The 104,402-nt window shown below is 38.6% G+C and overlaps 3 protein-coding genes across 7 annotated transcripts; 2 read left to right on the top strand and 1 right to left on the bottom strand.

Moving 5' to 3' along the window:
* Window positions 1-12,081: 12,081 nt before the first annotated feature.
* Window positions 12,082-16,569, top strand: avpr1aa (arginine vasopressin receptor 1Aa). Its single transcript, XM_036576370.1, has 2 exons — window positions 12,082-13,830; window positions 14,968-16,569. Exons 1-2 carry the CDS (start codon window positions 12,960-12,962, stop codon window positions 15,258-15,260), a joined length of 1,164 nt encoding a protein of 387 aa, XP_036432263.1. The 5' UTR covers window positions 12,082-12,959; the 3' UTR covers window positions 15,261-16,569.
* A 16,683-nt stretch (window positions 16,570-33,252) lies between these two features.
* ppm1h (protein phosphatase, Mg2+/Mn2+ dependent, 1H) lies at window positions 33,253-53,607 on the top strand. 2 transcript variants are annotated; one of them, XM_036576372.1, is made up of 10 exons: window positions 33,253-33,622; window positions 37,802-37,988; window positions 39,036-39,395; window positions 40,410-40,522; window positions 40,817-40,901; window positions 42,172-42,290; window positions 44,560-44,623; window positions 48,011-48,118; window positions 51,510-51,661; window positions 52,724-53,607. In XM_036576372.1, the coding sequence occupies exons 1-10, from the start codon at window positions 33,393-33,395 to the stop codon at window positions 52,878-52,880; spliced, it is 1,575 nt and encodes a 524-aa protein (XP_036432265.1). In that variant the 5' UTR covers window positions 33,253-33,392; the 3' UTR covers window positions 52,881-53,607. The 2 variants fall into 2 exon arrangements, with proteins under 2 accessions (XP_036432265.1, XP_036432264.1); XM_036576371.1 differs by having other exon boundaries at window positions 33,393-33,622; window positions 39,033-39,395.
* A 2,914-nt stretch (window positions 53,608-56,521) lies between these two features.
* mon2 (MON2 homolog, regulator of endosome-to-Golgi trafficking) lies at window positions 56,522-92,506 on the bottom strand. 4 transcript variants are annotated; one of them, XM_036576374.1, is made up of 36 exons: window positions 92,359-92,506; window positions 92,044-92,236; window positions 85,702-85,765; window positions 85,384-85,511; window positions 82,057-82,188; window positions 80,905-81,034; window positions 79,864-79,961; window positions 79,435-79,560; window positions 79,075-79,272; window positions 77,661-77,785; window positions 77,417-77,556; window positions 77,161-77,314; window positions 76,732-76,937; window positions 75,971-76,052; window positions 75,649-75,830; window positions 74,812-74,924; window positions 74,483-74,587; window positions 73,441-73,521; window positions 73,287-73,360; window positions 73,105-73,195; window positions 71,622-71,723; window positions 71,279-71,281; window positions 68,777-68,887; window positions 68,407-68,582; window positions 68,047-68,209; window positions 67,186-67,479; window positions 65,702-65,900; window positions 64,581-65,215; window positions 63,071-63,214; window positions 61,795-61,923; window positions 61,161-61,351; window positions 60,904-60,964; window positions 60,060-60,183; window positions 58,558-58,765; window positions 57,460-57,542; window positions 56,522-57,211 (listed from the first exon to the last, which is right to left on the bottom strand). In XM_036576374.1, exons 2-36 carry the CDS (start codon window positions 92,149-92,151, stop codon window positions 57,048-57,050), a joined length of 5,124 nt encoding a protein of 1,707 aa, XP_036432267.1. In that variant the 5' UTR covers window positions 92,152-92,236; window positions 92,359-92,506; the 3' UTR covers window positions 56,522-57,047. The 4 variants fall into 4 exon arrangements, with proteins under 4 accessions (XP_036432267.1, XP_036432266.1, XP_036432268.1 ...); XM_036576373.1 differs by having other exon boundaries at window positions 92,331-92,506; XM_036576375.1 differs by lacking the exon at window positions 71,279-71,281 and having other exon boundaries at window positions 92,331-92,506.
* Between the last annotated feature and the right edge of the window lie 11,896 nt (window positions 92,507-104,402).

Raw genomic sequence — 104,402 nt, forward strand, 5'->3', positions numbered from 1 at the left:
TGAGCCTCAGCAGAAATCTAGATTCATCATACCAGGCTACATTTTTTACCTGTCCAGTTTTGGTGAGCCTCAGCTTTCTGTTCTTGACTGACAAAAGAAGAACCTGACATGGGCTTCTACTGTTGTAGCCCATCCACTTCAAAGTTCAGAAAACCACAGGAGATGAGCAGTTATAGAAATACTTAAACCAACAATCGTACCATGGTCAAAATCACAGAGATCACTTTTTCCCCCATTCTGATGGTCGATGTGAACATTAACTGTAGCTACTGGCTCATTTGTGAAAGAGTTTATGTACTGCACTGCTTGGCTGATTAGAGAGCTGCATGAATGAGTAGGTGTACAAGTGTTCCTATTAAAGTGCTTTAATATTATAATAGTATTTTCCTGCAGGGCATCACAGTTCTTGTTTTCCTAGTTTTATATTGATTTTATCATTTCTATCAAAGTGTAGGCCTACTACAACCTTCAGGTCTATCAACCCAGTTCTACCAAGTGAAGAGTAACCAAATAATTGAAGGTAGTGGTAGGCCTAAATGTTGAAAAAAAAAAAAGATAACATTGATTTAAAAACTAGTTTGTGTGATGTAAATGGCCTGGACAAAAAAATGTATCACTTTTCCTTATCAAATAAAGCATAAAAATGTTTGCCATTTTAACTCTTTCTGCACCTTAATAGGGCTGCATGTACTGGGAGGTACGACTCATAAAATCCAAAATACACAATATATTAAAAAAAAAATAAACATGGAAATGTTTTACTTACATGCATATGAGATAAGTAGTAACATTACATTATTTTTTAACTGACTCCTGCCTGTTTAAGGGTTAAGAGTACTGCCCGCTGGATTTTTGTTTTCTTTTTGTTCATCTAAAGCAACATTTTGCTTTGTTTCAATCAAATAATGTGTTTGAGTTGAATGAAACCGGTTAAACATGTAGTCTTTTTTTCTAGGGCTGAACTGACAAACCACTTTTTTTTTACAGTGTATTTAACCAGTTTTTTAATTTTGGCATTCTAGTGCAGAAATAAATATGAGAAATTATTCATTTTGTCAGTTTCAAGTAATCCAAATGAATGAGGCTGGCAGGTGTAGACAGAACAGTGTGTTCTGTTACTGACACAAGTTTGAAAATGATGTCAAACTAGAATTATAGTAAATCAGCACTTCATCTCAGAAATGGTCAGTCACACATTACGTAACTTCCAACTATGCCAAAGAAAAAGCTCCTGCAATGACACTCCATATTTCCCATCATGCACAGCAGGGAGCATGTCACTGCTATAATAAGGAGTTGAATGTAAACAGAAGAGCTGAATGTAAACAGAAGTAGTTTCACAACCATATTGCATTATATATACTAAGCTAGTCTTTATGCCTTTTAAACAATCTAAACATGCAAAGACCTCACATTCAATTCAACATTTTCTTTCAACCCCTTAAAATCCCAGCTTATTACATCCTCAGGCTTATTATTCAGTAATTATGTTGACTACAATTCAAACTGGCTGGGCTTTTCTTAGGTTATAGAAGTGTGCAATAAAACCTTTGGCCTGCCTTGGAGCCCTGGCCATTGAAGGGGTTAATAAAGTGCTACCGGACCACACAAGATGCGACGTACAAAAAAGACCACATGCTCAAATGAATATTTCTTTTCAGTGTCATAAAAGTAAATGCCACATGAGGTGTAACACAGTGTATCTTTGGGCTGCTGTGAAACCTGCTTCTGTTTGCTAAACCTCGATGACACTGGCATTTAATTTAAAGCAAAGGTACTGTACATGCAGATATAAATCTTGCATAACTAAATACTTTATGATTAGAGTTTTATGGACTGAACGTTGGTTTATAGGGTATCTGTTTGTGTTCTGTCTGGTCATGATGAGAATTTCTCATTAAAGCTGAAATTAAATTTCCCAGTTTAACAGGGTGCGTAAGACAAGATATGTTAACAGAGTTCATGATGTTCAATCCAGATTTTGATTGCATTTTAACTTCATCAACCTATTTGAAGTGAGACTTTTTGAAGAGTTTTATGACAGAAGCAATTTGATTGCAATTTTTTACAGGTTTACATGCAATATAGTGATCCTGTTATAAACTAGGCAAACGTAGGCAGCTGTCTAGGCCCCAATGAGCCAAGGACTCCATTAAAATACAAATTAGATAACTGTATGTGTTGACATTAAATAACCTGTTCTGATTGTTACGTGATGACATAAGTGTGTGAGGACTAACTGGTATGAAAAAAGCAATTAACCAATAATCTGAATTATGCAGAGGAATTCTTTTTGAGTGTTGAGAGTGAAAATCAAGTCCTCCAAGCGCAGCAGAAAAATGCAAAAGGAAAGAGGAAAAAGCAAAAGGTTTGCTTACTTGAGTGCTCTGTAGTTTAGCAGACTGTGCATAATGCTAATGTTATTGTTAGTACAGGTATCTCCAGTGTTGTGGTAGTTACTCTAAAAAGTAAGTCATTCAAGTTACTAATTACTTCTTTTAAAATGTTTACATTCCCTTAAACATTACTTGCTGCTCTACTCATTGATTTACCTCTACATCTCTCTGTACTGAGTTATTTCGCTGTATTGGCAGATGATTTTGCTTGTTTCAAGTGTATTTCTTAAAATATGCCAAATTATCTGTCAGCATAGCAAGATCATTTCATTTTTTAAAATTTCACCATCCAGAAACAAGTTTTAATATATTCTCAGCAATCTCAAAAGGAGAAAAAATAATATTATTTCACTTGCCAATGTATCGTTTTTGCAGTGTAGAAGGTTGCACCACTCTGAAACCCAGAGCCTCAACTAACTAAAAATTTGCATCCATATTGATTTTGCTTAGAACCTCCCAGTCACTAAATCCAACTAAGTAGCATAAGAAAGTTAAATAGTATTTTTGGGACATTTTTGGCCTAAAGCATACTATTCATAATACTACAGAAGCAATTTATAGCAGCAGACATGAAGCTGTCATAAAGGCTGCTTCTGTCAGTTTTGATGCCAAGTTGACATATAATTTATGTTAAATGCCTTAGATTTGGTTGACATATGGCTGATATTTAAAATAATTTGGTTAGAATTTAACAGAATGGTGACCTATAACTGTGCTATGACACTTTAATAAGTAACCATGCCCTAAAGATCAATAAAAAAGCTATAATAATGTCTTTTTTCAGTTTAATCTGACACTGACAATATCAGAAAAAATCAACCCCAAGTGGGTTCCACTGAAATTCTTGTGATCAACAGCTAATAGAGATACAATGACTCTTAAGTGGTCATCTATGATTTACTGCAGTCTTAAAAGAAAAGATGCCAAAAGGGTTCTTTGGAGTGATGCCTTAGAAGTTCAACAACAATTAAAGGCTTGGAAATAAGAAATAGCACCTACATTAAACCTTTATTCACCAACATGAGGAATTTATAGATGAATTATGACAAAAGGTTGTTAACTGTCAAAAACTGGCCCTTATTAAAATCACAGCAGCCTTTACGAACAGTAGACACCAACTGAAATCTGTCTATATGAATGCTTATGTAGATTTCTGTCTATTATCATGAAAGGCTGAAGGGTGATTCTGCAACTACAGGCGCTTTTAGGTCCTGGCTGTGAATTTTTGTATAAATGTTAACATTTTTTAGCATAATGCACAGAGATTAGTTTATTAGTGCCATAACACTTAATGAACTGGTGGCTAGATGCACTGAGCTTATGAAAGTTATGAAGCCTGTTTTGTGTCAAAACAGCAGTTTTATTCATGTCCAACACCTGAGATTTCAGTCAATGCATTAAACAAAGGTACTAAATTACACAATCACATATTCTTTCATTGTAACTGCACTGTTTAAAAGTTAAATCAAAATATTATTAAATGAATACTGTTGTTGATGAGGCATCAATGACATTATTTTCTCTAAAAATGTTTGTATCACATTTCTGCATGTATTTACAGCAACAATGATCATATGACCTACATTAAAAAAAAACTAAAAAAATAGTTTTCAAAGTCAAACAAACCTACTTTCAATTGAAAAAAAAAACAGAAAAGCAAAATTTGAAAACAAAATAATATCATCTTCAACATATGTCCTTGCAGTCACATTTATAACTACTGTGTTTCAAATTAGGCTTTAAAATCATATCCATGTTAAATTCAAATATATTTTAATTTGTCTGCCAAAGTTAAGTCTTTCCACAACACTCTGTTGGAATGAGGACTTGTCACAGTGAAGATATTTCACTTTCCACAAAAATTTGGACTGCCCATGGTTGCAGAAACATTCATAACGTTATGAACACTCTAAAGTAACACTATTTTTATAAATTTAGTTCCAATCAAAAATGAAAGACACATTAACATAACTACAGACTTCTGAATGTGTAGAAGGTTTATTTACAGTGTTTAATCTGTTCCTATGTGTATTTTTCTCTGGTCTTAAGCCCACTTTAAAACCCAACAGTAGGTCTATTCAATATAAGTATTGTAAAATGATATTACCTTGTAATGCAAATGCCTATAAAGCTCCAATACACATCTGAGAATATTCCAATGTCATACCACACATGCTCCTCTACTGAATCCATACTCCATATTTCACCGTCCTCAAGCTTTAACTGCATGGCCAGAACTGCAAATCCTTCATCACTGAGTGAAAAACCTAAAAGATGAGGCAGCAGAGGAGCTGAGCTAATAGTGATGAGATTTTTAAAAAGGCTAATGGTAATACCAGGGAGAGTGTGATGAAGCTTCGTTTTTCTTGTTGCTTTTTTGTTTGCCGCTCCAAAAACTTTGTCCATCAGTTTTCACCATGACAAGCTTATACGGTCCGATTTCTCTCATGAACACCGTCTGAGAGGGAAGAGTGAGACTGTCTGGGTCTTGACAGTAGAAAAACACATTCTTCATCGTCTATTCCCGCTTTCCAGAAGTCTCGACATTTAAATGATGAAATAAAACAGATCAGACTGGACGTAGTACTTGCCTAAAACTCATCTCACACTTTCAGATTGGATTGTAGAGGGTCAGATAACATGGTCTGGGCTAAGAACTTCTGTTCTGATTTGTGGAGCTTGGTTTCAAGGACATTTTATTTTTTAGATGTGGTCGAGCTAGACAAACAAAGCCTATCTACCACAGTATTGTCCATTGTCATATGTTTACACAAAAATACACAAAAACAACTCCAAAAAAGTGAAGCTTATGCTCTTCCCTTTGAGAAAGTGTTGCAAAAATGAGAATGCGTGTACCTAACTTTAAATAACCCTTTTCTGAACAGAAGGTTCATTTGAAAATAGAATTATGTCACCGTTTTAACAAACCTGTGCTGTTTTTACAGGAGATGGAAAAGATTTTCTTAAAGGTGGTTGGTATGGGGTAGTGGGTAACTCCTCTGCCTTCTACGCTGTAGACTGGGATTCAGTCCCCTGCCTGGGCAAGCACCCCACACTATATCAATAAGAGTCCTTGGGCAAGACTCCTAACACATTTTCTGCTACCTGTGTAAAATGATCAAATGCCAAATGCCATAAATGTAAAGGCATAGAGTTCATTTCAATTCATTGTTTCTGTGGTGTCACAAAAAGCAACACATTTAAATTTATCTGTGCATTCAGCCAGACTGCTTTGTGAATGAGGCATAATACCGAGCAGTCAATCAGAACAGAGCTCATTTACTTAAATCAGTCTTAAAGGCAGAATAAAAACAACAGCCTGTTTAATTCTAAGGGATGAAGAGAGGCTGGAAATGGTCATGTAAAATGAATTATGACTGTTTTTGGTACACAAAACCACACAAACATTTTTCATTATACCACAGCAAGAAAAATGAAATATAAAGAAAATGCAAGATATGATCCCTTTAACTTCAAAATACATTAATATAATGAAATTTTATTAAAGTAATTTTATTTCTCTGTGTTCTTTTATCTTACCAATGTAAAAGGTAGGACAGTGATATGTGCAGACCTAAATGAAGATAAACTGTAAACTACATCTTTTTAAAATGCTATATAGAATGAACCCTAACATAAGGATCTGGTCACTGGCGGTGAACCCAGAGAGCATTCATCCTGTTCCACCACAAACCAGACAGACAAAGCTTAACAAAAGCTTTTCCTTCTGGGAACCTGTGGTTTGTCATTCAGAAACAGTCGTTAAGCTTTGTGCTGCAGTTCTTATGGGAAGATTCAGTCCCTCTTAATATGACCAGGGATAATTCATGACCTCAGTCTCATAGTTCAGCTACCGTTCTCAGCATCATTGTTCCAGTGCGAAATCAGAGACCTTTCATTTCCAACTTATTACTAACAATATGATGGCTCATAAAGATTAACGCAAGACCAAACTAGGCTAGAAGAGCACTGTGGCACACATGGCTAAAAAAGGTCACAGAGCCAGCCTAGAGTATGTGTGTCTGTGTGTGTATGTGTGCATGTCTGGACTGCATACGTGTAGAGAGAGAGAGAGGGAAATGGAAGCACTTAAAGAACAGGAAGGGAGATAATGCACTCAGTGGAAAAAGGAAGAGTACGCAAAGCGGTGGCACTCGCTAAAAAGACAATTAATAGATTTTTTGTTGACATTCTCCTCAACCTCCTCCCCTCCTGCCATCTACTGATTGAGCAGAAATAAATGAGACCATGTGAGAGAGGTGAGCAGGTAACCGGTTACCTTTGTTCTTAGAGGAAAAACACAAGAAATAAACAACTGTATAAACTTAATGTAATTATGCCACATATTTCCATTCAGTCAAATGGAGTTTTAGCATATTATAAAAAATGTATCCCAAAAATAGTAACCTTATGGGAGGGAGCAAAAACTTTATTTACTTTTAATATAAAGAAATTTCATGGAAAGGAAGTTCATTCCTAGCAGTTTCTGAGCACTTCTCTTGGTCCTTTCATCATGAAATGTGCACACAGTGTAAAGACCAGCTGCTCTGTTCAAATGGTGTAGAACTATGCAACACACTCAAAAAAGTTTGTTTATTTATTAATTTATTCATTTATTTATTTTGGTCAGTGACAATATATAAACTTCGTTACCTCTATAGCTTAAATAGTATATGGACATTATAACCATTGGTAAACTTTTTTTCTTTTTGGACAGCGACAACGCAAATTTTGCTGCTTCCAAGTAGGAAAATAATAAAATACAGTGACCTCCAAATGTTTTTGAACACTTTCACTATTGCTGAAGTTTTTTTTTTTCCCCTAGGTTTCTCCCCACTTTAGTCATTGCCAATTCCACCTGCTAGCTGGGTCTCTCCTACCACACAATGCTACCAGCTCTAGGATGGAGAAGGCTAGCATGTGTCTCCTCTGAGTCACGTGAAGCCAGCCAATGCATGTTTTCAAACTGCCACTAACGTAACATCATTGGACAGCTGAACATTTGGAGGAGGAGAACACTAACAGCCAATTAAGTCAGCTAACAGACACCCACATTGGCTAGCAATGTGCTGAGTGATGGAGGAGAGGGAAGGCCATCCAACCCACCCAAAGAGAGTGAGGCCAATTACGCTGTCCTGGGCTCCCAGTCATGGATAGCTGTGGCATCACCAGGGATCAAACCCACAACCTCCCAATAGTAGTATCAATGCTCAGACACTTGCACCACTCAGGTGCCTTACTATTGGAAAGTTTTAATGAAGTTCTTTAGGCTATTTCATAAAATGTTTAATAAAATGGGAGAAAAACAGAGAAAACACTTTTAGCACAACATCAAATTGATAGTAGACTCTTTGTGTGGAGAAAGCCTGGAAAAGGCTGCACTAAGAGTACTGTTTAGCAGAAAGGTGGAAATGTCAGTCTGGGGCTGTTTTTTTTACAATGCTGTCAGTGAGCTTGTGTTCATTGATGGGATCATGAACTCCGAGTGAAGACATTCTAGATGCAAACCTGCAGAAGTCAGCAAAGAAACTGCCAAAATAATAATGACTTTAAACATCATGGTATGCTAAAATAAATGGCATGTGGTTTGACATTTTGCTTCCTAACACAATGAATTTTATATCTTTTTAACTATGGCACAAACGTCCAAGTACTTTTTGGGGCCACTTTTTTCAGTACTTTCTGTACTTCTGCATTCACTCACATATTTTATGGCATTTTATGGTCAATAACACTGCAGTCAATTAATTCATTAGTAGCTATCCAGAGTATTTGGTGCTGTAATAACATGCCATAGGTCTCATCCATGAAAATACAACCAAATACCGCATACCCTCATGATGCTGTCTGTTAATGAAATCAGATTTCTCCTGGGGTGGTCAGGGAATTATTTTGAAAATGCCTGCTTTTAGTATGGTTATTAATGAAGTGGCAGATGCTGCTCGGTAACAGCTGGAAGCATTCAGACGTCTCCAAATTTCTGTCATATCTCTCTGCATGCTGTCTGCATGTAGTCTGTGTCAGAATACTTGCAAGACCATTTAACAGCACAGTTACTAAACACCACAAAAGTACAGCCTCGCAGCCTCACCACAGAACTGAATCATCACCTCTGTGACCCAATTTCAACCAAAATTTTATGGCATGAAGCTGGAATTCATGGCAGTGCTGCTGTTTGGAAACTGCTTGTATCCAAGGCCAACACACAAGACACATAGCTTAGTGTAAGGAGCATAAAATCAGAACAATGGAAAGACTAATGTGGTGTGATGAGTCTTCTTTGATACTTTTTCCTACAACACATTTTTATCCAGAAGATGACTTTAATGCCTATGGTCAGCTGGTATAGGTAGAAATCTTAATGGGAAGTTCAGGACCACAGAGTACAAAGTAGACTTCCACCTGTGTTCCTTAAATAACTGGAAGCTGTTCATCTTGAAGAATGGTTCAGTATCCCACTACATATTTCAAGCATTCTGAAGGCAAGTGTTGCCCTAATCCTTATAAGGTACTTGATTTTACAGGGCCTACATCACAGAAAAAAAAAAATTGTAGTTTTTTTTAAATAAAAGAGTATGTAAACACTGTCAAAGTTTCAAAATGTACTATTCACTGCCAAGTCCATTCAATCTACAAAGCTGCAAAACCAGTGTGTTTTGAAGTCATTGTTTTTGTGATGCCACAAAAAACAACACATACCCAACCTTTCAGTCTATACCTGTTTAGCTCTGCCCATTCATATTCAAGTTATGAGGAGCGTTCCAGCCCGGACCGCTTTTTGAATGAAGTGCAATACAGGACAGCCAATCAGAACAGAGGTCATTTACGTTTATTAGTCTTAAAGTTAGTAACACAGTAACATAAACGAAACAGGGATCAAGAGAGGCTGGAAATGTTCAGGTAAAAATAAATTATGACTTCAAACAAGACAAACAATCTCAGGGAAAAGATAAAATACAGGAAAATGTAGGATATGGGCTCTTTAATGTATCATTAGGTGTTTCTGAGGTTTATTTCTTTTCACTGCATCATGATCACTGAATCATATTTTGACCCCTTAACAAGCCGTGGGATCACTGGCAGGCCCAAAGATTTATGACACACTTCTATAACCTGAGAATAGCTCCATTAGTTTGCACTGAAGTCCCTTTAGTTACTGAATAATAAGCTTTTGTGTGAAATAAACCTGACATGTTAAGGGGTTAAAGTAATTAAATTTTCTGCAAATGCTGAAGTGCGTTTGTGTTTAGTTTAAGTGAAATGGCACACTTGTTACCTCTGGATTAAAATTATTAGATTACTAATATCAAAGTGGACACATTCACATCCCTGATTGAACCATATAGAATATCTATTAGAAGAAGATACTGTCATTATCACTGAGCTGAATATTTTTCAGTGTATGAAGTTTCCTGTGAAGTGACCTCAGCAGTCACTTAGCTACATTTGTTGTTTTATCCGTGCATTCCACATCACATCTCGGTTCATACAGATATTTATGTGTAGGATTTCTGAAGCACGCTGTGGTAATTATAACCATTTTTAAATTCTGGTTCACACTTTTTAACATTTTAATTTTGCTGTATAAGAGTTTCCCTTCTCTGAGTGTGTGGACCATCTTTGTTTTCAGGGCCATATGTAGGCTAGCGCTCTTTTGCAGTACAGAACGTCCGACATATATTTCCCAGTGTTGTCTAACTTCCTTATATTGTTCTTTATGTCTGACAAAATCTAAACAAAATTAATCACTCTCTCTCTCTCTCTCTCTCTCTCTCTCTCTCCCCCTCCCTCCCTCTCTCGTATGTCATCAACCTCATGATTCCACTGAACTAAGCACTAAACAGTACACATAAAAAAGGAAATGCAACATTTGGTTAAAATCCAAATATTTTTTGTACGTTGTTTGGGCCATGAATTTGGACCGCTGGGCATCCTCCCCTCTTCCATAACAAACCAAAAAGGCAGCAGGCACAACAGAAGGTCACCTTAACCTAAACTGGGGTAGCTATGGGCTTCCAGTCTGACAATTAACTAAGCCAATGTGTTATATATAAGCATCATACAGTGAATGAACAAGGAAATAAATTCCACAATGAGTTCAATCAGACACCAAAGACTGCTAATTTACTAAACTGGAGAAAGAGTGCTTTGAATGTAATGAAAGTCATTTAAATGTGCCAGGTCCACATGAATAAAGTGATATGGTACCACTTTATTTGAAGGCTGAATAGAGGTTTCAAAACTTAAATAACATGTAACTGAGTAATATATTCAATTAAAAAGCCACCTGAAATATTTATGAACACAACCAATTTACAAATTGCACTTGTCAATACTATGAATTATACCCTTGAACTAAAGTGGTAATGCATTTGTAGTTTATAACACTTTCATATTTATGAACTGTGTGCATTAGCCACTGTGGATAGAGATTAGATGAAGCTGAAGTTAGCTTCTTATTCTCATTTCCCGTTCCACCTGCAATGATGTAGCAGTTATGTTCCGATACATGTACAGGCACATGTAACTGCTGAACTATTTAAGGTGGAACAGAAATTCAAATAAGAAGCCAATTTCAGCCTTGAGAGATTAGCGTATCAAATTCAGCATGACTGTGTGAATCTGGCCACAGTATTATTCAGTCTAATTGAGTGAGCCAAATTTTTAATGATAATGAAATTTGATTCATTTTCTGTGCATGCTGTCATTGTATATGATCAATAAAATCATTACGCTTTCCGCCAAGCTCTTCCTTATTTTTCTCAGCCCTCAGCCCTGCTTAGCAGCATTAAGTCATCACAGGTAAGACATGAATGGACCATAAACATGTTTAATGCCCGCTGTGGCAGTATGCTTTTGCCTATGATGATCAAGTTTTTCCTCGTCTTTGCACATCTCACTTGTCTAATTTTAATTGTCATGATCCCATTCTTTGGGTCCACCAACAGTATCCATCTGCAGAGCCACAGTACCGCAAATTTATCTCCCACACTCAGACCTGCTCCCTGCGCTTCTGTTTTGGAACTGCAGCTGCACTTTCAGCTCTCATGAATGTGGGAGTAAATGGTGGACTGAACCTCAACTGCATACTCCTATTGATACAACTATTTTAACTAAGAAACAATTTGTGTTTATGGTAACATTTTGCTTATTTCAGTACTGAAGTATATTTTGGTGCTGCAAGCTGTTGCTAAGCATGCACAGGTGTAAATAATTTCTGATTATCGTTCACACAGCCAATCTCTCTGGCTCAACTGCACCACAAATGTCCTTTTTGTTTTATTACTTAGGCTGAGTCGCAAACGACTCCCTACACCCTATGTAGTGCACTACGTAGGTCTTAGAATAAAGACTCCGGCACTCAAACAAAAAAAAAAGAGTTGTGAATTTTAGCCACATCTGCACAATTCCCTACTGCGGCACTGTGGTTACATCCTTCTCACCATGGCAACAACCTCTTCTTTTGGCCTCAATGATTTCTATTAGGTTTTTTGGTTTGTTGTGTTTTTCCTCATCTTTGTAATCTCAGCTGTCTGATTTTAACTGTTGACATCTTCTCTGGGCAGAAGTGCCTCTGCTGAGCAGATACATGCCTTATAGTGAAGGGTGCTGCAATGTTTATGTTTATGTGAATCCAGCTTTCTGATTGATTGCTATTGTTTTGCATCAGGGTGGATGTGTTGGGCTATATAGCGGGTGATGTCTCCACTTCTGTCAGGAATTGGCCATAGCCAGCCTTATGTGATGACACTGAAGGACATTAGAGCATTTTAAAATTCTATCTATGAAATTGGCCTTCCCACCTTGTGTGTACGGGTGTGGGTGTGTGTGTGTGTGTGTGTGGACCAGGTTTTTGCCACATTGTGGGCACCAAAACATGTTCATGCACTTACATTGTGGGGACCTTTCAAACTGGTCCCCACTATGTAAATCATAAAATTTTAAGGCTGGAGTAAGGTTAAGCTTAGTATTAAGATTAGGCTAGTCTTAGTTCTGGTTAAGTCTCCAGGAAATGAATGGAAGTCCATGTAATGGCCCCACAATTCACAGAAAGAAGACTGTGTGTGTATGTGCTGATCCCACTCCTGCCCTGGCCACAGTTATAATCTTTCAGTTCACTCACGTTCGCCAGTCATTGCGTTGATATACATTTTATTCGTGGAACGGAACTGAATCAAATAAGTACAGACCACTATTTCTCCAGTGACGAGTAAACTGAAACCTGAAATCTAAACTTGATTGTAAACTTATGCACTGACCCACCCTGCTGGGTCTAAAGGCGGGTGCGGACACTCCCCCGTCCCCTGTGCTGGGTGCAGTTTCGCCCCTGCGCTCTGACTGGCTGCCCGCTGGTGGGTAGGAGCTCCGCTGCTCCAGCGCGTTTATAGCACTCAGGAGCGCGCGCCACAGAGAAGGAGAGGAGCGCGCGCAAAACATCTGGAAGCAAAGAGCGCGCAGCAGCAGCAGCAGCCCGAGAATGCCCTGAAGGTCCACGCCAGGAATGAGCTCATACTCACTAACCCATCACCGCGTTCACCTCGGAGCCCCGCTTTCTTCTCCTCCATGATCCACTCCTCGAACTCCACGATGGGGCGCGCGGACAACGCCTCCGCGCCCACCAACGCGAGCGACCCGTTCGGCCGTAACGAGGAGGTGGCCAAGCTGGAGATCACCGTGCTGAGCTTGACGTTCGTGGTGGCCGTGATCGGCAACGTGAGCGTGCTGGCCGCCGTGTACAACACGAAGAAGAAGACGTCGCGCATGCACCTGTTCATCAAGCACCTGAGCCTGGCCGACCTGGTGGTCGCCTTCTTCCAGGTGCTGCCGCAGCTCTGCTGGGAGGTCACGTTCCGCTTCACCGGACCCGACCTGCTGTGCCGGCTCGTCAAGCACCTGCAGGTGCTCGGCATGTTCGCCTCCACCTACATGATGGTCATGATGACGGTGGACCGCTACATCGCCATCTGCCACCCGCTGAAGACCCTGCAGCAGCCCACGCGGCGCGCCTACGCCATGATCGGCGCCACGTGGGCCAGCAGCCTGGTGCTGAGCGCGCCGCAGGCCTTCATCTTCTCCCTGAGCGAGATCCACAACGGCTCGGGCGTCTACGACTGCTGGGGCCACTTCATCGAGCCGTGGGGCATCCGCGCATACGTCACCTGGATCACCGTGGGCATCTTCCTCGTGCCCGTGCTCGTGCTCATGCTCTGCTACGGCTTCATCTGCCACAGCATCTGGAGGAACATCAAGTGCAAGACCAGGAGGAACGGGCTGGTGGGCAAGAGCTCGGTGAGCGGCGTCAGCACCATCAGCAGAGCTAAGCTGAGGACCGTGAAGATGACGCTGGTGATCGTGCTGGCGTACATCGTGTGCTGGGCGCCTTTCTTCATCGTGCAGATGTGGTCGGTGTGGGACGTGAACTTTAGCTGGCATGGTACGTGAACTATATATATATATATATATATAGAGAGAGAGAGAGAGAGAGAGAGAAAGAGAGAAAGAGAGAAAGTGCTACTGGTAGGAAAATAAGCAAAATAAGCATTTATATTTTAAGGTGCTCTGTGAAACAGGATAGGCACTCTTCTTAAATAAAAAAGCCTTTATTTTAACATTAATGCAAAGATTAAACGTCTCTCAATGCGTTATGTTTTTGGCCATAAATTAACTTAGTCACTGAATTCAACATTGGAGATTCTACAGTGTATAAAATAACTGGTTCTTCTAATTGAAGGGCTTCATTCCAAAATGCATTATAGACCCCTTTCAGTGATTTTCCTTCTTGTTTTCATGACATGTTGTTGGGAGTGAGCTTTACATATATAAGAAATATCAATGCCATGTTATGATTAATATCAGCTTTATTAGAGGAATAATAATGTGTTTTCATTATACATCAGCCCTTATTCTTTTCAAAACTCTTATAAAACTTATATCCAAAACTGTTACAAATGAATACACAGCGCACCAAAAATATTGTCTGGAAAGTATAAAAGCCTAATGTATGTATCCTCTCTGTCCCTGTCTGATTAGTCAGTGAATAATAAGGTCAATTAGGTAAATAAAGCCTGTTTGTGTAGATACGGAGGTCACTGTGATGTGATAGTTGTGTATGATGCATAGGCTGTCAGTGGAGGACAGCTGGTGAGCATAAAATGCTCCTTAAAATTCCCCACAGGCTTAGACGGAATTTGGACGCTCCTTCTCTCCTTCTTTCATGTCATTAGCTGCAAGCGAAATTAAACAAAACAAATGGCCACAGTCAGGGAAGTATTTCTATCCCATACATAACGGTTCCACCCTGCTGTAGTTGTGATCAACTGTGACTGCAAACCAGATTCTAATGATGTTATTTGCTCTCTATAAACAAACAAACAAACAAACAAATGAATGAATGAATGAATGAATGAATGAATAAATAAATAAATAAATAAATAGTTGTTGGTGTTGTTATCTCAGTAATAATAATAATAATAATAATAATAATAATAATAATAACAATAATTTTGAATTGCTCTTCATATAAGTAGTTCACCTCATCTCCTTTTATGTCTCCTCTTCACTGCACACCCAGATTCAGAGAACACCGCAGTGACTCTGTCGGCGCTGCTTGCGAGTCTGAACAGCTGTTGTAACCCCTGGATCTACATGATATTCAGCGGGCACCTCCTCCACGACTTCGCACACTGCTTTCCCTGCTACCCCAAAATACAGCACAAGTTCAAGAAAGAAGACTCAGACAGCAGCTTACGCAGAACCACAATACTGACTAAACTCCCTAACCGGAGCCCCACCTGTAGTCTGGGCAACTGGAGAGACCTTGATCAAGCCCCTAAAGCTGACCAGTCCACTCCGCTGGAAACATGACATTGTTCGTTGCCTCTGGGACTGAGAATATTGTCGTGTTGTCACAGCAGGGGCACATTTAAGGTGGTGTTGTTTTTTAAAGTCTAGTGGAGACTAAACTGAGAAGGCTGTGCAGTAAATCTCGAGTGTGGCAAAAAGCACAATAGTCATGATCACCAAACACAAGGTTTTTCCGCTGATAAGTGCCCATTTATGGGCAGGCATGGGATTTATCTGGGCTCCAGTAAGCCTGCAGGACCCTTTCAATGCCAGTAAAAATCCTGGAGCCAAGGACCAAGTCAGCTCTGCTATTCTGAGAATGGGAGTGAGTCTAAGTCAATAGATGACACTTTAGAAAAATTTGAATTCATGTTGCACAAAACTGAAAAAGTAAAAGAATGTATAGCAGGACAGATGATCAAATATGCATTGTCTTGTTTTTAAATCACTGCAGAGGGGATAAGAAGATGAAAGGATGAGCCCATGAGAAAACTGTCAGCTGTGAGCTGGAACTCAATGTTCATGTTGCTCTGAGAATTGCTGGTTGTTTACAAGGTTAGACGTGGTCACCTGGGTCAATAACCAAGTTTGAGGTGTTAGCAGATCTCTCTCTCTCTCCCTCTCTCTCTCTCTGCCCCTCTCTGTCTTTCTCTCCCCCTCTTTCTCTCTCTCTCACAGAACTTCTATACAAATTAAAGGAAACTTTTCCTTTTCCACCACATCTGTCTCTGCCCTGGCTAAGTTGACTCAGGCCTTTATTGGTTTTTAAATCATTCGTTTTTTACTATCTCCCATTCCAGCATCATCTATGCATTACTTCTGGTTACAAAACTAACTGACGTAATGTGAACACAGATGAGTCAAGGCATCTTTATTTGAGTAAACTCAAATAAAATGATTATCTTACTTTAAGACACTGTTTACAGTTAAGCTGATGTTTTCACTATGTTTTCCAGGGAGAATGTCCTGGGGATTATGATTGTAAAATCATCAAATATACATTAGCCCTGGATATGGACTTTTATTAGGAGATTTGACAGTTGTATCAGTTATAACACGATTTAAAAGCTGTTGTTGATGTACATATTGGATCTGTAAATAAATAGCCTACACAATTGCGACAAATGGAATGTTGTTTTTCTGTATATCAGATGTTGTGTTTGTATGAAATTATGTTGTCAGAAGTGTCCCATTTTTCGATGTTATCTGGATGATATAGTACAGCTCAAAGTGTTATTGATGCAGTGTCTGTTGCCTGTAATCGATTATTGCACCACTTCCCATGCATATTGATGTATCCATGTGCAAAAATCCAATAAACCACTCCGTGAAACGTCCTTTTGGATGTGCTTTTCTCAGCGTTGTGAAACAGAGTTAGCCATTGCCAGAGTTGTCCTCATTCTGGAAAGAAGAGTTAAATGTTATGGTCGCTTTTTTGATTGCTTTAAGCACTCTTTAACACTCACAATCTGGGACTGTCAAACTCCATTTCATTACTGTTCCCAGTGGAGGAAACATGTGGTACTGTAGAGTGGATGCAGCAGCACTCGGAATACTTTGACAGCAGTCAGTGTTTTTCTCAGATCTCACAATGGCTGATCAACATTTGATGCAGAATATTCAGAAAACACTGGCCTGAATAAATACAGACCTTTGTCTACAACTACCACCACCTTCCAGTATCCCACATTTCCAAGAATAGCCTGACAGTCTTCCTGTTTCTCTCACAAATTTCCTTTTTCCCAAATTAACCATGAGCTTATTCTCAACTTGCTATGATTGCACTGCCATGAGTCCAGGGAGCTGGGAAGAGCAGAGGCAGCTGTGCACGTCTGGACTTTGTGAATGTGTGCGCATACATGCAGGCGAATGGGAACGTGCGCACGAGAGAGAAAGAAAGAGGAGAAGTACAGTGGTGTAGTCTTGTCTGAAGAATTCGATATATATAATGACTATAGCTGCCTATACTCATGCACTTTTTATATACATAAACACCATTATGGGTATATAGTAACAATAATGACTGTTCTAAAAAGAAAGGTTCACCACTTTTAACATAGAACAGCAGCAAACACAATTGCAGACAGACAATAAATGCAATGAAAACAATATTATACAATACACTCTCCTGTACAATATACAATAACTACATACATACAACTATACAACCATTAAGCAAAGGTCAATAGAGAGTTGCCATTGAACAAATGGGTGGGGAAAATAGACCAACTGTTGGTGCCCAGCAGCAATAATCATTGTGCATGTATTATTATCAGTGCACTGATAATTAATAATAGTCTTAATAGTCTTAGCTCTAATGAAGAGCTAAAGAAACAAACTTTGAACACCAAGCACGTCTTGACCAATCAGCTATCCTTTTTTTCCAACCTGTTAAAGAAGATTTTCTCTTGTGCAGATATTTAATAAAGTGGTGAATTTAAGAAAAAGAACAATGTTTTAATGATAGACAGAAAAACATTTCAGAACTTTTGTTCTTCTTCTCAGAAGTCTTAAATGTGAACATTGATATGACATTACAATAAATACAGTAAAAGGTAATAAGAATTCTTTTTTAATATTCATTTTTATTAAAATCTTGCCATGGAGAATACAGTTAGAAGAACACAGGTCTGGTTAATGACTTCTCTCTCTTCACTGCAGCTATTAGACAGATTTTATTAAATTCCATCAGCAGCACCTGATTTCATTTCATGAAGAGGATTGATTAGCTGAAGCAGTATTGTATAACTGTAAATGCTGAACTTCCTCGAAAAAAGGTCTGGAGATGATTGAACAAACACCCTAACGCACATCAAATCACAATGTATTGTGTATTTGTTTATTTATAAATACTTCCTAAATGCTCAGATAAACAGCTTTACATATCATTTTGTGAGATGATTAAAACTTTTGCACAGTACTGGGTACCTAGGACTCTTCAGTACTGTGATGTTGATGCAGTGTCTGTATAGCGGGCACTGACCAGAATTAATATCAGCCAAATAAAACCCAGTGTCTACTGATAAAATCGTAGAGAAAATGTCAATACACAGCTGTAGAGAATTCTCATATTGTGGACAGTTCTCATATCAATAGGTGGAGTATGATTGTTATAGATGGAGCTACATGAATGATTGGATGATCCCCAAAGGTCAGCAGCACTGTCTGCCAGACTCAATATATGACATGGCTAACAAATTTTGATCCAGTGTTCATGAAACTTTTTTTTTGTCTTTTCCAAAACGTTTACAAATAACTGGCAGCACATTTACATTCAGGCAGGTTAATACCTCCACTAAGTGTTTTCTAATTAACTTAGAAAGAGGTTAGTGACCTCCAGTCTCTAGCACTCTATAAGTGGCAGTACATTTCATTTCAGTTCACACATTGCTCGATGCCTTGCTGTTAGAAGAAATACATTCTCTTATCAGATTTTGGCTCATTCTCTATCACTGATGAAAACATCACTGTTAGCTTCAGTAGCTTGCAGTAGAGGTGGGCGATATGGAGAAAACATAATATCACAATTCTTTATAAAATTATCTTCATACATGATATGTAATGATATTCACTGAGCTGCACTAAATCTGAAATAAAAACAGGACTAAATATTCTCTCTTTTCAATTAAACATGCATATAGAAGTACTGACAATGCCCATAATATGCTGTGAAAAGCATATTGTGGTGTAATTCATTGCAATAGCGATAAGTGTTGTCATATTACCCACCCCTAACCTACTGATGATAGTCCCTGTGGTGTCTTCCAATAAGTAGAGCACTCGGCTCAGGGGTTCCCATAGTCTGTCATGGAAATCTAACACTTGAAGGGTTTGTAAATTAATGAGTTAAATCAAGTGTGCTAGAAGTTATGCACATTTTTGTTTCAGTTAATTCATCATATTTCTTTCATGTTGTCGCTGTCCAAAGAAAACCATGTATCTCCATTTTCGTCATTTTTTATTTTTCTACACCATGTTAACACGCCAGCTGTCCTTTACGCTGTGTGTTAACCTACATTGAAAGGTAAGAGTGTCTTTGCCTGCTCCTGTAAAGTTACTATTTTAGAGATACTTGTTTTTCTTTGGCCAGTGATGATATATAAGATCTCACATACAGTACAGTCTGGCCATGACTGTCTAATCATTGGTAATTTTTTAGTTCCTAAAAGCAAATTTTAGAGGTTTTCTAGAGGGAATTAGAGCATCACAGGGCCTGCACCATTGCTCAGGTGTGTGTGCGGGGGTGGGGGGCAGGTTGGGGGAGGTGGTCTATGTAAGTCTTTTTGAGAAATGGTTCATTAGGCTAGTCTGTTATCAGCATTTCCCTCCTCCATTACTGACCCTAATAAAATCCAGGCATCAAACCCCACAGTCAGTCAGTTTCAGCAACAAACAAAGTAAAGCTAATGAGATTTAGGCTATGCTATTCGCCAAGTACTCAATTCCAAGTATTCTGAAGTCACAGTCTCTGATTTCAGAATAATCTGTGGAAGTTATTGTTTGTTAAAAAAATGATTGAATTGATTGCAGTGGTCTTCTCTTTTAGACCCCTGTAATCAAGCATGCGCTTGTGAAGTCAGGGCTTGATTATATTCCATTAAACAAATTTTATAAATCACTGATTCTCTCTATTGAATGAAAGTTCTTATTGTGTGCGCTATTTTATTGACTGTTCTCTGGGCCCGAGGCTGGACAAAACCTATACGCTATTCACATTTCACTGCTCAGCCTATTGTTCAAGAACAAAGGCTACAGCACGTCTCAGTTTTCAAGCCTTTGTTCCTAGAACTCAGCACATAGAACAGGAAAATTGCTGTCAGATCACTTTGGCTCTTGGTCTTGTAAGGTAAAGTTGAAACAGAGAGCAAAATGTAAGTCAGAAAGATCGCAGACTACTTTAATCCCAGGGAAAGATGAGATGGAAGGTAAGGCAGAAAAATGCAGAGGGATTGCAGAGGAATCCTTTATCTGAAACGGGGAAAAGATTTCAAAAACAGGCTTCACTCTCAAGTGTTTGACTTACAACTCATCATTTGCACAGTTTGTACAAGTTATGAAGTCAGACATGGATTAGGCTAAGTTCTTTATTGTCAGTGCACAAACAGAGCCATGCATTTCCAAAACAAACACTTTTTCATATAAAATGTTGACTTCAGTTAGTGCTTTTATGACAATCATTGTTTTTATTTCTATCCAGTATTAAAGTTTCTTATTAAAATTGTTCAATGATGTAATTCAGCAGTGTCGATCATTATTTTCCCTTAAAGACCCTGGAGAACCTATATGAATGTTTTCTTTCTAAATAGATTAATTGTCCCTTACAAAAAGAAGTTTATTCAAGTGTGCTATTAGTGTACTTCTTTTGAACTAAATACAAGTGAGTGTGGCTCTCAGGTTACTTTTTAATGTACTTATCAAAGATATATTAGACAAAATTATGCTAATGTATACTTGGCTTATACCGACAAGTATGCAGAAAGGTTTAAGTATACTTAGCCTATACTTGTACTTATACATATACTTGTACATACACATAGTGGTATATACTAACATTTTTCAGTTTTTGACATAATTTGAAAATGCATGTTGCCCTTTTTATTGTGTGTAAATTTCATGATATATGGACTAAAAGAAACGGCCCAAAATGACTTGGAAAAAAGTCTAGTTCTATTGATTTATATTAAAAGTACAGTAGGTTTGTGGCCTGTACCTGTAATTATTTTAGAATATAAAATATATAATATGAAATATGCTTTCATAAACTAAAAAGTGGGCTAGAATATATATAACCAGTACATATAAGTTCACTTATAGTGTATTTCAAGGTGTAGTTAAAGTACAAAATAAAACTTAGATGTAAACTAGCTGTGCACTCACTTTTTTCAGTCCCAAAAAGTACGGAAACAGTACACTAATAAGTATACTACTAGAACATTGATATAAGTATGCGTACTACATAAAGTATACCTGGGAAATATATTGGAATTTTACTTAAGTTTACTTAAGTTAAATTAACTTTAAGTATGCTTTTTTTGTCAGGTTTGCTATCTTGGCCACACAACATATATGTGCAAAGTATGAACTATTCATCATTTTTCAGCATCCACTAAAGAGCCAGTATATTTTTGCAAAATTCTTCCTTTTTGGTGTAAACTGGGTGGTCCTAATCTTGGGTAAAGCTTGTGTAAGCATTACCTCACCAGTTACAAGCTGCGTTGTCCCATCCATACAGCTTTAACACAACTGTATTCCCCCTGTTCTCACACTCTCCTAGTCTGAACAACTCAGCTCACGAAAGCTAATGGTAGTGCAAAAGCTAACCTAGCATATGTAACTGCGCTATCATATTAGTTTGTCTATCTACACATTCATTCATTCGTTTGTCCAGTCGGCCATGTCATCATTCCTTACGGATACATCCAGCTGTAAAGTGAAAAACAACCTAACCCTCTTGAAGACATCACCTTATAAAAGCTGAATAATGTCTTTAGTGAGCCATAGAGACAGCAGGGTTAGTTTACAACACCACCTGCATATGTTGGAACAAAACGTGTATCTCTGTTTTTGTCTTTTTCCCTTTTCTGATAGAACTTGAAAACACCAGCTGCCCTTTACATTGTGTGAAAGTTTAATGATGAATGGACCAATAGAAAAGGTCCAAAATGTGTTTTTTCTTTTTTTACTCAAATTTTGCTGTTTGCTGGACGGTTCATATAACACCCGACTTTAGCATCATACAATCATACAGACAAAGAAAAACAGTACATTAACAGTAGCTTCTTAGAAACAACTTTTTGTTCCTGATATGAACTCCCTTGCCTTGAATATAAAAATCAGATTTTACGGTGATTTGTGGCTACATGGAAATAGTGCCTGACAGATTCTCTTCTGCTCATCTCATCTGCAGTCCGACTCGGTGAGGGAAACATGTCGGAAACTCAGTGTAAAATTTCAGGCTGTTCTCCATTTTGTTTTTCATGAAAGATATATTCATAAAGTGGAGATGTTGAGACAGATGGATATGTCACACCTTCAGGATTTCATAGCAGGAACTGTTCAAAGATCTGAAGTGACAGACTAATGCTCTTCAAAGCAGAAGATCAATCTCATCGGATAATTGCATTTGGAACTACCTGTGGAATTTCAATGTAATAAATGGTTTTTAAAAGATAATGTCCAAAGTTCATTTCAGTTTCAGAGCGTTCCTGCACATTTAAGAATGTGTGCCAAGGTAGAGATAAATACTAACTCAGACACAGAGTAATCAGTCTGTTAAAATGCCACTCATCCAAGCAGATTTACTGTGTAATAAAGGATTCTTATGTGCTGCTAGGAGTGTTTAATTAAATCCATAAACAGACTGCGCATATTTGTATGATGAACTCATCAGTTTCTGACGTTCTCAACACCGAGTGCCAACGTGTTCATTGTCATGTCATCAGTCTTCCTCGGGAACATCTCAGACTGTCAGATACCACACTGCAATTTCATGACAGCCATGAAATTATTCATTTCCTGAGCGCAAACAGTGAACACCCACTTTGAGTGAGAGCACATAGAGTCAAACCTATCTCATTTAGAGAGAAGGCTCCCGAAACATAACAATTGCACAGCACATGGACTTCATGTCCCTAGCTGGAAGAGGCAGCATGGGAAAAAAAATTGAGTACACAAGCTTTCCACAAACACTCTGCATGTTTGCATTCTCTAGCGCAGCATCAGGCATTATGCAAGAGATGCCTTTTACCAATAAAAGCGCAGTATGGTCATACTTAGTGTTGGTTATCTTTCATGCCTGAACCCAGTAACAAACCGTGACTAAGTACTGGACCTTCTGTTTCGGCCAAAACAGAAATGTCAAAAACAAAAAGGCCTCTATGATAATGTTAATTTTTCTAGTGCCCCTGTGGGGTTTAAGTAGCATGTTAGAACTAAATTTACAGCAGTTCACATCAACAGTTGTAGCTATTCTGGGTTTAAGATAAATACTTGAAGCTTGTAAAGACATTCCATGTTTTATGTGAATCTTACAACGGACATAATATCTCATATTTTACCTTAACAGTTCAGAGCTCTGGCACAGAGCTGCCACTGTTTTCCGTTTCTAACATCTGACTGAAACGTTTTGGTCAGGCAACCACCTGTACTCACAGTCAGTATCTAAGACTTCCAGAATGCTTAGAATGAGTGATAGGTGATTGATTCCATTGTCAGTTCCTAATTATATCAGTGGTTAATCTGACATGTGCAGTTCAGATAGCGCAGAAAAAAAAATAATTTTCTGTTGGCCATTTAACACTTTGGTTTCCAAATAGAACTTAACAATGAAATGAGACAATTACTGAATTACTACAGTACTTGCAGAGTTTATATACAACAAGCATGATGGACTACAAATAAAAATCAACAAAAAATTACAGACGTGTATTTTTTTTATTTCACAGAAATCACTAGGCTTTCTCTGAAGGCCTACAGCGTTCCTAACTGGTATGACCATTACATGAGAAACGTATATCAGATCATTACTTTGATGCAAATTAACAACACTGTAATGTGAGGCCAGTCATTATTAAACAGCTATGAGTCAATTTCTCAGCTGTGATGAAAGAATTCCTAGAGAACCCTGATCTAATCCATATGTACTCCCACTCATCACTGAAACACATCCCCTTTCTCTTTAACATGATCAGCACCATGTGAAATTTCTCACCAGCAAAAGGTTGAGGACCGAGTGTGATTGTGAAAGTCATAAGAGAAATGAAGAAATTTTCAAGCACACCAATAGGATGCTTTGCATTCCAAACCTCCAGAGAACCCAGAGATCCTGATGTTCTGCAGGACTCACGGTCATTTCGTCACAGTTCATAAATAACACTTGCCTTGATTCATGTGTGGAACGCTGTTCTTGGAACAGTGTCTCACGCTATAGCGACACTACCAAGTTAAGACGCTTTGTTTAAAAAACATCAACAAACAAAATTCATGACACATGGTGTTTCTCAGACTGCAGTGACTGCCATAAGGAGACACATGCTATTATATCATCTACTGCTACCATCTAAAGAAAAAGAAAGGACTATGCAGATAGAGATATTTTGTCTATAAATAGTACATTTTGTGCCAGCTTTTGCAGCCTAATAGTAACATATCAAAGCTAGATGTGCCAATACAAAATACCATCACACTTCATTATTCATGCCTCAAGTCACATCAGACTGACTCAGACTGTTTTGTCTGTGGTTGATTGCAGTAGAGTAGAGCCAGACTAAAGGTAATGTACTGTGAATTAGTCCCTGTAAACCACAGTAATGAATTTAGATAGCAGACCACAGTTCAGAGCTGGTAATTGAATGAGTCAGTTAGATAATTTATTTTCTTTTCAACATTCAAATAAAATATTAAGAAAGTAATACGTGGTTCTTGTTAGGAAGTTTTCTTTCATACAGTATAACAGATGCAGTGAGGGGAAACAAGTATTCAAACACTTTTTATTTAAGGTACTTCTGGTGCATACATCCACTTCATATTTACAGATATAATGTCTTCTATTTTTATGAATATGAACAAAAATATGTATTTGTAAGCATAAACAAAGATAGGTTTTCATAAAATTTAATTGATGGGGAAATAAAGTATCCAGACAGCATAAGCACTAGTACTCTTTTGCAAAGCTATTGTTGGCAGTTTGCTTCAACTTTAGCCCATTCCTCAGCAAACCGTCTTCACTTTCCTGGAAAGACCTGCAAAAATTTTCAGTTGAAGTCAGGAAGCATCTTCAATGGCCATCTTCTTCCCTTTCTTAACTGATGAGATTAAATTCTCATCTAAAATGTTTTTTAATTTACATCACTCTGTTTATATTTCCTTCAGTGATGTTTAATGCCCCAATGACGTTTGCATAGAAATGGTCCCATTTCATGATGCTCCCATCTCCATACTTCACTGGGAGTCTGGTGAATTATTGCGGAAACTGTTGCTAAATTATTGCCAAAATAGTTCTACTTTTGTTTTATCTGTACCGAGTACATTATTTCTTTTTAGCAGAGGATTTTTGAATGGGTGATTATGGTGCAGTACATTGCTAATTGTTCTCTGTGTAACTGTTCTTGCTGCTTTCAGGTTCTCCAGTAACTCTTTTCGAGTGACATCTACATTGTTATTTTTCTTACTTATCCTTTTAAAGTTTGGATACCCTTACATAAAATTCCCACAAAAAAAGACCAAAATCTAAACATATTCTTGCTTCAATGTAGTATGTAAACACTGATGAGGTAAAGATTGAGCTTCAGAATGTACCATTCATCTCCCAGTCCATGAGGTCCTTATATAGAAGCTGCAAAACTAACCTCTTTGGACTTCATTGTTTCTGAGACAGCGCAAAAAAACAATGTATTTACACATATCCACATATTTATCCTACAGCAGTTTAGTTCCTTCCTTCCATACTGAAGTTGTAAGGAGTGTCTCTGCTCGGACCGCTTTTTGAATGAGATGCAATACTAGGCAGCCAATCAGAACAGAGATAATTTTCATATATCAGTGTTAAAGGCATAGCAAAAAAAATGTATCTGTTAGTTGCCAGGTTTAGTAGGTGAGAAAGATCAGCGAAATCATTTAACTATGCTGGACTTCCAGGGCCACAGTTTGAAACCACTGTTCAGTGGATTAAAGAGAAGTTGGAAAATGGTCATGTAAAAATATATTTTTAATAAAACCACACATACATCAAAGGTGGACTCAGGGGAAAAAATAATATACAAGAAAAGTGTGGGATATGGGTCCTTTTCAGGATTGCTGCTTTCACACAACAATAGACAATTGTTTCAAACACAGATTTACATCCTTTAGGTGACCACTGCAATCAGCATCAAAAGCTTTTGTGGTTTGTTATCTGAAAAGTCGACCCCTTTCTAGTGTTAAAGCCATAACAGGATGCAAAGAACATGGAACGGAACAGGAGACTTTTGTGTGTTCTCTGCAATCTCACACTCAGAGGAACGTGCGGTTCTGTTCTGGTCTTGAAAAGTTATGGTCAAATTTGTGGTCAGGGAAGAATTCACAGGAAATGCATCAGATACTAGAAGAGGCCTGCTTCATAAGTTGTGCTCATGCTTGATCAAAGCAGAAGTATACTTTGTGTGGGTGTGGTGGCTGTCAGCTCTACGTAGGGTGATGTTATATAACACATCAAAGCTAGTTACATCTGACAGAAAGTTTGCACTAGTGCGTATTCATATTTCCATATGTGTGTGTGCGTGTCATCCTGTGTCAAACTCAGTCTCTACATCAAACCCTAAACTCTGCATCTTAATAACTAAAGCTAACCCACAGCACCGCTTCAAACCCACGTAATGCTAGAACGTTTCATGGTGAGCTCATGTAGCCTGATCCTCTGGTCTTGGCCTTGCTAAAATTCTAAAATGCCATCTATGGAATAAGACACTTCAAATGATGTCAGTCACCTCACAGACTTTCAACCAAATGGTAAACATGTACTTTCAGACCTCAGAACAATACACAGAAGTAAATGTAACAGTATATCCTACCTGCCCAGAGACTACAGACACACTGCTAAGTCTGGCAGATCTTTGTTTTACAGAAACTGTTAAAATAAATACACAAATAGTCATGTGCTGTTTTGAACAAAATGTTTACGTAAATAAATAAATCAGTATGTGGTGTAAAAGAAGGGCAGCTATCACTTCATATTATTGCTGTCATACTCAAGTCCAGTCTTGCACTCAAGCTCAGACTCAACGTTTTTTCTTTTGTCTCAAACTTATCTTTGACTTGATAGTATTTTAAAAATATATATTAATTTGTATTTTGCATTTTGTGTTTTGTACTTGTCACCAATCGTCATCAGTGACCAGGAAGGGAACATGATCCCAGGAGGACCCGGGGCACAACTGCCTTTGGAGCCATAGGCAAAGCTCACTTTTAAATGACCCAAATGACTGAATAGATAAATTTTGACCACAAGCAGCTAAAGACTAGTTAAGGCTTGATCTCGATGCTGACTCAGTCTTTTCCCCATTTAGACTCAGTTTTGATTCAATCTTAACTGGTTATAGACTAGTAATAGACTCTGAAGTTGTGCGTCATTCTGTAATTGACGTCACACCCATAGGAACTCCAAGGCGAGGCTGGTTTCGTCTGTGACAGAAATTAATAATATTTTTGAATCTCACCCCATGTTAAACAAAAATGCTCCAAATGCATGCACATTTTTCATTTTTTGGCATAATTTGAGAATGCCCTTTACATGCAGTTTCATGACGAATGAACCAATATAAATGTTTCAAAATTGCTTGAAATAAAATCTATTTACATTAACTTACATTCAAAGTAAATAACTTTTTTTGTCTTCTCCTGGAAAGTTTCCATTTTGGAGATACTTGTTTTTCTTTGGACAGCAGTCATTTTTCCCCAAGTGTCGTCCTCTGAATTATGAGATTGCTTAGAGTCAAAATATGAATAATGCTACACACATGCTACAAGAAGGCTAACGTTCCAGCGCACTGAAATGACATTGCATGAAAGTCCATTACTCAATTTCAACACTGTTAAGTACCAGCTACTCAAACTGGAACATAACTGTGAAAGCTCTGAACTGCCAACATTTGTCAAAGCTTGTGTGGGGTAATTTGGTGAGATTGCCAGTCTTATGATGTCAATTCAGTGCACAGCAGTGTTAGCTTGCATGTTGCAATGGTCATATTTCGTCTCCTTCATGACCTCATTATTCAGAGGATCTGGCAACTCTTGGAGAAAAAATATAAATCACAACAGCTACAACTTTTGAAAATGTCAGTCATTTTTACCATAGAGAAAACCAGCTTAGACCCAGAGCTCCAATTATGGGCATGATGGCAACTACAGACTGGGGCATGATGCATGATCTTTAGACGTCTGTTGTCTGTTGCGTTGACTCAACACAGATGGTCTTGACTACAGCCTTACTTCACGCTATTTATTTTTGAGACATTTTGAGCATTTTATTCTTTAATGAAGAATGTTTGCAACTTCTGAGTTTGATCTCACACACAGTTCCTACAGAACATGCATGCATTCTGCTCATGAGTTAAACACCACAGAGAACTGATCCCAAGCTCAAGCACAAAACAAGACACAATATGACATTTCCAATTTTATGTTTTAATACCAGTCTTTGAGAGCCCCTTGACGCTCTGCTCCTTCACTAAGGGTCACTTGCTGGTAACTGATGACTGAGGTATGGAGGGAAAAAAGCCCATTTCCTGTGGTTTGTGGTTTCTGAGATAAAGGCATGAATTAGGATGCAAATTGAAATGGTTGGATCTGGAATACTGTAAAAGGGCATCTTTCACGCAGTTTGATGATTGTCTGTATTCTGTATAAACAGGGGTGAATCAAGGTCTTTCTCTCTAAATCTGAGATGAATTAAACTTTACTTTGTGACCCCCAACAGGCCAATGCCCCTGGCAATGACGTCACCCAAAACATGGGGACATGCCGTGATAATAAGAGGGGTTATTTTTAATATTTCCTGTCTGTGGCATGTGAAGAGTGACTACAGGGCATGATGCGTCAAAGTCTTCTCGTATGCAGTGTGACTTTCCATGGACAACAAATGATATATACTTTTTTTTTTCTAGGCAAACAGCCCCTGTGCCCATTTGAGTTTCCACTGTGTACTTTGGAGAAGAATACACACTCTAAATTGTGCAGTCATGGGCATAAATTTGTTTGGTAGGTGTGGGGGATGTGCACAAACGCTGTCTTTGCTCACTTCTTTTCATGGAGTTCAGGACACACACTGCCCCCTTTTGGATGTAGAATGAAGTGTCTACTGTGGTGGAGAGGAACCGGACAGACAAGAGAGGCCTCACAGTTACCTAGACAATGTAAATAAAGTACAAACATGGATCTAAGCAGAGGTGAGTAGAGCAGCCTAAACCCAAACCCATACATGAAAGGAGTGTCATTTGAGTCCACAACATTCAAAGCCGTGTATAAGCATAAATATCGTCACTGTCCAAAGAAAAACATTTTTGTCAATTTTTATTTTTCTACATCATTTGAATAAGGCATCTGTGTTTTACATTGTGTGAAAATTTCATGATGAATGGACCAATAGAAATGCTAGAAAATCACTTGGAATAATCTCTTTACATTAACGTACATTAACCCTCGTGTGATGTTGGGGTCTGTGGGACACATTTTCAATGTTTACCAAAAGAAAAATATTATTTCAACCCCAGATTCCTTGGCCTTTGCTCATTTTCTGTGAGGAAAATGTGTTGTTATAAAATAACACATTTTCAGCGCCTTCACACTGTTCACCTGCTACACATTTATATTACACGTGTGGTGTTGGGGTGAACCTGTGGGGAATAAAAGCGTGGAGGTGCTGTGTCCCTTCACTCTGTTCTCCTCCTACATGGCTTGTGTGTGTGTCTGTGTGTGTATGTGTTTGTATATGTGTGCATGTCTGTGAGGATGGACAACATGGACAAGCTGCTGACTGGCTACATCTGCTAAAGGAGAACCCTACACTAACCACTTGTGATATTTTAAACATCTGGTATTTTTACATAAATTCTTAAGGTTATGATTTAAAAAAAACAGTAATGCAGTGTGTCCACCAGACCACTGAGTAACAAAAGCATCAACACCACACAAGGGTTAAACTAAACATGACTCTGAACTAGTCACTAGTTCAGAGTCATGAGGTTCTACTTCAGTGTTGTAAAAAAATAAATATGGTTACTGAGGCGGGAAAACTGGAGCAATATGGAATTTCAGGACAAAATCAGTGGTTTCCTGACATGAAAATACTTTCAAAATAGCATCAAAATAGCTCTCAAAAGAAAATTATTAACTAATTATTAATGATTGAAATGCAAACAGAATTAACGGTGAGTAGAATTAAAAATAGTATCATTTGAAAATAAAGTTAAAATCTAGCAAATGTAAATAGTTAATGCCCATCTCAGGACCTAAAACTGTAATAGAAACAGTTAGCACACACATCCTCGTAACACACTTATTTTATTTTGTTTGTTTGTTTGTTTGTTTTACACCAATGAAGTCCTATGTGTCCTACACAATTTCATCAGATCTGTTCTTCCAAATAGCTATAAATCAGTAAAGGAGATATTATAGTGCCCACATTTACCTACAATCATCAGATCCATCCAACAAGCATGCTGACCATAATCAATTACTATTAAGATAAAGTGCAGACTGTAGAATTTACTATCAAAGTGCTGTAAATTCTACAAATTCTACAACAGCCGATGGGAAAGCAAAGGTACGTTGTAGACCAGTAACGATGTAAAAAAAATGGCATGGTATGTTATTTAACAGTAATATTTCAAAGATATTTTAATAAATATTTCTTACATATGACAGTTTCATAAATATGTCTTTTAATGGAAATTGTCAGTGAAGGTGTTTAAGAGACACTCTATGCCCTCCCAACATCAACAGCAATCCAACAGTAAGTACAAGCTGTCTCAAAGTCTCTGAATTTATTACAGTAAAAACACAGACCTTTCCACACTGGACAGCACGACTGTGGCAAACAGCAATAAAAATAACAAACCGCCAGTGGTAAATCCAAAGCACTGCTTGTAGAACATCCTCAAGCTTAGCAGTGAGAGGCAGCAGATGCATGTGGAGTCTGCGCATTGTTAAGCCCATAAATTTACCCATCAGCACTACGGAGTTTGTTTTCCAAAGCATTCCCTGCTATAACCTCAGCTGGACTGCTGATGACTGAAACACAGGAGAGGAATGTGCACGAACCTCTTGGGGGGGGTAGAGCTATAGGCTGACGTGAGAAGTGTGTTATTAAGTTACATGAGTGCTATTAAACATATTTACTCCTGTCAGCGCATTTGGATCCCACCACCTCAAAGGTCTTCCTGTGGATATAAAGTGTAGGTCGAAACAGATAGATGACAGTTGTGCCAACTGGGCATAGACCACTTTACAAAAGTGGTGAACCTTCATTACGGTTTATGTTTATGTGAATAAGTTTCATTCCCAAACATCTTCTGACCTAAAAAAAAACAACCTAAATTTATTTTTATGAACAAACAGTCCTTTAATCTGTTTTCTCCTTTCTAGCAGTGCAGTGCTATGGAACATTTCTGCCTAAATCTATATTTTACGCCTACTTCTCAACAAGATTACTCTGTCATAAAACAGATTTATGAACAAAAATATTTATACAGTTCTGCACTTTTATCTCTGCATGTTTAGTTCCAGACGCAGCTGGATCAAATTGGCAAAATGGTATATCATTTGGCCAAAGATTGACATTCTAAGTGTCGTCTAGTGGCAAAGTACTCTCCTTAAAACATATTTTACTTCATGACAAATGAACCTCCTATACTGCGGAGCCAGCAGAGTGCTTGTGTATCTGTCTGTCTATTTTAGATACAGTTAACCTGCTCTTTTGACTAAATCCAAATACATTTACAGTTTACTCAAATAGCATTAATTACTCACTCACTACAACTTAAAACTATATCCTCACATTTCAAGTCAATGCCAAAGCACACAGTACCACATCTTGAGGATTAGTCACAAGAGGTCATGACAGATCTGCTGCTCTTGGTTCTCTGGCAAATTCACTCACAGTTTCCACTTCAGCTAGACCCTTAAGAAACAGGTTGAGAACCAGGACTCTGCCAATAAAAGCTAATAAAGTCCAACATACTAAATAATTTCCTCTTTTATGTTTATATATGTAGATTACAACCCCAAAACACTAAGACTAATTATTCTGGACAGCGTTTAAGCAGAGTTCTGGGCTACACAGCCTTCCAAATAGAGATTCTCTGTTGAAAGAAAAATAAAGTGCAGGAATTGGTTTAATCCCTGTCCAAGAAAACAACACTTAATGTACATTAAAGTCAAAGGATTACCATTATTACCTATTAAAACACTGCCAAATTTGTCTAGATCGAAGGGGGAGCAAATTAGCAGCAACCATGTTTCATGTCAGTCTGCCCCTACAGCTGTTACAAATCACAACCAGGCCGGGATCATTGACTTGCAGGCCCCTGGGCACCAATGACTGAAGGGCCCCTACCTGACTACCTTTGTTGGTGGTAAACAGTATGAGTATCACTGAGTATACCTTTAAGCAGAACTCAAAAGTGCTAACACAGCTTTGAATAATAAATATTATTAATTTCATCAAAACACAAAAGAGTCTATGGACTAAAACTCGGCAGTGTCTTGAAAAAGAGGAACAGCACTTTTAAAATAATGTTTTAATTTAAAATTTAAACTCAGGATAAGTCTAAATCTTTTAACTTCACTATAAAATAAATCAAAAAGAAGTTGACATTTAGGGGTTAGAGTTTGGAACAGCCTCCTCCCAATAGAAAATTATGATTTTTGTATATATTTAGCTTATTACTATCTCAGTTAATGCATTGGGTTTGAATACATCATAACCTAATACTGTAAATAACCAAGATCTGGATGCTTAACCATTTGAACTAATTAGGTAAAATAGTCCATATGATGTTTTCACTGACACTTGCTGCAGAAACAAATGGTTTAAAACAGTATCAAGACTTTTGCACAGTGCTGTATAGGTTTATACATTCATTTATAAACAAATATGGCAAAGCAAAGGTAAATTGCAGGCTATTTATTTTGTGCAATAACAGGTAAATGTGCATGATAATAATAATAATAATAATAATAATAATAATAATGTTATATAACCTATTACAGGCATGAGTTTTCATTTGTTTTGTAGTTATGAAGCTCATAAATGATGCTTGTACAGAGTTCAGTGTGATAGTTTTCTGCTGATGGTCTGTTTAACAGGGCTGTTTTATTTTCTCTCTGTGTGACTAACAGCCTCTGTACTGACCTACTGCTATCAGCTCACACACACACACACGCACACACACACATACACACACACACACACGCATACACACACACCCTCTACAGCAGGTCTGTCACATGACGGCCAGTGGGAGTCCAGTTCCGCCTTCTCTCCTTAACTGAAGTGAATGAGGTGCTCAGGCGGCGTCTGGCTGTTAGCGGTGTGTAAACCGGTGTGTGTGTGTGTGTGTGTGTGAGTGTGTGTGTGTGAGTCCCTGCACTGCGGCTCTCTCTCCGCTCCTCTTCCTCGTCATGCTCACGCGGGTGCGCTCCGCTGTCTCCACCATCATCGGCGGTATGATGGCCTCTGGCGCGAGCGCCGCTGAGCCCCGCGCGGACCTGCCGCTGCGCTTCTCTTACTGCAGGCCGGACTTCCTCGGCCTCAGTCCAGACGAGGTGGAGTGTTCAGCTGACCACATCGCGCGACCCATCCTCATCGTGAAGGAGACCAGCCGCCTGCCCTGGTCCACCGGATACGCCGAGTGAGTAGCTACACACCGACTGTGTGACGGCGTGACTGTGTGTCTGCTGCTGCACGCGCTGATTAGCCCACCGGCAATAACCCACACAGCTCGGAGGATCATTCACTCAACACGCTCGTTCATAGAGGCCGATCTGCCGGCTTCACAAAACGACCCATCAGATGAAGCACTGCGAAACGCCGTCTAGCTGATCCACCTTTCCTGCCTCCATACTGCATCTCTGCTCTTCCATACCGGCTTCATCACAGCCGCAAACACAGTCACACCTTACGGGCAGGTTTGCACATACATGAAATAGTCTGTTTGTAGCTCAGAGTAGACATTTTCATTTGTGTGCGGTACATGTACATGTCTTACACCTTCATGATTCATTATTAATCACAGCTCTGATTTGCTTAAAGACACTGGAATTATCATTATTATTGTAATAGAGCGTCACAGCTGTGTACACATGTAAACCCTTATTTAGTGATGCATGATGATATCAGAATCACAGTGATACTGTTTTCTTAAGTAGCCCCCAGGTATTACCAGTGTTTCAGTGTAGGGCTGGGCAATATGATGATATTTTATTGTTGTCATGACAAATTATGTCTCAATGTGCTTTTCTGAGTCTATCATGGAGATCATCAGTACTTAAAGAACACTGACTAACTACGTTTCATTGCAAAGTGAGTATAACTAGACCTGTTTAAATGGATTTAGTGCAGTTTAGATAGTAAAACATAAATAAAAATCATGGTAGTTGTAGGATTATTATTATTATTATTATTATTATTATTATTATTATAGGCACTACAGGTTCTATTTTGTCTATTTCATCTTATTAATTGTCAGAAAAGTGAAATTTTGTAATGCATGCTGTGTATCGTGATATAATATTTTTTCCACATCTCCCACCCCTATTTCAAACTGATTTTTGATGACGTATTTATTGTTGTCCAGAAGAGCGGAACATTTAAGTGAAGCTGGTCTAGTGTGCCAAAATATCCACATTTGATTCATTTTGCTGCATTTGTAACCCTACGGGAATAAATGTTATATTTCTCTGTAATGCTAATCCAGGTGGATCTAGTCCTGATTTCTACACTGTATTGATATTTTTATCAGCGTCGGCAGATATGGACATGAAAAATATTGGATATCAGCGGTTCCTATGTTGTTACATCCCTGTTCTAATTGATAATGTTGCCAGGTGTTCACTGCTAGTCTGTACTTTACTATCAACCAATCAGCTAACTCTTTATACTCTTCTACTCCTCACTCATAAAAACAACAGCTAAACTTTATAACCTTGTCAACATGCAGCAAGGCTGTGTCAGCGAGCCCAAGTTTGAACTGTGACCTCGTCATTCAATTTCATTGATAGTCCAGTAACTTGGTCAGGAAGTTGACTGGATCGAGCTGAAAATCACTTTTAGACTTTGGAGACTGCATCAATATTGGAGTCAATTAAAAAGCTTGCCAGGGTGTGTCGGGGTGCCTCATTCTTGACTACTCTAAAAGCAATGTTCTGTGCCAACAAACCACTCACAGGCAGCGAGTAGGCTGTACAGTATAAAAGCCAGTTTCAGACAGTGTTGGGTTGATGTTGCTGTAATAGAGCTATTAGTGGATGATCAATACATTGATTGACCTGACGTGAGAGTATGAGTGTACACATAAAATCGAAGGCTTACAGTTATGTACAAAAGTTTGAACACATATAGTCCAATTACATGTTTTTGTTGATTTTGCAAGTGAAAATAAGTTAATACATCCTCTTCAGGGAACAAATCTAAATTTTCTCAAATCTTTTCTGAACTTCTGTTTATGTGCTGAATTTAACATATTGAAAAAACAAAGCATCAAAATACTAAATTGTATCAAACTTTTTGCCCAGGCCACATTTTATGCTTAATTTTTTCCTGATACGTTAAATTCAGCAAATAAACAGTAATTGTGCATTAAAATATGCAGGAATTGGTTACTTTCACTTAGAAAATCAATCAAACATGTAAATTGACTTAACTTTTGCATACGACTGTGTATCCGATATGTCCTTTGCACCTGCGGTGGTGTTCATTTAAAAAAAAAGAAAATAATAACATTGCTTTATTAACTAATCTGGGCCTAGTTTCTTAACCTGTAGAGGGAGTGTTCAGTGTGATGTGCACTCTACCATTTAAGACTCATCTGCTTTTGAGACTCCCAGCCCTGAAGAGTAGAATTTCAGACAGAGCGTGCAGTTCAGACACAGTGTGCTTACTGCCGCCGGCTACTCGATACAGGCTTGCAAAAAAATTGATGGATAATTTGTACAAAGTCATGCACACAGAGGAAGAGGCCTCACTGCTTCTCCATCCACATCATTAAACTGTGTCTTCCCTGCCAAAGACCACTGATTATCTATATCAGCAGCTTCCTCAGTCATGCAGCTGAGTCAGTCCATTACAGTGACGTAATGTGTGGCATAGCTTCTGCAATTTCATAGTAGGAAGCTTGCAGTGTTTGCCTTAACAGAAATACTTGTTTGGTCTAGAAATGTGTAACGCATTGCAGTGTATAGTAATTATAATGTCTTAACTAGGAAGGCCAGGGAAGGTTTGGACGCTGCCATCCATGTAATCTGGCCTGCCTTGTCAGTAATAATTGTATCAAGCTGAGATGGAACATTGAAGACTGAAGTCAGCATTTGTGCCACTCTCTGTCCTTGAGGGCTTTATCTCCTGACTGAACGTTAGAGATTGGGATTGACAAATCACTCAGAAGCAACTGGGTCACTGTGGGATGTGCAGTAAAATGCTGTGGGTCATAAGCAGAAATGGTCCTATTTTCACTTCCCCTATAACTACGATGCAGTAGAGTAGAAGTCATTTTCAGAATGTTTTCATTCGCAAACAAGTGTAACATCAAAAGGCCAGACTTCTCTTTTTTCTATTGAAATAAACAAGATTCCACAATGTTTATCTTTCACATGTGCTTTAAGGTAGCATGTCCGCTGATCACAAAAAAGTTAGGTGGTTTTCTTTGTGCGTACTATAACAAAAAATTCAAATTTCCTAATTAAACATCTTTAATCATTCTCTTTGACCAATGAGGATGTAGTTGGGACACCACCTAAAAGTACTACAAACTGTGACTTTGCTTCCCATGGACAGATATTAACAGGTATTACAAAGTACACATAGATTAAGTGTAGTTGAAATACCTGATTAAGGAAAAAGTTAAGGAAAATGTTACAGATGTTTTTGGTGTGCTGAACCCGTTAATCAGTGTACAGACAAAGGCCCATATCTATTAAACATCATAGTAACTGACATCAGTTTATGCCTTTTAAAAATGGATAGGGCTACATGGACCAGTGAAGTCTGATCTTAGATAAGTGTTTTACTCTGGGCTCATTGATGTAGTGCCAGAGAAAAACAGCTCCTTATGAATTAATTGTGTTTTTGATGTCACAAAAACCTACGCATTTTCATAGATCTGCTTTTTCAATGTACAGCACTTTCCTCCCCTACTTATAAGGAGTGTTTCAGCCTGGACTGCTTTTTGAATGAAACGCAAAACAGGAAAGCCAATCAGAACAGAAATCATTTACATATATCGGTCTTAGTAGGACAGTAACAAAAACATCCTGTTTATTTTCTGATAAAGAGAGGTTATAAAGTGATCGTGTAAAAATGAATTGTGAACGTTTTTGGTACATAAAGCCACACAAACGCATAAGTAGACTTGTAAAATACAAGGAAAATGTAGGATATGGACCCTTTAAAATGAATCAATTTAAAAATGTAATAAATCAGTGTGAATAAATGTCACTATGGCACAAACAAAGCATAGCTGACACTTCGGTTTCATCTACAATGTTACGCATTGTTTCACCCTCTGGTCCTAAACTGACAGCATGAAAGCACTCAACTGTAGATAAATGTTCTTATGTTTACATTACATTTGTACTTTTTAAAATTCTATAGCTGATATCATTTAACTAGTGCATTCTTATTAAATTATGTTATTTTGTGCATTTTGCAAAGTGTCCACATGCTTCTAAATTTTAGGCCACGAGGGCAAAAACTGCCCCTTAAAAAGTATTTCCTACCTGCTTTGACCATATTGTTTCCTTTTTCAAATCCTTCCTTTTCAAATGAGAACGCCATCCTGCTAAGTGTTAATACTTTCTCCTGCTCTGTTCTTCAGGGTGATTAATGCTGGTAAGAGTGCTCTGAATGAAGATCAGGCCTGTTGTGAGGTGGTGGAGCTGAGAAGACGACCTGCAGACCCGTCCAGCCCAAACTACACTCCAACCCCCAGGAGGCGCTCTTCACTGCCCAGCAGAGAAGCTCTGGAAGTCAGGGAGAACTCGCTCACAAGTCTGGAAAACACTGTGAGAGCATTACCAGCTCATCTCCACCACTGTCACACCTGTTTTATCCATTACACAACGTTATGCATCAAGTAAAACACTAAAAAGATGCTTAGATTTGATGTTTCTTTTTTAATAAACTCATAAGTGAAAATATTTTTGAAAGGGTAGAATAATGCTGTGGATGGAAGTGGGCAGTGTTGTCTCCTCACAGCAAGAAGGGCCTGGGTTCGATTCCCCAGCTGGCCATCCACACTCCTTTCTATGTGGAGTTTGTGGAGTTCTCCCTGTGTCTGCGTGGGTTTCCTCTGTTGGCTCCGATTTCCTCCCACAGTCCAAAGAAATGCAGTCAGGCCAATTGGAAATGTTAAAGTGTATGTCTGTGTTTCTGCTGTGATGGACTGGCGACCTGTCCAGGGTGTTTCCTGTCTTTCACCCAGTGACCACTGGGATAGACTCCAGTGGCCCAGGAGAAAAAAGGCTTAGATGATGATAATAATGCTTCACTTCATATATTTGTCGATAATGGTTTGAGGCGAAGTAGCACTTTGGAAACCCTATGAAACATTTTGTTTGTAGCTATGACATAAAATTATCCCATTATCTCAGTCATGGGCTGGAGGTTAGGGAACCAGGGTTGTGACTGGAAAGTCCCCAATTTGACCCCCTGAGCCCACGGTACATGACTGAGGTGCCCTTGATCAAGGCACCTAACCCCCAACTGCTCCCCAGGCACCGTGGAAAGGGCTGCCCACCACTCCGGGCAAGTGTGCTCACTGCCCCCTAGTGTGTGTGTTCACTAGTGTGTATGTGGTGTTTCACTGCACGGATAGGTTAGATTGCAGAGGTGAAATTTCCCTGTTGTGGGACTAATAAAGGTCACTTAATAATAATAATAATAATGAATAATTAAAAATAGCAGAGAAAGTCATACACACATATGCACTTTAATAGCTCTGTTTTTTGTGTGATAATGAACAGAAAGTGTAGAATAATCTGTCGGCTGACTGTATCTAACATGTTCAGTGTATGTGTGCTAACTTATTTATTACTGTGTGTGTAAAGCAGGAAGAGGAGGTCATGTACTTCCACTACTGGGCTCTGTTTGATGGACATGCAGGTTCGGGTGCTGCAGTCTTTGCCTCTAAGTTTCTACACCTGCACATTGAGGAGCAGCTTCAGAGTGTGCTGGAGATCCTGCAGAAGCCTTCCCTCCAGCCCCCCACCTGCCTGGGTGAGGAGAACAGCCTCCATCTGCACCCCTCTGGAGGGTCGTCTCAGCGAGCTCTGTCCAGGGCGGCCTCGTTGCGGGGGGCCGCGGGGGCTCCAGGCTCTCCAAACACCGTGGCTCCACGCTTCTTCATGGAGAAGAAGGTGAAGCAGGAGAGCCTTGTGATCGGAGCAATCGAGAATGCATTCAAAGAGATGGTGAGTTTTAATAATGAAGATAACAGTGTGCAGACCTGACATGGCTACTCAATTGAACTTGATCACTTGATTTCAATCTAAAATCTCTTACATTTACCTTCTTGATAAATCGGCAATGACTAGTTGTCAGTTTGCATGATTACAGTGCATGTTTTAGGTTCCCCTACTGGGCTGTTTTACAGTAAGAAAACTTTAAAAGGCTAGAGGTAGACTTGGGCCTTTTAGAAATCTGATTACTTAAGTAATCATTAAAATAACCAGTAGAATACCTAATTACCAATACAATTGATAGTGACAGCTCTGGTGATGTATAAAACCAGACCACAAGATAATGTTCATAAACTGTAATGTATTATAAATCATAATAAGTATAGATCTATGGATATGGGTTCAATATGCTGATTTATCTCATCATTGTTTACTAATAACAATTTTACAAATTTTATAGTCTTTGGACAATTAAACTGGTGTACATACAGTCGTGTGCAAAAGTTTGAGCGCCCCTGGTCAAATAATGTTTTGTTGATTTTCTAAGTGAAAATAAGTAACACATCCTCTATAAAGATCAAACTGCTGCACTTTGTAATACACAATACGTTTTTATTTACTGAACTTTACAAATTGAGAAAATAAAACATAAAAAGATGACCTGTGCAACAATTATGGCACATTTTATGTTATGTTTTATGTTTTTCCAATAAGTCAGACTCAGTAAATAGATTTTAGAAATTGTGCATTAAAATGTACAGAACAGTACTGTTTATATAATGTTAGTGAATGATGAGATGAATTAGAAAAATCCAATTTTTCCTCAATCAATGAAAGTGGTAGTTGCTCATTTACAGCCACTAGATGGCAGGAAAAGTTAGAATTGTATGCAGCAATGTAGACTCTAATTTTCAACATACTGTACATTGAACAGTTAATGGCAGATCTGTTGTGAAGTGTTTAGTTTTCTAATGATTCTTTGCTAATATTGTTTTATATTTCTTTTGGGAACACGGGTACCTGCAGGACAAACACATCGGCAGAGAGAAGAATGTGTATGATATCTCCGGAGGCTGTACAGCTTTGGCAGCTGTTTGTTTGTTGGGAAAGCTTTTTGTGGCCAATGCAGGGGACAGCAGGTAAGACCCCTTCTGTTTGATATTATGTACACTCATTGTTGCTGATATGGAATCACAAGTTGTCACAGCATGTTTCATGTCTGGTTCATGTGCTGACAATGACTTGATGCGTGTCGTACACCACAGTTCAAAGGCGACTCATATTCAGTGTATGAAGGGCATATCCAGAATATAAACATTCTCTTTAGCTAGTGCAGTGAACACCTTATTTTATGCATGTAACAGCCACTTACACCAAGCCAAGAAAGAGTGTAGTGATCTCTTCCTACTCAGTGTACTCTGTTTCTTTGCCAGGGCCATTATTCTGCGCGGAGGAGAGATCATTCCCATGTCAAGTGCCTTCACTCCAGAGTCAGAGAGACAGAGACTTCAGTGTTTGGTGAGACCATAAGCTTACAGTCAGCTCAGAATTCCTTGCCAAATCCTTCTTTATTTAAGTGGTTCCTTAAGGTCAGTTTGTAGGAGTTTAACTAATGTTATCCAGACATTTTGTAGCTAGACAGGACTATCAGACAGCTGATTTGGTGTGTACGTCCAAAAGTGGAGACGAAAAATCAAGGCTTAAAATTAGAGAACGCACTGTTACAATAACTGCAAGGATTTTTATCGATTCGCTGATTTAAAAGTCAGTTTTAACAAAGTAAATCATCGCTTTGTTTTGACACTTTTTAGAAGTAAAGTGAGTTGTTGCTGTGTACAGTGACATCATGTGAACAGAATTTATCATGAGAGGGGTGAAAAGATATGGCTATATGAATGAAAATAGCTTGTTGTTCTCCATAGGTGAAAGCCTGTATTCATGATTATAAAGAATGTTATAAAATTTCTAATGATTTTCCACTGGGCTGTAAGTAAGCTTTCATTTTACTGTAATCACAGATGAACAGCAGGTAAGCCTTCATTTCTTTTGGTTTTGTGAATAGTCAGGCTGGCTAGAATATTCAGATGCTGTAAGTGGGTCGTGGGTTGAATTGATTGAGTACCCAAACAAGAGAATATCTCCAGGCCTACGTGACTGGAAAGTCCAGCAGTACTAGTTAGCCGTAGCTTACTCTCAGTACAGGCAAAATCAGCCAGATGCAGCTCAAGTGGAACTGCTGAAAGCCAGAAAATCACATCAGTGGTACTGAAGAGAACACCTGATCTCTGTTATTGTTGTTCAGACTGCTTGGCTCATAGTTTTCTGTTGATTATTGTTTTCTGTTTCTACAATATCTCCACGCTAGATTAACTTTGCATTTTCCATGGAATGCACTCCATCGTCTAGCAGTAAAAAGATCCACCTTTCAGTTTTAAATCTGTCAGTTTTGAACAGAATGTTTCCAGTACTTGCTGTCCAAAACACGTAAAACCCCTGAAGACTCAAAACAGTGAAACCCTGAAATTACTGCAAGACCCACAGACAGTAGGCCTGGCTCCTGCAGCAATGTCCTGCAGTACCTTACTGTTAACTTTCTTGACAATTAGGAAGAATGTTTACAATTATATCAACCCTACAAACTTATTTAATTATTGAGTTATTATTCTGCTATTATTAGCACTTTTTTCTACCCAATATCATTCAGTCTGGCTCTCAAGTAAAAATCTGTTGTCTGTGAAGCAGATGAGAAGACTTCCTTTGTCCTTATCCCATCCTCTTTTTCTCCAAGGCTTACATGCAGCCCCACTTGTTAGGGAATGAGTTCACCCACTTGGAGTTCCCTAGAACAGTTTGCAAGAAGGAGGTGGGGAAGAGAATCTTATACAGAGACTACAGCATGAAGGGCTGGTAAGTGAACATCAGCTGTAGTGTTCACTCTGTCTGATGGTTCAGAATAATGAGTATTTTACACCTACATATTATTATATTAATCAGGGTCTGTTACGTCTATTTGTCAATTTCAGATTCACATTTATTTTTAGCTTATAATTGATGTTTCCCCCAAAGGTCAGCAAATCACTATACAATATTCAGAAACACCCAGAAAGTCAATAACATAAACTACAAAAGGTTTTTATTAGGTTAAAAATAATTGCCGTAACATTTAGAATTGCACGCCTATGTTCGCTTTGTGGGACAGAATATTACTTTAGCAAGTCACAAAGTTTAATCTTAGAACACTCAAAGAATAAATTAGTATAGAGTTCTGAGTCATTAGCATCCTTTAGGGTGCCGTGTATTTATTTGTAATTAAAGAAACCAAAAGCTGCACAGAACAGACCTTTCTGCTAAACTGCTCAGTTATATAACAAATGCATGAATTCTGAATGAGTTTTGTAAGCCTGAATACTTTGAAGATCTACTTGTTTTGCTTGAACTGTCATTTGTTAGTAATTTTAACATATTTATAATAGATCATAATAAGGAGAGCTGCTGAGCTCATGAGGCATCTGATAGAAATCATCTTCAAGAATAAATGATCTGATATGTCTGACTTGAATTTTCAATATAAGACAAATGAATAGAGACAGTAATCATTCCTGTATTGTAGTAGGTTCTGTAGCTTATTTTGTGTGTGTGCTCCATGCGTATGTATAATGTATGTGGAATGTAACTGAACTCTCTGAGGACTCCTGGAGAATGCCATGTGTTGACTGCAGTGATTCTGCCCTCTTTCATTTTTCATTCCGTCTTTCTCTCGACAGGAAGGTGAGATAGTGAGAGTAACTGTACAGACGAGGGGCTGCTGTGAGTGATGTGTGGAACTGTGTTAAAGTGTTGGATGCACTTTGTGTGTGTGTGAGAGAGAGAGTGAGAGCGAGAGAGAGAGGTGAGCATCCCAGAGTGTATCTAGATCCCAGTAGGCTGTATCAGGTGAAGATACACACTACCATTCAAGAGTTTGGAATTGCTTGTTACATTAATTGTGTTAGTTTATACACAATAATAACTTATGCAGATGTAAATTTTATAAACTAGACAACAGAAATGGTACTTTTAGATATTTTCCTTAATATTTCAAGGATTATGAGTTATTATACAATAAATTATGCACTGTACTTATCTAGTTACAGTATCACCTCATATAATCAACAGAAAGTAATGATCATCACTTTTCATAAATGAGACATTCTGAATGTTACATTTACTATAACTTCATTCTCAGTGTCTTCCAGCTTACTCTGTGATTTTGGAATAATCTACGTATAATAATAACTCAAATCTAAATGAATTTTTTTTATTACTTTTCCCCCACAGCTTTCTCTTCACTCTGGTGTATTTGGCTCATCGGTTCCTTTTCTGAACTTTCAAATATTTTGACATTAGAATGTTTGTGTTACTCAGGTTGATGTACTCTGGCCGATTCAGTGGGGGGAAACCAGTGTTCAGACACTTTTCTTTTTGTTATTTAATATACATTCATTGCATATTTCCCCTTCAGATTTACATATGTAATGTATTTTGACTTTGTACTTATAATTATGAACAAAACTGTATGTATTCATGAGCATAAACAAAGATTAAAGAACAAAACTGATATTGTACTGATATCTGGTATTCATAGACTAAACCAAACTGGTTTTCTATTGTTGAAAACATTTCATTTAAATTTTGGAACAGTAGTGTGTATATAGACAGATGTCCTGTGCACTACAGACAGATGCCCTGCTGCCCTGCTGGCATGAAACACTGTGTTCTTCAAGTGGCCAGAGGAGCAGCCAGATTTCAGCTGTGATCTCCAAATTTGCATTTATTTCTCAGCAACTCCCTTAACTTAAAAATGATATTTGTACATTCATGTAGCTTTTTGGCATACTAGATCAGATGCTCTGGTGAAGAGTAACTGCTTCCAGAGGACAATCTGAGAAATGACCTTCTGTTTACACTTCTGTCTTCTTTCACACCGCTGTAAAACCAGCTTCAGCACCAAGCCAAGTGTTACCCTCTGACAGGCTAAACGAGTCCAAGATCAGTGCAAAAGGATATGTTCCTCTCATTCATGCATACAGAAATATGTTTGGTGGGTCCATATGTGTGTGTGGTTGTTGTGCAGGGGGAGTTTTCAGCACTGTATTTTGTAAAATAAACTCTTTCATGTTCTCTGTTTTGTGTGCAGGGCATATAAAACTGTTCAGGAGGATGACATGAAGTTTCCTCTGGTGTTTGGAGAGGGGAAGAAGGTGAGTGTGAGAACACTGTAGACTGAGTGCTGTAACCAAATCCAAGTGTCCAGACTGAAAGGATGTAGAATTATGGTTTCATGTGACAGTTTCTAAATCTTCAAACTAAGCCAGTCAGTGATTTACGTTTTTCAGATATTTTAGTTTGGTTTGTGTCCTAATCAGCATGTAATACTTTTGTTTAGGGATTTGGTTTCTTCTTTGGAGTGCCATCCCTTTTGTGAGTTTATTACTGTAACTTCAAGCGCTACAGTTATACAACAACAAATGCATTTACATGCACTCAGATAATGAGGAAGCTCCGGGTCTACATGAGTCAGACAATAATCTGATTTTAGCTTTTGCAACCGGCCAGTAAACTCACAGAATAAGACATGAGGTAAACATACATCTCGTTATTCTGCTTTTTTTTAAACACTGGGTCACTTTACCATAAAGTGTGAGTTATATTGTGAGAATAAGTGTGAGAATATTCAAACTCTTCATTTTGCTTGACATGTATTTGGTGTCAGCGTCACTCCAAATATGTTTTGTTGCCATCTTGTGGGTGCTGTGCTAAATGCTGCTTGCTACTTCTGGGGCAGTGGTCTGCTTTCGTGCATGTGCAGACTGAGAAAAACGAAAGAAATCAGAGTAAGATACATGCGCTTAGAAATCCGATTACTGAGCTAAAATGCAGCTCTCTTTATCAGATGTCTATAAATCTGATAACAGCCTTAATCTGATCTAAGAATATGCAGATTATGCTGTTTACATGACCCCTTAAATAATCAGATAACGTCCAAAATCCGATTATGATTGGATTATTAAGTGCATGTAAACATGCTTACTGGATCAGATAACTGGAGAAGTTATTCTTCTCTTTATCTGTTACTCCATTTCTTTCACTTGTTAGTTCTTGTTGGCTGGTCATAAAAATAAATGATGTTACATTTTAAATGATGTAGTTTTCTAAAACTGTGCTTTCAAAGTGAACTGTTGACATTTTTAAAACTGCCAGCATCCAAAACTATAGAGTTTACACTGACAAACCTGTCTTTAAATTAATGCTACAACTGTCTCGTCCTGTTGGATGTGTGTGTCCTGGCTGTTTACCCAACTGTAATTTCTGTAGTGAAGCAGAGAAGACAGACAATAAAACCGAATATGATATAAGAAAGAATGATAAGGAAGGAGAGCATCAGGTTTGAAAAGGGTTGAGTCTGATGGCTCATGACGCTAACAGAAAAACATGTAAAGGGCAAAGAATATTAGGGCTATTCCATAGAATTTTTTTTTCAGTTTTTTTTTTAAATAAAATAATGTAGTATGAGCTGATGTTTCAAAACATACTGCTTGATCCTTAGTCCATACAGTCCATCAGAAACTCTTGCAGAAAACGTGCAAAATTTTGTTTTGAATTCATTGTTTTTGTAATGTAAAAAAACACAACAACCCATTTACGCCTATTCTGCCTACAGCAGGTTAGCTCTGCCCACTCACACTGAATTTACTAGAAGTGTTTCAGCCTAAACTGCTTTTTGAATGAGACACAATACAGGACAGCCAGTCAGAACAGAGCTCATTTGCATATATCAGTTTTAAAAGCACAGTAACAAAACCATCCTGTTTAAATGTAAGGGATAAAGAGAGGTTGGATATCATGTGAAAATGCTAGAACAATGTGGAACATTAGCCTTTTAAGAGTAGAGATGGTGCAACACCACTTTTTCTTTTCCATTACAGATATCTTGTATATCTATTTTTAAAGACAATATCTTGTTTTTAAAAACCACTAAGGTTTAAAGGTATTTTTAATTAAAGCACTTTACTTAAGAAGATGATCTAAAAAGTAGACTATCATACTCAAACTACTCAAATACTCCACTACCCCTCAGGAAGAAATACACGGCCAACAGCATCACACAATATTAATGTAGGTGCTTTTTCAGGATGGATTTGTTACAAGATAAAATCACATTCATTCTTTTTTCCTCTGATATTCAATCCAGCATTTGCTGATATTGGCCTGATATTAATAGTTGGGCAAATTTAATGCAAAAATCTACATTTCCTGGTGTTAACAGAGCCTGTTCTCTCGACTACAAAAACACTTATATATAACAGTATAGCCACTGATTCAGCCTTACCTTTCAAGGTAAGAGGGAGTTATCTCCTGGTTTCATGAAGTTACATCATATGTCAAGTGCATGTCCAAAAAACATCATCTGGCAGGTGAGTTTTGAGTTTATAAGACCAAACTCATACTACACTCTTAAAACAGATGGTTCTTAAAGGGTTCATTCGGAAAGACACTCAAGCTTGACATTGTAACAATAGAATAACCCGTTTTGGGTGCTATATAGAACCCGTTTCAAAAAGGTTCTATATAGAACTATAAACAAAGCATTCTCCATCAGTCTGAAGAACACTTCACCATGCAAAGAACCATTTAAGCATGCAAACGGTTCTTTGAGGGGTCATAGTTCTATATTGAACCATTGTTTTTATTAAAGAACCCTTGAAGAACCATCCTTTTTTTAAGAGTGTAGTGTGAACTTAAGAATTATATTGTTGTACTGTTGTTTACACATTGAGACAGTATATTTGTGAAACTCTCCTTTAAACAAGAAAAAAAACAGTATAGTGGGTCCCAGCAGAGGAATTATACATCACTTTCTTTGAAGTGCGAGAGAGGTGGTGCAGATATCGCAACTTGGCTTTGCCCTAGTGGAACGTCAAAGCACTTCAAAGCCCACCGGGGAACCTGCCAGGCCCAATAATGAGCCAAACATCTCAGGATACTTTTCTTTTGCGCCTGAGGACCTTTAGCAGCTCTTCATAGATTTGGATTCTTTTCTCTGATCTCAGACCAGTTTTGCAGCAGCTGTTTCAATGCATAAATAAAGAATTAGAGTGGAGGAAGCTGGTTGTAGATCAGTGTAAATGCACGCCTCCTACCATGCATATTATACATATTAAGCATTTGCTGTGCATACAGAAGCTGGGCTCTCTCTTTGGTGCCTGCATAGTCCTCCTCCTCCTTCTCTCATGCTGCGTTTGATAATGTTTCCGTGAACTCTTTACCCTCCTTCGCTATGAGCAAGCGGAGGTATACGAGGAGCAGCGAGCACACTGATAAGAATAAAGTCGAGAGTGCTCTGAGGGGAGGAACAAAAGAAAAGGCGGATAAGAAGGAGATGGCTGAAAACACAGCGAAAGAGCAAGAAAGCCATGTCAGGGTTATTAAATCAAGTCTGTTAGACTCTGGTTCAGTGTAAGGACATCAGGCAAAGTAGCTTCTGTTAGAGCTTATTATGTACTTTCAATTAAATTAGGCAATAAATGATCAGATTATAACTGGTGAAGTAACAAGTTTGGAATTTTAAGTGTTTTCTTTGGTTGCAGGCACGAGTGATGGCCACCATTGGTGTTACAAGGGGGTTTGGTGACCACGATCTAAAGGTTCATGGCACGGACATCTCCATCAAACCTTTTCTCTCCAGCTGCCCAGAGGTAGGATAACTCTGCCCTTTTAGATAAGATAATCCTTTATTAGTCCCACCACAGGGGAAATTTACAGTACAGCTATAGCAGCAAAGGGATAGCAAGGCATTCAAGAAATGAGTAACAAGAACAGAATTAACAAAGTAATTAACCATGTTAATTTCTTAACAAGGTTACAGTTTGTTACTTATTACCATATATACTAAATATATAAAAATAAAAAATAAACTCAGGATAAAAATATAAACTCTATCCTTCACAAAAATTAACAATATAAACATTATAAATAAAAAAGCAAAAGAATCTTTACACTGTAAGGATTTTTACAGTGTAAATATTATAGGATTATTATATTAGTATTGCACATGGAATATTGCACAAGAAGTATTGCACATGTATTGCACATTATTATATTTTATATATCATATCAAAACCTTATTACTAATGTTTTTTCTGTTTTTATTCATTTTTTAAACACGTTTAAAGGTGCCAACAGCCTTACATTGTGCAAAGACTCTGTGATAAATGGACCAATGAAAATAGCTCAAAATTACTTGGAATAAAGTTTTGTTCTATCAGAGCTAATACAGATTTCCTTCTCCTCTAACGTTAACATATTCATATATATTAGGTTTTGTTAAAACAGTAATGATAAGCTAACAATCGGTTTCCCTAAAGAGTATGACTATGGATAAAGTCTGCATAAGTTATAATTAGGGATGCACCAATCTGGGAATTGAGGGGTGATGCCGATGTCCATTGCATAAACATTTATAAAAATGGGACCAAATCCAATTAGCATTATGGAGAAATATAACACTTATTGCTATAGGGTTACAAATGCAGTGAAAAATAAATTATAGACATTTTAGCTTAAACGTTCTGCTCTTCAAGAGTACAATACGCATGTCATTGAACATGGGTTCGAAATATTAGCCAAATCGAAAAATCTGTCCAGTGCTGATCATTTTTTTAAGCAAAATACTGATATGATTCTGATATCATTGTGCATCCCAAGTTAAAATGTAACTGTAATCTAAATTTAAGATGTGTTTTTTTGCCCTGGTACAACTATACGAAAGCATGACATGCTCACACTCTATTTGGTTGTTGGTTGTCAGGATGTTGGCATTATGTTCTTGTTAGCAGTCCCGTCATTTTGAGTGGAAAGAACTTGGCGGCCTCTTTCAACATGTTCACTTTTAAACAGCTGAACTCTACTTGCCTTCTCTTCAGGCACTGCAGCCCCTGACGGCATGGCAGTCTCTCTGTGCTCTCCCTGCACTGCCTGTAAAATCTTCTGAAGCTCTCTTGATCTTTAATTCACAGTTGTGCAGAGTTCAGCCACAGTTCAACCATACAAAGATAAGGAAAGCTTAGCTTCTCTAAGTTTTTAATCTTAAGAATCCCCTCCTCTTTATGCCAGAGCTTTTTTGGGCAGGTTCTTGTCATAGTCTCTAAGTACAGTCATACCGTTTTTGTTGTTTTGGCTGTGTACTCCAGCACAGGATTTTACATAAAGCAACAGAACTCCTTAGCTATTGTTTTATTTAAACAATATATACTACTTCATATACTACTTCATACTACTTCAACTACTACACATATTTTGTAGAAAGAAATTTTTTGTAGAAGAAATTTCAGATAACCAACAAAAAAAAAAAATGATAAGTTACGATGGGAACACATTTGCCAAATAAATAATGTTAGTTATTTCCATTTTTGCCCAGCAGTAGCTACAAAACATGGGAGTAAGTGGCAGGTACCAGTGGACGGAAATAGAAAATAAAATGTCCCTTTATCTTTTCAAAGAAAAAACATAACTCTGATATTAGATGGTAAACAGCAGCGTAATGCATGACTGCATGAACTGCATTAGCAGAAATAGTGTGTTGAATCTACAGAAAGGAGCAGTTACTGCACACGTAAGAGCGATATGAAAACAGTGTATTGAAGACACTATAAATGGTTGTATCACATAATTTATCACATGCATCACATAAACATAAACAAAAACAAAAATATCAGTTCAGAGTGTACAGCATTATGCACATATGAAAAGGTAGTTTTACTGCAGAATACTAAGGCAGACTGAAGCCAAATCATCAGGTCAGTCATTCAAATTTGATCATAAGCCAGTATTAAACATACTACAAAATGGCCATTTTAAAAAAGTAGGACAAAAAACAAAACATAGCAGTCCAGAATATCACATTTAAATGTAGTAATATTAATATAAGTTCAACTGGCAGTCTAGCACATTTGACCTAAATTATGTAACTGTATTTTCTTTGAACACAAAAAAACAAACTGCTATCGGCTGATCAGATTGTGGAGCAAGAAGCTGGATCAGAACATCTTATTTTGTTTTCATGTTTCTTATTTTTATAGAATTTTACCATATTCTTGCTGTGTTTAGGTGATTTTATTTATATTTTGGATTTTCTTTTTATCTTTTAACCCTCTGTGAAACCCACTTTAGGCTACATTATATGTATTAAATGTGCTACACAATTAAAGCATTATTATTATTATTAATATTATTATTATTACTACTGATACTGAAAATTATTACTGTGAACCATTTGTAAATCAATGTGAAAGTGTTTTTCATTACAGTTTAGCTTTATACCAGTTTTAACACTACCTTTATACTCCCATGTGTTGATGTTTTAAGTTTTCTCCTAGCCTTCTTTTTCATCACCATCTACTTTACTGGCATTGGCACCTCTTTGTCTTCAGGTTGAGTAATACAACCTGAAAAAAGTCCGGATACAAATCCCACATCTAGAATCAAATCTTTTTTAGCCCTTATGTGCATGAAGTAAACAAGTGCTGTGAAAGCAAGGTTAATTCAGTGTAGACACAATACAGTTACAATAAAGATTAGATTCTGCACATTAACCTCACTCATTGTTTCATTTTGAAATCCACTGTGCTGGAGTATTGAGCCAAAACAACGTCTTTTTAAACCCTTAACTGTGCATGCTGAGATGGCACTGAACGTGGATACATTCCAAAAAAACACAATCCTTGGGTGAATTATGTTGCACTGAGGTTGTAGTATATGGTGGTATGATTTGCCTAAATGAAGCCAAGATAAGCCTTTGAAGATGCTAATGAAGAAACTTGATCCTGGAAAATGTATTTGTTTTGACTCTGACAAACAGTAAGGAACTGAAATGTGTGCATGAAGGTGGAAACAATGTGAAATTTTAAGCAAAAGTATACTTAAAGCACTTGGATTAAAGGGTGATCTTTACAAAACTTAGTGACGCACAGAGCCTCAGTTCTTGTTCGTAACCAGCATTATCTCCAAATCAAACTCCAGCACAACATTTGCATTTATTTGAAAAGAAAACTGATGAACATAAAGGACTTGGTTTGTTTTGGTGTCTAGGTGAAAGTGTACAACTTGGAGCAGTTTGAGCATGGAGCTGATGATGTCATGGTTATGGCAACAGATGGATTATGGGATGTTCTCTCCAACCAGGAAGTAGCTGAGGCAGTCACTAGTTTCCTTGGAAACTGTGACCCTGACGACCATCACAGGCAAGTTCTTGAGGGTGGGAAACAGTGCTAAAGCAGATCACAAGAGTAAATATCCAGCCTGCCCTGAAAGGCTGCCCCAAGCTAAATTAAGGCATGAATAGTCTCTTAGAGCATGGTTGTGCACTTGTCAACAAATAAATGCATCAGTTATTACACCTTTACAGCAAATGTATAGACACTTGAAGAACCACCTTACTAAATAACCTGGGAATCTAATCAGATGCAGCCTGAATGTACAACAGACAGTAGTTTGGCAAAAAAACCACTGACTGATGTTAGCCAAGTACAGTAGTTTGGCCACTGATTGATGTTAGTTAACCTTGGTGGAAAAAACAGCTTAGACAGCATAAATCCCATGCCTGTTTCCACACTTTCACTTTAGGCGTTTGGTAGACGCTCTTATCCAGAGTGACTTACAATTTGATCATTTTATGCAGGTAGGCGAAGGTAGTGTTAGGAGTCTTGCCCAAGGACTCTTACTGGTATAACGCAGGATGCTTACGCAGGCAGGATTTGAACCCCAGTCTACAGCACAGAGGGCAGAGGTTTTACCCACTACACTATACTGGTTTTCGCTGGTCTGGTGCTGGTGGTTGACCAGCATACCAGCATCCAAAACACAAAATATGCTGGTTTTGGTGGTGATCAGCATAACAGCTTCCATCGCTGCTGACCAGCATCCAAAACACAGCATATGCTGGTTTTGCTGGTGACCAGCTATGCTCGTTTTTCAAGCAGCAAAGTACAGTAGTTTGGCAAGAAGACCATTGACCATGTTAGCCAAGTATTAACCAAAACTGGCCTTTTTTCAAGGTCATGAAAGGTTGGACAATTAAAGTTTTTTTAAGCATGCTGAGAAAATGTCATTGCTCTGTTTCTGGTTGTTTGGAAAGATGGCACCTTTCGTGGATGGCACGTAGCTTTACCCTGCCAGAGTGGTAAAAACGAATGACCATAGTTTATATAAGCAATGCTACAATACTGCCTAGGCACTTTATGTGCCCTAAATAGTGCATGACAGTCTCTTTAGCAGCTACTCTCTATCTCTCCTTGGTTATTCAGGTATACTATGGCAGCCCAAGACTTGGTGATGAAAGCCAGAGGGGTGCTGAGTGACCGAGGCTGGAGGATAGCCAATGATGGACTGGGCTCTGGTGATGACATATCTGTTTACATCATTCCTCTAATGTTTGGAAACAGACCACCACAGCCAAGGTGACCAATGGAGAGCCAAGGAACAGTGATGGAGGAGGCAAAGAGCTCCCCTGACTCATCATCATAGAGCCGTTCAGAATGGCCTTCGCTGGCCCTAAGGCTTTGAAGATATAGAACAATCACAAGAGCTGTCTTAAGACTTCTGACTCCTCACTGGAGGTCACAGTAGATTAAACATAAATTTAAAGTTTGACAAACTGTAGGACTTCATATGTCAGTGTTCTACAATTGCTACTCAACAACCAGTTCCTAATATATAGTTCAAAAGCTACTGCTCACAGCCTGGCTGTGCTGAAGTCTTCCTATTGCCTTCTGTTTATTTATTCTCTTAACATATGATTTTGTCTCTTTCCTCTTGTCCATTCTGTGAATGGAACACAAAGGGAAACTACTGGGTTTTGGATAACTAGGTTTACAGAGAATACAGAGAGGTGTAAATACATTTAGAGATCTATCTGGGGGAAAAAAAAATCAACTTCCAGTCCATGGCGTGTGCTCTCTCACATGCTCTGAGGGTCCATATTTCAGTGTGGGTGTTTTCCAACAGCACAAAGCTGAAGAGCCTTTTTATACACATGGTGTAGGAATTGTGGCTGAGGATGCGAGACTAAAACACTTTTCTTTTTTGGTCACTTATTGATGTAAATGTCCCATGCAAGATGTGAAAAACAGTGCAGCTTTAATTTGATTTATTGAAATTATTTATTTAATTTTTTTTTTTTTTACATCTTCTTTCTATTATGCCTGGGGTACTGTAAATACTGAAGAAGCACATAAGATTCGATCATGCGTTTCTAATAATGCTACAGTCCAATAAACTCAAAAAAAACAGAACAGACATTTCCAACTGTGCTTGCACTACTGGGAAACCTGTGAATTACAGAGTCATTATTACTGCGCTGTCCAGCTTTGAGGAGTTTCACTGTACGTTGGGCTCCACAATATGCTATTTGTTAGTTTTTATCACAACAGCAGCCTTAATATTACTGATATCACAGAAGTCTGCAATATTCAAATGAGCCTCTAACCAATCACATTTTTTTATATTATGAAAATCCTGATGAATCACAGACAGAATTATTTTGGTGTTTGGATGAACCACAGCATTCACAAGAATAATAACAATAGTGTAATTATTGATCCAACAATAATACAGGGCAGTCATTAACCTGTACTACAGATAACCAATGTATTTTAGTCAGCTCTATTGCAAAATATAATGTAATTTTGTATTTATCCATATCCTGTAACCCTAACTTTAGAGTCTTAAAAAAGAAAACAGAGGCAGAGTCACCCAGCGTGCTGCTACAGTTACCTTCCCTGGCTAATGGACCCTTTAGAGGTCATACCAAATTAGTTAGTAACATTCAGATGAGAATCAGTGACCTTAAAAGTAGCTTTTCCTAAAGTTGTTTTCCCAAAGTTGCATAATAGAACTAGACTGATTGCACTGACTTCAATCTCAGGAGAACAGCATAGAAATGATAAGTGAAGTGAAAAATGAAGGCCCATCCTGCTCTAAAGGTGTGGTCACATTAGTATTTTAACAATAAAAAACAGTCTGAATAGCCCAGTCTACACTGCACTGTTTTCACTTCATCACTGCATTGCCTGAAGAGAGGTATGAGTGGGAGATCTCAGAGCAGAGCTGTGTGATCTGCTGGGCACCACCAACACACTCCCAAGAGAGAGGCCATCTGGTCAGCACAGCCCGAGTGTGACTACAACAAGACTCATTTGGCATGAGAAGACAGAGTGTGTGCCATCGGCACTGGCTTTATCATCACTCTCTCACACGCACAGTCCCTGAGCACAGTGAGCACCAAGTGTGGGAGGATGGGAGGATGGGCCCTCAAGGTCACCCACATGCTCACTGGAGGAGAGGCCCAAAGGAGGGGCTGTGAGGAATTCTCCCATGGAAGACTGTCACTTAGGCTGTGTGGCCTCTTTAAAGGGATGGTTCACCAAAAAAAAACAAATGTAGTTTTCCACTCGTTTTACCCGAAACGTAGTCAAGCTATCAACACACATTTAGTTTTGCACTGGAGCTACGAGGCAGATGGAGCTAACAAGTCATTTAAGTGTCACTCAAAACAGACCTCTATTATAGCAGTAGCTCCAGAGAAAAATGAAAGAAGCAAATTATAGACATGTTTCAAGCAATGACAAACTACACCTAAGGCATGGGGTGAAATGTTTACATAATATTTAATATTTACATAATATTTTTTATTTAAAACTATTTCTTTAACCAATTTGTGAATGCATCAGTAAATCATATTTATCTACTCCTAATCCACATAACTTTCAACGACTTGTCCTTGACTACTCTAAAGTTGCTCTGTTTCTATCTATGCATAGAAGGGAGAGAGAGAGAGAGAGAGAGAGAGAGAGAGAGAGAGAGAGAGAGAGAGAGAGAGAGAGAGAGAGAGAAAGACAGAACATGAAAGAGGATTTCTTTTTTGTTTTATAGATCAGCAGATTTAGCCCTTTATTACAGTTCTATTACGACTGAGCCCCTCAAACCTGAGTCTGTAGTTTAGTAATGAACATGTGCAGTCCTCTCGATTCTAAATGACCCTTTACACAGTTTTAAGCTTGTATTCTATGGCAAAACACCACAGATCTGAGATTAAGGTCGCTCTTCATTCATTTCCGAGAGAGCTAATAAACACCTCTTCAGAAATGAGTCACCTGCTAACGGCACTGCCCACAGATACGCCCCGATAACGGGTACAAAAGGGCGCGTTTCTTTCCTCATAGCAACACCACATCGACCAGACAGTGGAGAAAACGCTCCTTGCAGTCTGTACAGATGACCATAACATTAGAAAGATGAAAAACTACCGCTCTGCCGACTGAACACCAGGACACACAGGCGGCTCCTGCAGACTCACTTCTGAAGGCGTCAGCTGATCCTCGTGGCTCGTTGAGGAGCCGAATAGCAGCACAGGAGAAAATTACAACACATACATCACCTTCACGCTAATGCTGCACTAGTAAGGTCTGTTATAATTCAGCAGAAAGTGGAAACACGCTGTTCACCGCTACAGCTCCGGCCGAAGTTCATCACCAGCACTAGCAAGGCAGTAGCTTGCGCAGTCACCTCCATAGCGGGCAATCTCACATCCCAACCAACAGCACAAACTACTACCTCAGCCAGGACATGGCTGCGCTGAGAGCCGCTTCACCAGAGAGTCTCGGAGGAGTCACATCAGGGCCACTTCGCGGCGGCTTTAAAGGAGATACTACCCCTCCGCGGATCGCCCACCTCGCTGAATGGCAGACTGGCGCTCTCAGCTGTACAGCGGGTTCCTCTCTATTCTCACGCGCGATTGGCTGAACGGGCAGCCAATGAAATGAAAGAGAACCCCGCCCATCCCTCTTCCGGTCAATATCTCGTACCCTCCTGGAGCAGATCATCCTCTCAACGTAGAAGAGATATATTACCTCACATGCATGACCTTTATTTGATACAAAGTGCTGGATAAATAATAATAATAATAATAATAATAATGATAATTTCCTTCAACTGGTATAATTATGAAAAGTGGCTTATTTGCCGTACATATGACACACAGGCGATGATGGTGATCCAGATAAAACCAGACACATCTCATTAGATCCAGATATACATAAAAAGGATTAGGTGTTCATAGAACTGTACCATTTATTTTACACACACAGGGTACATCCCTTCTCCAGCTGACTAAAGATGGCATGGAATGTTACAGTAAGATCTTGCATAAAATCTTTTGCTGTTGAGAAAATGTCACAAAAAGACAAATCTTTTTTATTAATTGATGTATTTTTAAATCATTCTCGATTTGAGATTAATGCTGAATTTTTTTTTTGTTTTGTTACATCATTAACACTATCACCACACACTGTACATTAACTCCTGTCGTGGTAAAGAAAAAAAAGGTTTGGGGGGCAATAAAAACAATGAACACTGCAAATTTTATGGAGCAGTTAATACATTGTTACTGTCCAGGCAGCCAATCATAATCTAATAAACATGTGTTAGAAGAAGCTCAGAATGATGGAGCTTGGTTTCCATGACGACAGCAATAAGATGCGCTGGGGTGAGAAACAGTCCATGTGTGTGTGTGCATGTGATAGAGTCACATTCATGGTTCCGGCTGGATAAAAAGCTTGCGGGGGGATCAGATCACGACTCCCCGTTCTGAACTTTGGACACTGGCGGCTGCATTAAGTCTTTGAAAGGCCCCAGAGCCTCCTTCAGAGCAGAGCTGACCTCGGGAGAGGAGCAGGTGATACACTCCACCAGCGTGGGGTACAGAGCAATCACCTGAGCCCAGGTATTCCCATCCACTGCAGAGACCACCCAGATAGCAGGGCGAGGAGGAGGAGTGAAAGACAAGAGAGACAGACAGAACACCAGAGTACACAAAACGGACAGGGTGAGAAAACAAGGATAAGAACTGATGATTAAAAGATTTTTACCTTAAAAGTAAAGAGGACAAAGATTCTGCTTCATGCTTGACATAAAAACTAACAATTCAAAAACAAGACAAGCAGAACCGAAATGTTCACTATGCTGCTCTAATAAATACACTCACCATTCTCTGGTTGTGTCTTTTTGAGGGAATCCATGAGCGTGCTAACAGCTTTTAAGACAAAAATGATTTCTGTCACTTGTTGCCTAGAAGAAAAAAAACACCAAAAAATAAAACAAAAGATCAAAATCACTGGTCAGAGTCTGACATAAGAAGTCTTATTCAAGACAGATTAGTTTCACCAGGGGAGATACTGTAACTTAAGTAAGGAAGAATGAGGTCTGTGATTTTAAGGTGGTATAAATCTGCAGCGTGAATGACCATCTGTAACTGGCGCTCCCTGAATTTATGGTCATTAGTCATTAGTTATAGTCATTCTGTTCTAATTGACTTCACAGTAAAACAAGAACAAAAACTAGTAATAGACATGGCTGTGTTGTTGTTGCTATTGAGTGTGGTGCTGTTGTAACGCTGGCATGAACACCTGGGCTTATGATGTTTACATTTGGGGAAACCCGCACAGATTCTGTATGGTATATAAATCAGCCAGTCAAGTCCTATAAAACTGCATTCCAAAACATCCCCTTGCAAAACTAATCCAGCAAGAATAGCATTACAGTCCTATGCAATGACATATCCATTAAAAACTGTACATCGATCAATGGGTGTCATCATGCAACCAACACTGTGCATTACTGATCACTCCAGTCCAATAATCCAGATATGTAATCACACTAAAATTACAAAGGGCAGCAGTTGGTCACCCACAGGTAGAGAGCCATCACACTGTGTCACATTCGTGCCAACAAATGGTGGGGGAGAAGCAAAGAGGACTGAGAACAAAATGGAAGAACACTGTTCAACGGATGAATGAAGGACCAATGAAAGATGCAAATGGGCTTAACCTGTACGGATGGCATTCTAGCTCCATCCTGTGTGCACTGAGGGAGACACAGTGAGAAGACTGTTATGGTTCTGAGTGTGTGGCAGATTCACACACTGTAAGAGCACATTTAGATGAGTAGTTCATGCCAGTCATATGGCCAAAAGAGAAATGGATTTGTAAGAGGGGACTCTGCCGTTTAAGGTTAAACCGAGGTAACTTACCTGCTCACCTTAGAATTATGTGCGTATACCATATGTATGTGTGTGTATAATTACCTGGGCAGTGGGCAGCGGCCGCTGAGTCTCTCGTCCTCGACGTATCTGCGGAGCACGTCCTGCGCTCTCTGCAGCAACACTGAGAGAGCCATGCGCGAGATATAGCCCTCCTGTGGTGTGCTCGCTTTATTACTGAAGGAAAACTGCAGGAGGGTCTCAAAGCACACTTTAGAGAACTCCTCCCGCATCCGGATATCAATCTCTGCCTCTGAAAACAAAACAGCATGACAGGACTAAACACATTTTCAATAGTGATGTGTAGGGCTGTCAAAAGACGACAGTAATGATTAGAGTTAATTGTGATTTCTCATATTATTTAATGTAGTTTATCATGGTTAACCACATGATTTTGAGTAGGTAATTGCAATTAATTGCATTTGTCTTGCTCAAAATACAAACCTGAAGAATATGTTCATTTTCAAAAAAGCGCTTTTCACATGTTTCAAGAGCTATAAGCGTGGACAAAAATACAGATCCAACACTTTTTACTAGAAAGATTTTACTGAATCCCCACAAAAATCAGGTGGGTAATGAAACAGAATTCTTATATATTATAATCTGGTGTGACCACCATTCGCCTGTGTAAGCGTGGCTTATTCTAGGAAAAAATCCTGGATTTTTATTCAAACTGCTGTAAACTGGGAACAAAACCCAAACTCTTGAATTTATATTGATGTTCAGTATATGTATTACTTTCAATAATTTAATTAGGCTATTGAGAGCAACTCTAGGTTTCCACGTCTGCTGTTGCTTTTTTTAGTTTGCTGCTTGCTGATTTATCCATAGGTCTCCTACAAGCACTCTTCAGAGAAGTATACGAAAGGCTTTCCTTAGAAATCCATTTAAAAGCTGAATTTGAACAGGAGGGCCACAATTGTGGATTCTAGCACAGCAACACTTAATGCTCTATAGCTGTGCTGTGCTATGGATAGTTCAAAGGAGCAAAGGAAAATGTGTTAACAGTATTTAAAAATTAGTGGCGTTAACAATGTATCGCATTAACATGTTATTAGTATGTTAATTTTGACAGCCCTAGCTAATTAACAACACATTTTCTGCATAAGCACTGTTGAAACACATTTCATGTCAAGCCACAAGAAAGCAGCACAACTGGAATCAGCACTTATGTCTGTGTTAAAAATCTGCACACGCTTTTGTGTTAAACAAGGAAACACAATGGTCATGTTCAAAGTAATGTGCAATCTCTAACTGAATACAGACAAAATAAGTAACATTAAGCAATGCTCAGAAATCAGACAGTAACAGATATTCCAATATAGATCCTTTTTGGAGATGGTCTGATACGTGAATAGGTTCAATCCTTTCAAATCTTAAAAACATTATCCATGCCATTTTTACTAATATGTTAAAAAAATGCTACTATTTATATGAGCAATTAATGACAGCAATTATTTATGTCATTAAAACTCAAAGTACAGCACATCTGCTCAATGTAATAACGTGTTTTAAAATGTTGGATGCAACAACTGCTTATTTCTCACCTGTAAAGGAAGAGGACTGGGAGTGGATGGATCCTTTGTTGAGCATGGCCATGATCTGACCTACAAACTCTTTGGGGATGAAATTGGCATAGGGCAAAATCTCTGTGCTGATCAACTGCACCACCTAGAGGACAAAATAGATAATGTCACTGAAAGAAGTGCTGTCAAAAACGTCTGATACAGAAATGCTGTGCGTTTGCTTTTTCAAAAATGTGAACTACACTGTTCAGCAGCACTGCTTTTTGTTATAGCTATACAAGTGGACAAGAATGTACACTAAACAAAAATATAAACGCAAGACTTTTTACTGAAAAGATTTTATAAAACCTAACAAAAAATTAGGGTGGGTCATAAAACAAAATTCCCAAATATTATAATCTGTCAACATATATCTGTATCTACATTTGCCTGTAGCAGTGTGACATGTCCTGGATTTCTTTCAATCAAACTACTGTAAGAACAAAACCAGAAGTGCTGCATTCATATTTTTCTTCACTATATGTGTGACTTTCAATGATTCAACAACGTTAATTTAATTGAGTAAATGCTGGGTTAAATGGTTCCATTTCCTTCACAACTGTAGCCCTCTCACTCTCATTTGTTACAGTGGAGGCTCTTGAAAACAACACTCAAGTTCATCACTGATGAACTACAGAGCATGATGATCACCGCAATAACTTATGCAAATCAACCAGTAATGCAGTCGTGATCTCAGCATCACTACTGGTATCATCATTAAGTGTACGGAGCATATCATTTCATTTTTATACACAATTGTGTAAACATTATGAAAAACATCTATCAGTACTTTCCCCAATTATGAATTTGAAAGGATATAGCCTACCTCGACATCAACGGCCTCATTCTTCTGGAACTCTTGAATGGACAGGTTATCAGGAGGTGTGCTGGAGACAGAAAGTTGAGTACATTGGTTGTGTTCGTCTCTAAGGTAAACGCAATTAGAAACATGTTTTCCCTGAAAAGAGTCTTAAAAACACCAGAGGCAATGCTGTATCATAAGGTATGTGAACAAAGAAGTATTAAAAAACAAACTTTAAAAATGGCTTCTGTGTACAGGCTACACATAGTTGTGCTAGAAACCTTTTGGTGAAGAGGAAGTCCTCGAAGGCGTTGGCTAGCTCGGGCCACATGGTGTCAAACTTGCCCGAGGAGGCCTGTTGCCGGGCGACAGGGAGGCCAATGGAGAGAACTTTGAGCAGAGAGGAAACTGCCAGCTTCCAGGTGCTCTCTGCAGGACATGCATACTTCAGCCCCAAGGGCATTCTCAGAGTCTAGAGCAGTCACAAGGGGGAGGAAGCCAGGTAAATCACATGAAATATTAAGCTAAATGTAAGCAATAAAGGACCTGAAAATAAACTTTAACTCCAACTTACAGTACTGTACAAATACCAGAGACTGCCCTTCATTTATTTAATCGCCTCAGAAATGTCTCCTGAAAAATAAATAACTTACTGGCCATTTTGACATGAAATTAATTGAGGGTGGTCTCTGATTGTGCACAGTACTGTATGTGCAATCGGTGAAGACTTTTCTTGCCATATATTAAGTATTTAGAATTTTCCCTAATTTTTAATTCATCAAGTACTTTACACACCACTGATACATTGATATAGCAGCACCAACACAGCAGACAAGCACATTTAAAATCTGTGTGCCAAGAGACTACCCTGTGCTTTGATGCATATTTGATGAACTGCTTAAAATTGAACATTACCTTAATGATGCTCTGTAACACTTTCTCATTGATGACAGCTTTGTGGCAGGCAGTTTTGTGATACAGGTCTACCACCACCTCAAGAGACCTCTCAGCAAACGGTACATAGTTTAAGGCCACCCATTCTGCCTATAGGTAGACAGACAGAAAGAGAGAGGAAAAAAAAGGGATGAATTAACACAGATAAATAATTCCATGTGCGCATATGATCATCGCCACAGAAGCAAAATTATTATTATTATAAGGCTGACACTGATTAAAGCAAAGCGTGCACACACAGACACACACAGTCAACATCAAAACCCTACTGTAGACTGCCCTGCAAACTCCAACAACTACTGAAAATCTGTTCACTGTTTATTTCACAAAGTCTGGAAAAGAGCTGACCAGCAGCCCATTTGAAAACATCCATAATTAGAGCCTTGTTGGAGCTTGTTAAGACAGCATATGGAAGTCAGGTAGGCAGGGCTGGTGAAGAAAGGAGGACAGGTGAAAGAATGAGTATAAGTGATGATAATCGAGATAGCAGAAAGTCGTCCCGCGTCACAAGTGTTACCACCGAGCCGCATTATGCTGAAAGAGGGGCAGAGAGGGGTGGGAAAAACTCACCGGTGCAAACAGTTGGATCTAAAGTGGATCCATATGATAAGTACAAAAAAACAGAACGAGAGAAAAGTGGACAAGCGTTAACCGTTTCACATGACAGCACAGAGTAATGACAGAAAACTTCAGAATGAACAGATAAAGGATTGAGAAAGACTGGTTCTTGAAGATGATAAGTTGCTCTATAACTGTAGCATTTGAAAGAGAAGTGATGAAGGCCAAGAAAAGAGTGAATGAATATGGTTTTAAGGTTTTAAAAATGATGCTGAATGAAAGGAAGAAAAAAACAAAAAACAAAGATGGAATCGGACAGGGAAACTCGATGCCTTTGTAGTGCCCTCAGAAGAGATTTTATAGCACAAACAATACTCTCCTCCCCACTCCCCAAATCCCACAACAATCCCCTCTCCGAAGCATCCCAAGCACTACACTGTCCACCTTAAGAATGTTAACCACATCCAAAAGCAATCAAAAATGACAAAAAGACGATAAAGCAATGTCCCAGATAACATGGAGAAAAAAAAGCTACATTAGTCACTTTGTGCATTTGCAAAACATTAAAAAAGGCTATATATTTCACGTCCATGCAATGAATGCACATGAATTCCATGATTTTAAACTACACAAGGACTTTCTAAATGTAAGTTACAACATGTGTAGACTGAAGACTTACCTGATTATATTTTGCATTAGCCACATGCTTGGTTTCCATTTTGCCGTACTGTGGCGGCTTGCAAGAGAACTCGACAAACTGTAGGAGCTGCTCAAAGATGGCAGGGTACATCACCTGCAGGGTCTCAGGACCAACACAGATTGCCTGAATTAAACACACACATACAAAAACACACATAAACAAACACAAAATTCTCAGAATTTGTGGTTGTTTTACAGTTAAAGTAAGCAAAAGACATTTATTGTGTTTTCATTTTCATCTTAACATCTGAAACTCACACTTGGGGGATATAAGAAAAAATACTCCCTGCACAGACTTCAGGAAATTAATCCTTACTGCAAAAACACCCATCAAACCACAAACTTGAGGCTACTATTACTAATACAGGTAATCTGTTACAGGAGAACTCCACTCCTCTATGAGTTGTGACTGAGGCTGTCATAGAAATATATATGTTGGATTAAAAAAAGTTCACGGCACCCATCTGTTGCTGGTTATTTCTCGTGTCAGTCAAATGTCCCTTTCCTATCAAACTAGCTTAAGACAGTCTTGGATAACCTTGGATAACAGATCACATTTACCAATAAACATACCAGCTAAAGAAGCTACAAGGCACACTTCATTTGCTATTTGTTTTGACAGAAACTAACTAGGCTACATTTAAAACAAGTTAAATAAATATCAGACTCAATCTTCACAATTTTATATATTGCAATCCGCCACCCCCACCATACCCAAAAAAAAAGCCTGCTGAAAAATACTGCCGCAAATTTTGAGAAAGGCCACTACAAAATCAAGCACTTAGTCTGCTACAATCACAAAAAATGGCTGCAAAATCCTTGTGGGTGTGAGATGAAAGCAAAGTCAGTTAGAGTGGTTTGGTTCATTCTAGAGAAACTTAGAGTCAGAATAGTTCACAGTGGTTGTGATAGGAACCAGACATCTGAAGCACCGATGCCTCTAAAAGCTCCCTCACAGAAAGTTACTATATTGTTAATAATTTAATTTTAATTTAAAATAATTTTGACTTAACAAAAAAAAAAGCCTTCATGGCAGAGAAGTAAACAGGGGTCGCTGTAGAGCAAAATAGTACTCGAGAAAAATTTTTTTGGGACTGTTATTAACATATAAAACCTACGGAAACAAGTAGGTTCACTGGTTGTTTCTGAAAGAAAGTAAACCTCTATATTTACATATATTTATGTCGTGACCACCGAATTATCAACATAACTGTAAATCTGAGAAAGTTTCTCTACACTGCACCATTTCACATTAAAACACTCTGAATGTCTGTATTTACATCTTAATGACTAAATTATGCTGATAGTTTGGAAAAATGGTGAAATCAATTTGAATTAAACAACATTTGTCTGTAGAGGTCATTCTGAACAAAGCAGCCATTTAGTGATTTTTGCACACATCTGGCTTTTGTGGAACCTTTTCCCTCTAATCTTTATGTTATGTGTTACAGCATCTGGATCAATAAAAAATTCCTCGTCCTCATCCTTACCTTCTGCAGCACATCCAGTGCTGTGAGTACAGCCTCCTGCAGACTAGTGAGCACTGCCTCTGTGTAGGAGGGCAGAATAAAGGGGGAAGCGTCTGAGCTGATGGGTACAGACACTGCTCCATGCAGTATGACCCCCAACTTGCGCAAGTCCTCCATGCTAAATCCTCCCGCTATGTGCTGGTAGAGGGCAGGAAAAATCTGGATCAGCGCTGTTAGAAAAGGCTGACTGGGCACAAAGGCTAGTTTATCTGTGCCACCACTCGGAGGCCTTGTGCATTCAATCCCCGTTCGGTACCAAGTGCTCCACGCTGACCACCAGAGGGCAGAGTCGTCCTGCTCTTCTCCAGGTGGTGGCGGCGGAGGCTGGGCACCGTAGCGCTGAGCCAGTCGCTCAGCGAGAGAGTCTGAGCGAGGCAGGGGTCTGCCAGGGCCTGAAGCCGTGAGTGGGTCCATGAGCACAGGAGGAATGTCCATAGCACCCAGAGCATCTGGCTTGTCCGTGTCCTTAACAGGCGTGACCAGCTGGAGGATCTCCTGGAAACTCTTAAGGGCAGCGAGGGACACTTCATTGTTTTTGCTAAGTGCTGCTGACTGAATGTGGTCCAGTAAGACCTCCCAGGCTTTGAAGAAATCACCTAGCGGTTTAGCAGAGAAGGGATTTGTTAATTGCAACAAAAGAATAAAATCAACAAGGTTAACATGAATTATATGTGGACAGAAAAACAAATTCTGCATTGCCCATTGTGCTGTATGTAAAATTTGTACGTGAGGAAAGCTACTGATACCAGTCATGTCAAAAATAGAATAATGCTAGAAGAATTACTTATAATGCAGTGGGAAGTCTTCAGTTTTGGTACAGTTTCAATAGGGAACCAGTTGTAATTCTTTGGCTACGTCCACCACATACGAAAGAAGAAGTCAGTGCCTCTGCAGTGTTTCACTGCATCTTAGCAATTAAGCAATTATTTGATTACTGTTGTATTTGATACACACTCCAGTTCCCGCAAATTCAACTACAATACTGCCAACCACCACAACAATAGTGGAAGCTGGACATCAAGGATCACATATACATTATTTTTTCAGAATCAGCGCTGTAAAGCTGTTCTGTCATTTCTTACCCAGTTGCTGCAGCAGGTATCTCCTGGTGTTGAAGATGCGAGCAACGCCAGCTAGGGTCAGTACCCAAGTCTCTGCCCATTGTTTCTCTGCAGTGTCCCGTGAGTGGTGGATGAGGATGTTTCCGCCACCTGATTCAATCTTCTCCTTATCTGCAGTGGTGGAAGACTTCCTCACGCAGTCCAGTAAGTGAAAAAGCACCTGCAGGTTACAGCACAAAACAGATTCCCTGCATTGTTCTGAAGGTGTATACACTTTTTTACTGGCAAAAACTGGCTAAAATGTTAACTGTCCAGCCTGTTTTGTTTTTACCCTCATCTAACCAAGTCCCAAACCCAAACTCAAACTGACGCAGAAAAAAAATAACATCTTTGTAGTAGTGGGCAGTATACAGGATCATGCAGTATAACACTTGCAACTCTTCCTCAGGTATGAGTCTTGTCATGACCCTTACACTGGTATGCCACAAATAAGCACAGATAATGCGACATACCATGCTAGCATTCGCCATTTAGCTGAGTGGCTGAGTCATGGGTGTTTCAGTCGCATTTCAAATGAAAATGAAAATTGAGCAGCCCCTCAATTACCTCCTGCTGTCTAGTACACTGTATCTGAAGTAGTCCACTTTGTTTTCATAGCAGTGGACATGGCCAGTCTTTTGCAGTCAGCCTTAGCATAAACAAGGACACCAAACCGATTGCTAGGCCTCTCATACTGCCTGAGAAGCCACCTAAATCTGTCAGCTGCAAGTCTTCGGGCCTTGTTCGTGCAACAAGCCGTGGACCAGCTGGTAGTGAAGCATGAATGTAATATTTTGCAAATTCCTGCAGTGTTTGACGGTCATTAACACAAATGTACAGGACGCATATATGAGAAAAATGAATTTCAGTGGAACTGCAACTGGCTGTTTATTCGAATTTCTCGCTCAACCTTAAATAATGCAGCAAATGATATAACTGCTGCTCCATTTAACATAGAAATTCGAACAAAAAGCTGCTGAATAAGTAACCAACTTATGAAACAACATTTAGCACTGTTTTTGCCAGGCCCACTAGGTTAGCGTTAAAAGGCAATACTGACATAGGCTTATTTACATATTGTTCAGTTTTATTTTTACTGTTGTGTACAATAAAAACATTTAGATCAGATTTACTTTTGTTGTTAAAAATACCTCTTATTAAATTTGATGGTACATCCCAGAATAATAATCCACTGTTAACCTACAAAAAAAACTAAAGCATCTTGAATGGTCTTATTTAAAAAAAAACAAAAAAACTGTTATATATCCCGAAACAATCAGAAATTTTAATTATACCATGACATAAAATACCAGCCGTACCGCACACTACTACATCTTTGCACTTACTTGACCGAATGACTTGGGCTATGCTGCATAATCTCACAAATCATTTAACAATCAATCAATGATTGAACCTTTCACAATACACTCAGTAGTATTTAAATGCTATTTGTTTGTCGAGTTTACCTTCCACACCACTATGTGCCACGTGGCCTGCTGCAGCAGGGTTCCATGGGCAGCAATAGTTGAGAACATTGTTTGTCCAGCACTTTTTCTGACGGCCGGCCGAGGATCTACACACAGTTCTCCCAGCTTGGCGTACAGACACAACCACAGACAGTCAAAAGGGGGAGCAGGATGAAAGGGTCTGTTCAGAGGCTCTCCGTTCTCTCGGGACTGTTTTAGCAGAACAGCCTCCTCTCTTTCTAGCTCCTCTGTAATGATCTCTCCCCGTTGGAAGAAATAGTCTGAAATGTTCCACTGCAAAAGATAAACGGGTGAGGTGAAGGGAAGAGTTGAGGTTGTTATAAAACCTAGTATCTTTGAAACTTTTATTGTTCCAAAAAAGAAACATTTTAAGGACAGTTTATAATAGCTAGGTTCTTAAATGGCCCGTATCGACCCTACATTTTTCTTGTATTTTTTTTTTCTCAGGAGGTCCACTTTTGACATTTGTGTGGTTTTATGTACCAAAAACAGTCATAATTCATTTTTACATGACCATTTTTCAACTTCCCTTTATCCCTTAGAGTTAAACTGGCTGTTTTCGTTAATGTACCTTCAAAACTGATATATGTAAATTACCATTGCTGTAGGCTGAACAAGCTGATGTATGTAAATGCTTTGATTTTTGTGACATCACGAAAACAATAAACTTAAATCAGGCTATTTCTGCAGCTTAGTTTCCATTTAAGGACTGTATGGCCAGGGATGTGAATGGTTTGTTTTGAAACTTTCACAGTATTTACCTACTACATTAAACTCTTTAATTCAAAAAAGCAAGTAAAATCTTCCATGATATGGGCACTTTACAGCAGAGGATCTCACCAAAAGCCCTATAGAGGTCAGGCTGATATTCAGTTCCTGGTTTTGAAGACCAAAGCTGCCAGCTACATCCACAACGATCTGGAGGCACGTGCAAGGCATGGTGGGTAAAAAGTCAGTCACCACCAACTGGAGACACTGGAAGGCTGTTCGGATTAAGGATTCACTGGAAAGCACAGGGGAGGAACAGTAACGATTTACAAATGTGGACCAGTAAAAACAAGACTGCAAGAGTTTAGGTAAAAATCGTTAATACTCTGAAAAGCATAAATCTACTAAAATGCTTACTGCTGCAGAGAACTTTATTTTGCATTTACAGACTATCTCTGGAAGACTGGAAAATGCAATACATGTGTGTCTCACCCCTGGTCATTGCGGATTGCTCCGATGACCCCTAGCACTAGAGGCCAGCCTGGACCAAGGCTGTCTCCTTGACTCTGCAGAATCTGCAGCACACATTCGAGCTGTTTCTGCCTGATGTCAGCGTGCAGTATGTTAGACAGCTCCTTCAGAGGGTTCAACAACAACAGCTGCAGCCTCTGTGGACATGAAACCATTAAATCAAGACAGTCATAGGTTATCCAAAGACATTGTAAGCACTCTTAAGTCCTTTGGGCACTGTGCAGTCCTCGTTCTCAGGTTCAACTTGTGTTTATTGCTCAGTCAGGACAATCAAATACCAAAAAACAGGAAAACACCAACAGCAGATTGCTTTATGGGAAAGAGCAGCTACCTGGTTCTGAGACAGGGGAGGGTCATGCTTGTAGGCAAGGCCAGCTTTGATTAGAGACGTAACAGCCTCAGCTCCCCACTCCCTCATACGAGCATTAGGGTGCTGGCAAACCTGAAAGAAACAAACACAGTGCAAAATAGGGGGAAAGATGCATACTCAGAAATACAAGTCTGAGAGAAGCGGATAACAATGCATTCATATAATGAGAAAGGTATGGTATTAATATGTATGTTGTCGCAATGTGCACAGGTTCTTGAGTACTCAGTTAACTGTCCATGATGCTAGTATTACCACTCTTATTTGGAGTGCACCAACACCACAGTGAGAATCACATTCTTTGATTCTCAAGTGCATTCAACACCATCCAGCCTCTCCTGCTAAGTGAGAAAGGAAATGTCAGACTAAAAACTCCCAGTAAATGTCAGACTTTTGCCACCTGTACAACACTTTATCACTGTGTCAGGACATCACTGTGCATTAGAGCCTTTTATACACCTGTGGCAATGAGACTAAATGAAACACCCACATTCAATGATTAAGAGGTGTGTTCCAATATTACTACCAACCTAGCTACCCATTCAGATACTGAAATCACTATTAGGGTATTTATTATTCTTTACTCCGGGAACCCTGAGGGAATATACAGGCCAACAATTCTGATAACTGTTGATTGTACTTTTTAACGTGACTGTAAAATGTGTTGAGTTTGCTCACATTTGTGAGTATGTATAAATTTTAAACTTGCTTTTCCCAAACACGAGTGCCTCAACGTTAATTTGTTGCCAAGGGCAAGTTGTTAAGGATGTGACCGAGAAGGCAAAGATAGCCAACTACTCCAGCCCAGTTACTCTACTCTAGCTCTATATTTTTCTGACAAATTATGTTGACATGTCACCCACTGACAACAAAATACCACCTGTAAGAAGAAGATGAGTCTCTATTAGAATCCAGTGTTGTATCACTCATTAGCTCATAAGAGGCAGCCTCCTCACTCATCCAACACAAAAAAGTTTTTAGCCAGTTTCCCTAGGCTATTCTTCAAAAATAAAATGTTTTCAAATATATTGCTTTGTGTTGCTTATTTTTGTCTAACACTAAAGCTGTCTCCAAAAAGCAAGCCTACAGCACTACATTCATTTCAGCCAAAGTTTTTTTTTTTCCAATCCCTGAGGTTAACCGATTATCCATTCAATAATTCATTAATTCAGTCAATTTTTAATTTTAGTTTTTAATCTGTAATTAATTACGAATATTAAACTCAGTTGAAATGCACAGTCCTAGTGTGTAATGCAATGGTTTCCCAATTTTCTTTCCAATTTAGTCATGTCCAATTCCACCCACTAGTTAGGACTCCCCCAAATCACACGATACTACCAGTGCTAGGAGGGTGAAGGCTAACACAGGCTTCCTCCAAGACCTGTGAAGCGGCACCACATCTTTTCGAACTGCCGCTCACGCAACGTCATTGGACAGCTGAACGCGCTCAAAGGAAAGCGCCAACCGCCAGATCTGTTATGTCAGCTAACACTGTGTTGGGTGAAGGGGGAAGAAGCAGAGGGGGGAGAAGCCACCCAGAGAAAGCGAGGCCAACTGTGCTCTTTGGACTCCCTGCCACGGATGCTGTAGCATCACCAGGGATTGAACTCACGATCTCCTGATGGTAGGGCCAACGCTTAGACGGTTGCCCCACTCGGGAGCCCCTTCACAAACATTTTTTAATTCAGCTAACATATGGTCTCAGCGTGCAGAACAGGCTATTGGTTTCAAAAGTTTTTCCCCATTGGACAGATTAAAAACAACAAAAAAAAATTCGGTCACAAGATGTTCAGCTTGCATTATTATAGATATTTGAAAAACTACGAAAGATCTTGCTGTCCTTAGGGTTCTTAAATCAACATATCATATGTATTACTGTTGTAACAATTGCACGGATATGTTTCACAGCTTTGTGAATATCTGATATAGTATAATTGGCATCTCTGTAATGTTACACTTCTAAAACCTATAAGCAAGACAAAAGCTCTCATGAAATAAAATTAATTAAATGATCTGAGCCATTAAAAATGAATCAACAGATGTTATAAGATGATAAGCAAAGAACACAGAATAAGTGGTGCACAAGAGACTATAAATTAGGATATTTAAGAAAAAAAGCAAGTGAAATAGGGTAGTTTGTATGGATTGGCTAAATCACTTGATTAATATTAATAAAGAGGCTATAGTTAAATAGCAAAATCTAACATCTCATGGCTATTGTGAATTGAAAAGTGATTGGGCTTAACTGCTTTACTTCAATCATAATTTGATTAGCTTTGACAGTCATATTCTTGGGGAAAGAAAAAAAGCGGAAAAAAAAAACAATTTTGGATGAAATCAAACTGACAGAAAAATCCTGTGGTAATCAAGCAGGCTTAAAGTGAAAAGCTTGAGAAATTTTTTTGAGGATTTTTTTTTTCCATTAAAAGAGAAGCTTGAGAGAAAGAACGGGGTTTAGGAACTTACCTTCTGCAAGACAGACATGATGCAATAAGAAAGAGAGCAGACAGAGATAGACAGAGATAGACAGAGATAGAGAGAAGGAGACAGAGAGACAGTGAGAGAGATGAAAAAGATAACATGAAGACAAGCATTCCGTCTTAGAGCATACACAAGTGACTACAGAAGGGGTTCTGGGTTAGTGACAGACACACATGGCTACAGGCAGAAAGAGCAAGTTAATGATGACAGGCCTACACACCAACATCTCTAAACTCCTCAGTCTTCCATAAAAGCTGATCATTTCCTTCACATTCAGAGGTGAATTGCTGAAGAACTCTAATGCTAGGTTTGTGGTTAGCGGCCTTACCTCCAGTAGATGTGCAGTCAGGGGTCTCCACAGGATCTCTATGCGGTCCATATTCACCAGGCCTGTTTCCAACAGCTTAGCAACTGCAAACAGAGATGGTTCCTGTCCAAGAGAGGAAAATTATCATTAAGAAATGCCAGATATGCCGTTGCCGAGTTTTGAAAAAAAATACCTTTATCCTGACTAAAACACATCACATCATTACAAAGCTGGGCTGTACAATATAAAACAAAATACCACACTGCCAACTCAAAGTAAAATGTTTATCAGTAGCTTAAGATGCTCTCAAGCTTTATAACCTTCTCCAATTTTAAACTGAAGTGACGCAGCACAAGAAGCAAACCTGAACTGCAAATATGATGATGAAGGGCGCAGTTACTCTGCTACACAGTGTGATACAAGTACAATATATTACAATGTAAATGTGATACACAATTATAATTCATTCTACATTATTTTGACCAAAATTATTTGTTAGTTGGATCAAATGAATGATTTATGAAAACATATATACAAGACATTAATGCTATGATTACGACGACCTTTATTAGAGAAATAAAAAAGTATTTTGTTACATGTACTCTCAACAAATCATGAAAATACAGAAAATTTGTAAAAGTGTATTTTGGTAATTAAGGATTAGGAAATACTGGACAAGAATTTCATATTCAGCCATATTCTTCAGATTACAGACATAGAACAAAATACCATACTGCGATTATACTAGAGTCTCAGCTAAGACATTTTGGTGTCGGTCATGGTGTCATGATTCAGTCTGCAAGACAAGTGTTCTGGTAATATACAGCTGTATGCAGATGTTTGGGCACCCCTGGTCAAATTACAATGCACAATTACAGTTTTTGCTGAAATTGAAATATTGGGAAAAACAACTGTACTGAATGTTGTACAAAATAACATATCACATCACGTAACAAGCTAGTGCTTTGCTAATGAAAACATATTTGCTGGCCTTTGACATGGCTGCTAACTTCTTATTTTCTCAGAGTCTTTTTGGCTGCTGACAACTCAAAGCAAAATGTTTATCAGCAGCTTAAGGTGCTCTCAAGCTTTATAACCTTCTCCAATTTTAAACTGAAGCGAGGCAGCACAAGAAGCAATCCTTAACTGCAAACCTGATGATGAAGGGCACAGTTACTCTGCTACAGAGTGTAATACAAGTACAATATATTACAATGTAAATGTTATACACAACTATAATTCAGTCTGCATTATTTTGACCAAAATGATTTTGTTAGTTGGATCAAATCAATGATTCATGAAAACACCCACAAAAAGTCATCGGGCACATTTGAGAATGACAGAAAGTAAAAAAAAAAACCCCTGCAATCTGATTAATTTGCACATTGCTTTATACTATACCAATATTGTAAAGGCCAATATCACTACAATGATTATATAACAATGTGTTTGAAGCCATGTCAATGAATTGCTAAGGCGTATTTAGAGAAAGATCAAAATCAACCTTGTTATTTCCATAAGCCATCTCCATAGCTTCCATGGACAGGGAACACAAGGCATTAATCAAGTGATGGAGGGAGACATCATCCAGGTACCTGCAATCACAGACCAACACTTAATACAGGAATGATCCTACATCACATATACTGCGCTTCAAAGGATGAACGGGCACAGTCCAGGACTTACTGTGAGCTTTCAAAGAGTCTGGAGAGAATGCTGGAGATGACAGGCAGGTCCGTCATTACAGCAGTTGTAAGAACCTGGGAAAAAAATTAGCAGCTACAGGCTTATCCATACATAAAGAGGCGGTTTCAGTTAAGCTGATTCAAAAGAAACTTACAGTACTCGGACCCTCAACCGCTCTACCAGGCTTCAACGCTCCTCCAACTCCTGGTTTTAGACCCAGAATCCATACCAGGTGCTAAGAGGGAGAGGGAGAAGGACAAGAAAAAGAACAGGGAGAATTTCATAGTATTTGTACTCAATAAACATGCTCACTCATTTATCACAGCATCTCTGAATGATAATTAATCATTGCCAGCATGCCTCACAGCCCTGAAGCACCAAACCACACATGAATCTCAGTGCCAGTGCTGCATAGTTTCTGTTTAAAAAATGAATGTTTTCTGAAAAATGACACGCAAGTGAGGGTAATAACTGAAGATCCGTACCCCAATTTTATCCATACAATCTGTTGTGCCGAGTCTGTGCTGGTTGGCTCCAGTCTGCAGATTTTGGGGCAGACTGGGGCAGATTGATAGGTTGGGAAATAAAATGTGTTTTTTCGCCTCTCAATTTTTTTGTTTGCTCAGCATGAACAGATCCCACCAAGAGCCAATGAAAACTAAGGTAAGTAAATACAGTATATAACTCAAAAATATCATAACATTTTAAAAACTATTTCCACAAGGGACTCATCAATTCTGATACCTGAACTAAGGATATCGGCCAATACAACGTGCAGAGCCGATATTTCTCATCTCTTCAATTTACAACAATGTGCTGTTACAACTGAACTACAATTGAGTTTATTCTAAAACGTTTAAAGATATTTACAAGACATATTAATGCTATATTATGATTAATACAACCTTTATTAGAGAAATAAACAGTATTTTGTTACAGTACTCCCAACAAATCATGAAAATACAGAAAATTTGTGAAAGTCTATTTTGGTAATTAAGGATTAGGAAATACTGGACAAGAATTTCATATTCAGCCATATTCTTCAGACTTATTTTAAAGCTATGAAGCCTACTTCTACAGAATCAGCATGTGCAGTGAAATTTGCTCCAGGACTAGACATTGACTAGGCAAATAAAACAAAACCAACAGAGAAGTGGATAGCAGACAGAGGGATGTAGGGAGAACTGTGTTAATACCTGCAGGGTAGCAAGCACAAGCTGCCAGGAGGTTCCCAATACAGCCCCGTGGCAATGAGCCAGGTTCAACAGAGTCCGCATACACTGGATGTTTTTGGCTGTGAGCTGAAAGACAGAGAGGAGAGAGAGAGATGAAACTGGTACATAACGGGGGAGAGAAAATCTATAAAATAAGTCATCCTGTTTCACAGATAAGAAATGTGAAATACAAGCCCCCAAAGTGCGTTTCTGTGAGACTTTAATAGTTTCTTATCTGTAAAACTGGATGACCGACTTCAGAGATTGATCTAAAACGTTTAGATAAAAAAATCTGACTGTGTGTGTCTTACCACTACAGTGCCCTGCGGTTGTGATGTGAGGGGCTGCCCCACTGCCACCACCTGCTGATGAGACTCACTGGACGGACTGATTATTTGCACATTCTGGCCTTGGATAGAGTATGCTGCAATACAAACACACCACAGAAACATTAACATGCATACAACCAAAGTGCGTTTACATCATATGCTGTGCTATGAGCTGTCACTGCTCCTCGATTAAACCTGATTACTCGATAAAAAATTGCTTACAATTTACCTATTAGATAAATGCCAATTTTTTTTTAGATAAAGGCCAATCCTAATATACAATACCTGTTGTACGTATCTGCTAATGCTGGTATATAAACATTAATAAAATTTAAAAACTGGGACTAAATCTGCCTGGATTAGTATTACAGAGAAACCAACATTTTTTTTCTTTTCTTTAGTCAGAATGCATTTATTACTTTCAATACTTCAATAACAATATTGAAAACAAGCAATAATTATCCTTTGTGATTGTAGCCTTGTGGATTTTTGTTACAGAAAAGGCTCTCGAGGGGAACTGTAACTTTCTATACAAACTTTTTTTTGTTAAATTAAGTCTTAAAGTATTTTTATGGTTAAAAGATACAGGTGGTTTGTGCAGGTGGGTACATTTTTATTTGTGGTTTACTGGCCTTAAAATTGTTTTCCAAGAAAAAGTGACAGACAAAGCCTTAAGCAACACACACTCTGAGCACAATGCCACTAAACTCATAATGATGCACACTTCTCAAATAAAGCACATTATAACACGGCACACTAACAAAGACAAACACCCACACACAAGCATAGACAGACTGACCCTCACACACAGGCACTGACTTTTGTTGGAGAGGTTGGCCGCGTTACTGCTGAGGACTGTGAGAGCGTAGTGCGGAGGCAGTGAGGCTTTGCAGATGGCCGTGATGAACGCATCTCGCGGAGTTACCAAACCAAGGCGACCACACAGAGATGCCATCGTCAACTCAGCCTTCAGGATGTTCTCTGTAGCAGTCTCATCCGTACTTCGAACACACACAAAATGAAAGCTTATAAAGAAGGTAATACAAGATTTTTTAGACTGGATTTCATGTGTATATGTTTTGCCTGTTTGTGTGCACACTCTGACTTGTCTGTATGTGCTTTTGCAGGCGGCTCCCCTTACCTAGCGTCCAGTAGGAGAGACAGGGCTGCCAGCAGACCACACCAGCATGCACTCACCATCTCCTCCCATACCTCATGAGGTTCTGTAACAAAGGAACAACAATGCTGACACAGCAAGTACTATGAAATCCAACCTAGAAGTCGGAAGCATTCATCAAATAGATATAACACCACACAGAGTCTATACAGTATTATAATCTACCTAAGTCCTAAAATTACAGTAATAGTTTGGCAAAAAATCTAAAAATGACATATTTCCCCCTTACTCCAAATGTGGTCCACCGCCCAAAGCATATTTGTGTCTGAAAGTTGTTTCTTTAGTTTTGCACTGGAGCTACAAAGCTTATGTAGGTAATGGGTAATGGAAGCACACAGAAAAAAATAAGACATAAGTATGGATTTGAGACAGCAGCTGCTCCTGTTTTTAGCTATGTGATGTGCCTTTGTCCATTTTTCTAGATAACAGTGTTAGAAGCAACATCTGCAAGTCTAATTAGAGATTAATTAACAATTTGGCATGGTTTGAAGGAAGTGTTTAATGACTGAGGAATTGTACAATGCCAGGTGGCAGACTATAAGCTTATATGAATTGTTGCTGCCACATTAGCCTCTTTACTTGCACAAAACTAAAGAAGCAAACTTCAGTCGTGTCGTGGCTAATTGACTACATTTCGGGTAAGTGACAATTTATGTAAATGTAATTTAATAAAAAACAACAAAACAGCGCTAAGATTCATATTCACATTGTGGAAAAATACTCACGTGGTTCCTGTGAACTGTCCTCACTCTGCGCTGGGGCAGCAGGCTCTGAGCTGTTCCTGGCTGCAGCCTCCTCCTCCTCTTTAGCCAGCTCTCTCTCAATCATAGAGGTGATGCCCCGGACCAGGTCCAGCAGGGCACTAAAGGCCACAGACATAGCATAGCCCTCAGGGATGGAGGGTGGCTCCACCTTATCCAGCATCTCCAGACTTGGGCAGGGAAGGGGTCAGAAAAGGGTATTTAGAGCAGGTTCATTTGTAAAGGGTACACAAAATTACATACTAATCCAGAAGTATTGTGCTAGATAAATAACAAGAGAAGGTCATTTTAAAATTTAACCCAGACTTTTTAATTTTTAAACATCGTTTATAAGCATACATGTGCACGCATATTTAAAGGCACAGTGGGTGCTGGAGGGAGAGAGGTACTAACTAGGTGGCCTTGGCACTGCCCTGCACGCTGACGGTCATTAGAGGGATCCAGGTGCCACGGTACTCAAAGGCAGCCTGAGTGGTCAATCCCCCACTGCCCCCTGCTGCTCCTACTCCGCCCTGAGCTGATGCCTGAGCACTAGATGCTGAACCACCTGAAAGTGAGCAAGGAAAGAAAATCAAGAAAAGCAATCATGTATTATGCATCGCTAAAGGATGTGGTTGGGTTTTCCAATATGTATTGATCTACATCTGACCTGTGGGTGTGTTGGTAGAGGAGGCATTTCCCACACTGGGTACAATGAACAGAGACTGGATGAAGGAGCCGAGAGCATTCACGATGTCTCTGAACACTTTGGTGGAGTGCTGCTTCATGTCATATGACTGGCAAAAAGATCTACACACAGTGTACAGAGCACACATGATGACAAATACTGACACAGACTCGAAGTCATAGCCGAGCTTAAAGAATTTTAACGCGCAGTGCCTGTGTGTTCTCACCGTAGCAAATGTGGCTGAACACACAGCCGGTGTACCGACTCCACAGCCACAGCTCTTAGCCACTGAGGCTTCTCTCCATCCAGAAACTTAACCAGCAGAGACAGGAAAATCTCACACTCTGTCACCTATGCAATATGCACACAAAAACACAGAGAGGGTCAGTGAAACAGAAAGGCAAGAAAAGCTTCAACTCAACTGAGGAAATTCAGTGTAGTAAATTGTAAGGCAAACAATTAAATCTTTTCCAGTCCATCAATACTGAGGGCTATTTCATAAGGTGGTAGCTATAAAGTAGTGGCTAACACTGCTTCCCTCTATGCAGCAGATTGGGGTTCAATTCCCCACCCAAGCAAGCACTCTATGCTATTTCAATGACGGGACTGTGACGACACTTCTAACACTATATTTGAATCTGTAAATAACCTTTCACACCTGCACACCTAGCTGGGAATTTAATGGCAGTTAAAAAGGAAGAGTTGAGTGTGAACACAAGCTGGAGACAAAATCCTGGAGAAGTTAACCCGCAATTTTACCAGACATGACGTAGCACAACACCAGAAATTTCCAGGAGAGCCCACATATGAATAAAAGCTGATACGTTACCAACAAACAGAAAGCTGAACATTTCTGGGATGCTTTTTTTATTTACATTTTTCAGTTCAGTCTTGTGAGTGACATCAAGTGTATTTTATACATGATTTTAGACAGATGCTGCAAAAATCTACCCTGTGCACATGCAAGGCTTCTTCCGTGTAAAAACAACGCAACACGGCCAACAAAGCAGAACAATCAAGTTTTTCGTTTTAATGAGAAAAAAAATGTCTCATCACATGAGTATACTTTTGAACTTGGCTATTCATGCTGAGAACTTCACCTCCTATTTACCGGGATTTTCATGGCATGTATGAACACGATCATCCTAGTAAAAGCACTGTTTAAGGGCTGCGTGTGTGAATGATGCAAAGCTTGAACATTACTAGTAAAATTATCCTGACAACATCCTGAGCTTTGAATACGAAAGGAGCTTAACAATAGCGGCGGGTGATACGGCAAAACATCATATCATGATACTTAGACATTTTCATGATACATGATACATATCATGATATTTTGACACAGACACAACGCACCAGAAGTGCCACATTTAAAAACAGCTACCAAAAGCTCTGGATAAAAGCGAATGTATAAATGTAAATGTGCGATTTCTCAGTTAGCTGGATATCCTAAGCCAAATGTGAGGGCTGTCAAATAGCCATTAGCGCTTCTTCTATTGGACAGGCTTGACATCTTGCTTAGGCTGTGCAGGTAACTGAGAAATCCTGTACTGTGAACTACCCCGTTGTTGTCTCACTTGGCTTTGTGGTTAGCGAAACCTTAGGGAGGTTTAATGAATCAGTTTGGATCGCTGCCTCACCAGTAGGCTGTAGAAGTGCTTGATGAGCACTGAGACGACGCGGAGCAGGCGCATGCAGATAGGGAAATAGGGCTTCTCAACAGGTGCAGGAGATGCAGCGCTGCTGCTGCTGCCCTGCCGAAACTTGATGTTGGGAGAGAAGAGCTTGATCACCAGAGGACATACGCGCTCCTTCAGCAGAAAACTGAACTCCTGATGCTGAGGGTCATAAAGGTTAAAGAGCAGTCAGAGATCATGGAAAAAAAATTCTTATTGTGGAGAACCCATAATAAACAGAGGGGTAACGTCATCTCAAATGCATGTGCCAAAATGTAAGGTCTAACATAAATAAGGCAGTTGAAGTAGTAACTGTGCACTCACCTGCAGAAAGACTCCTGGGAAGTCATTTAAAACAGATTCCAGCAGTTCCAGTCCAAATGTCCGGGTCATTTCAGTCATACCCACCAACCAGTAGGGGGCATCGGCGTTCACCAACTGACACAGGTCCTACATGACAAGGATGAAAACTAATCCAATGACTAACAGGTAAACCCAATTCAGTAGGACAATCCACAGCCATACAAACTTCAAACACTAAAGCAAGATCTGCTCGCACAGCTTTTCTAGTGAAAGCCTTAGTTTGAGGTAACAGTAAGGAAAAACATTATACTATTCAACAGGCAGATCTGCCTAGAATTACAAGTATGTGACCTCTGTCTAAGCAAACCCACCAATTATCTATAAAAATTCAGAGATACCCTGTTAAATGCATACAGAAACTTCTGGTAGCTGTTGTGAGCACAACTGTACCTGGAAAAGCATGTAGGCATCTTTAGCACTGGGTCTGAGGGTGCTCACAGACCTGCGGTTACTATTGCCTTGGACAGCAGGAGGCTGTTCTGCCATGCCTGATGAGAAAAACAGAAGACATGCATAAGGCAATTGGCCAAGAGAGGTAAATAATAAAGCAGGTGATGTGGGAGATAAACGTCACATGTCAACTGATAAAAATGAGAATGGGACACAAAATTCACACTTTCTCATCTCTTAGAACAATGAGTTTGCTCACTGATGTTGCTGCCAGGCTTCACTTGGTTGGTTATAAAACTGATTTCATAGTGCTGTCTGAATGCTCATGCAGAAACCTACAGCATTACACATTCCTTACATGAGGTTAGGGTGAGTGATCAATTTACACAGCATTTATTCAACTGGAAGATGCTTTTATCCAACGGGACTTTAAGTGTACGCCCAAATGTTTGTAGACACCTACTCATCCAATGTTTCTCCCAAAATCAACAGCATCATTGGAGAGTCTGTCCCCCCTTTGCTGCAGTAACAGCCTCTACTCTTCTGGGAAGACTTTACACTAGATGTTGGAACACTGCTGTAAGGATTTGATTGCTTTCAGCTATTACAGCTTTATTTGAGGTCAGATACTCATGTTGGATGATTAGTTCTGCATCACAAATCACTGCAAGAAAACACAGTTCTACTACTACACAGACCAGACTGGGCATGGTGAGCTTCAGCTCATATGCAGCTACTCCATATGAGCTGTATATGAGCAATAAAACATGTGTCAGCAATGGGTGCATCGTAAGGTAGCCAAATTCATTAGCTAGAAGAGGTGTCCGGATACTTTTGTACATAAGTGTACAAGTGAGACAGGAACTATCAAAGCATACAGTTCTGACAAGAGGCAACTTCAACAGAGGCAGCTTTAAACCTTTATCTATCCAAAGGGATTCAAGGTTGTAGCCGATTCACCCAACACAACTAAACAAAATAATTGCATTAAACTGCTTAAAGGACCTAACTGACCACATAACCTGTACATTTATCATATACCTTTGAATTTCTCATCCTCAGCAACCATCCTCTCAAACACCACAGTGACGACCTGCCTGACGGTAGCTGCCGCTGTGTTGTTGGTGATGTTGTCTTTAGTGAAGTGGAGACGAAAGCATAACACAATGGCCTGTAAAAGAACAAGACACACTGAACGTGAAAGCTCTAGGTCATGTCACAATCCAGGCAGAACACAATTTTAATTGGTTGATTATTTTGACTGCCTGGAGTGTTACCTGAAAAACTGCTCGCAACTCGGTTGTGATTAGCTGTGTGAATCAGAAATAATTTCTATTTCATGCAGCAGATGCATGAAAACTCTAATCAGAAAGCTGGAATTTGCCATGATTCACTGAAGATTTATCATGAAACAGAATATGCCTCCAGGGTATGAGTGCACTACTAGTAAACTTCTTTTTATGAAAAAGAATGACCTTGATGTGGTCCTCAGAAAGAGATGAAACCAATCAAACCCATTTAGAAATCTAATTAGACTCCACTGAGCTGGGAAGCAAGCTTGCCAACGGGAAAAGACTAACTAGCAGTATTGAGGAGAAACAATATCTCATTTCTCCAGTTTTACTCTGTTTTGAACACATTGTGGTGAATTCAATTTGTCTGGTTTAACAGTCTAGCCGCAAGCAATCAAAGTCTGTAACTCAAGTCTGATTTCATGAAGTTGCATCAGCCGACATCTTAATAAATAAAGGTAGGTTATTAGGTATTCACACCATCTCCACCTCTAAGAGAGTAAACCGGAATACAAAATATAGACTACATAGTTATGAAAACACTTATGTCTTAATTGTGTTTCCATTTGTACCTCAAAAATGATATAAGCAGTGATTTATTGTCTTTATAACCTTTCTGGTCAAAAAATGTGGAGAAATCTTTACACACTGTCTTCAAAAACAAAGTTAGAAATAAGGTGATGTGAACCACAAAACTGTTGTAAACTATGAACAATCAAATAACATACAAAATAAAGTCAACACTACATGACATTTTGTTTTTCACACTGTGACCTCATTTCTGGATATGTGACACAAAACAGCTGTAGTCCATTAAAGATCTTAAATTGCAATATTTTTATTAAATATAGAACCACACTGATTTACTATATTTGATGGTCTATGTGTGTGTGTATTGTACCTTTGATAGGACTTCATCATGCACTACTGTGTTGGTGGTAAGCAGTACAAGAACAGTCTGTAGTAGCTTCAGCTCCTCTAGGCCATTCTCCATGAGCTGCCACAACATATTAATGATGTTTCCCGCTGCTGCCTGAAAATGCACACATTTTACACTATTTCACTCTGGATTCAAGACAATTATCTGTGTCACATGCCATTTCCTGGACATTTATGAATGTATTCCAAGCACTGTGAAAGAATGCACATTTCTGGTAATGGTTTATACTATATTGTTGCGCTGCAGAAAATTCAATTAGGTGGTCAGACAAAAGATGTGATTAGCCTGTACCTGTAAGAGAATTCTCTAATCAGATAACAATGCAGAAAATAATCTCAATAAACCATTAAAACTGGTTTGTGTTTGTCTTCTTTGCTTTACCTTTTATTTGACTAAGTTTAAGCTTCAACTCACACCGTTCCTTTCCTCCTGCATCCACTTCAGAGTTAGGGGTGGTCTTAAAATTACTGAATGAAAAAGAATTAGTATGATAGAGTAGTAATACTATTAGCAGTAGTCGTAGTAGTAGTAGTAGTAGTAGTAGTAGTCGTAGTAGTCGTAGTAGTAGTAGTATCTCTGTAAGTATAACCCCAATTCCAAAAAGGTTGGGATGCTGAGTAAAATGTAAATGATTGCAAATTAAAAACATAATGCAATGATTTGCACATCTCATAGACCCATATTTTATTCACAACAGAACATAGAACACATATCAGATGTTGAAAGTGAGACATTTTACCATTTCATGAAAAACATTTAGATTTTGATGGCAGCAATGCATCTCAAAAAAGTTGGGACAGGGCCATGTCTGCCATTGTGTAGCATCCCCTCTTTTTCTAACAACAGTCTGTAAACGTCTGGGAAGTGAGGAGACCAATTGCTGGAGTTTTGGGAGAGGAATGTTGGCCCATTCTTGTCTGATGTAGAGTTCTAGCTGCTCAACAGTCCTGGGTCTTCTTTGCCGGATTTTTCATTTCATGATGCACCAAATGTTTTCTATTGGTGAAAGGTCTGGACTGCAGGCAGACAGTTCAGCAATTTTTAGATGCAGTATTTCACAGATTGGTAAACCTCTGCCCATCTTTGCTTCTGAGAGACTCTGCCTCTCTAAAATGCTCTTTTTATGCCCAGTTATGTGAGTTGGTTGCAAATTGCTCCTCCAGCTTTTTGTTGCCCCTGTCCCAACTTTTTTGAGATGCACTGCTGCCATCAAGTTCTAAATGAGTTAATATTTTTCATGAAATGGTAAAATGTCTCACTTTCAACATCTGATCTGTGTTATATGCTCTATTGTGAATGAAATATAGGTCTATGAGATGTGCAAATAATTGCATTATGTTTTTAATTTGCAATCATTTACATTTTATACAAAGTCCCAAACTTTATAAGCATAACCTGATGTACTTAAAGAGATCCTGCTACTACTAATCAAAAAATCCCAACCTTTTCTTCCAGGAATTTTAAGATGGTTCCTAACACTGAAGTAGGCTCAAGAGCTAAGAAAGTGACAGAATGTGAGCTGAAGCTTAATATTTCTTAAACAAAAGAACATAAAAGTTACATTATGTCCGTGTGTGGGAATACTAGTCTCATGCTATGATTTGCATGAAATAAATCAATAACTGAACGACATTTTTCTAATACATGGTAAATGAGTTTTCACCATCACTAGGGTTACCATGGTAGCTGGGTTAACCACTGGCACAAGCCTAGATGTGACAACCATCTAATATCTGATCAGTTGGCCAGACAAATATATAAAGTGGCAAAGAGTAAGTAACCTCACTGATATCATCGTTCTAACCTTTTTTATAAATGAGAAAGCTCAGAATCTTAATCAGTGATAATTTCACTTCTCTACCCCAGCAGAGAAAATCTGCACTGAAACAGCATGTTAGTAATCAAACCAAGATATCACAGCATTGTTTCAAAGTCAGAATGGTAGACCTCTGAAATATAAATGCCCTGCCAAATAATAAACTTAAATTCAAGTTAGGTCTGTTTCTCCTTCTGGCAAAAGGGTATAGGAATGCAGTTTGCAGGGTCTAGGGTGAATCACTCCAGCATCCCAAGCAACATGAAACAGACTCAGGAATCACAGACGTCTTCACTGATTCACCCAGCTTGAAATAACAGCCAAAACGTGGCACAGTTTTCAAAGATTATTTAGGCGAAAAAAAGCACCTTTAAAGCAAAGCTTCAATGAACTGAAAGCTCTGGGATGCAATTAAAATGCTTACACATCTTTTCCCTCATTGACAATAAATCAGAAAAATTCACATGTGCACTTGACTAATTAACTGTTCCACAAGACTGTCTGCTACTCACTAAAAGCAGCAACTTTGAACATATTTTGGTCTTTTGAACCAAAAATGTCAAACTGACTCCTAGTGATGTAACTTAGAATTAAACATGGCATCAAAAGCTATTGGCTTCCAGTTCTCCACCCAAAGCCACTGTATGTGTCACTAGTTCTTTTATGCGCAAGGGTGTTACCTAGGAGTCTTTCTGGGAGGCTTACAGTTGCACAGCATTATGGTATTAGTGGTATTTTAAGCTTCAATCTGCTGAAACCTCTCTGACAATGAAAACATGACTCTAAGCCCATTCTTGGTTTTATTATAGATTAACTATCTTAAGTAGTCAGCTAGCATTTAGTACAACATTTGTATGTAAAGCAATAAAGTAATAGTGAGATGATCTGAGCAGGCATATCTTAAAAGAGAATTAATGGTATGGGAATATGGGAATACTTTCCAGTTTAAAGGAACTTTACTGTAGATGTGAATTCCAACTAATTTCGATCTTCAAGCATCCATAAGAGTTCAGGAATGCATTTCAAAATGTCCTTTACAATTATAAAATAGGTTGTGTTGAATAAGTAACACGGCAGAAACTGCCTCAAATGAGCTAAACCTACAGCCTTGCCTAATTATCTCTGCCTTCTCAGTCATGTCCTTAACACCATATCCTTGGCACCATGCTTGCACTTGCGTTCCATAGTAGCAAAGTATAAAAATAACATTTACTCACAAATACAATAAAAACTTCCACATTTTACAGCTCTGTTAAAACATAAAATTGCCATTTCACTGAACTGTTGGCCTGTATTTTTCCCTGTCTTCCCATGATGAAACTTAAAGAATACCAAATAGTGATTTCAATATTCAAAGACAGTCATCTCAAACGGTTAGAGTACTCAAGGACTTATGCACATGCCTAAACTACACCCATGAATTTAGAGGAGCATATGAATTCTGGAGGGTTTTAGTATGTGTGAGACAGTACCTCTGACACCACCTCGTGGGACATCAGTCTCTGAATGGCAGCCAGACACAGCTGAGTGATTTTGGGCTCCTTGGTACCACAGCCCATAAGGAATGGCTGCACCACCTCTGAGCTATTCTCCTTCAGAGCTGAGAAACAACAGAGCACAGACACTTAGTAACATTCCACATCAACTTGGGGTGAAACAAAGACAACTGTACATAATAATGTACATAATAATGTACATAATAATGCTGGATGTTTGCAGGAGATTAATTAAGCCGTAGGTGTAGGCACATTCTACATTCTACTGTAGCCACTATTCAAGAAAATTCTTACCTGCAAGGATGTCTGTGTTTCTTGCAGCAATTGTCTTAATCTTGACAATACCAGACTCTGCTGCCTGCAGAGACAACAAGAGATCCCTTTGGAATTTGGCCATTTTCTTGACAATGATTGTATGCCTCTCACTCAACACCCACAGAAATCATAGTAGTGCAGTGAGGATATTGCAACACTACCTACAGATGAGATGAGAAGTCTACAGTGCCTTGTGTATTGGATAAGGCGGTATAGACTATTCTTGCTTATTGTCTTTATCTATAGGATATTGCATTACTACCTACTTATCTGTAGAACAGTCTATACTGCCTTGTTTACTCCCACAGAAATCATATTACTGCAGTGACATTGCATTAATACCTGCAAATGAGCAGAATAGTCTATACTGCCTTCTTTGCCTGCTAACAGCAATAAGACACCACATACATCTTTTACAGTATTAAACCCCATATCCAACCACACTACTGTTCCAAAGTTTGGAATCAACTATTTCAATAACATAAAACCAATATTGTTGCAGACAAGTGTATACAATTATTTCAATATGTTAGTCCTGCTAACATATGATTAACAGAGCTGTAGAAGATTCTAAAGTGATGGAGAAAGCTGTAGAATAATGAGAATACATAAATAAAATTAACACCTGGAATTCATCATATTTCAAAAGTGGAGATAAAATCTCAGGGCAGGTATACATATAAATCCCGTTATACAGACATAACTGACATTTAGATTCGCATGTGGAAAACTCCAGTAACATTAGCCACAGATATATGGTCCTTGATTCCTGGGAGCTCTGAAGTTTCTCAGAATTGCTGCATGGATGGTGGCCATTTGCAAATGTCTCATTACCATGGTCAGATAGATGAAAATAAGTAAGCACACTGGACTGAGCTTGAAAGATAAGGATAACAGATTACCTTTATATATAAAGCAAACAGGACTTGCTCTAAGAAAGCTTGATCAAACACAGACAATCATACTTATACAATAACTGGAAGAAAGATAAACAAAACTCAATCAAGCAATGTATCTAGCAGTGTCTTTCACACTAGGGAGGCATTTTTGCACAAAGTGTAAATTAAATTTGGCCTGACTTCTTCCAGATACAATGTGGTCAGGAATCATGTTCCTGCAATGTCTAACGAGACCCTAAGCGAACTTACAGGGTTGAGGTTCACAGGTAAATGCAACCAAACTCTTTGCAGTTTGTGAAGGGGGTCACGAAAACTCACGAGAAGCCTATCTCCGACAGACTGATCAATCAGAGCACATCTCTGAGTAAAGTAAAACAACACGTGCTGTTCTTAAATGGAAGCACAGATGTGTTAAAATTGAAAAAAATACTGTATGCTGTTTTAACGTTCCTGTATGGAGAGTGTACAGATTGCTGATTACAAAGGTTAAGATAACTCTTTGGTATAATGTCCACATTTCTGTCCGCAATTTTGGACATTTATGCTTAACTCTGCTGTTCTTTGCACTTAGTTTTAATGACCTGCTTTCAAAGCTAATTCCTGATGACTGATAATCCTGTAGAATGCAGTGATAACTGGAGTTAACACAAAATGACAAAGTGGCCTTGCTGAGGATTTTATTCAGCTAGGCCTGCTATCACTGAGAAATTTTAGCTGCCAATTCATTTCCACATAAGTTATTCTGATTAACAATTTTATCAATTATTTTTGTTCATGCAACTATTACATAAAGCCTAAAGTGGTGAAGTTGGCTGATTAGCTATCTTGCTTCCTAGTTGCCAATATTAGTAGCTCCCAACTCACAACAGAAACAGATCAAGTTCAAATAAATAAACATACACACTGCTTCCCTCTACACGTTATATCACCAAGTCAGAGAATAGAACTTCTGTTGTTTTTGTAAGACAAATGATGTGTCTCAATGAATGCATTTTCTGCTTTCTTTTATTTGCTCAACTGATAAACGCAGCCCAAAAACATTCTGTTTTTTTGTGACAAACATATAAGATTGAAAGCTAAAATTATTGTGATCAGTTCAAATAATTGTAGGGTGATCAGTATGGTCAAAAATTTCTATTACAGTATAATTAACATTTCTGGTGGTATCGGTATATATCACACACATTTTCAAATTAAATCATTTAAGATTTTTGCAGGTTAATACTGCATTATTTTTCTGAGATGTCCCTTCACTTTTTAATCACAAACATTTGTAACAATTAAAGTAAAATGTAAAATATTATAAAATAAATAATATAAAATATTTTTACAGTTCAAAACAGTAAAACAAAACTGAACAAATACACAGATAAACCTATGTCAGGTCATTTCTAACACTAGCCCTGTAGATCCAGCAGGTTTTTTATGTTTGAAGAAGTTGGCTTCTTATTCAGCAGTGTTTTGTTTGAATGTTCCTTTCCACCTTAAATGGAGCGCCAGTTACATACAAATAGGAAGCCAGCTTCAGCTTTGTCAAATTTCTCAAGACATTTGTCTCATGTGTGCATCCCATACACTCGTGTCTCTGACTGTCAGACACTGCTGGAATTTTTAAAAAATATTACAATCATTCACAGTTCAGTACCAGCTGGTCTGCGGCTTGTTTCGTGCATGGTGTCAGTGTTAGGGAGAGGCTAGTCCCAGACAACCAGCCATTCCTCTATGCCTCTGCCTCAATTATTTCGGATGCAACAGACTAGACAGTGGGAAGTGACTGAGAGTCTGCTGTATTTTCATTACCGATTGAAACATGACTGAAACACCCATGACTCAGTTAAAGCCACTCAGCCAAACAGGCTAACAGGCTGGTGTGCTTTGCACTGTCTTTACATCACATTATCATATTTATAGCTTACCTATATAACATTATGACAAAACTCATTCTCCAATCTGAGTTTAGTTATAATGTCACATCGGTAAGCTCTATCGACGAATTTCAGCCGTTGTACCGAATGAACTATTATACCACCCACTACTAACTGCAATCAGCTCAAATAACCGCAATCAGGCAATTATTCAATAATTGTGATTGATCTATGATTCCAGCCTGACTACATAAAGTCTAAATACTTACTCAATCAGAACTGTAGTTTAGAAACGTATATTTGCTAACATCAAACTAAATTTACCTTTACATTCACTCAGGTTGCATGTGTTTTGCCTTACAAAACTGTCCACAGAAGGTACAGAGGAGGGTGTTCATTATTTTTAAACCAAAGTAGTGTGTTATAAAGTTTGTGTTAGTCTAAGATCAAACATTTAGACTTACACATCAAATTCAAATTTTCTGCACTTTATCTTCAGTAAAACTGTGAAATACTCAGACTTCTTGTGCACACTTTGAATGACAGTGACAGATTAAAGAAGGCAAAGATAACAAAAACTGCATTTTTAGGTGACAATGTCAGAAAAAATATATTAGGACTGTGAAGTGGAGATATGCACAGCTCTTTCAACTTCCAACAGACAGTGACTTTACACTTGCATACTAGTCATACTAAACCACTGTATAAATTAAAACCAGTACCATTCAGGACCAGAAATACAGACCCATTATCACACACTGACAAACTTAAGATGAAAATCTCAAGAGCGGATAGTTCTGACAGATCTTATAGGTCTTATGTCACTTGAGGGGCTGACTTGCTAAAAAGGTCCTTATTCATTATAAAGACTTTAACCTCAATACAACAAGAGACGCATTAAAACAGTTGGAGGCACAGCTCAAGATTACGCTTCTTGTAGCTTGTTTATCACTTGACCTTCCCAAGTTATTATACAGTGGTATGCTTCAATATATTATCCGACCTTCAACAACGGTAAGCAGCGGGAGTCAACCACGCCTGACCTCCTGAACTGCCAGTTACTTAGCAACAAGCACCAACTGATTCACAGTACTCCAGAATTTTCAGCCACAGGTTCTGGAGTTATTCTTCAGAACTCTCCCTTCAACCCACTTTGAACGCATTATAAACATATAGAGACTCTGTAGTGTCCTATTAGAAGAAAATGACAGTGATTTTACATTCACCTCAAAGTATGAATGTGTTTCACTCTCCTCAACCTCACTCTTCCCAAAACCTCTTAAGATCTAGTATTTATCTCATGTATGTATGTTTACTGGTGGTTCTGAATAGTACATAAAATGGCAACATTTGTGTTGAAAACATTGCAACCCCTGGTTCTTATCACCACCACTATTTCTCTACAATGAACCATTTCACATCAAACCACTCTGGATGACTGTATTCACATCTTAATTATTAAAGTATGAAAAAATAAATACGTAAAATTAGTAGAATTCCCCTTTAAGACAAAAAAAAATTCAAATGCTGAAATGCTTGAATATTTGCAACACAGGATAGACTTTCATCAGACTATTGGTCAAACCAAGAAACTTTCACAAGCAAAAACTTCTATGGAACTATTTCTATATTAGGTTACCAGCCAAACATTGCTGAGTCAAGCAACCAAACCTTTTTCTTCAGGTGAAAAAAATTAAAACAAGCAAAACTGAAAACTACAGCTTATTTAAAAATAATATGGCAAATCAGTTGGTGAGAGACTGCTGTTCATGATCCTCATGAAAGGAGCTAATAATTCTCCCACCGATTAAGTGTGTAGGGGGCTATTTGAGCGTAAAGCTTAAGTAACACTGCAATGTTATTCTTTACTTCTCTAAATGGGACAAAGGACAGCATGGTGCCAGTCAATACAAAACAATCACATCTGGCCTGATCTGTAAAAAATGCTCACAGTACCAAGAAGAAACATTTTTGTCTGTGTTTTATAGCTCAGAATGGCCACAACTGTTTACAGCAAACCAATTCAACTTAGGTGTTAAGCCACACAGACCAGGCCTAGCCCACCAAAAATAGCACAAATATCATTGCTGAATGGTATGACAACAATTTGGAGGGCTTAGAACAACACTACTTAAATACTTAAACACTGTGCCAATCGTATAAAGGTAAATCTGTGCTACAGACACCCTAAGGAAACGGACAATTATCCCATAAGTAGAGGTTATGAATTCTCTACTGTTAGATTGAGAACTAGTTTTATAGAAACAAGAAGAGCAAGTAAGGCCGAAATGTCTGATATTTGCTTTCAGTAAAACATCAGATCATTACTTGGCCATACTTTTAAGTTATTATACCTGCTTCAAAATATTTATCCTACGTTAGAAAATAAAAATAAGGCTTTTATAATATTCTTTCTTTCTTTCTAATGCAGTGGTCATACAAATGTTGAATGAATCTGAAGATCAAGTCCCAATGATGTCGAAGGCCTTCCATGTCGACAAGGAAACTAAAAACTGCTATAAGCGCTGAAGCCAAAAACCCGGTGTCTACAAGTGAAAATGTAAACAGCATGAGCCTAAACCATCACAGTATCAGTGCTAGACTGTCTGTATGCTCAGTGCATCGATGGCATTTGTTTTAATTGTACACTAAATCATATCGATCAGTGCTGAAGCTATTAAAACAGGATTTGTTCCATATAACAGATGCTGATTATGTACTATTCATAGCACATACAACAAGGACGCTCAGTTTCATAACACATTAGCCAAGGAAACATGGACCTGCAAATAAATATCCTCAACTGATCTCTCACTTAATAAACGAAACAATCAGCTTCGTGTAGCCACACACAGAAGCTATAACCCCTAACCCATCTTGAACTAGATCCTGCAGTGACAGGCGCCACGTGTGATGTAATGCTGTAGACAATAGTGTCAACAGTCAACAGAGCTGAAACCAGTCCAGCCACACACACAGGGTACTACTCCACTGGGTCACTGTGCTAAAACACAAAGGCAAGCAGCTAAATGTGGGACACCCCACTTTTCAGGATGACACAGACGGACGCTGCTATGAACTGACCAGAACTAACACAAACACGACTCCTGTACGGATGACCATAATCATGCCCTAATAGACTGACTAAGCTGATTCTGAAGGTTCCCTCCTCTGTGTGTCCACACTGAGTCTCAAAGGCTGAAAACGACACGGCAGCACTAACCTACCGCTCCTTGCATTCATAATTAGCTTTCCGTCAGCCTGCCTACTCTCGACCTGTCAAACAGAACGAGGCTGAAGTTTAATTCCTGTACGTTCGATTTCCCGTTCCACCTTAAATGGTGCATCAGTTACATGTAACCATTTAAGGTGGAACGGGAAAATTCGAACGAGAAGCTGGCGAATAAGAAGCCGAGCTCAGCGTCGTTCAGACGGACCTGACTTGCCACTAGGACGACTCGAATGATAAAGGAGTCTGTCCGCTGCACTTTTTAAAGGCTAACAGAAATAACACGTCCCCTCTGTCCCTCGTGCTGACGGTGTGTCTGCAGCTCTACCTCTTTCACCGGAGGAAATTTTTTCTTGCACTCCATGGACAGAGACCGCAGATCAGTCTGCATGTTCTCCAGCAATTTCTTCACCGCTTCGGGGCTGGTGGTCGACATTTTTCTCCTCCCCCTCGTCGCTGACTTTCAGCAAATATCCCAAAACGAAGAGGAATGCAGCTGCAGTCCTAAAACACGGTTCGGCCTAAATGGAAAAAAACGAAAGCGCGGTGAGTGACCGCGGCACAGGCGGCCATCGACACACAGCACAGTCCCCCCGGATAAACACACACACGCACATCTATCCTCGCCGAGAAGCCTCCTCACCGGCCATACTCGTCAGGACGGCCTCTATAACACTGTCATCCTCTCAGTCTCGGAGCAGAGCGCTGATTTACTGCCTCGTTTTAACGCTCAGCTTCGTACTCTAGTTTCTCCATGGCAGGAGCGAAGCTTCCGATCCCATAATGCCTATGCGAACATTGACACGTCACACCGACTTCCGTAAACAGTGGCGGATTTCGGGAGAGAGACAGTGGCTCCCCCTGCCGGACCTCTGCAGGCACTACAGCACAGTGGAGGAGTGTGAGTTAGTGTGATACAGGTCTGAACGATTAATTTTTATATCGAAATCGCGGTTTGAAAGTCTGCAATTTTCAAATCACAAAAGCTGCATTTTTATTATATAATATCGACAACGTTGTCTTATGGCATGAGTGGGAAAATTTATCCTAGTAACAAAGAGCTTTTGAGCTGTCTGTAGGTACGTTTGACCAATCAGAATCAACCAGCACGAACAACACGACCACAACTAACCGGCAGTCGACACACTAAATCCCATAGTATTTCACACTACATTGAGTGGAAGAATGCCATATAGCCACACTTAAGTTAGGTATTAACCTTAAGTATCAGATGATACAGATGAAATATCTATCTTTAAAAAACTGTTAAACTTTAAAATGAGCTGTTTTCAATTAAAGTACTGCACCAAGGTGAGCATTTTTACAAGCAAGCACTTTACTCAAGTAAAAATAGAGTTATTATTTTGTTAAGAGTATTTCTACTTTTACTAAGTACAGAAGTACTGTATTTCGTCAACTTCTGATTATAAATACATACAACACTTCTGCATACAAAAACATTGCAAATTTTAAAGCAAAGAAGCCCACAGTATTTTAAATATATGTTTAGTAATTTTTAGCAATATTTTTCTGCTATAAAAGAATGCATACTAGATTCTACATGAAAATGCATTCCACATTCTACAGATGCCCACAACATACTGTGCATTATACAATAGTTAGTTCTGGCCGTGCAAGCTGAGAAGCGTTCTAACTGTGCTGTTATTTCGCCATAACCAGAGCCATGTAGAGAGAGAGTCGTAACAGTTAATAAATGCATTGTTTTACAATATTTATATAGAAAACCAACATGTGTATATAGTTACAACCATATATTAGATATATTTTAAAGTCAAACTCGCTACTGAGGATTAAACAGCTATCGTTACTTGCCTTCTTGACATGTTGGTGCTAACGTCAACATGGTTATAAAGAGTTTTGCCGTTATTTACAGCTTTGAGATTTTAGTATTAAAGATATTATGTTCTTAAACTTGTATGGTAGTTAAGATCGGTCATATCCTCATCTTTATTAATATATTTAGAGGGAGGGGAAGGAATGTTTCAAAATTGAGATTCATTTTCTAACATTAACACATCTTTAATTAATGGTAGTTTCAGTAAACCCAAGGCCTAGATAATCTTCAAGACTTGATGAGTACTGTAAACTTTATGACTTTCAGAAAGGACAGAAGGAGAAGGAGACAAAGAAATTTGTTTGGCTTGCGTATGCAAATATCTGCTATTAAAAAGGGTACATTAAAACACATCACATCCAGACAGGACAGGACATATTAGAACACAGCTATTTATATTTGTTTGTGCACATATAAACATATTTTATGTATCTTGTCTTTTTACTATGCACTTATCCACTTCAATTAATACAACAATGTTTTAAAGTTCTTTATCAATATCAAAAAGCTATATAATTCTGCATTAGTATGAAAAGTTTAAATTTCTGCTTTAATATGATCAAATATGTCAAACAGCGCATGACTAAAACCTGTGAGGAGGAGTCTCTGCAGGAGCGGAATGCAGCACAGAAAAGGAGGTGGCAGGCAAAAGAAAAAAAACAGTAAGGCAGGTGATGAAGAGTCAGGTGAGTGCAAGTAGAGTTCTCCTACACAAAACTGAGCGGAAAACACCTGTAAACGAGTAAGAAGATTTTTTAATTACAAAGCACTTTAAAATGAGGCAGTGGTGTATCACGTGTCTCAGAAGAAAGCACACGCTAGCCTTCACTCTCCCATCTCGGTAACAGGGTTTGATAAGGGGAGAACTAACTAGCGGGTGGAATCAGACATGACAAAACTGGGGAGAAAAGACTGAAGTGTTTTGTTTAACATCATTTACATTTAGGTGTCTAAACTGAAGAAATGGTCCGAAACGAACATAAAGAGTGATGAGAATTTCTCCTGGATCATGCAGCAGCTCAGAATGTCTCTCTGCAACTCCGACTACATTACAATGAAGGATATGAGCAGCAGCTTGACTTTCATGCAGATATATCTGACCACACTGCAATGCCAGGACGCCACCCTTGACAAGTGAGCAACACACACACACACACACACACACACACACACACAAACATTGCACTTAATTGTTCTGCAGCTTGTAGTAAATACATTTTTAGGTTTGATATGTTTTTTGATTTGATTTTTTTGCAAACAAAAGATTGCAAAGTAGCATATTATTGTGCAAAATAATGCAAATATAAAACAATGTAACTGAGTACAGATACAGATAGAATGCACTCAGATGTGTAATGTTGCACCACACTCACCTACTCTGATAAAATACATTTACTTTAGTTTCAGAAAGGCAGCTTATCTTACAAATTAACCATCTCTAAATTTTCAGGTTTGTTAGACATTGTTGTTACATCAAAAAGCAGCATTGAGAAATTACATTATTAAAGGAGAAGAGTAAATTAAGGACAGAAAAGGCTGCTTTTTGCTTCAGGCATTAAAGGCTTAAATAGTGAAATCTCTGTTTACTGTAGTTATCCTTCATTCTAAATGCCTTACAATTCAGATCTGATGTCTGTGTTTTACACTCCTCTATAAAACCAATTTTGTTTTGATTAATTTATCTTTTGACAAGTAAATAGTTTTAAGTTATCGTTCAGCTTTACAATGTAATGTACTTTTAGAATGAATCTCAACCTGCTATGTTGAAGTGTGACTTTAAGGCGCTCGCACATGAACACTGTGACCTGAATGTGCATGTGTGTGTTTGTGTGTAGTTTGCAGCAGATCTATGATTAAGTGTTAGGTGGAATGACATAATGACGCAGCTATTCGCTGATTGGTTCTTCGTTTTTGGCGGTATTCTGCCACAGTATCCTGCTGTGTTATTTCAAACCCGAAAAACAATCAAATAGGTTCGCTCACACGTTAAAATGGAAACAGTGCACAATTTTAATTCCACCACTTAATAAACGTCAAAGCTTAAATCTAACAACAATTTCTAATTGTTAAACTGCTTTGATAACCAGGAGACAGTACCTGGTTAGCATCACAGAACAGGTTCAGTTCTGACTAACAGAAGCTTTACTGACGCAGGTTTAGATGATATGACTCAAATCTGAGGAAATTAAGTCAAGTAGCCGGTGTCAGAGGGACGGAAAGCTGCAATTAAAGCTCTTCTGTGATGTTTGGACATGTAGCATCCTAGCTAAGCTAATGTTAGCTGGTTTCTTTGCTAGCTTTACTGCTGTATTTTTTAAACAAAAGCTTCTTTTCCACTATTGAGCCAAATGGTTCTCAGGACCGTACTGTACCGTTCTGTGCTGTTCCGGTCTCGTGAGACTGGTTACGGTTTCTTTTTCCATCTGTTGTACTGCTAAATCAGAACCAGGAAATACCAGTGAACACTACACAAGCGAGTGGCTAACTGCTAACAGGCTAATAGCTACACAAACACCACCCACCACAAAACACATTTGATTCCGCCTGTCACTCGAACTCCACTCTCGGTGTGCTTTCATCTTCTTTATCTTGTAAACGGGTGGTATTTGAGCACCTGTCACTGAAACAGCTTGTACTGCGGTGGGTTTCACAACAAGTGCCTAGCTCTATTAACGTCGCCTGGCAGGGTACGGCTAAAGCACCACAGAACAATTCTATTTTTTATCATTGTCACATCAACACCTGTCTAATTTGTGCTCTCAGATAAAAGTCTTTATCCTCTAAACGGGTGTTGTTAATCATCGATTCGCTGGAACCTGCAATTGGAGGCACCGTACACTCACATTAACTTGGCCTAGCAGGCTACAGCCTAAAGCACTACAGTACAGGTTCAATTTCAGCTTTCTGTCACTCCACCGCCAAGCTACTGACTTTGCTCTCACTGTTCGAAGTTTTTATCATCTATACTTGTGACAGTAGAGCACCAGTTAGTCGAATCAAACCTGCACTGGGATGTTTGGATCTCTTCAGCTCTGCTAAGTTAAACAGGAGAGAGGAGCTGGCTAGCATTAGCTTAGCTAGGAAGCTCCAGCTCCAGACTAAAACGCAGTCAGTTAACAATAGAATAGGTATCCACTTAACATTTCAGTAATCTGGTCCATTCAGTAAATATTTTATCTTGAAGTCTGTAACTGAATACTTCTGAAGGGCCGATAGTTAGCCTATGAGATCAGGCTACTTTAATGCTTTGTTAATAAGATGAACAAATAAAGTGCAATACTTGTGAAATACAGCATGTTCTATTGTGTTATTATGCTGAATATAGCATGTGGCAGTTAGTGGCAAACACTGTGGCAAAGCGTTTGAGTCAAATGCAACTGGTTAGTTAAGTAGCGTTGTGAATGTTTATTCATATTGTTAGCTAATGCTACTTAGCAAACCAGTTGCGGTTAACATTAGTAGAAAACTGATGATGAATGACAAACTGTGATAAAGTGGCTTGCTAGACCAAAACCAATAATGCTGGTAGAATGTTTTTCACAATGTGAAGAAATACACATTCTTTTTATTTTTTCTTTCAAGTTGAGGAGGTGTGTCAGCACCTGGGTATGGCAGCAATGTAATGCCTAAAATCATGCAGATACGAGCCGGCAGCTTCAGGTAATGTTCACATCCATGAGAATGGGTTAAAATCGTGATCTTAGTGATTTTGACAATGGCATGACTGTTGGTGCCAGACAGGCGGTTTGAGTATTTCTGTAACTGCTGATCTCCTGGGCTTTTTATGCACATCAGTCTCTAGGGTTTATTCAGAAAGGTGCTATTAAGAAAAAAAACTTTAGTGAGCACTAGTTCTGCAGAAACATCTAATTGATGGGAGAAGTCAACAGAGAATAGTCAGAGGATCCCGAGTGCACTCTTTGGGTGGGATGGACCTCCTTTTACCCACATCACTCATGGAGATCTAGCCAGCACATGCATTTTTTAGCTGACGTAACAGAACTGGCGTTTAGTGCTCTCCTCCAAGCGTCTTCAGCTGTCCAATGAGGATGCATAATAGGAAGCTTGTGATTGGGGGAGTCCTTACTAGTGGGGACCTGAAAAACAGGGTCAACAGTCAACAGCATGGCTGGTGGAGGAGGTGTAATTGTGTGGGGAATGTTTCCTTGGCACACTTTGGGCCAATCAGTCACAACTCGAATGCCACAGCCTATTTGAGTATTGTTGCTGACCATATGCATCCCTTCATGGCCATTTACCATCTTCCAGTGGCTAATTAAAGCATAATAATGCACCATGTCACAAAGCTAAAGCCGTCTCAAACTAGTTTCATGAATATCTGTGGCCTTCCCAGTCATTGGATCCGAATCCAACAGAACAGTTTTGGAATGTGGTTGAAGAGGAGATTCACAGTATTAAAGTGCATCTGAAAAATCTAAGGAATAAGCCATTTTCACAAGAAATGGAAGTGCGTAAACGCTGGGTAAAACAAGTTCCGCTATTGTCTTACAGACCGTTACTAACTTAAAAATAGGCATTCGTAACGCTTCAGCTCCCCCCAGAATGGTGTGTCACTTTAACTTTTTAATGGTTGCCAAGACTGAAATTCTTTAGAGAACCAAATACAACGTGGGAGTCCAAACTAAATAAAGGATATAAATGCTTCGTTAAAGAATTCCTTCACAGCTATCAAAGTACAATAATGTCAATGATAAATCGACGGATAGGTGAAAATAACTATAGGGTCATTCTACAGAAATGTCCATTTTTGTGTCCCTAGCATTTACAGATATATTACACTAAAAAAACATATTAGGGTTACAATTTATTGATATTTTATGATAAAACAATAAGTTATTTTAACAATTACACCTTCTTGAGCCATTAATTTAGCAATATTGTTTTTTAAATCATTTACCTAGAATTCCAAGCACCACAGAAGTGCTTGTCCCCACAGTCAGGTGTAAAGGGTGAGGCCATATTTTGAAGCAGAAAAAAAAACGTTTTTCTGCAATTTTAACTACAATAATCTATACATGACTATGGAATATATACATTAAATGACATAAGAAAAACAAATGCCAAATAAATATTATAAAATATATAATGAAAAATGTTGTCCACAGGAGTCGTGTCACTGGTGTTACCGCATAACAAAAAATCTCTTATTTTGAAATAAAAATCACACTGATGACATCACTTGACTTCCTTTTACCTATTTTCTGAGGATCTATGAAAAAAGCACATGGTAAGTTCACTGTGTCTTTTCAGTTATCAGAAATTTCCTCATTCAGCTCATGATTTCATATGAAGCTTTCAACTGACGTCACTGGTATGACCTACTTTATTCTTAGGTAATTGTAAAAAAATAGAAACAAATGGATTAAATTACATATTTTAGTGGATATTCCATGATTGACAACATGTGGTTTGATGCTCTGTAGCAGCCATTTTGTAAAATGCATTTTTCGTTAAAAATATCACCGGTGTTACCTTTCTTATGTGTAACACCAATGACGATCAGTAACACCAGTGACTCCTATGGATAGATAGAAAAGTGGGCGTTTCTGTAGAATGACCCTATAACCAAAATGCTACATAAGCCATGTTAGCTGGAGATGTTGAAACAGCTCACTGTCAATAAACTACTTACAGCAGCAAAAAGCTAAACACGCACATCCTGGCAGGGGGGCGTGCTGGGTCGTCATAGTCCATAGTGCCACTGTAGATGTTTTCTACAATCACAGGGACCAGTGAATGAACATCCAGTCCCTGCCGAGCACTCGCTCTCTCAGATGCTGATCATTTTTGAGGGAGAAAATGAAGGACAAAATGCAACCAGCTTCTGGAACTGAACTTTGGAGGTGTGGAAAAACATGCCTGAAAACAAATCTCCTGAAAAGAATGAAATCTGTAATAAAGGCAAAAAGACTTGATATCATATTAGTTGTTCTGGTTTCTGTGTAATTTTCTGTAAAAAGTCTGTTTTCTGTTTGTTCGCTGATGCTGAAAAGTGACATCTATTGGCTGTTTCGGCTAGAAATTAAGTAAATGCTCTCTGATTTTTGTGCACACAGGACTCAGTAGTTCCAGCAAAAAACTGTACTGTTGCTAATAAAATCCAATAACCATTAAAGCACTATACACTCAAAAACATATTTAAGCCCAAAAGTTAAAACTTATGTATTTTAATTACGTCAATTTTCCATTTAATTTAAATAATAAATCCAGTGTAAAAATGGTATTATAATTTATGTTTCTCCATCATGTTAAAAAAACTTCCATGAATTAAATAACATTTAAATTAGAAGTTACTTGTAGGATTTATGCAGTTCTTTTACATAACATTTATGTATTTCTAAAGAGTTATTAGTACCTTCTGTATTCAGAGCACAATTACTTAGACTATGTAAATATATTAAATAACATTAATTGTAGTCCAAACTGTATTAAACAGTATTTACTGAGGCTCATTACAAGACACATGTAAACGTCTAAAAAAGTCTAATGTGAAAGAAATAAACATAACTTTATATATTTCAGCTGAATTCCCTGGTTTAGAATTTCTATTCACTCACAACTGAACTACTAATTAAAGCAAATGTTTATGTGCACAATGTTCCTATTGAGGTGCAGCTCTCATGTTAACCATCATGCAAGTCATTAGCTAACGCTATCAGTCACTTCATGCCATGCTAACATGTCGAGGTCACCTGCAGTTACAGAAACCATGAACTGTTGATTTGAATATTAATGGAATACATCTTTATATACTACTTCACAATAAATCACTCCCACTGTTTATTTAATCTACCTTTTGTACCCGTTACCATGACAGCAGACCTAGCAACATTAATATACGGTCAAAAACATTAAAAACACAAATGAAGTTAATGCACATCACTATTTCATTGCAGTTGCACTGTATAACAAAGGATGGCAGAAGATTGTAAAAATAAAAAGAGCCATTTCATGTCCACCATGCCAGCTGAAGCAATTTCCTGGTTGATGATGCGTTTCCTGTTACTATTGCGCATGCGCACTGCCTCCTAATAAGATTTAGAAAAATCTAAAAGGTCTTAAACAGTTCAATTAAATCAGTTTTGGGTTCATCCAAATTGGGTTGTTCCCAATGAATATAAATAAGTAAAGTATATTTTTATGTTTTTAAAACAAGTTTTATGTAAAATATTTGCTTAATGTTTATGACGGCCATAAATGGCCATTGGCTCACTCATTCATTCATTCATTCATCCATTTATTTACTTATTTATTTATTTATATTTTTATATTACTTTTCTTGTAGTTGAGTCTTTATGTGAGGTGTTGTTCTGATACAGATGTGCTGACCTGAGATGACTTTTTTAATCTGTTCTCTTAATTGTGTTTATGTCCCTGTAGTCATGAAAAGAGCTTTTTCTAGTCAGTTCTACAGTCTTTCCATTTAAATTTCGATTTGTGTCTTCTGTTTTCACTTTTTGAGGCACATCACATCACATCTCAGACATTATGAATGAAATTATGTATTACATACTCTTCTAGACGGGCCTACAACATGTGTGCCAAAGTACCAAAATATTAAACAATAATATTTCATCTTCTTCCATTTCTTCTTCTTGTCGTTCTTTTCCTTTTTCTTCTTCTTCTTATTAAAACAAATACAAAAACAAATCTAAATCACTGAAAGTAGTAGAACGAACGACAAGCTGCTCAACCAGACTGATTTTGCTGTCGTTATGTCGACAAATATCAGTACATGAAGTTCAGCCTCGTTCTCCCAGCATGCTCTGCGTGTTCTCAGTGTAACGAGTCAAATGTCGCGTCTGTGTCCTTGTGCGGGTTTGTGATGGTTTCCAGTGTTTCAGTATTTAGTACGTTAGCACTTTTACTTTGGTTAAACTCACGTGGCTGTCGGAAGTTCATTCCTATTCAGCAGCTTCTCATTCGAATTTTCCGTTCCACCTTAAATGGTACATGCACCAGAATCAACCACTTAAGGTGGCACGAAGGCGAAGCTGGAGAAAAACAAGCTAGTTTGAGCTTCGTGTTCAAACTCTTAGCTGTAACCCTTTTGTTCACAGAACCTCATAAGCTAAATACATATGTAGCTTATTGAAGTTGAACTTATTGACATATTGAAGCTAAATGATGAGGTGATGTTTTTACCGCGAGTTATTAAACGGATGATTCCGGTTGTAAATCTGATTGGCTGAACCATCATCAAAGCCAAAGGTGTGAAATGCTGGATAAACACAAATCACCACACATCACTGCTTTAGCCTGCAATAGTGCTCGGAAGCCAAAGCATGTTAACACACACTGCTTGGCGTAAAAATTACAATCATTTTACAGTTACTTACTACAATTATCATTAAAAACAAATAAAAATTAAATTCTTTGAAAAAAGAATCGAACAGAAAAGAAGGTGTTCATTTGAATGCAACTTTGTTTTCCCAATAATGAGGAAACGGAGGCTGCTGAAACCTCTGATGGTGACACACATCCCCTGTGATCGCACTGGGACTGTGTGTGGACCTGTTGTGTGTGGTAGTGGTTCTTTTTTCCCCACACATTCAGAAAAAAGAACCCAAACCAGTGACGAAACCTCCAAATTATTCAAGTCCCACCAGATTTCCACCACTGCCTGTGAAGGGTCTAGTTAGAAACTCTTCTGTTTGCCGAGGGCTCACCATCAGCACCAGCACCAAACCCCCTCTGGACTCCCATGTGCTCAAAGTGGTAGGTGTAGCACTAACTACCCAATAGCGAGGCGAGGATGATGAGGCTGTTTTGAGGAAGCCCCATCCGCCAACAAGCAGCTCCAGGCCCATGAAGTCCATGTTGTCCCAGGCTGTAGCTCCTGTGCACAGGCTACAAGAGAGCTCGCTGGACATCACAGTACAAGGTGAGGTCATGCGCCCCAGCCGTGTTATAGTGATTCCTCCGGCCCTCCCTCATCTCCCATTCTTCAGCCAAACCCCCCTCCAGCCGCCATCGGGCAGAGAGTGCTGACCAGTCGGCTGCGGCCCTTCCGCCTGATGCCATGCAGCTGGCGCAGCCAAGCAGTGCTCCAGCAGAGTGAAGAGAGCACCGGTCTCCAAATTGAGGAAGACGAAAGAGACTGAGGGCTGTAGCTGCAGAATGGAGATCATCATCTACAGTGGCCCTCAATACCACCTACTACCCTGATGCCCAAAAACACCATGTACAGATCAGCACGGAATAACAGCAAAACGGAAAAACAAAAACACTGTATTGCATTCTGGACACTCTTATTTGTCTGTATGTAGTACGTGAAGATATTAAGAAACACAGTCGTTGTTATTAATTAATGCTTTCTTTCTTTCTTTCTTTCTTTTAACAGGTCAGCCTTTCTTTTTCGTTCTTCATTTTCCTTACTTATCTAAATCAGTTTTTTCTATTATTTCCTTTTTATTTCTGTATTTCTCTTTCTTTCTTCTGTCTGTCTTTCTGTCTTTTTTTTTTCTTTTTTCTGTCTTTCATTTCTCTGAATTTTTTATCATTTGTTTTAGTAGTCATAATTCAGGTACGGGGTCCCTCAAATCAAAAGTCAAAGTCAGTTAAAAGTCAGATAAAATGTGTTTTCAGCTCTGACTTTGAACCAGTTCTGTAGAATGATAAGAAACAACAATTCTGAACTTGACTGAAAGTGGAAATACCTTTGGTGAAGTATTAGGTGAGTAAAACAGCCCTCTGTCTGTTTACTGAGTAAGATTTTCATATCTGCTGTACACGGATCTCCTTAGTGGAAACTGTTCATAATAATAATAATAATTATTATTATTATTATGATTATTATAATGTAAATATAATTAATCACCACATTTTTACTTTGGATGCTTAAATACTTTTAAAAGCAGTACATTATAATCATAACTAATGGAAATATGGACATAGGCCTTATACTTTCATTCAAGCAATATTTGATAAAGACTTCCACTTTCACTCAAGTACAGAAGTCTTCACCACTGAAAATGTGCAGGATTTATTTGTGGCATAAACTGGCAAAGAGAAACTGAAAGACCTTTCACTAAATTCAGCAAAACCAACAAAAGTCTCAGAGTTTCTATGAATCTGTGTTTATTAACTGTACCTTTAAGCAGAACCTACTAAAACTTGTTTACAATTAAATATCATCCCATCTTTCAGTCTGATTACATTAATTTCAATTCCAATGAGTAATTTCCAATTAAAAGAGTTAGTAACAAAATAGTACATTGTTGGGTTCCATTAAGATTATTTTCTGTGTTTTAACATGTTTTACTACATAACACACATTAGACAGTCTGTCCTGTAGAAACATTACAGCACATGTACCATGACAACAGATGGCTTAATAGAGAAACCTAGTTCATTTTTCAATAATGTTTTCAAAATTAATTTTTCATTTAATTTCAATTAATTACAAAATATAATAAAAATAAAAATACAAAAATAAATGATATAATTTATACATTCTTTTACCTCAAATAGTAAATCTAATGAATAACATTAACAACTATTTCTGTTTCCTTTGGTCCTTGTTGCACTGAAGGGCTTTCAACACAGAGCTATATTTAAGCAATTTCATTTAGAAGACATAGTTTAGATATGATATTTATGTAGTTAAGCTACAAAATAAGAGTGCAGCCGAGACACCAGCCCCTCCAGCAGAGGGAACCGTTACACAACACAACAACACAAAAGAGCAAATACTGCCTCTGTAACGTCACCGTTGGAAGGTAATATTTCTCTTTCCATGTGAAGAGATTCACCACTGCGGCTTCAGTTTAATGTTTAAATTATACTGGTACTGAAAGTTGTTGATGTTC

Source organism: Colossoma macropomum, unplaced genomic scaffold, assembly GCF_904425465.1.
Source record: "Colossoma macropomum unplaced genomic scaffold, Colossoma_macropomum, whole genome shotgun sequence".
NCBI lineage: Eukaryota > Metazoa > Chordata > Actinopteri > Characiformes > Serrasalmidae > Colossoma > Colossoma macropomum.

Bases quoted from the DNA above. Each gene is read 5' to 3' on its own strand.
- mon2 (XM_036576374.1), bottom strand. From the start codon at position 92,151: ATGTCGACCACCAGCCCCGAAGCGGTGAAGAAATTGCTGGAGAACATG. The intron at 79,561-79,863 runs GTACAGTTGTGC...CTTGTCATGTAG, and splicing joins ATGCCTACATGCTTTTCCAG to GACCTGTGTCAGTTGGTGAA. The intron at 57,543-58,557 runs GTAATTATACAC...TTTTTCTTCTAG, and splicing joins GGCCGCTGCCCACTGCCCAG to GCAACAAGTGACAGAAATCA.
- avpr1aa (XM_036576370.1), top strand. From the start codon at position 12,960: ATGATCCACTCCTCGAACTCCACGATGGGGCGCGCGGACAACGCCTCC. The intron at 13,831-14,967 runs GTACGTGAACTA...CTGCACACCCAG, and splicing joins CGTGAACTTTAGCTGGCATG to ATTCAGAGAACACCGCAGTG.
- ppm1h (XM_036576371.1), top strand. From the start codon at position 33,393: ATGCTCACGCGGGTGCGCTCCGCTGTCTCCACCATCATCGGCGGTATG. The intron at 33,623-37,801 runs GTGAGTAGCTAC...TCTGTTCTTCAG, and splicing joins TGGTCCACCGGATACGCCGA to GGTGATTAATGCTGGTAAGA. The intron at 44,624-48,010 runs GTGAGTGTGAGA...CTTTGGTTGCAG, and splicing joins TGTTTGGAGAGGGGAAGAAG to GCACGAGTGATGGCCACCAT.